The 144,179-nt window shown below is 39.7% G+C and overlaps 4 protein-coding genes and 1 non-coding gene across 5 annotated transcripts in view; 2 read left to right on the forward strand and 3 right to left on the reverse strand.

Moving 5' to 3' along the window:
• The window catches only part of grpr (gastrin-releasing peptide receptor), a 17,760-nt gene extending 12,242 nt beyond the window's left edge, over positions 1-5,518 (forward strand). The window contains exon 3 of the mRNA XM_062989310.1: positions 5,114-5,518. Coding sequence (XP_062845380.1) covers positions 5,114-5,518 — 405 coding nt within the window. The remainder of the gene's footprint in view (positions 1-5,113) is intronic.
• A 32,397-nt stretch (positions 5,519-37,915) lies between these two features.
• Positions 37,916-65,506, reverse strand: vegfd (vascular endothelial growth factor D). The gene is made up of 7 exons (XM_062989760.1): positions 64,912-65,506; positions 52,303-52,522; positions 50,061-50,251; positions 48,998-49,125; positions 44,579-44,685; positions 41,796-41,940; positions 37,916-38,912 (listed from the first exon to the last, which is right to left on the reverse strand). Exons 1-7 carry the CDS (start codon positions 65,002-65,004, stop codon positions 38,903-38,905), a joined length of 894 nt encoding a protein of 297 aa, XP_062845830.1. The 5' UTR covers positions 65,005-65,506; the 3' UTR covers positions 37,916-38,902.
• Positions 65,507-65,793: 287 nt separating this feature from the next.
• On the reverse strand, positions 65,794-92,973 carry pir (pirin). The gene is made up of 9 exons (XM_062989771.1): positions 92,729-92,973; positions 92,558-92,650; positions 87,643-87,723; positions 83,860-84,066; positions 79,862-79,946; positions 74,883-74,927; positions 71,576-71,658; positions 71,418-71,484; positions 65,794-66,196 (listed from the first exon to the last, which is right to left on the reverse strand). Exons 1-9 carry the CDS (start codon positions 92,822-92,824, stop codon positions 66,078-66,080), a joined length of 876 nt encoding a protein of 291 aa, XP_062845841.1. The 5' UTR covers positions 92,825-92,973; the 3' UTR covers positions 65,794-66,077.
• A 21,223-nt stretch (positions 92,974-114,196) lies between these two features.
• zgc:113276 (uncharacterized protein LOC553748 homolog) lies at positions 114,197-133,695 on the reverse strand. The gene is made up of 9 exons (XM_062989952.1): positions 133,524-133,695; positions 131,663-131,835; positions 130,774-130,989; positions 127,264-127,558; positions 119,574-119,707; positions 118,425-118,664; positions 117,196-117,357; positions 115,281-115,370; positions 114,197-114,433 (listed from the first exon to the last, which is right to left on the reverse strand). Exons 1-9 carry the CDS (start codon positions 133,693-133,695, stop codon positions 114,263-114,265), a joined length of 1,653 nt encoding a protein of 550 aa, XP_062846022.1. The 3' UTR covers positions 114,197-114,262.
• On the forward strand, positions 128,254-128,325 carry trnae-cuc (transfer RNA glutamic acid (anticodon CUC)). The gene has a single exon. It is a non-coding gene; the product is annotated as a tRNA-Glu (tRNA).
• Positions 133,696-144,179: the final 10,484 nt, after the last annotated feature.

Raw genomic sequence — 144,179 nt, forward strand, 5'->3', positions numbered from 1 at the left:
TCAGTTCAGGGTCCAGGATCTGGCGAGCCGGTACCCATGAACGTTCCTCAGGGCCGTAACCTTCCCAATCCACCAAGTATTGGGTGCTACCCTGAACCTTCCTGCTGTCAAGCAACCGGCGGACGGTGAAGGCAGGGGCACCCTGGATGATACGAGGGGCGGGAGGTTGGGGAGGGGGTAAAACTCCCCCGCACATAAATGGTCGGAGATGGGAGACATGAAAGGTTGGATGCACTTTCATACGGGGAGGAAGCTCCAACCTATACGTCACCGGATTAATCCGCTTTACCACCTTGAACGGACCAATGTACTTGGGTGCCAACTTATGTGGGGCACCTCGAACGGGGAGATCCCTCGTTGACACAAGTACTCGTTGGCCTGGCCGGAAGGTAAGAGCCGGCTGCCGCCTGCGGTCAGCTTTGCGCTTCACAGAGCGCTGGGTGGCCACAAGTGCCTGCCTAGCTTTGCGCCAGGCGGCGCGGCAGCGGCGGACATGAAGCTGTACAGACGGGACCGCTACCTGCTGCTCCTGCTCAGGAAAGAGCGGCGGAGGGTACCCGAACTGAGCCTCAAACGGTGACATTCCAATCGCCGAATGATGCAGGGTGTTGTGAGCAAACTCTGCCCATATCAACTTATCCGACCACGTGGTCGGATTCCCTGCCGTCAGGCACCTGAGCATCTTGCTCAGATCCTGGATCAGCCTCTCCGACTGCCCATTCGACTCCGGGTGGTAGCCGGAGGATAAGCTGGCCGTGGCGCCAAGAAGTTGGCAAAAGGCCCGCCAGCACTGGCTTACAAACTGTGGACCCCGATCAGACACAATGTCTGATGGGACCCCATGTGCTCTCACCACATGATTCAGGATGATTTGCGCAGTACCCATGGCGGATGGTAGCTTGGGCAGTGGGATAAAAAGGCAAGATTTGGTAAACCGGTCGACAATTACCAATACCGCCGTGAACCCTCTGGATTTTGGCAAGCCTGTCACAAAGTCCAGAGAAATGTGGGACCACGGTCTAGCAGGTATTGGCAACGGATGAAGGAGGCCCCGCGGGCGCTCTCTGGGTGTCTTGTTCAGAGCACACACAGAGCAAGCACGGACAAAGTCACGTACCTGGTTCTCCATCCCCGGCCACCAAAATCTTCGGCGCAGCAAGACCAGGGACTTAGTCACACCTGGGTGCGCCGAAAATGGGGAAGCATGGGCCCATTCAAAAACCTGACGCCGTACGGATGAAGGTACGTACAGTCTGTCAGGAGGTCCCCCACCGGGGTCGGGTTCAGCCCGGTGGGCATCCCGAATGACCTTCGATATGCCCCATGTGACTGGGGCCGCTATCAGGGTCGAGGGGATCACGGGATCAGGTCCGGTCTCCGGCCTGGTCGGTTCCCACTGTCTAGACAGAGCGTCCGGTTTGACGTTTCTGGACCCCGGTCTATAAGACAGTGTAAAATTGAACCTTCCAAAAAATAAGGACCACCGGGCCTGACGGGAGTTCATCCTCTTGACTTGCTGGATGAATGACAGATTTTTGTGATCCGTCCAGACAAGAAAAGGATGATTGGCCCCCTCGAGCCAGTGTCGCCACTCCTCTAACGCCAACTTAATGGCCAAGAGTTCCCTGTCTCCAACCGGGTAGTTCCGCTCGGCTGGAGTCAGGCGGTGCGAGAAGAAGGCACATGGATGCAGCTTCTTCTCTGGCCCCACTCTTTGGGACAAAACTGCCCCAGCTCCGACCTCGGAGGCATCCACTTCGACAACGAAGGGTTCCTCTGGGTCGGGCAACTGTAAAACGGGAGCAGTTGTCAAGAGTGTTTTTAGCTCGTCAAAAGCTTGTTGGGCCTGCACCGTCCATCGGAACGGACCTTTTCCTGTAAGGTCCGTTAACGGAGAGGCGACTGAGCTAAAGTTCTTAATGAAACGCCGAAAAAAGTTTGCAAAGCCCAAAAACCTTTGCAGTTGGCGTAAAGAACTTGGAGTTGGCCACTTCTCCACAGCTGATACCTTAGCCGAGTCCATGCGCAGGGTGCCCTCGGCCACTACAAACCCCAGGAACGAAACCGTGGGGGAGTGAAAGACTGACTTCTCCAGTTTGACAAACAAATGGTTGTCAAGCAAAAGCTGGAGAACTCGTCGGACATGCCCTATATGCTCGTCGATGGACCGACTAAAGATAAGAATATCGTCTAAGTAAACATAGACGAATTTACCAAGAGTCTCCCGCAAGACCTCATTGATAAATCTCTGGAAGACTGCGGGGGCATTCATTAACCCAAATGGCATCACCCGGTATTCATAGTGGCCAGTGGGCGTAATGAACGCAGTCTTCCACTCATCCCCCTGCCTGATCCGGATCAAATTGTACGCGCTGCGAAGATCGAGCTTGGAAAAAACAGAAGCTCGCTGAAGGGCTTCGAAAGCCGTGGCCATCAGCGGCAGCGGGTACCGATCCTTGATCGTAACGGCGTTCAGACCGCGATAATCGATACAGGGGCGCAGGGTGCCGTCCTTTTTGTTCACAAAAAAGAACCCTGCCCCAGCTGGGGGGGGGCAAGTCCTGCGCCCGGGACTTGCTAAAAACTTCCCGTAAGTCATGGTACACAGGGGGAACAGCTGCCAAATCCGGCACCTCCATCTTCGGTTCCGTCGGAGCAGAACCCGTGCCACCTTGCAGCAAACACGAGTCGCGACACCGCGTTCCCCAGATGAAGATTGATCCGGTGGCCCAGTCGATCTGAGGGTTGTGTCTTTGCAGCCACGAATACCCCAAAACCACCTGGAGGTGAGGAACGTGAGTTACAAGAAAGGTAATCCGTTCCTCGTGGTTTTGCAGACGCAACGTGAGAGGTCTTGTCCGTTGGGTTATCGGGCTGCCCGCTACAGGTCGGCCATCCACCGCATGGACCGACACTGGTGATGCTAGCGGTTGGACCTCAATCCCCAGCCTGTGTACCAGATCGCTGTCAATGAAATTCTCCACCGCACCTGAATCGACACAAACCTGAAGGTTTGTGTTCCCGAGGCCCCAGGACAACCGGGCCTGCAAAAGCAGACCTTGGGCAGGGATGGTAGGTCGGCTCACTCCCGAGTCCCTGACTCGAGAGCGGCCTAGATGTTTTCCGGCCGCCGAGGTCGGGAGAACGAACCCGATGCCGAACGGGCATTGGCACGGGCTGAGCCCAACTGCATGGGTTCGGGATCCAGGGCCGGTGGAGGAGACTTAGGGGGCGCCAGCAAGCGGGTAAACGGGGGGCAGGTACCCCGCTCCCGGTTTCGCTGGCGAAGACGGGTATCGATGGCTGTGGCCAGCGTATAGGAGGCCTTAAGGGTCGTTGGACAGTCCCTGGTGGCCAGCTCATCCTTTATCTTCTCCGATAAGCCACGATGAAAGATGGCGGTGAGAGAGCCCTCATCCCACCCACACTCCGCCGCTAGTGTCCTAAATTCGATTACGTAATCTACGACTGGCCGATTACCTTGGGTTAGCTCAAGTAAGCGTGGGCCTGCCTCACGACCCCCCGAGGGGTGGAAGAAGGTCTCCTTTAAGGCCTCCTTAAAGGCGCTTTCGGATGAGCATTCCGGAGCGTTCTGCTCCCAGAGGGCGGTAGCCCATTCCAAGGCTCGGCCAGTCAATAGAGAAACGATATAGGCAACCCTCGACCGCTCTGTGGGGTAGCGGGAGGGCTGCAACTCGAAGGCTAGCGCGCACTGGAGGAGGAAGCCACGGCACCTCTTGGCCTCTCCCGAATATCTTTCAGGAGGAGGAATGGGGGTGTCGCGGCTTCCACATCCTCCCGAATGGGGTGGGGGGTGTGGGCCGGCTCCTAAAGCTGGAGACTGCTGGCTAAGCGCAGCTACCTGCTGCGCCAATTGGCTAATGGCCACCTCGTGCCTGCCTAACGCCACACCCTGGTGGCGTAATACGTCGATAGGGGGTGGCGTTTCTGCTGCGTCCATGGTTGGTCGCACCTTTCTGTCACGTGGGAAGAAAGGACGCAAATGCAGAAGTAAATAAAAATAATAATATTTTATTTAATTATAAGGACAACAGAAAGATAAACAGCAAACGAAAAACAGAACACAAAAAACCCGATCGGAAACTCCGACGGAGCTGCTGGCGCAACTAAATGAAAAAATAAACAAAGTGAAACCAAAACAGAAGGAAGCGGGACGCGAACCCCGGTCAGCCGCGTGGCAGCCGGGAGCGTTACCACCGCACTGTAGTGGTGCTGGAAAACGGGAGCGCGAGAACCTCTAATACGCTTAGGAGCGAAGGGAGAGGAGGGGAACTCCGAGGAGCGCTAGACCCAACACCGCGACTAACAATCGCAGTGACCGGTCGGCGCGCCCTGGATCGCAGAGCTGACACACCAATCTGAAACCAGAAAGAAACAAATAAACAAAGTTAGGCAGTTCTAGACTGCAGATTCGAACCGGGGTCTTTAGCACGGCAACCGCTTGCTCAGCGGAGTCGCCACCCAGCGGTTGGAGAATCCAATGTTCAGAATAACTGAAGGCACTGATGCCAGAATACTTTCAGCGCTTTAACACAGCGCTGAGTGAAACCGCTAACGCTAACTGCTAGCGCAAAATGAACTGCAGTTCGAGGACTGCACCGCGTCGCACCACACTATATCTACGAGACCAACAGAACATACCAGTTACCTCAAACCTTGCGGTTTTACTTACCCGAATGGCATACGCCACCAGGGCTACCAGCTAAGGCTACGAACGTGTGGACGACTGCCACCACGGACCGGAAAACAAACAAAGGTGCGACACCCGCTGCTGTGTGGAGCTGGCTTAAGTAGTCAGCCCCACGGCTGCGGGTGATCAGCACTAATTAGGAGGCCTGGTATAAGAGGCCTTTGTTCTCTGAGCTCTGTAATGTCTGCTTCGCTGGGAACCCGGGGCACGTTCACCAGCTACCACAGACCTCGTTATAACCACCTGTTAAGTGTGACTGAAACACTTAAACTCAATACCTATTAGAAGTGTCTAAATACTTTTGTTTATTAAGTGCCATAACATGATGTACTGTAGATGCATGTGAAGAAGTTTATTATGGAATTTTTAACTGTCATGTCCACTTTTGTCCAATCACCTTAGATGGAGTCAAGGAAACGACTGGCCAAGACAGTTTTGGTGTTTGTGGGCCTATTTGCTGTCTGCTGGCTTCCCAGCCATATCATCTACCTGTACCGTTCCTACCATTACTCCGAAGTGGACACTTCCATGATGCACTTTGTCGCCAGTGTGGCTGCACGCATCCTGGCATTCACCAACTCATGTGTCAACCCATTTGCCCTCTACTTGATGAGCAAGAGCTTTCAGAAGCAGTTCAACCAAAAACTTTGCTGCTGCTCTCCTTTACTTCTCCACAAGCAAAGTACAGGACACACCAACACATGCATGAGCTCTCTGAAAAGTATGCAGAATCAAACCATAGCCAGCTTTAGCCTCATCAACAGTAACCACAGGTGCCAGGAGGTATGCACCACAAGTGGTGTTTGAAAGAGCTTTTTTGTGTCTGGTTTTGTTCCTTTGTTACTGCTGTGCTTGCTTGAGAAATGCATAATAGGTTTGAATAGGTGCATTGCTTTATGCTTTTAATTGTGTGTTCGTGGTGAATGTATACTAGGGTCATCATCAAATCGTATATACTTGCCCCCCACTATGGGGACTATTGATCCCATTAAGGACTATTGTCCTTGTTTGCCATGGTGACTCATGGTGCTTTTAATTGTCTGGTGAAGGTTTTAGCACCAGCCGCAGAGGAGTCCAAAGGGCATATTTTTCATATGTATTAGGGCTGTAAAAAGACACTAGACATGTGCATGTGGAGGCCTGAGCTAGTGGCCAGAAAGGTGTTGTGAAACTTAAAGGGATTGCCAAAGTGCATATGGCCATCAAGGTCTTTTCAAATGAATATATTAAAATATGTAAACAAATAAATTTACTACACCATGTGGTCCCAGTTTTGGAATAATTTACAACACGTTTAAATATTGTATAGATCATTTTTATTTGCAACATTCAAGAAATGTGTTGTGAATATATAACATAAGTTAATTTATGTTACAACAGTCCATAATTCCTTCAGAATTATTTGGGGTTCTGCATTAATTCCTTTAAAAACATTTGAAGATATAATATATGACTAAAAGTATGTAGACATCTAACTATGAGCTTGTTGGAGATCCCATTCAAAAACGATGGTTAATAATATGGAGTTGGACCCCCTCATAACTGCCTGTCCTGCCTTATAATGTATGTATTTATATGTATTTAAATAGGGTTAAGGATTCTCTAAATAATTATTTTTTCACCTGTTAGCAACATATCTAGCCTAAACATGTTAACTTAATAATTAGGAGTGCTGTCAACATTAAAGTGTATGTGCGCATATTTTTATAGGCTAGCTCTACTCCCTTCCTAAAAACAACACCTCCAATCTCTTCTTATTCTTTTGGAATGCCTGGCATTGTTTAAAATACTTCAGTGTTTAAATGTACAGTGTTTATAAGATAAAAAATACAGTTGTTTTATTACAGTTGTTTGGAAAGGTGAGAAGTGTGTTTGTTCATCATTATGACTTTTATAAAGATTAGACCACATTTTATGAATGATGCAAATCTGATCTTTTTTTGTAAATGTATTTCAGTTTTCCATGTTGTCCACATAACCACATAAAGAATGTTGTATATTACATTACAGGACAAGATTGTATGTACAATTTATTATTCAAAGGTGTTTTGATTTGTATAGATTAAATACAATGTAATCAGTGCTTTAGAGCATAATTGGATCAATGCTACCCTTTAAGATTGACTTTATCTAATCAGAACTACGGGTACAGAATGAGCTATTTTGCTTATTTAGCTGCAGTAAGGTCACACTGTGACAGACTAAAAACTATTTCACCTAGCCAGGTAAAGTAATGTGGTTTAAACCTTTTCTGTAATTTTTGTGTGGTTGTTTTTTGTGGCACTGTGGTCTTGCATCAGAGTAAATATTGTTCCTTGGAAATGTGAATAAAATGTCTTACAGGTAAATAAAATATGTAATTATTAATGGATGTACAGTGTATCACAAAAGTGAGTACACCCCTCACATTTCTGCAGATATTTAAGTATATCTTTTCATGGGACAACACTGACAAAATGACACTTTGACACAATGAAAAGTAGTCTGTGTGCAGCTTATATAACAGTGTAGATTTATTCTTCCCTCAAAATAACTCAATATACAGCCATTAATGTCTAAACCACCGGCAACAAAAGTGAGTACACCACTTAGTGAAAGTTCCTGAAGTGTCAATATTTTGTGTGGCCACCATTATTTTCCAGAACTGCCTTAATTCTCCTGGGCATGGAGTTTACCAGAGCTTCACAGGTTGCCACTGGAATGCTTTTCCACTCCTCCATGACGACATCACGGAGCTGGCGGATATTCGAGACTTTGCGCTCCTCCACCTTCCGCTTGAGGATGCCCCAAAGATGTTCTATTGGGTTTAGGTCTGGAGACATGCTTGGCCAGTCCATCACCTTTACCCTCAGCCTCTTCAATAAAGCAGTGGTCGTCTTAGAGGTGTGTTTGGGGTCATTATCATGCTGGAACACTGCCCTGCGACCCAGTTTCCGGAGGGAGGGGATCCTGCTCTGCTTCAGTATTTCACAGTACATATTGGAGTTCATGTGTCCCTCAATGAAATGTAACTCCCCAACACCTGCTGCACTCATGCAGCCCCAGACAATGGCATTCCCACCACCATGCTTGACTGTAGGCATGACACACTTATCTTTGTACTCCTCACCTGATTGCCGCCACACATGCTTGAGACCATCTGAACCAAACAAATTAATCTTGGTCTCATCAGACCATAGGACATGGTTCCAGTAATCCATTTCCTTTGTTAACATGTCTTCAGCAAACTGTTTGCGGGCTTTCTTGTGTAGAGACTTCAGAAGAGGCTTCCTTCTGGGGTGACAGCCATGCAGACCAATTTGATGTAGTGTGCGGCGTATGGTCTGAGCACTGACAGGCTGACCCCCCACCTTTTCAATCTCTGCAGCAATGCTGACAGCACTCCTGCGCCTATCTTTCAAAGACAGCAGTTGGATGTGACGCTGAGCACGTGCACTCAGCTTCTTTGGACGACCAATGCGAGGTCTGTTCTGAGTGGACCCTGCTCTTTTAAAACGCTGGATGATCTTGGCCACTGTGCTGCAGCTCAGTTTCAGGGTGTTGGCAATCTTCTTGTAGCCTTGGCCATCTTCATGTAGCGCAACAATTCGTCTTTTAAGATCCTCAGAGAGTTCTTTGCCATGAGGTGCCATGTTGGAACTTTCAGTGACCAGTATGAGAGAGTGTGAGAGCTGTACTACTAAATTGAACACACCTGCTCCCTATGCACACCTGAGACCTAGTAACACTAACAAATCACATGACATTTTGGAGGGAAAATGACAAGCAGTGCTCAATTTGGACATTTAGGGGTGTAGTCTCTTAGGGGTGTACTCACTTTTGTTGCCGGTGGTTTAGACATTAATGGCTGTATATTGAGTTATTTTGAGGGAAGAATACATTTACACTGTTATATAAGCTGCACACAGACTACTTTTCATTGTGTCAAAGTGTCATTTTGTCAGTGTTGTCCCATGAAAAGATATACTTAAATATCTGCAGAAATGTGAGGGGTGTACTCACTTTTGTGATACACTGTATGTGTGTGTGGGTTGTTCTGGGACTACATCACTGATGCAAATGTTTGCGTGAATGTCCATGCAATATGAGGTAATATGGTGGTTTAAGGGCCATTCAGTGTGAGCTGCTCAGAGCCCTGATTGCCTGGGGATAGAAACTTTTCCGTAATCTGGTGGTCCTTGATTTCACATCAACCGTCCGCCAGATGGGAAATGTGTGAACAGGTTATGTTGAGGATTGGCTTGGTGCTTGACAATCTTACAAGCCCTCCTGAAGTGTGGTACATATCCTCTAGTGATAAGAGGCCTGTTCCTGAGATTGGGTTGTCCTGTTGTACTGTTTTTAGACCATTTTTTAGATCAACATTTGTGGTGTGGGTCACTAGTTTGTTGCATTCAGCTTATGCTTCACACTCACTTTTTTGTTAAAATTTCTTAATACATGTCTGAATTTATTGTTCCCTGAAATCTGTCCAGGCCTGAGGCAGCATAGCACTCCCAAATCATGATGGTCACTCCACTATGCTTTACAGATCAATTAAAGAAAAAATGTATTCATATAGTGCTTTAAACAACGAGCAATGTCTCAAAGCAACTTTACAGAATACAGGTAAAAACTAATAAGTAAGCCTATGGCAACAATGGCATGAGAAAACCACTTAATTTTATAAGCAAGGAACCCATCCTCATTGGGGGGCTAGATGATGGTTGTATTAATTACATTAGAAATGGGCAAACAGATACTAAATAGCTTTAAAAAAAAAAGTGAATTAATTAAAATAAAATGATAGCACATACGCAAGTGTGTACAGTAACTAGAGTTCATTATTCTTCAGTTCAGTCTGTAGTAGAATAAAGTCTAATGGTTTTATTCGACATTTTGAGTGTAAAGCACTGGAGAGTCCCATCAGCAGTTTATCAGGACCACAAGATTAAATGAGTGAGAAGTTACACATTAGAACCACTTTAGGGGATAAAAATATTAACATAAAAATTTTTTTAATTATAAGTGCATAAATATTAGGGAGAACCAGAAGGAAATAGAGTAGAAACTACAGTCATCACCGCCAACCCCAATTACTTGAGCAGGTGCGCACCAGAGTTCAAATGAAAGCATTCACACATACTGTAACAAACCGCTCAAACCCAGAACAAACACACCAGGGTTTGTTTTAATTTAACCAATGCTGACAAGTATATACACACCATCAAATAGGCATCATTGATCAGCCAGCAGAGTTTGTAATTACAGCAGTTATGAAGAATCCCCTCTAGCAAATCCCAACAAATAAGTCAATCAATGCCCATATAGGCACCCAGCCTGCCATTAGCAGAGCTGAGATTCGAACTTGCAAGTTCGAGATGTCAACTTCGGTGTGCTGGCATGTTGGAGACAAAGTTAGAGGAATATAATAATATAATGGAGGAATATACACTGATCAGCAATAACATTAAAACCACCTCTTTGTTTCTACACTCAATGTCCATTTTATCAGCTCCACTTACCATATAGAAGCATTTTGTAGTTCTACAATTACTGACTGTAGTCCATCTATTTCTCTACATATCTTTTAAGCCTGCTTTCACCCTGTTCTTCAATGGTCAGGACCCCCACAGGACCACCACAGAGCAGGTATTATTTAGGTGGTGGATCATTCTCAGCACTGCAGTGACACTGACATGGTGGTGGTGTGTTAGTGTGTGTGTTGTGCTGGTATGATTGGATCAGGCACAGCATCACTGCTGGAGTTTTTAAATACTGTGTCCACTCACTGTCCACTCTATTAGACACTCCTACCTAGTTGGTCCACCTTGTAGATGTAAAGTCAGAGTCGATTGCTCATCTATTGCTGCTGTTTGAGTTGGTCATCTTCTAGACCTTCATCAGTGGTCACAGGACGCTGCCCACAGGGCACCGTTGGCTGGATATATTTTTTGGTTGGTGGACTATTCTCAGTCCAGCAGTGACAGTGAGACGTTAAAAACTTCATCAGCATTTCTGTGTCTTATCCACTCATACCAGCACAACACACACTAACACACGCTAACAAAGCATGCAGAGAAACAGATGGACTACAGTCAGTAATTGCAGAACTACAAAGTGCTTCTATATGGTAAGTGAAGCCAATAAACTGGACAGTGGGTGCAGAAACAAGGAGGTGGTTGTAATGTTATGGCTGATCAGTGTAAGTATATAATTATCTTCATATAGTTGCCATCAATAAATGTGACTTAAATTCATTTACCATATAATTGTAATTCTGATGGCAAATTCTATGTTGTCACATTGGATCAAACCATTGCATGTGTGTGGAGCTAGGCCCTGCTCAAACACTTGAACCAAAAATCAAACACTTTTAAAATGGTTTTACTGTCAGTTGGTTTACCAGGGTTTTCACCAGAATTCACTGATTGTGCCTGCCACCAACTGCCTTAACCACAGAATGTTAAAGTGAGATGACTCAAATTCCATTTCAGTCAAGTTTCCTATGTGTTCCCAATTCTCAGAGCACACCAGAGTCATCAGTACCCATCATCTTCAACTGCACATCACCTTGACAACCGGGCGGCACGGTGGCTAAGTGGGTACCACTGTCGCCTCAGAGCAAGAAGGTACTGGGTTCAATCCCCAGGTGGGGTGGTCCGGGTCCTTTCTGTGTGGAGTTTGCATGTTCTCCCTGTGTCTGCGTGGGTTTTCTTCCTGGTGCTCCGGTTTCCTCCCACAGTCCAAAAACATGCAAGTGAGGTGAATTGGAGATACAAAATTGTCCAAGACTGTGTTTGATATAACCTTGTGAACTGATGAACCTTGTGTGTTGAGTGACTACCGTTCCTGTCATGAATGTAACCAAAAGTGTAAAACATGACGTTAAAACCCTAATAAACAAACAAACCTTGACAACCTACCTGTTTGACTTTAATGTTCTGTGACAAGCTGCACTTGCTTTTCATTATGTTAAAGTGTGCTTGTGCCTTACTGCAAGTAACTGCCCAATTTACCCTATTTCATTAAAGGGGGTTTTGGTCTGTTGGTCCTGGGTTCTGTAAAGTTGCTTTGAGACAAGTTCTATTGTAAAAAGCGCTATACACATACATTTTACAAAAAAAATACTTAAAAGTGTAGTAGAGTAATGAAAACAAAACAAACCCAACAATTAGGACATGCATACCGCTCATTCTGAGTAATCAAAGCATCGATTGAAAGGGGCTTGTTCAAAATAATAGCAGTGAGGAGTTCAATTGGTGAAGTCATTCATTCTGCAGAAGAATGGGTGTCAATTTTGGCCCTTATTTAAGGTAGGAGGGTGGCAAATGTTGCACAGGTTGGTCATAGCACATTTCCTTCTGAAATACTGGGTTAAATGGGTTGTTCCAGACATTGTTCTGATGAACAGCGTACTTTGATTAAAAAGTTGATTGTAGAGGGAAAAACATACAGAGAAGTGCAGCAAATTATAGGCTGCTCAGCTAAAATGATCTCAAATGCCTTGAAGTGAAAACCAAAACCTGAAAGACGCAAAAGGAAGCGTGGAACTACTGTTTGACTGCATCAAAGAATAGCCAAAATGGCAAAGGCTCAGCCAATGATCACCTCCAGAAAGATCAAGGAACATCTGAAGTTACCAGTGAGTACAGAAGATGATTAAGTGAAGCCAATTTACCAGCAAGAACTCCTTGCAGAGTCCCGTTGTTAAGAAAAAGACGTGTCCTGAGTGGGTTCAAATTTCCCAAAGAACACATTGACTGGTCCAAAGAGAAATGGCTCAACATTTTGTGGACTGATGAAAGCAAAATTGTTCTTTTTTGGTATAGTGGTCGTAGACAGTATGTCAGACGACCGCCGAGCACTGAATTCAAGCCAGAGTACACTGTGAAGACAGTAAAGCATGGCGGTACAAAATGATGATATGGGGATGTTTTTCATACCATGGTGTTACGCCTATTTATCGCATACGAGGGATCATGGATCAGTGTAAATATATCTATATTAAGTATATAAGTAAGAATACTTGAGGAGATCATGTTGCCCTATGTCGAAGAAGAAATGTCCTTAAAATGGGTGTTTCAACATGACAATGACCTTGGTTACAGACAAACAAGATTGAAGTAATAGAGTGGCCAGCCCAGTCCCCTGACTTCAATCCCAGAGAGAACTTGTGGGCTGATATCTAAAGTGCGTTTTTTTTAGGCAAAACCCAAAAATGCAGAAGAACTGTGGAATGTAGTGTAATCATCCTGGACTGGAATACCTGTTCAGAGGTGCCAGAAGTTGGTCGACTCCATGCAACACAGATCTCGGAAACAATTGTTATGCCACTAAATATTAGTTCAGTAATTTAAAGTGAAGTGAAACCTTACAATTTTCAGTTTATAGATAGATTTGTTGAGTTTTTAAAGAAAAATGCTGGCACTGCTATTTTTTTGAACAGCCTAATATTAATTTTTCTTAACTTTCTGTAAAGGATTAACACAAACTGGCAAAATTTTGTTAATGTTTTGATTTAGAATTGAAAGTGTAGTATTTTCAGTGCATTTGCATTTATGGAAATAAAAGCTATTATAATGATTTTGAGCTTTATTCACTTTTTTAAAATCACTGCTATTTTTTTGAACACCACTGTACATCAATGAAAGGGGATTCCAATAGGACACCCGCTGAACAGATAGTATATTTTGTCCTCCTTTTTGTCTGTACTGTTTATATGGTGTTGTTTGCACTTGTGGCCTGAGTTGCTCATTGTTTTATTTCAATATATACTTGTATATAGCTAATAAGACCATAAAACCTCTTGAACTTTAGTTGTGCATCATTATTAACAGGACCGTAACATGGCACTGTGTATCATCATTTATTCAAATACTGTTTACTCTAACTGCTTTTTAATAAGGCACAGTTATACACAATTGTAAGTGTACAACAAGATACTAGAGCAATTTTCATGCTTAGTGTGTGTTAGACTATTTTATCTGTGAACCACATCTAATGACCCGGTCTGTTGGCTTAATGTTTGGTTGGAGCTCTATTCCAGCCCTAGCATTAAGATAAGAGTGATGATAAATCTTAAAACCAACAAAACACAACACACACACAAGTCACACAACATCCCTTTTAAACATCGTAAAGCACTACATAGCATATACAGGGTGCTTAACAACTAGATTGTTAAAAATAGATGGACACCCCTTAATTTTAAAGTATTTGACTATTTCCTGGCACACTAGCAGTAAAAGTCACAGGGTTGTCAATCAAACCTCTTTACCTGTTTTGTTCAACTGTAAATAAAAAGACTATTATTTTGCAACAGCTCAGCCACAAGGTGATAAGTCACAAGCTTTCATAATAAGGCATCTGTTTTGACATAAAAAGTGGAAACCACCTTCGCAGCAGTTTCCACAGTTTCAGTAATTGTATGTCCACATACTTTTGGCTCTGTAGCAAAGAATCACATTTCTGATTATTTTATATGACCAAGTAACAATCACCATATATATATTGTGGTAATAGTTATTCAGTTATATATTCAGTTAGAATTCCAATTTGTTATGCTTCCTGGCTGATGAAAACATCTTGGTATTTAATTAGAATGAAGACAAGCTTGTTTGAAGAGCTGTTTTCTGCTGATTCAAGTGCAGCAGGCTGGTGCGTAATTTACCACATTTATTATTTGCAAACCTCAATTCCAGAAAAACTGGAACCGTATGCAAAAAAGAGCAGTGACATGTATTTTAAAGAAAGGTGTAAAGAAAAGATTTTTTAATTGCACTTATGCGCAAGTATGAAAAGCAGAAGCAGGCGGAAAAAATATATAATCCTTTATAAGTAATAATAAGTTAAGGCTGGCCTTTTATGTTATTTATAATTATAATGAATGTTACACTGATCAGCCATAACATTAAAACCACCTCCTCGTTTCAACTCCACTTACCATATAGGAGCACTTTGTAGTTCTACAATTACTGACTGTAGTCCATCAATTTCTCTACACACCTTTTTTAGCCTGCTTTCACCCTGTTCTTCAATGGTCAGGACCACCACAGATCAGGTATTATTTAGGTGGTGGATCATTCTCAGCACTGTAGTGACAATGGCATGGTGGTGGTGTGTTAGTGTGTGTTGTGCTGGTATGAGTAGATCAGACACAGCAGCACTGCTGGAGTTTTTAAATACATTGTCCAATTACTGTCCACTCTATTAGACACTCATAGCTAGTTGGTCCACCTTGTAGATGTAAAGTCAGAGATGATTACCCATCAGTTGCTGCCGTTTGAGTTGGTCATCTTTTACACTTTCATCAGTGGTCACAGGACGCTGCCCACAGGGTGCTGTTGGCTGGATATTTTTGATTTGTGGACTATTCTCAGTCCAGCAGTGATATTGAGCTGTTTAAAAACTCCATCAGCACTGTTGTGTCTTATCCACTCATACTAGCACAACACATACTAACACACCACCACCATGTCAGTGTCACTGCAGTGCTGAGAATTATCCACCACCCAAATAATGCCTGCTCTGTAGTGGTCCTGGGAGAGTCCTGACCATTGAAGAACAGCATTAAAAGAGGATAACAAAACATGCAGTGAAACAGATGGACTGTAAGTAAGTAATTGTAGAACTACAAAGTGCTTCTATATGGTAAGTGGATCTGATAAAATGGACAGTGAGTGTAGAAACAAGGAAGTGGTTTCAATGTTATGGCTGATGTTTTCCAGATTGTTACCAGTGTAAATTTTGAAATTCAGGGGACATCATCTAAAAGAGACATCATTCCATTATTTACCCTAATCTGAAAACTGTACATAAACATATGTCATGTTTATTATTAAATTCATGCCAATTTTATGCTGACTCCACAGTAGCACATGCTGACATATACAGTGTTATGCCATAACACACACACACACTCACACACACAGACACACACACACACACACACACACACACACACACACACACACACACACACACACCAATACCAGCATATGAAAATGTGAACCATATATATACAGTACCATATATAAGATGTAAACTAAAACTTTTGAGCCAGACCTTTTGGAAACCAAACATGAGCCACTTGCATCCTAAGGCTGACCTCTGGAACATTTATTCATTTAACATACATCAGCATTGACAGCTTGTTCTTCATAATGCTATTGTTCAGTTTAACAGCCTTTGATGTGCTAGTCTGAAGGGCATGGGATTCAGCTTGCAGAAACATAATGCTGTTACCTTGTCTGTGTTCCATCTCTTTGGCATTGCTGAAAGTAAAGCAAAAATATGTTAGAGTGCAACCAGGCAGTAGCAGAAATATATGTGCTTGTGCAAACAGTTGATTTAGTTATCTTTCTCTTTTTGTTATCTTAAAGGTGCTACAGTATAAAATGATACATGCATGGCATTCTCACTATTAGGGCTCCTGCTCAAAACCTCTTCTTCCTCCACCTTTTCACTACTGGATCATATTTTTGAAATTAAACACATTATTAATATTATCTCACCTTTTTAAAGATTTGCTTATAAATACTTTAAGTACGCTGAAGTGTTCCTTCTTTTTAAAATGTTTTCTCAGGCTTGTGGTTGAAATGGTACCAGGAAACTTGACCAGGCACCAGACTCAGGTGAATATTTATGAATGGCATCTCTCCTTCTTACAGCAGACAACGCCCCTGGATGAGCAACGAAAAATCCTTGTCCTTTATTGCCCTTAATTTCAAAATGTGTGAAGTGATGGTAAGCGAAGGTATAGGTTTTGTTTTGTTTTTATGCACAAACAGCTTTTACAGCTGATATGACATGTGGGAAGTTGGCAAGGACAACAAGGTCTTTCTTCCAATTTAGTGGAGCTCTCTTTTTTGCTTCTTGAAAAAGTGTGTCCTAAACTAGGACACAGTCATCTGATCTGATCCCATTTGCCTAAATAATTGTTCCCCCAGTTGCAAAATGCATCTTTTTTTATAGTAAGTAAGACTTCATCACAGAACATGCAAAGAAAGGTGTTCTTTAAGCACTTACTCAAGTCATGGCCTTCTGGTGTTGAAAAAGTAGAAGGGGATCAAACCTGACTTCTACCCGCTCCAGGACATTGATCATCAGTCGGCTTCACTGGGCACTTCTTCACATGTTCCCTTAAATATTTATTTGCAGGTAGGCCTTGGCAATAAATACAATGTATGAACTGTTTTGTTTTCTTTGTTTGGCCGATAAAAAGCAACCATCTTCCCAGATCCTTCTCGGACTACCTCTGTATTGTGTTAAAATTTTTGGAGTAGATTTAACTGCAACCAGCATTCTTTGGAATTTCTGGAGTGGATGCTTGCCTTTGCTACTGCCACATCATGCTGAATCGGAGTGGTTTACATTGGCATCAATCGTGGACAAAGAAGACTATCTAAAAAAAACAACTTTTTTTTTCTTTTGAGTCATTCTTAGGTGGACTTGCTTGTGTGCTTTGAATCATTGTCTTGCTGCATAACTAACATTTCTCTGAACATTCTTCTTTATGGTTTTTTGACAGCCAAATTTGTGGTTCCATCAATCAAGACACATTGTCCAGGTCTTATACCTCATGATACGCCATCTTGCCTAATGATTTAGGCAGTATGGCAGTGTGTGTACATCGTGAGCATCAGCATCTCACCAGTTTTAGCAATTTAGTGTTTACCTTCCCATTTTCTGTGTTTTAGTTTGAAAAATTTAACACATGCGAACTACACATATGACAGAAAGACACTGTTGGTCATTAATTTCTACTGCTCAAACATTGTTTTGGATCATTCCTTCAACTTTGACCAGCTTCCTATGAAGTCCAAGTGAGTTGTTCATCCCAACCCCAAGAGCTCGGCACAGACATCCAGACCATAAAGAAAGGGTAAGCTCTGAGTTTTTTTGCTAAGCTAAGGCTAAATTCACACTGGCAAGCACTACCTAGCATCTTCCTTGCTAATGTGCGGTCCCTGGCGAACAAGATAGATAAACTAAAAATGTGGACCCTCACACAGAACAGGCTTATGGACTGCACTGTCATGATTTTTTGGAAACAATGATGTTTCAAACAGTGTGGTGGAACTGGAGGGACACACTATCTTCAGAGCTGAAAAAGCAGCCACAGCTTCGGGTAAGAGCTGCGGTGGTGGTGTTTGTATTTATGTAAACAAAGCATGGTGCCTGGACTCTGTCAACACCTACTGCTCTGCTGATTTGAAATATTTAATTATAAAGAGCTCTTCTATCTCCCACATGAGTTTTTCTGCATTGTTGCTGCTGCAGTTTATATTCCTTTAGTTGGTAATGCTAACATAGCTATGAAAGACCTTTGTGTTGTGTTAAGTAAACTTCAAACTATGCACCCAGATAGATACCTTTATATTGCCAGGGACTTTAATAACTGCAATTTGAGATCTGGACTCCCAAAGTTTTATCAGAATGTCTTCTGTACCACAAGGGGACAAAAAAATCATCATCATTTGGATCAAGTTTACACAAATGTAGCTGATGCCTACAAAGCTACACCCCTCCCCCACATGGGTCAGTCTGACCATCGGTTAGTTAAAATCTGGATGAAAGGTGCAGATTCATCTCTTCAGTACTAATTTCAGCACACAGACTGGAGCTGGTTTGCTCTCCAAGCCACCAAAGATCACACTATCTGCATTGACTCCTATACCAACCATGTCCTGGAGCATATCAACAACTGTGTGGACAGTGTAACAACACAAAAAAATATTTTCAAATCATAAGCCCTGAATAAACGGTGAGGTTCACCTTCTGCTCAGGGTAATTAATACTACCTTCAGATCTGGAGACCAACCAGCCTACAGCGCAGCCAGAGCCAACTTGAAGAAAGGTATTTCCAGGGCTAAACACAGTTATAAACAACAGATTGAGGATCACTTCAATTCCTCCAATCCTCTGCGTATGTGGCAAGGCATACAATCACTGACTTCAAACCACTCAATAATTTTACCCCAAACCCCAACGAGCTCAATAATTTTACGCTTGCTTTGATCAGGGTAATAACATAGTTGCCTTCATTGTCTTCCTCCAGATGTGCAGCCAATCACATTTTTCACCTTGGATGTCTTACACACGCTGAGCAAGGTAAATGCTTGGAAGGTAGCTGGACTTAATAAAGTACCTTGACGAGCTAAGCAGCTTGTTGTGGTCTTCACAGACATTTTTAATCTGTCTCTGGCCCAGCCTGTGATTCCAATAAGCTTCAAGATGGCCACCATTGTGCCAGTGCCAAAGCATTCAATTGCTTCAGAACTAAAAGATTTCTGACCTTTTGCACTCACCTTCATCATCTTCAAGTGCTTTTAACGATTAGTTTTTTCTTACTTGAAATCCTGTCCACCTGCTACATTAGACCAGCACCAATTTGCACATCGTCCCAACAGGTCAATAGAGGATACTGTTTCCACTACGCTCCACACAGCACTGACCCATTTGGACTGGCACAAATCCTATGTTAGATTTCAGTTCAGCATTTAACACATTTAACAGTTCAGCATTTAACAGCCAGCTTGATATCAACACATCACTCTATAATTGGATTCTAGAATTTCTAGAAGTTAGGCAACCTCTACTCTCTATTACTCTGAACACAAGGCTGCAAGGCTGTGTGCTGAGTCCCCTCTTATAATCTCTTTTCACCTATGACTGTGTTCCTGTTAATGGTTCCAACTCCATAATCAATAATAATAATCACTGATGACACCACATTGATAGGTCTAATCAGAGACAATGACGAAACGGCATACAGGGTATAGGTTCAGCATCTGGCTTCATGGTGTGAGGACAAAAACCTGGAGCTGAATACAGTGAAAACAAAGGAGATTTTAGAAGAACAGGAAGTCAGGCGCACATCCCTATCTACAGTACGTCAGTGGAGCTGTAGTAGAGTGGGTGCCTAGCTTCTTATTCCTTGGTGTCCACATCTCTGACAATCTCTCTTGGTTCCTCAACACATCAATCCTGGTCAGAAAGGTACAACAGTGCCTATACTTCCTATGGAGCACCTTGTTTGACTGTTGGGATGTCCTTATGCCAGATATAATAGGACCCATGTCTTTCAAAAGTTCCACCTTTGATCAGTCCACAAATTAGCCCAAAAGTCCTGAGGGTCATTTAGATGTTTTGGGAAATGCAAGTTAAGTGTTTGTGTTTTTGGTCAGCAGTGGTCTACGCTGCAACTCTCTCATCACTACAATTTTTGCCCATTGTTTTTCTTATTGTAGAATCCTGTACATTGACCTTAACTGAGGCCTGTAGTTCTTTAGGTGTTTGTCTGGTTCTTCAGTAACTCTTTGGATGAGTTGTCGATGCATTGTTGGTGAAATTTTGGTAGGCCAACCACACCTGTAAAGGTTCACCACTGTTCCAAGTTTTCTCCATTTGTGGATAATGGCTTTCACCATGGTAGATTTTAATGACCTGCTTCACATTGCCAGATAGGTTTTATTTAAGTGATGTTTTAAGGATGTGTGTGTGTGTGTGTGGGAGGGTGGCCATCAATTCAGACTCATTGACTTATTAATCAGACTGATTGCAGCTGTGCAATTAGACTCCAATGTAAACAATAATGGATTGAGCACACAGCTCTCAGGGGTTTCAGTGCTCAATGTGGTGGTGCTAAAGGTGTTATTACCAATTCTAATGGACTGAGGTCTTCCCATTAGGGAGTCCAGGATCCAGTTGCAGAAAGAGGTGTTCAAACCCAGCAAGCTCAGCTTCCCAGTCAGGTGCTGAGGAATGATGGTGTGGAATGCTGAGGTCCATAAACTACATTACTTTATATGTGTCCTTCTTTTACACTTGGTTAAGTGCCTGATAAAGTGTGGTGGCTACGGCATCATCTGTGGAGCAGTTGGGATGATACACAAATTACAGTAGGTCCATTGAGGGGGACAGCAGGTCTTTATGAATATGAATATCAATGAATATGAGTGTAATGCGATGGTAGTCATTGAGGCAGGACACTGGTGACATCACTGGCAAAGGCATGATAGTGGTGTCTTTGAAGCACGTTGAAATGAAAGTGCTGGTCAGAGAGATGTTGAAGATGTGGAGCAGAAAAGAGCGCAGAGTAGGGAAATGGTTACCGTGGAAGGACTTTTGTTAGTCGCTCTTGATAAGAGCATCTGCTATATGCTGAAAATGTAAATGTAAGATGTCTGTGAGGACATCTGCCAGCTGGTCAGCACATCCTTTGAGCACTCTGGCAGAAACGTTGTCTGGTCCGGCAGTTTTCGGCAGGTTGGCTCTGTGCAGTATCAGCTGTGGTAAGACGAAGCACCAGGTCATTGGGAGGAGGTATTGTCTTTCTCGCCACCATGTTGTTCTGTGTCTCAAACCAACCATAGAAGTTGTTTAGAACAGCTGAAAGGCAGCAATTACCGTCACAGGCAGGTGGTATAGTCCTGTAATTGGTGATGGCTGGATGCTCTGCCATATGTGCCGTGTGTCACCGCTGTTCTGGAAGTGGCTGTAAATGCTATGGTTGTGCGTGCTTTGCTTTTTTTTTTTTATCACATGGTACAGTTTGGCCCTTGCTGTTCGAAGGGCTGTTTTGTCACCTGCTTTACAGATTGTGCCCATTTGACGTCTTATTTCTGGCGTAATTGCATTTATGCGCTTGGTAGGAGATTTGACGTTATGAAACTTTATTCCTGAATGATCTAATCTGCTGCTATTCAGTGTTTGGAGCACATTTCTTTTGACTCTTCATCTTTTTGTCCTCTTATCTGTATCAAAGATAACCAATCTTCTCAAATTCCTGTCAGCAACAGATTTGAAAACCCTGATCTGGATCACTGGGCAAAATAAGAATCAGATTATTAGTCTAGAAACAATGACACAGACCCAGCACTAATGCTTACTGTAATGGAAATGACCCACAGGTTACCACGGTATTAAAAAAAAAAAAAAAATACTTGGCACCCGAACATGAGATAAGACACCATAGCATGGGTAACTTGCACATCCATAAACACTAACAGAAATATTCAAGACATCTTTTTCTGAAATGACTATGCTTATTATGAAATGACAATGCCCAGCATGCTTAAAAGCATGGCTATACACTAATCAGGAATAACATTACGACCACCTTCCTAATATAGTGTTGGCCCCGCTTTTGCTGCCGAAACAGCCCTGACCCATTGAGGCATGGACTTCACTAGACCCCTGAAGGTGTGCTGTGGTATCTGGCACCAAGATGTTAGCAGCAGATCCATTAACTTCTTTGGGTTCCGAGGTGGGGCCTCCATGGATCAGAATTGTTTGTCCAGCACATCCCACAGATGCTCGATTGGATTGAGATCTGGCGAATTTGAAGGCCAAGTCAACACCTCAAACTCGTTGTTGTGCTCCTTAAACCATTCCTGAACCATTTTTGCTTTGTGGCAGGGTGCATTATCCTGCTGAAAGAGGCCATCAGCCATCAGGCAATACTGTTTCCATAAAAGGGTGTACATGGTCTGCAACAATGCTTAGGTAGGTGGTACATGTCAAAGTAACATTCACATGGATGGCAGGACCCAAGGTTTCCCAGCAGAACATTGCCCAAAGCATCACACTGCCTTCTTCCTTTAGTGCATCCTGGTGCCATGTGTTCCCCAGGTAAGCGATGCACACGCACCCGGCCATCCACGTGATGTAAAAGAAAACGTGATTCATCAGACCAGGCCACCTTCTTCCATTGCTCCGTGGTCAATGCTTATGTGCCCATTGTTGGCGCTTTTGGTGGTGGACAGGGGTCAGCATGGGCACCCTGACTGGTCTGCGGCTTTGCAGCCCCATACGCAACAAACTGTGATGCACTGTGTATTCTGACACCTTTCTATCAGAACCAGCATTAACTTCTTCAGCAATCTGAGCTACAGTAGCTCATCTGTTGGATCTGTCGGACCGCTCATCTGTTGGGTCTGTCGGACCGCACAGGCCAGCCTTTACTCCCCATGTGCATCAATAAGCCTTGGCCGCCCATGACCCACTGTTCCTTACGTGGACCACTTTTGAAAGATACTGACCACTGCAGACTGGGAACACCCCACAAGAGCTGCAGTTTTGGAGATGCTCTAGCCATCACAATTTGGCCCTTGTCAAACTCGCTCAAATCCTTATGCTTTCCCATTTTTCCTGCTTCTAACACATCAACTTAGAGGATAAAATGTTCACTTGCTGCCTGATATATCCCACCCACTAACAGGTGCCGTGATGAAGAGATAATCAGTTTTATTCACTTCACCTGTCAGTGGTCATAATGTTATGCCTCATCGGTGTATATTCAGTAAGTGCAGATGCAAAATTGGCCTGCCTACATACCATACGTTATCTGGTCATTAAAAAGTTCATATTGTAGCAATAAAGGTGCTGTATAGTAGCACAGCTGTAAACTTTAATAAAGGAAGCATAGCAAAACAATTTTTAATCTGTAATCATTCAGATCTCTAACCCCTAAATGGAGTTTTGTTAAATGTAAGGTTGATGCAACATGTTAAACATGCTCTTGGCTCAATTTTTTTAAATGTGATGCAATTCAAAGCTTTGAATTTATGCATTTTTAACCTAAAATATATTGTTTTGTGTTATTTTGTGTAAATTAAATCCAAATCAAAGAGAATTTACAAAATCACTACTTACTGATTTGACATTTAACAAACTGTTAACTTTTTCTAAACCAAGGTTTTAAATACACTGAACAAGCTCAATGTGAATACAGTGTATGGCCAAAAGTAAACCATGACTAATTATGTAGTTGCATCCACCCCCACCCACTTCCAGGAGGCAATAACAGTCTCAACAAGATCTTACATCTTATCCAGAGCGACTTATGCCTAGTTCACACTACACGATTTTTGCCCTGATTTTCGCTTGCCGACTGATTTACCGGCTCGGGAGCAACTCAGCGTTCGCTCGGTGATCAAAACTCAGCTCTCAATTGTTATGTGTGAACTACTCAACAACTTGATCCGAGCGGCTCGACGAGCACTCGTCGAGCACTTGGAGACCGGAGAAATATATTTAACTTGTCAGATATCTGGATCTGAGTTGCCCGACTGGCAATAAGTGCTATGTCGAACAGCCAATGAGAATGCAAGATACGGTGTGAGGGGAAATGTCCCACCTTTTACGTTGTTAAAGGTGGGACATGGGCATAATATAGTTTATATCAGAATACATCGGCATACTCACAAGTTTTATACAGTATTTCTGACCTTATTGTTCTCTACAAAACATAACACCAACGTTGCATTGCAAAAAATATTTGTTAACCTCTGACTCACTATAGAACAATCCATGCTGATCAGTCATGTAGTGTGAAAGCCACACCGACTTAAAAGACTCCCGATTACAAGAGATCCAGTTGTGTAGTGTGAACTGTACAGCGACCTGACAACTTGGAAAGTCGTGTAGTGTGAACTACAGAATTATAGAACCCACATCAGAAGACACATCTTGGTGTGTCTTTGGGAATTTGTGCCCATTTCAGTAAAAGAGCCCTGGCTTGCAACTAATCCTCCAATTTATCCCAAAGGTGTTCACTGGGATTGAGCTTAAGGTTCTGCACAGGCCACTGAAGTTCTTTCATAACAAACTATGTTTTTATGACCTTGTGTAACGACGGAGATGAGGGCAGATGACTGGAGATGAGGGCAGACACACACAGAGATATTACATAAAGTTAACTCATGATTACAATAGATAAGACAGGCTTACACAAGGCAAGACACAATACAAACACATGAACTATGCTAACCGCTATGCTAATTGCTAATGCTAACCTAAACACACATGAAACACGACTCTACACTATCCTAAACCCTAAGCTAAGCTAAATCCTGCAATCTAACACAAATGCTAACACAAAAGATGAACTAGATGCTAAGGCTTAAAATGAACTAGACTCTAATACAGTCTAGACATAGAAAGACACGATTCTCTAAACAAGATTTCTAAGCATGATACATAAACTAGAATACAAAACCAGATTTATTAACCAAGATTTCTAAACAATATACATGCACAATAATATGTAATTGTCAGAGCAAGATTTCAAACAATGACCAAACATCATAACCAACTCATCAACAGAGTACCCTCAAAATAGCCTCCACTGAATGATCCACAGCACAGTCCTTAAATGTCGTAAGCATTCATCTTGCAATGAGGTTCAGCTGTGGATCAGTAGCTATTGTCCAGTTATAACAAGGGACTATAAACAAAAACACCCCAACCATGTGCTTCTGGAGACAGGGGCGTGGCACATACACATGAGACATGGGGTTTCCCTCATAGGCATATAGTATACTCTACACTGATCAGCCATAACATAAAAACCACTTCCTTGTTTCTACACTCACTGTTCATTTGATCAGCTCCACTTATCATATAAAAGCACTTTGTAGTTCTACAATTACTGACTGTAGTCCATCTGTTTCTCTACATACTTTTTTAGCCTGCTTTCACCCTGTTCTTCAATGGTCAGGACCCCCACAGGGCCACCTCAGAGCAGGTATTTTCAGCACTGCAGTGACTATGACATGGTGGTGTGTTAGTGTGTGTTGTTTTTGGTATAAGTGGATCAGACGCAGCAGCGCTGCTGGAGTTTTTAAATGCCGTGTCCACTCACTGTCCACTCTATTAGACACTCCTACCTAGTTGGTCCACCTTGTAGATGTAAAGTCAGAGACAATTGCTCATCTAATGCTGCTGTTTAAGTTGCTCTCTTCTAGACCTTCATCAGTGGACACAGGACACTGCCCACGGGGCACTGTTGGCTGGATATATTTTTGGTTGGTGGACTATTCTCAGTCCAGCAGTGACAGTGATGTGTTTAAAAACTCCATCAGCATTGCTGTGTCTTATCCACTCATACCAGCACAACACACACTAACACACCACCACCATATCAGTGTCATTGCAGTGCTGAGAATGACCCACCACCCAAATAATACCTACTCTGTAGTGGTCCTTGGAGAGTCCTGACCATTGAAGAGCAGAATGAAAGGGGGTTAACAAAGCATGCAGAGAAACAGGTGGACTACAGTAGGTAATTGTAGAACTACAAAGTGCTTCTATATGGTAAGTAGAGCTGATAAAATGGACAGTGTGTGTAGAATCCAGGAGGTGGTTTTAATGTTATGGTATATCTAGTACTTATATAGGAAAATATTTTTGTGACAATAAAATAGGCAGCATACCGAGTCTACATTTAAATTCCACATAACATTTGATTTTAAGATCTCTTTGTACCCTTACAAATGTGAAGTCTGTGTCTCATGAATGGACTGCCTCTACCCACAGTTCATCTTTGTAGGTGTGAAGCTTCATCACTAAAATTAAAGTTTATCACAGTGTGAGTCTTTTACCCTGCTTTACCTTCACGTGTCACTTCTCCATCCATCAGGAAAATAGCTGTCCTGTGGGTCTCAAAAGCTCTGAGCAGAGTTGTTGTTACTCTTGTCCTTTAGTCTGACAGTCTTTCAGAAGTGAATGTGACATGAGACATGCCTTTTGAACTTAAAGTGGGCATTTATCTTTTTAAAAATGTAATATACTACATGGGAAAACTTTTGTGAACACATACAATAACACGATACGACTGAAAGTATGTGAAAACCTCCCCTTTTAATTAAGTATATACAAACCTCACTTCCAGAGAAGCTGACATATTTTGTAAAATGCAATAAAAGAAAAATTTTAAATCTCTTATTTTTAACTGATAAAAAATATAAAATAAATATTTCCAGTGTTTTCACTGATCAACCTCATGATGTATTCTGTAAATACCTGTGACATACTCAAAACCAAGTTGGAACAGAGGCACTGTGTTCCAGAATAGATTAACTGCATAGAATTGATATTGATTCAGCTTTCTCTTTTTAATTTTTTTTGTGTCTTTGCATTTAAGTTACAAATTGCATTTCACACTTCCAAGTGGCTAAATTTATTGGACTCACATGTTTTTTTATTCAGTGCTGTTTTAAAGGCTCGAAGGTCACACCCAGGGGTCTATGGCCTTACCCTATACGAACTGAGATTTCTTCAGATTCCTTGAATCTTTTTATTATATTACATACAGTACATGGTGAAAGACCTAAATCTGATGTTGGTTGGTAAGTTTCTGAAGTTGGTTGAGCCATAACCTGTCTGTACAAACTAAGCCATAGGTGGATCCTCATTTCATATTCACTCATGATTCCCTCACCTCTAACCAATTCACCTGCTGGTGAATGTGGAATGTTTCAAAAGTCTGTAACCTAAATATTCTATAAATATTTTACTCTTTATTTGCATCTGCACCAACTTTTTGTGTGTTGCAGGCATCAAATTGTAGTTGTGTTTCTATTTACAAAATACAATGAAGGCAATCAGTAAAAAAAAATTGAAAATCTTTTCAGTCTACTTTTGTCAATTAAATATTAATTCAAGAGAACTTTACTCTATGTCCCATTTTTTAAGATAGGGTTTGTAAAATCAACTGCTAAAAATAAATGATGTTTTTAACCTTATGGGCACAGTATGGCAAGAGCTGTTTTCTCCAGTTCCAGCATGTGTGGAGGAACTTCATCATTGACCTCAACCCACTGGTGTGATTTCAAACTGGAAACAGGTGATGCCAACAGGTAATTGCAATGATTGTAATGATTTAATACAAAAGCTGTGTTCTCTTCTTTAAGGAGCAGAACATGGCCATGGTCAAAGTCCACAAGAACTAATATATTATAATTTTTTTTTAGGATTTATCAATCTGCCAGCAAGTCTGTTTATAGCGGATTTTAAAACAGCATACGGTGACAGCTATTACATATAAAAACTTCATATAAATACTCTGCTTTTTATTTTGTTAACTCGTTTTAACTGTCATTTGGTTTACATTACAAATGTTTTAGTTTTAAAATAGAATGGCAGGAAAAAAACTTAAATAACTTAAATTAAATAAAGGTATCTAGTAAACATATACTGCATACCACAGTTTGTTTTAATCGAAGTAAATCTATTTGTAAATTTGTTTTGGATAACACAAAATGTCAAACAACTTGCTTATTTGATTAATAAAAGGTTTAATATACTGTACTTCTATACAATGAAACACTTGCAATATTGATTAAATAAATAGCATAACGTAAGCCCTAGCTAACTTTAGTGTAAGTTTTCACAATGATCATAATATATGAAATTAATTATCTCCAACGAGTTGCTGGGCATACTCTCTGTGATCGGGTAAGGAGCTTAGAGATTCGGGTGGAGCTCGGAGTAGAACCGCTGCATGTTAAACAGCAAAAGGGCAAACTGGATGCCATGGTCAAAGTCCACAAGAACTATTATATTATTCTTTTAGGATCTTTTGGGATTTATCAATATACTTTTAATATACTTTTATACAATGAAACAACTGAAATATTAATTAAGTAAATAGCATGTCCTTGGCCTTAGCTAACTTTATCGTAATTATTACCACAATATATTACCACAATTATCAGAATATTATCAGAAAAAGTTGGGACGGTATGGAAAATGCAAGTAAAAACAGTATTGTTTCTTATATTTACTTTGATTTTTATTTAATTGCAGACAGTATAAACTCAAGATATTTCATGTTTTCTCTGGTAAACTTCATTGCTAATATACAAATCATCCATTCCTGCTTTTCAGGCCTGCAACACCTTCAGGTCTTCAAAAGTTGCGACGACCTAGTAATGTTGCAATTCCTTCTTACAACACTTAAAAGATAGGGATACCAAACAATGAAGTGTTTCAGATGTTTTTTTTGCCCAGTTACTTACAAACATGTCATAAGGTGTGCAACCATATGGAGTTGTGTTTGTCACATTTTTTGTTTCAAATCTTTCCTTATATTGTCATATTGCCTTATATTTCCTTATATTGAGAACAGGTCAGGACTGCAGGCAGGCCACTCCAGTATCTGTACCCTCTTCTTTCACAACCATGCCTTTGTAATGTGGGCAGCATGTGTTTAAATGCAACATATGTTGCTCTAAAATCTCAATGTACTTTTTTGAATTAATGTGTAAATTACCTTTGCCAAGGGTATTGACACAACCCCATACCATGACAGAGTACAGTAAAGGTAAAGAACATTGCAGTTTTTTTACTTTCCATTTGGTGTTGTAAATCTGACAAGGCAGAAGTTAGATTTATGAAAGAAGAACAGGAGAAAAGGTTTTGTCCATGATCTGTAGCTAAAGTTAGCATTTACTGCTCAAGGTAAGCAGTGTGTCTAAAAAAAAAAACACATTATAAAGAATTCTTTACAGCGTAAAGTGTAAAACACAATGTTGGATATTTAAAAACTTAATTTTGAACAAATCAAGTTGTGTTTTAAACAAGTTTATATCCGGTTATTTTTACTAGAAGCCTAATGTGGGTCTGGGGCAGCCTGAAAACACTAGGCAAGTACAGAACCCAAATAATAAATAAATTTGACTTGACTTGACAAACACTAAATCAGAAAGCTAATAAAAATGCAGATTTGTTTGCTCAACTTCCTTTTTACAATGCTTAAAATACATTTTGTCACCAAGGATACCAAGCAATGAAGTGTTATAGGTGTTTTCCAAAAAATACTTCACATCATTATGACTAACAATAGAGATTAACAGGTGAAAATGGCAAATATATCTACAACCCCAAATCAGAAAAAGTTGGGACAGCATGGAAAATGTAATTAATAAGAAAAAAACAGAGTTTCTTACATTTACTTTGATTTTTATTTGATTGCAGACAGTATGACCCTAAAAGATTGTCTGGTCACCTTCATTTCATTTCATCTCATTTATTAATAGACATCCATTCCTGCATTTCAGACCTGCAACACATTCCAAAAAAAGTTGGTACAGTAAAGCATTTACCACTTTGTAATGTTGCTATTCCTTTTTACCACACTTATAAGACGTTTTGTTACCGAGGATACGAAGCGATTTAGTGTTTCAGGTTTTATTTCATTTCAAAATTCTCCACACATTTTTTGGGGACAGGTCAGGACTGCAGCCAGGCCAGTCCAGTACCCGTACCCTCTTCCTCCGCAGTTATGCCTTTGTAATGTGTGCAGCTTGTGGTTTTGCACTGTCTTGTTGAAAAATGCATGGACGCCCCTGAAAAAGATCTAAAGATCTCAATGTACTTTTCTGCATTAATGCTGCCATCACAGAAGTGTAAATTACCTTTGCCAAGGGCACTGACACGTCTTTGGTCCAGAGCACACGGCGTCTATTTTTTTCCAAAAAAGACCTGGAATGCTGATTGATCTGACCACAATACACATTTCCACTGATGGTCCATCCTAGATGCCTCCAAGCCCAAAGAAGTTGATGCCGCTTCTGGACATGGTTAACATAAGGCTTCTTTTTTGCACACTTAAGTTTTAAGTGGCATGTAAGTTGTGCATGTAATGCCATATTGTAGTACTTGACAAAGGTTTGCCAAAGTAATCCCTTGCCCATGTGGTTATATCAGCTATTGTTGAGTGGCGGTTCTCGATGCAGTGATGTCTGAGGGATCGAAGATCACAGGCGTTCAGCTTAAGCTTGCACCCTTGGCTTTTTGCACTGAAATTCCTCCTGATTCCTTGAATCGTGCACATCCCTTCAAATCTTTCTTTGAAGTACATTGTTTTTAAACATTTTAATAATTTTTCTCACACATTTGTTCACAAACTGGAGATCCTCTGGCCATCTTTGCTCATCAAAGACTCTTTTGTACCAAACCATAATCACAATCACCTGTTGACATCACCTGTTTGACATCACTGTTGCAGGCCTGAAATGCAGGAATGGAGGTATTTTAACAAATGAAATGAAGTTGAGCAGACAAAACATCAAATATCTTGGGTTTAAACTGTCTGCAATCAAATAAAATTCGAAGTAAGTGTAAGGAACACTGGATTTCTATTTTATTTGTATTTTCCATACTGTCCCAACTTTTTTCTGATTTGGGGTTGTATTTAAAATCCACAAAAAACTTTAAGGGGTTTGAACAGTTACTGAACCCACTGTATGTGCCAAGGATTACAGTTTAACTGTGTGCCTTTCATCTTCATGCTAATAGATGACTCATAATAAAAGCTGGTGAAGTGTGTCAATCGTAAATTACCCATAAAATTAAAGTCATTTAAATGTATTTCTGGTCTGTTCTAAAGAGTTATAAAGATAATAATAAGGCCTCTCGCTGCACAATACATTTGTATAATGTATTCTGGATTTAACTATGGCATCGATTTTCTTTTTTAAACACCCCTGCATTTAAAATCACCAATTATATGCTTTTATCTCATCTTACATTAAATAGATGCAGACACACTTATTTTATTTGTCATTTCAGTAAAATGGGTGAGTCAGATTTGATTCTTCATCTGTCCCAATTTAAATAAATTGCACTCTGTTTTTATTAATTCATTTTAAGTTTTAACACCGCTTTATTCTATTTAGGGTCGTGTTGGGTCATATTCACTAGATGAAAGGCAGGAAAGACAGTTTTTTTTTTTTTACTGAGTGGCACACCCTTTGGGGGTTGGGTGGTGGTGGTGAACAGTCAAGATAGGCAGTCAGCATGACACAGAGGGTCTGACCTTTTCTCTTCTGATTTAACAATTCAAGCTGAAGAGTGGTGACAAAAGATCAGCAAATGCTGCAGAGACCGAGACACAAACACACACACAGTGGCAAGAGTATGTCTGTTTTATTCTTACCTCCAGATAAGTCAGTAGAAAAAAAAACACAAAACAGGAAAAAATAAAACAATATTTAGCAGGAGACTCATTCAGCAAAACATAATCTTAAAGGAAAGGCTGTTCTTTTAACACCAGTAAGAACTGTAAAATGCCACTACTTTGAAAAAAATGAATTAACAATGACAAGATGAAACATTTTTGCGACAAGTATATTTACCAAGGTCCCCTCAATCAAAACACTATATTCCTAAAACAGCTGTATTTAAGGACATGTTTTAGTAGATTCATATATTTCATTTTATTGAAATCCCTGGCAAATTCAATAGACTGCCATGCCCACCCACAGTTATGAGTCTGAGAACAATATGTCTTTTCAAAGATAAAAAAAAAAATCTTTACAGCTTTAAAATTATACACCTACATAGATCCCTAGAACATTTAGGGTTTTTTCATGCGACAGCCACTCCAAACTTACAAAGCTGATACTGTTGCCCTATGCAAAGTCATTACTCGTTACAACAAGATAAAACGGCAAGATTTTGATAGCTAAATGATGTAAGATGTGTGACTGCAAGCAAGAGTTGTGGCAAATTTGTGATCAGGTCTGCAAATAAGATCAGTGGTTAGGCATATCAATGTGCAAGTGCAAACAAATTCTCTAAAAGCGGTGGATACATTTTGATTTCAACCCAACTCCAGGCATGTCAGATGCTAGCAGCAACATGGTAGTGACAGACAAGAACACCCGTGGCCATATTTACAAGAGCTGTTTTTATATGTCGGAGTGAAAGTTTCTTCGTATGTTTACCTAGAGATATGGATGAGATAAGATTCAAGTCTGACCACAGATTCTCAATTGGATTGAGGTCTGGGCTTAGACTAGGCCATTCCAACACATTTAAATGTTTCCCCTTAAACCACTCAAGTGTTGCTTTAGCAGTATGCTTAGGGTCATTGTCCTGCTGGAAGGTGAACCTCCGTCTAAGTCTCAAATCACTGGCAGACTGAAACAGGTTTTGCTCAAGAATATCCCTGTATTCAGCACCATCCATCTTTCCCTTGATTCAGACCAGTTTCCCAGTCCCCAGCATGATGCTGCCACCACCATGTTTCACTGTGGGGATGGTGTTCTTGGGGTGATAAGATGTGTTGGGTTTGCGCCAGACATAGCGTTTTCCTTGGTGGCCGAAAAGTTCAATTTTAATCTCATCTGACCAGATCATCTTCCTCCATACATTTGGGGAGTCCCCCACATGCCTTTTGGCAAACTCAAAACATTCTTTTCTATTTTTATCTTTAAGTAATATAAAAAAGTAATCTTTAAATATCTTTCTGTCCACTCTTCCATAAAGCCTAGCTCTGTAGAGTGTATGGCTTATTGTGGTCCTATGGACAGATACTCCAGTCACTGCTGTGAAACTCTGCAGCATCTTCAGGATTTTCTTTGGTCTCTGTGCTGCCTCTATGATTAATGCCCTTCTTGCCCGGTCCGTGAGTTGTGGTGGGCGGCCCCCTCTTGGCAGGTTTGTTGCGGTACCATGTTCTATCCATGTCATGATGATGGATTTGATGGTGCCCTGGGGGATCATCAAAGATTTGGATATTTTTTTATAACCCAACCCTGACCTGTACTTCTCAACAACTTCGTCCCTGACTTGTTTGGCCATATTTACAAGAACTGTTTTCATATGTCGGAGTGAAAGTTTCTTCGTATATTTACCCAGAGATATGGTAATACCGCATTTCAGAACAGGCTTAAAAAAACAATCTTTATATTTTTTTAAAAATTCTGACCGCTTGCGTTTTTATTAACAGCATTTATTTGTAATTCTACTTTCAATACTTAATTAAGTTCAATTAAAATCAGAAAATTACTTTTGATACTTACGTATATTAAACATCAGATACTTTAAGACTTTTACTTAAGGTTACTTTAACTTCTATCAAAGTAAAGTTCTGGTAGGGTTTTACTTTTATTCAGATATGGCTTTTAGGTATTTTATTCACTACTGTTTGTACCTTTGATATGTGTACTTACACAAAAAATATGTAACATTCTTTAAATTTTATGAGTTCAACAAACATTTGTCAAATAATCCACCATTCGCAATTACAGCTCTGCAGAACTTTGGCATTCTAGCAGTCAACATGTGAAACTATTTAATGGGGCTTTCAATCCACGCCTTCTTTGTCTCTTTTCAAAGATGCAGCTCTTCCCACGAAAGCTCAAAAAGGTTTAAATCTGGAGATTGTGTAGGTCAGTCCATTGAAGTGCTTTTGTTTCTATACCACATAGGTTTTTCATAGCTTAGAAGTATATGCATAACGGCATTTGCAGCAATCAAGAGCTGCTTTCTTGGAATGACAAAATATTCTAAAAGAGGGGTAACAGTCCAGGTCCAGTACTGCTTGCTCTACCAACTCAACATCTACCAACTTACCAGCATTAAACAAGTCTTATATTATTAGATTTCCTTTGCCATAATTAACGCTGAGCATCAAGCTGCTTCAGCATCTATACACCAATCAGCCATAACATTAAAACCACCTTCTCGTTTCTACACTTACTGTCCATGTTATCAGCTCCACTGACCATATAGAAGCACTTTGTAGTTCTACAATTACTGACTGTAGTCCATTTGTTTTTCTGCATGCTTTGTTAGCCCCCTTTCATGCTGTTCTTTAATGGCCAGGACCACCACAAAGTAGGTATTACTTGGGTGGTGGATCATTCTCAGGACTGCAGTGACACTGACATGGTGGTGGTGTGTTAGTGTGTGTTGTGTTGGTATGAGTGGATAAGACACAGCAATGCTGATGGAGTTTTTAAACACCTCATTGTCACTGCTGGACTGAGAATAGTCCACCAAGCAAAAATAGATGCAGAGAAAAGCGCCCTGTGGGCAGTGTCCTGTGACCACTGATGAAGGTCTCGAAGATGACCAACTCAAACAGCAGCAATAGATAAGCGATCGTCTCTGACTTTACATCTACAAGGTGGATCAACAGATAGGAGTGTCTAATAGAGTGGACAGTGAATGGACACAGTATTTAAAATCTCCAGCAGCGCTGCTGTGTCTGATCCACTCATACCAGCACAACACACACTAACACACCACGACCATGTCAGTTTCACTGCAGTGCTGAGAATCATCCACCACCTAAATAATACCTGCTCTGTGGTGGTCCTGTGGGGGTCCTGACCATTGAAGAACAAGGTAAAAGCAGGTTAAAAGTATGTAGAGAAATAGGTGGACTACAGTCAGTAATTGTAGAACTACAAAGTGCTTCTATATGGTAAGTGAAGCTGATAAACTGGACAGTGAGTGTAGAAACAAGGAGGTGGTTTTAATGTTATGGCTAATCAGTGTATATAATGCCTTCTAAGCAATGCCTTATTTAGGGACATTTAATCTTATTTCGACATGACAGCACCAAGTTGAATGTGTTACAACCACAATGATGCTCAGAAGTGTACATATTATACTGGCCTGCCTGTAGTCCCGACTTCTCTTGTATTGACACCTCAACTTTTCATATATTTACAAAAATAAATAAATATTACAGTATTATATATTTTTAAGAAATTAGGTTTAGAATTAAACCCACTATTGGCCATGTATTTCTCTATTACTTTGATTAAAGTATTAATCATGATTGCTGACACCCTATGACAATGATAATCTCATCAGAAAAAGGTCAGCTTCTTGATTGACAACCAACTGATTGATTGTCTTTCATCAGAGTATATTTGCATAGTGCTCAATTGTGCATGATTCATAACCATCATATTCAATTCAGGAACAGGAAGAGAGACAAATGAAGCTGATCGACTTAAGTGAATAGATAATGATGGTGGGAATGCATATTGTTTAATTAAAACACAATTGTTGCATGGCATTTCTAGTATGATAAAAGTTTACCTGCTTGTTTTGGAATGTTTTAAAACAGTCTAATGTGAATATTCTTATTCTATTTTTTTACTTTAATTTTGCCTCCATCCCAACTTTTCAGTGTTGCAGGCATCAAATTCAAAATTTGTTCATATTTTTAAAAAATACAATCAAGTTGGTCAGCCAAAACGCTTTTGTCAGTTAATTAAGGGTAATCAGTTAATCTGAGAATTTGCAAATCACAAAATGTTGTTTTTATTGCATTTTATTTACAAAATGTTCCAGATGTAGGGTTTATATTTTCCTGTTCTTAGAATACAATAAATCAAGTTGTAGCAGGTGCAAGCTTCAGTTGTACCATGAGTCTTGATCCAATATGTGAAGTGTTAACCTGTATCTAAACTGAAATTGTTACTTTCCAAGAAAAACCCTTTCTCATTTCCTGATTTTTCTTCATAGTGGTCAAAGCCACTTTAGTACACATTGCATCACAGCTCCTTAAAATAGGGGCCATGAGCCATTCATGATCTTAAATGTGTTGGTGTGATTTATTTCTATACAAAGGCCTTCTCTTTTGCTCTACTTTTATATGTTTCAATTTGTTTACAGAAGTACTTATGTTATCTACAGATCAAAGCTGTATAGTATAATATATCCTGGGGTAATATATTCTATATTATCTATCATTTTATATTAAAAGGCTCTAGAAATATAAAAGCAACATTTTAAAGATACAATACACTGTTACACATTTATTATTATTATTATTAGTAGTAGTAGTAGTAGTAGTAGTAGTAATTATCATTGTTTAGTTTATCTTTTAGTTTACCTGGCTTATGTAAGTTTGTTAAATATCCCATTCTAAACCATTGGCATTTATATGGATATCTGCCTCAACCACTGGCAAGGTTTTGAAGTGGATCCATAACATTTTGTGACCATTCTTTTAAAAGAGCAAATGAGACGTCAGGCACTGATGTTGGATTAAGTCTGATTCGCAATAAAATTTCCAATAGATCCCAAATAGGCTTTCATGTGCACCCACTATACCCGCTATGCCACCTAGCTGCAGTATGGAAAATGCAAATAAAATTAAAATGCAGTGTTCCTTACATTTACTTTGACTTTTATTTGATTGCAGACAGTTTGAACCCGAGATATTGCATGTTTTATCTGCTCAACTTTATTTCATTTGTTAATAAACATCCATTCCTGCATTTCAGGCCTGCAAAACATTCCAAAAAAAAGTTGGGACGGGGGCAATTTAGGTCTAATAATGAGGTGAAAAAACTAAGTAATGATGTGATTCCAAACAGGTGATGTCAACAGGTGATTGTTATCATGGTTTGGTACAAAAGCAGCATCCAGGAAAGGCTGAGTCTTTGATAAGCAAAGATGATCAGAGGATCTCCAGTTTGTCAACAAATGCATGAGAAAATTATTGAAATGTTTAAAAACAGTGTACCTCAAAGAAAGACTGGATGGGATTTGCATATTTCTCCCTCTACAGTGCATAATATCATTTAACGATTCGAGGAATCGGGAGGAATTTTAGTGCGTAAAGGCCAAGGGTGCAAGCTTAAGCTGAACTCCCATGATCTTTGATTCCTCAGACGGCACTGCATCAAGAACCACCACTCAACAATAGCTGATATAACCACATGGGTGAGGGATTACTTTGGCAAACCTTTGTCAAGCACTGCAATACGGAGTTACATGCATAAATGCCACTTAAAACTTTACTGTGCAAAAAAGAAGCCTTATGTTAACCATGTCCAGAAGCGGCGTCAGAGGCGTTTAGGATGGACCATCACACAGTGGAAATATGTATGAATTAGCATTCCAGGTCTTTTTTGGAAAAAAAAATGGATTCCATGTGCTCCGGACCAAAGACAAAAAGGATCATCCAGACTGTTATCAGCAACAAGTCCAAAAGCCAGGGTCTATCATGGTATGGGGCTGTTTTAGTGCCCTTGGCAAAGGTAATTTAGAAATGCAGAAAAGTACATTGAAATCTTAGAGCAACATATGCTGCCTTTAAGATGTCATCTATTCCAGGGACGTCCATTTTTCAACAACACAATGCAAAACCACATGCTGCACACATTACAAAGGCATGGCTGTGGAAGAAGAGGGCACAGGTACTGGACTGGCCTGTCTATAGTCCTGACCTGTCCCTAATAGAGAATGTGTAGAGAATTTTGAAACAAAAAATGTGACAATGACGACCCTGTACTGTTGCACATCTTAAGATGTGTTTGCAGGAAGAATAGGACGAAACAAAAGCTGAAACACTAAATCACTTAGTATCTTCGGTGCCAAAACGTCTTTTAAGTGTGGTGAAAAGAAATGACAACATTACAAAGTGGTAAATGCTTTACTGTCCCAACTTGTTTTGGAATGTGTTGCAGGCCTGAAATGCCGGAATGGATGTTTATTAATAAATAAAATGAAGTTGAGCAGATAAAACATGAAATACCTCAGGTTCATCCTGTCTGCAATCAGATAAAAGTCAAAAACTCTGTGTTTTTTTTTTTTTATTAATTGCATTTTCCATGCTGTCCCAATTTTTTTCTGATCTGAGGTGTTAAAATCAATCACTTCTACAACAGTTTTGGGTATGGACATATTACATTTTATTTTCAGTGCACAGAAACTGGTATGTTTACATACAAAAAATAAAATTTTAAATGATTGAACACATTTTGCATATAAAAGGTGCATTTGGTTGTATTTAATAATTACAAAAAACTTGAAACATTTGGCCTACTTTCTGCCATCAGTGCTGGATATTTAGCATAGAAGTCTGCCATGTTAGCAACTGAGGAATGCAGGGCCCTTTGGAAGCATGTTAAAAATGTGACTGCCTGGAAAAATGTAAACAGAACAAAATGCCAACCCGGACCAGCACAGTCTGCTTTGGTTTATTTGTTTCTGAAGTTTTGATGTCCTATCTACACTATTATTTGTCATAGTAAAAACAAATGTTGTATGCTTTGTGGAGCATAACCTTGTAGTGGTAAAGAAGCTGCTGTACCTCAGGGCTTGTAAAGTCCTGCAGCTAAGAAGCTCTGGGGGGAGAAGTCAGACAAAAAGCAAACCTATAGACACTTAGATTTGTGTAACTGGGACTAGCTTCTAGAAATTAGGTGTTAGTATCATTATTCATTTTGTCACACATCTCCTGCATTGTAAAAGGTTGAATTCAGAAACTTAGCATGTTGGAAATTTAATGTGGCAGCGGAAGGTGTCTTCAAAGTATGGAAAGTGATCTTTCTAGCTGGGAAATAGAGCCATGCAGTTGCAGTGGTTTGGACATCTCAGGAATCACCCCCTTCTCCATGTTCAGCGGTTTCAGGCATGTCCAACTGGACAGAGACCACATGTCAAATCCAGGACCCATTGAAGAGCTTAAAATGTATCTTAGCTAATTTGGGAGCTTTGAATAGATGGCAGTAAAAGTTTGACCAATGCACCTTTAAATGTTACATCACTGTGTACATAAGGTAATGTCATAAATAGGAATGTAAATAAATTAGAATGTATCTTGATCCCTGCTAGTCAGAAACAAGTCATCAGGGGTTTCATGCTTGCCATATGCACTTGCTCTCATTTGCAGCTGTAAAGAAAGCATAGAGAAAAATATTATAGCATGGAAAATGCAAATAATAAAAAAAAGTTTTTCTTACATTTACTTTGACTTTTATTTGATTGCATTCAGTTTGAACCCGAGATATTTTATGTTTTGTCTGCTCAACTTTATTTTATTTATTAATAAATCTTCATTCCTGTATTTCAGGCCTGCAACACATTCCAAAAAAAGTTGGGACGAGGGCAATTTAGGGCTAGTAATGAGATGAAAAAACTAAATAATGATGTGATTCCAAACATGTGATGTCAACAGATGATTGTACTCATGGTTTGGTACAAAAGCAGCATCCAGGAAAGGCTGAGTCTTTGTTGACAAACTGGTGATCCTTTGGCCATCTTTGCTTATCAAATGCATGAGAAAATGATTAAAATGTTTAAAAACAAGGGATATTGCATATTTCTCCATCTACAGTGCATAATATAATTAAACGATTCAAGGAATCAGGAGAAATTTAAGTGCGTAAAGGCCAAGGGTGCAAACTTAAGCTGAACTCCCATGATCTTCAATCTCTTAGATGGCACTGCATCAAGAACCACCACTCAACAATAGCTGATATAACCACATGGGTGAGGGATTACTTTGGCAAACCTTTGTTAAGCACTACAATACAGAGTTACATGCACAAATGCCACTTAAAACTTTACTGTGCAAAAAGAAGCCTTATGTTAACCATATCCAGAAGCGGCATCAACTTCTCTGGGCTCGGAGACATCTAGGATGGACCATCACACAGTGGAAACTTGTACTGTGGTCAGATGAATCAGCATTCCAGGTCTTTTTTTGGAAAAAAAAATGGACGCCGTGTGCTCCAGACCAAAGACAGAAAAGATCATCCAGACTGTTATCAGCAAAAAGTCCAAAAGCCAGGGTCTGTCATGCTATGGGGCTGTGCCAGTACCCTTGGCAAAGGTCATTTACACTTCTGTGATGGCAGCGTTAATGCAGAAAAGTACATTGACATCTTAGAGCAACATATGCTGCCCTCAAGACGTCATCTTTTCCAGGAACGTCCATGTATTTTTCAACAAGACAATGCAAAATCACATGCTGCACACAAAGGCATGGCTGTGAAAGAAGAGGGTACTGACCTGCCCTGTCCCCAATAGAGAATGTGTGGAGAATTTTGAAACAAAAAATGCTACAGCGACGATCCCATACTGTTGCACATCTTAAGACGTGTTTGCAGGAAAAATGGGACAAAATAAAAGCTGAAACACTAAATCACTTGGTATTCTTGGTGCCAAAACATCTTTTAAAGTGTGGTGAAAAGGAATGGCAACATTACAAAGAGGTAAATGCTTTACTGTCCCAACTTTTTTTGGAATGTGTTGCAGGCCTGAAATGCAGGAATGGGTGTTTTTTTAATAAATGAAATAAAGTTGAGCAGACAAAAAATGAAATATCTCAGGTTTATTCTGTCTAAAATGAAATAAAAGTCAAAGAAAATGTAAGAAACTGTATTTTTTTTTGTTATTTGCATTTCCCATACTGTCCCAACTTTTTCTGATCTGGGGTTGTAAATGTGATATCATTCTTTTACAACCGCACCTACTATACAGATGAGGGGGTATGCAAATACTGACTGTAAGAGTATATTTATTAGTAGAAAAAAAAAAAACCTATAGATCTACAGTATATGAGTAAAAATACTATCCCCAAGGACAAGCATGCAGGTGGGTTAGTGATGATGGGGGATGTTTTTTTGCTGCAGGAACTAGCAGATTAAACCATCTAACTGCCATCATGTATTCATAGAAATAACACTGCATTTAGATAAGAAATTTCATGCCTTTTGTGGTAAAGTGTGAAAGTGAACCTTGGTGATAATTGGACTTTCCAGCAAGACATTGATCTCAAGCACACTTCCTAGTCAACTAAAGTCTAATTAAGGAATCAGTCCTTAAATAACCAAGAACCTCTAAATTAAAATCTGATGAAAAGTCTTCGGTGAGATTTAAACAAAGCAGTTGCAGAATGAAAGCTGAACGCATGTAAATAGAAAAAATTTAATTTTGTAATAAAAGCTTGTTTGTACTTGTATGTTCAAAATGGCTTGTATGTATCAATAAATATTATTTTTCTATTTACTGAGACTCATTGATAAATGTTTTCCTTAAATTTTATACACATAACCATAACATGAGGGTTGCAATTGAACATACATTGATCAGCCATAATATTAAAACCACCTCCTTGTTTCTACACTCACTGTCCATTTTATCAGCTCCACTTACCATATAGGAGCACTTTGTAGTTCTACAATTACTGACTGTAGTCCATCTGTTTCTATGCATACTTTTAGTCTGCTTTCACCCTGTTCTTCAATAGTCAGGACCCCCACAGGAACACCACAGAGTAGGTATTATTTAGGTGGTGGATAATTCTCAGCACTGCAGTGACACTGACATGGTGGTGGTGTGTTAGTGTGTGTTGTTTTTGGTATGAGTGGATCAGACACAGCAGCGCTGCTGGAGTTTTTACAGGGCACTGCCCACGGGGTGTTTAAAAACTCCATCAGCACTGCTGTGTCTTATCCACTCATACCAGCACAACACACACTAACACACCACCACCATGTCAGTGTCACTGCAGTGATGAGAATGATCCACCACCCAATAATACCTACTCTGTAGTGGTCCTAGGAGAGTCCTGACCATTGAAGAGCAGAATGAAAGGGGGCTAAAAAAGCATGCAGAGAAACAGACGGACTACAGTCAGTAATTGTAGAACTACAAAGTGCTCCTATAGGGTAAGTGGAGCTGATAAAATGGACAATGAGTGTAGAAACAAGGAGGTGGTTTTAATGTTATGGCTGATCAGTGTGTATTCACATATTTAACTTAGTCTTACCTGCATGATGTCTGGTTGAGCTGCCTCCTTCTTCCTGCACACGGACACAGAGGATATCTTTGGCCTGATGTTTTTTCTTTTGGAAGACATTCACATTTTTCTATGTCAATTTCGCAGTCCTCAGCTTTTGTGATGGGGTAAAATTCTGTCCAAACGAGTAATTTATTAGTCAATTATAGTTATAAAAAAACTAACTAAATTAATTAATTAATAAAAAACAAAATAAATTCTGTAGAAACAAAATGTATTTACTGTACAAACTTATCAAACACCCATAACCCGTGTGACAGGTTATTGCAGCAATAACTAATACAGTATAAGCCTTTTACACATTTTATCACATCAGATGAATATAACCCCCACTTTTTTACTAGAACTGTTTTTTGGGTAAATGTCAAGATGATGACTACAACACTACATACTTTTAATTTAGCTTCTTTTCAACCATTTAGATTTGGATCTTCATTTTGCTAAATTCTAATTAAGCCTCAGTTCCAGGTCACAGACACATGTATTCTCCTGAAGTGGGGTTGTTGTCTTCTCATTGTTCTAACAATAATGGCAGGTCTTAATACCTAATGTTTTACCCCTTTATTTCCCAATCTATCCATTTACAATTCTTAATTTTGAATTCACTGCCACTAGCACAACCCCCAATATGATCAAGAAAAGACAGATCACCAAACGCACCCTTCAACAGATGTCCGGTCTGCAGCCACTTCTTATCACACATAGCCACATTGTGTACAAAGAGCCACACTAGGCTTCATGATGTGACTGCCCAGGCTAGTTCGACCCTCTCTCACTCAAATACAGCCAGGTGGCTCTGTTGAGATTTGAACTTGAGAGTTTGTATACTCTGCAGTGGTGTGCTAGCTTATTAGACCGCTGTGACACCTGAGCACCAATATCTAATAATTTAACAACCAGTGGTGATTAGTTAGTTATGATTTATATCAGTGCTTTTATTTTTCTTTCAGTGGTGTTACTACAAAAGGTCCATACACTATTTTGCAGTAATGAGAATTGGCATGTGTTTATGTGTAAAATTGCAATTTATGCTGGGACATACAGTATATAAAACTAACCTGAAAACAACATTTTATGAATGAAATCGCCATTATCAGAGCTGGCACTGACCAATGTGGTGCCATAGACAAAATTTTGTCTGGTGCCCCTTGCATTAATCATGCACCAATCATTACGTTTATACACTCACACAGACACTGCATAGCCTCATGTTTCTGAGATTTAGAATATAGACCCAGTATAAATATCATATAAATATAACGTATTACATAAAATACTATATACTACTATTTCTTTACATTTACGGCATTTAGCAGACGCCTTTATCCAAAGCGACTTACATTATAGTATACAATCTGAGCAACTGAGGGTTAAGGGCCTTGCTCAAGGGCTCAACAGCAGCATCCTAGCAGTGGTGGGGCTTGAACCAGCAACCTTTGGATTACTAGTCCTGTGCCTTAACCACTAGGCTACGGCTTGCTTTAATCTGCCCTTGTTGTTTTTGTGTCAAATTCAAAATAGGCACTTAAATATAAATTTTGCATCTTGATTTTTTTGCAGACTTGCTCTCACTCAGAAAAATAACATGGAGTAGAATTAATTTTGGAAGCCAATTGATTCTAGTCTTGATTCTGAAGGGTGTCGGACGAGTAAATGGCAGACACAAGCCACAGTAGACTAGAACCGTGAATTATTGTTTATACTTATACTGTATAGACATTAATGTCAATATAATATGAGGATGTTACTTTGATTTTAACTTGTGTACCACAGACTAATGTGCATCTGATGTTAAATAAAATATTTGACGCCAATCTTTGTTTTTTACCAACCATTGTCCAATGCTCTAAAAGTGCAGCCAAACACAAACCAATGTTATTCTGACAGTGAAATAAAATGTGTAACAGAGAGGATGTTCACCATTTTTGGGTCAATGTTCTGTTGCTACCTGATTAGATATTTATTAAATTAGTAATATTATTTACTTTACATTACATTATTTCTGTCTTTTACTGTCCTCTTTTCTCTCACCTGGGCACCAGTTGGCTTCAGCCTTTTTTGACATATTGGCTGGCAGCTGCTATGTTAGCTAATAACTGCATTTATTGTTAAATACATACTTTCACTCACTCACTGTTGGCGCCCCTTCTCCACCTGCCGGTAAGTATAACTAGAGCTTGAGAAGGGGGGAGGTTGGTGTGCCAGGGAAATGTTGTATGGGTGGTGCACACATGATGGAAAATTTTAGGGCTAGTAAAAATAGTGAAACTTAGCATAAAAATATTTTTCCCTTAATGGAGTTACCTGTTGTGCTTTTGCCTAAGGTGATGCCCAGGTTCTCATAATATGAGCTCCTCATTATTGTAGGACCTACACTTGCCTTTATTTTTAACAAATTTTGTTTAAATAGAGAAGAGCTTTGTTTAGATGTAGTGACTGATGAATGGTCATGTGAACTTCAGCCAGTGTTGCTGTGTGGTGTTGTAACTGTGTTATGGTGTGGGATGTAGATTTGGGGCATTCACTCTACAGCACATGCTTTTATGAGGCTATTCATTTTAAGCTTATGGTCAGGTGTCCAAATACATTTGCCATATGGTATTTATTGAAGCCTGCATATTTGGTATTTAGCCCTAAATGCTTCTTCAAAATATTTTACCCAATGCTACCCAAGTCTGCATCTAGAAGTTTACTGCATGGCTAAATGGACTGACCAGAAATCCAAATTCAAGTGAGCTAGATGTTTTTCTGACCTTGTTTGCTGGGGACATAAGGCACACATCGCTCCTCCATACAGTCCCATATGAGCCCTCGATCACAGAGGTGTCTGGAGTCCTCTGACTGGCGAATTGGAAAACACCTGAAATTCACACATAATTACACACATAAAGGTCCAGTGATAAGTCTCTCAATACCACAGATTTGATGTCCCGGTAAATTTATGGGGCCGGGTTGTGGATGTTCACGGCCTTAATCAGTCTAGGAGACGCTGAAATGATTTCTTCCAGAAACAGCCTGTCTTTATCAGATTACCTCATCCATTTACCATTGATCCAACATCTTTACTGAATAAGGAAAGGTAGCTAATGTGAGTCTTTGGCCAGTTATTACATTATGAAATATGTACATGGTATTCAGAGTGAAATTGTACATTCTGACTGGGAATTAAATTCCTGAAATGTATACAGCATTCAACATGCATGCATAATAAACATAAAAAATCATGGCCTCAGTTTCAATAAAAAAATTTTTGGAGTGCAAATACTTTTGGTATTTCTTGATCTAAAATTAAATCCAACTGTGCCAAATCAACACAGATCATGGCCATGGTTAACAACGTCCGCCTACAGTATTGATGGTCAGCAGGGTGCTGATGAAAACTATGCTACTGTTGGGCCAAAGAGAAAGAGGGCAAAGAATGTTCTATGCTACTGTTGGGCCAGAAAATAGTGAGCCATGGAGTGCCTCAAATTAGCAAGGAGGAGATGAGGGCAGCTATAAAGCGAATAATAATTAGAAAGGCAGTTGGTCTGGATGATATACCAGTAGAAAGATGGCAGTGGAGTTTTCAACTAGATTATTTAACAAAACCTTGAAATGTAAAAGGATGCCTAAGGAGTGAAGAAGAGGGGTAATGGTTCCAATTTTTAAGAATAAGTGTGATGTACAGAGCTGCGGCAGTTACAGATGCATAATTTTGATCAGCCACAGCATGAGTAGTGGAAGCTAGGTTGAAAAAAGAGGTGAGGATTTGTGAACAGTTTGCTTTAAGAATGTATAGGGAAGGGCAGAAAGAGTTGCATTGTGTTTTTGCAGATCTAGAGAAAGCTTATGATTGGGTGCCTAGCATGGGCGGTTCCTTAGGGCGATCGGGCGACGCAGCACCAAAGGGTGAAAGGGAAGAAAATTTTCTACCACAATCAACCAGTGTTAAACTAGCTGTGACTGTTCTGGACAGTCTGTCTTGCCTCTGAATATCATAGTCCAATCAGCGTCTAGTTGTGTTCCGTACAGTACCGCCCCTTTTGGGCGATTTCAGCCTGATTGAAAATCGCCCCGGATTGCTCTCATAGACTCTCATGTTAAGGCACTTTTTTTTAAACTGTAGGCATTGCAATACAATCTGAATGGGTTCTGGGAGGGCTCGCACTTACGTGCTTGCGTCACATGTAACCTGGTGTAGCGATCTCGTCACCATGACTACCATTACCTCAGTTCGGAGCAATTCCATCATGTCATTAAGGGAAATGCCATTCAGTCATCGTAGTAATCAGGATAAATTAGCAACTAAAGAATTAGGGCCACCCAGACCAAATTTAAACATCAAGCAAGTACCTACAAAGGGGGGAAATCATATAAGTTACAAGTAAATTACAAGTAAGTAATGTAATTTTTAAATTGTGATTGCACTTATTGTATCTCCCCAATTGTTTAATTGTACAGTACTTCTTTATTCATTGCACATCAGCCCCGATGCCAATCTTTATTCTGGAACTGCTGCACCTAAAATAAAATGCTATCTGATGAAGACTGAATTAAATTGTTAGTGTGAAGGCTTTACTTAATTTTATCATTAATGGTAAAGCTGGTATCTCTATACATGTTCAAAGTTATTTGTGAGGGCAAACTGACAGATGACTTAAGATGTTAATTATTTAAGCTTTAATTTACCCATTGAACAGGTCACCTTGGCCATCATCGCAACAATTGCCCACCTGAGAGATTTGGCAGGAGCCGCCACTGGTGCCTAGATATGTACTGTGACAGAGTTAATAAAAGCAGTAGGAATGCCTGATTGTATAAAAGTTGAAGTAGGACTGCATCTAGGGTCGGAGTTCATTCTTATTTGCAGTGGTCATGGACAGGCTGACGGACGAGTGGGCAGGAGTCTCCATGGAATATTATGTTCTCCAAATGACATTGAGATTTGTAGCAAATTAAGGAGCAGGTTATTAAGAGCCTCAACAGATTGAGGTATGCATGGGAGAGGAGGGGGATGAAAGTTAGCAGGAGTAAAACAAAGTACATGAAAGAAAAGTATGTTTAGGACAGGGCAAGATGTAGTTGAATGCTATGGCGACCCCTAATGGGAACAGCCAGAATAAGAAGATTTATACATTATATTGTAAGATATAGGGAAATTTCAGTCTGTATAGAGATGGCATTGTATGAAGAACTGCCATGCTACTGTAATAGATAAACCATGGGCTTGATACTACTTTGGAAAGTTGTCACTTACTGCATCAAGAAGTTCAGCCTAAAATTTTATTACACAAAAAAAACCATACATCAATTTTATGTAAAAATGCTGCTGAGTTCTTTTGGTCTAAGCTTATCTCAGATGGACAGCATGACAGTGCTGTAAAACATGCTGTGGTCAAATGAGTTTTTAAGCTAGCTTTCTGGAAAATCTCACATTAAGCTGTCCATGCCACAAACAAAAAGGAATAGGGATGTAATGATGCACCACAAGACAGTTAAAAATCGGTGCACGTGCCACGAATCGAATCGGTTATTCATTTAAGATGAATCGATATTCACTTTAAACAGAGGGCACTGGCACTATTCACCTCGCCTGGTTGACGGCACTTCACAAAGTTGCCAGGTAGGGGATTTTCCAGCCAAATGTATTTATGTGAGGATACTTTATTTATTTGTATTATTCATTTTTTTTTTTTTATTCCAGTTTTTTACACAATAAGCATTATTTGGCATAGTTTGTACCTACCTCAGAAATAAAAAGGGCATTCATTATTTAGATAATTTATAATAATAATTATTATTATTATAATTATAATTTAAAGTATTTTATTAAATTTTTTTTAAGAGAAATAATTAAAGGAAACTTTGTCATAATTTGTCTTCAATTTCATTTTGTTAAAAAAAAAAAAAAGGGGTACAAATCGTATGATGAACCCAGTATCGTGAATCGTATCACATCGTGGGTAGAGTGTATCGTTACATCCCTAAAAAGGACCATACAAACTGTTCAGAAAAATCTAAAATGTAGCATAGTATTGAGGTGTATCACTGCCCACGGCAATTCTTTATGCACTACAACAGTGTGACCTCACAGACAGGTGTGTGTTTTTAACTGGCCTTCCTGCAGTCCAGATCTGTCTGCTATTAAAAATGCATAGCACATCATGAAAAGGAGAATCAAACAAAGCGAACACAGACTGTTAAGCAGCTGAAATCCATCAAGAATGGGCAGAAATTACACTTGCAAGACTACAGCAATTATCTTTGGTTTCCAAACAATAAAAATGTCATCAATAAGAAAGGCGATGTAACATGGTGGTAAACGTTATAACTTTTTTGAGTGTACTGCAGACATCAAATTCAAAATTTGTTTATATTTATTAAATGGTCATGGACAGTTGTTTTTTATTTTGTTTAATAATTAATTATTCAAGATTCAAGATTATTAGCAAATAGGGTCTGTCCAATTTAGCCATTTATTTTTTTAAATATTATTTACTTGATGTAATGCAGTATTTAGTCTAACACTGTAGTCTGATATCCACACATATGCATAGTGAAGCTGTGGGTACAAAACACCTGTCTATTTGACCCATGTTCATATACAACGATGAGGCATAACATTATGACCATCTTCCTAATATTGTGTTGGTCCCCCTTTTGCTGTCCCATACGCAACAAACTGTGATGCACTGTGTATTCTGACACCTTTCTATCAGAACCAGCATTAACTTCTTCAGCAATTTGAGCTACAGTAGCTTGTCTGTTGGATCGGACCACACAGGCCAGCCTTTGCTCCCCATGTGCATCACTGAGCCTTGGCTGCCCATGACCCTGTTGCTGGTTTACCACTGTTCCTTCCTTGGACCACTTTTGATAGAAACTGACCACTGCAGACTGGGAACACCCCACAAGAGCTGCAGTTTTGGAGATGCTCTGACCCAGTCGTCTAGCCATCACAATTTGGCCCTTGTCAAACTCGCTTAAATCCTTGCGCTTGCCCATTTTTCCTGCTTCTAACACATCAACTTTGAGAATAAAATTTTCACTTGCTGCCTAATATATCTCACCCACTAACAGGTGCCATGATGAAGAGATAATCGGTGTTATTCACTTCACCTGTCAGTGATCATAATGTTTTGTCTGGTCGGTGTACATGTATTGCTCTTTAAGATAAAGCTGGTACTAACCCATTCTTCCTGTGGTGCTGAACATGTCTGCGAATCATCTGTGGTTCCTGACATTTACATTCTGTGTGGTTGGCTACTGAGATCAGCATCGGTTCCGGACCATACTTAAATGGGACCACGCTCAGGAGCTGAAAAGAAGATAAAAAGCTGAAAACCAAGACTGAGCTCTTTAAAAAAAAAAAAAGCATTTGTAAGATTTCTAGGCAGCATAAGTGTATTAATTAGGGATGTAACGATGCACCACAAGACAGGTAAAAATCGGTGCACGTGTGCCATGATCCGAATCAGTTATTCATTTAAGATTAATTGAAATTCACTTTAAACAGCAGAGGGCACTGCCGCTATTCACCTCACCTGGTTGACAGCACTTCACAAAGTTGCCAGGTAGGGGGATTTTCCAGCCAAATTTATTTATGTGAGGATACACATTATTTATTTGTATTATTCATTTATTTATATAATGTTGGATTTGTTTTAAAATTTCATTTCAGTAAGCATTATTTGGCATAGCATTATTTGGCATACCTACCTCAGAAATAAAAGGTCATTCATTATTTAGATTAATAAAAGATAAGCACAAATACAGTATTTTATTTTATTTTTTTTAAAAGAAATAAAAGGAAACTTTGTCATAATTTGTCTTCAATTTCATTTTGTTTAAAAAAATCTGAAAAAAATCGTATCGTGAACCCAGTATCGTGAATCGTATCGCATCATGGGTAGAGTGTACCGTTACATCCCTAGTATTGATTATATAGTTTTAACCTATTCAATGAAACTTCTAAGGTTAACAGATCATGACAGTGTGTATGAAGCTTTTATGTTCTGACTGTAGCCTATCTGTTGCTCTGTACAATCTGCCCCTCCCCAGTAACCTCTCTATTATTCATCAGAGACCCAGTACAGTATGTCATTATGTACCCACAACCACCCATAATTTACATCAGCAGAAGAAAATCCAAAACATTGACTTTTGGGCCCTTCCACATTCAGAAGCCAGTAGCAGCATTGTTGACAGAGTATGGTATTACTAAGTATTAAAAATTTAAACAAAAAACATTACTATTTTATTAACGTAGGTAGTGCTGGTGTTGCGGCATGTGACTCCCTCTTTGTTGCAGCAGCCGTTACACCTGAACACCGAGACACAGGGTGGCTTGAAGAACATGTCATTGGCAATGCCCAGCTCCTGTGCCACATCCACACACGTCTCACGGGGCATGCACTGCGTTTTCTGCCACTCTTCGTCAATGGCTGGAGAAAAACAGATCACTGAATTTAAAAAAATAAATGTTTTATTATTTACATCAGTTAGGTGTCAACATAAAGGGAACATACTGACCTTTGGACTGATCTAATTATGCTATACAAAAGTATGTGGATGCCTGAGCTTGTTTGACGTCCCATTCTACAACCTTGGGCATTAATATGGAGTTTAGTTCTCTTTGCTACAACAGAAAAAACCTTATGACAACTTATAGCCTTGAGAGTTACATCTGGTGTCACGAAAGCCATTTTTATGAATGCTGTTTTAGTATTGGTTCTATTTTATTGAAATGTCTTGGTCTAAGCAGATTTATATTTCTGTACTTCATAGTAAAACAGCTAAGTTAAGCTGTAAGGCAGGTTTAGTGTCTTTAACATGCTTTTGTATCCTTTGTTAGATTTGTGCTTCTCTATGATTAAATCCCTAACCTATTTTAAATATTACTTTAACTTTTCTTTCCTGTGATAAGTTTGTATTATACTGTAGTAATACACCATACACAGAGATTTACATGACATTTTTTTCCTCTCTTTTTCTCAGATTTTCCCCCCAAATTTTCTCCCCTAATCTAGTCATATCCAAATACCCTGTTGCGTTATGCTTCACCTCTACTGATACATTCCTCCACTGCTGACTGAGGCACTTCGCAACTGACACATGCCCCCTCTGACACGTGTGCTGTACCGACTGCAGCCAGCAGAGGTTGTAATTGCACCACTTATGAGGAATCCTGGTCTGGCTTGTCCCACCCTATGAACAACAGCCAATGGTGTTCATGTAGCCGGCCTGCCCAGCCGGATGGCAGAGCTGAGATCCGATACAATGTATTTGAAATCCCAGCTCTGGTGTGTTAGCATGTTTTACCGCTGCGCCACCTGAGCAGCTTTAAATTACATTTTTAGCATTTAGCAGACGCTTTCATAAGTAATAAAAACAGCTGTTTTTACCCAGGTGGTGTCTAACAATTTAACCTGGTTATGTGACCAAAGCTAGCACTACTATTACAAAAAGTGTGAAAACCTTTCAGTTTCAATATTTTCGGTTATTGTATTTCTAATAAAGTGTTAAAAGTATTTTGTATTTATTTAATGTAATGCAAAATGTATCATATAATTACATTTAAAAAGGTGCAGTTTATTTTATTGAAAATTGTTGGCTGATGTATGTTTTCTCCAGTGTGGTGGCAATGCCATATGTAATTTCTGGCACTTTTACATTTGCTGTTATTGTTGTTGTTCTTACAGTGGCATTTGATTAGTTTTTTTTTTTTTGGCAGCTCAGTTTGTATAGATGGCTTTATCTAGGTATTGTTTGTATTGCATGATGCTTTATCTATTTCTTGACGTTAGAATACACAGTGTAGAGTACATGCACTATATGACCAAAAATATGTGGACCTTAAGCTTCTTTGACATTGCATTATAAACATTGCAAATGTAATATGGAGCCCCAAGGCATCCATAACACCCTCCAGTCACCTTCAAATTGTAGCTACAAATTTTGGTCCATGTCTGTAGGAATGTGAGTCAATTTAATAAGAAGAGCATTTGTGAGGTCAGAACTGATGTTGAATAAGAAGGCCTGGCATGCAATTCTTGTTTCAATTGACTCAAAGGTGTTAAAGATCAGTGCAGGCCACTGTAGTTTCATCAAGCCAAAGAAGGTTTTACTGGACCCTTCCCAAATTGTTGCCACAAAGTTGGTTGCATATAATTTGTTTAGTAAAACAACATTATGAAATACTGGTGCCTTAAAAAACTGGAACTGAATAAAGTGGTGCCCATGTCCATTTGTCTCGATAAAAATTTGTCAGATGTAATTCAAGAAGCACTAAATGGCTGGTTTGCCATAAATTACAAGCTGTTGTAATGCTGATGATGCTGTCCATGGTCAAGCAAGTTTTACATTGCCACACAAAGATGTTTGTTATAGTGCAGGGGCTTTTTTCTGGCAGCCTTCAAACCCATGGAGACATAAAGCTTGCTTGACTTTGTCACAAGTAAAGTGTTACTAGGCATGTGTCTTAGCTATCTGCTACCTTTGAGTACCTCCAGGCTGTAGGAGTTCGAAGCAAAACGTGTAGATCTGTGTGATCCCACAGAACCTGAACGTAGTTCTGGGAAGGAAGAATAGTCAAAATGCTTCAGCTTCAGACGACAACTCCAGAGCTTCCAGTCAGGAAAGTCTGTCAGCATAAGCAGCTCGTCCAGACTAGCAGCTGACCTAATGTCTTTTTCCCACTTTTCCTGGTTTATGTCCTGTAAAGAAGAACCATAATGATGACTAAACAAACAGTGAATTTAGAAATTATTTAGACTTTTTGCTCACATTTTATATTGTGGGTTTGATTTTGAATGGCAGTTTCACCTATCAATCTACACTCAGTCACCCATAATTACAATTTAATTCAAGCATAACTGAGTTCAATACTTTGTAGAAGCCCATTTACAGAAATTACATTGGTAAGTCTTTATTATGTCTCTAAGACTTGTGAACAACTGGTTTTGGGTATTTTATCCAATTCTTTATTGCAGATTCTCTCAAGCTTACTCATCTTGGATGCAAAAGCGTTTCTGAACCGCCTGGTTTTGCCACAGGCTTTGATGCAATTCTGGGCTTTGGCTGGGCTATTTACTCTTGTTGTTTTGGCTGTATGACCTTAATAAATTGTCATGTTGAAAGGTGAACTGTCGCCCCAGTCTGAGTTTGAATGGACTTTGAAGAAAAATTGTACTGTAATTTGCTGGGTTTTTTTCATTTCTTACTTTTTTTGTACCAGTCACCCATTCCTGCTGCTGAAAAGCACCCCAGAGGATGATGTTGACAACATCGTTTCAGCATAATGATTGTATTAGTGTTTTTAGCCAGACTTAACTATTGCTTGTATGCCTTAAGAGTTTAATGTTTGTGTCAATAGAACCAGAATCGTTTAGCAAATTATAAGCCGTTTAAACCATGTGCCCTTTACTCAACAGTTGCTTTTGTCCTGCCACTTTGTCTGTCTAACCTGGATGCCCTAAACTGAATGCCAGGTTTTACTGGTTGGCAAAGTTTTTGATGGTTCAATGTTGTGTCAAGGTTCTTTTATTTTAAAATGAATTAAGAGTCTGTATTATAGCTGTATACAAGTACATATGAAATGAAACAACAGTCGTCCAGGACCAGGGTGCAACACATAACACAAGCGACCACTTTTTGTGTAGCAGCAAAGGGGATGAATATATATGCGAGATTTGTTTTTGATTGTTAAATAATTTTAGAAAAACACATATGGAAAATTGTACTTCTGTCACTTTTTACCAAAAGGTGGCAGCAAAAGCTTATACAGTCTTGTGCAAACCTTAAAGTAAAAATGAGTTAACACATTCTTTACTGGGCAAAAACATCTACATATTTTATGCACAAATACTGTTTTCATGAAATTTAAAATAGGAATGCTATATTGCAAAATGTCAAACACAGCAAATAAGCAACAAATGTGCACTAAAATATACAGAACCTTGTTTGTTAGATGGTAATTATAATCAAAAACATGTCATGTTGCCAGAGGTGTCCAACTCTGGCACCTGTCTGTGTGGGGTTGATTTTCTTATACCAGAATAGCTTTTGTTTACTTTCCTTAATCCTTCTAAAAGATAAGAGTTGGTGTATTTGCTACTTTTAATTGCTCTCATGTGAGTGTGAATGTAAATCAACGATATTTTGTTACAGAAAGCTATACTTTCGCATCCTGCCATTCAAAATCACTGCTGTCAGTACACCAGCAGTGATTTTGAATGGCAAGATGCGAAGTATAATAAATTTTAAGACAATAAAGACATTTGAAGTAAAATAAAATTAAAAATGAATGTGAATGTATGTGAACACCTGACTGAAGTTTTAAAGTATGATTTATATTCCAAAAACATATAAGATGTTATAGAAGAAGGGCAGTTTTATTAGCAAAGTGAGGTTGTACAGCATTGAATGCAGGGGTGCTATCAATTATGGCACATGTGGTGTTGTTGAAATAATAATTATTTTTTGTTTCTTTTTCTCTTTGTCTCTAAGTTAGACACAGTTGGTCTCATCTTTGAAACAGTGATGAGAAGAAACACCATATGACCTCCCCTCCCTTAATCTCGGCAAATTGTGTCTGTTTGATGCCCAGCCAGACTGGTAGCAGTGCTGAGATTCACACTCAAGATTTTGAGCCCCCCGTGGTGATGAGCTAGCATATTACACAGTTGCATAGTATTTGACTGCTGCATTTACGTAACATGGTAAGTATTTTACAATGATGTTAACTGGCTGACGTGCCTTTATATATTTACATAATGAATATTGCTACACATTATTCAGTTTCATTTAAAAAGTTTTATTGTTGGTGCAGCTCTTTTATATATATACATAAAAAGACAGTTTGAACCGACGATATTTATGTTTTGTCTGCTTAACTTAATTTTATTTTTTAATATACCTCCATTCCTGCATTTCAGGCCTGCAACACATTGCAAAAAAGTTTGGACAGGGAAAATTTAGGGCTTGTAATGAGGTGAAAAAAACTAAATAATGATGTGATTCCAAACAGGTGATGTCAACAGGTGATTTTAATCATGGTTTGGTACAAAAGCAGCATCCAGGAAAGGCTGTGTCTTTAATGAGCAAAGTTGGCCAGAGGATCTACAGTTTGTCAACAGATGTGTGAGAAAATTATTGAAATGTTTAAAAACAATGTACCTCAAAGTAAGATGGGAAGGGATTTGCATATTTTTCCCTCTACGGTGCATAATATCATTAAATGATTCAAGGATTCTGGAGGAATATTAGTGCGTAAAGGCCAAGGGAGCAAGAGTAAGCTGAATGCCCGTGATCTTCGATCCCTCAGACGGCACTGCATCAAGAACTGCCACTCAACAATAGCTGCGGCATGGTGGCTAAGTGGGTAGCACTGTCGCCTCACAGCAAGAAGGTCCTAAGTCTGATCCCCAGGTGGGGCGGTCCGGGTCCTTTCTGTGTGGAGTTTGCATTTTCTCCCCGTGTCTGTGTGGGTTTTCTCCGGGTGCTCAGGTTTCCTCCCACAGTCCAAAGACATGCAAATGAGGTGAATTGTAGGTTCTAAATTGTCCATGACTGTGTTCGATATAACCTTGAGAACTAATGTTAATGTGTAATGAGTAACTACCGTTTCCTGTCATGAATGTAACCAAAGTGTAAAACATGACGTTAAAATCCTAATAAACAAACAAACAAACAACAATAGCTGATATAACCACATGGGCAAGGGATTACTTTGGCAAACTTTTGTCAAGCACTACAATACACGCACAAATGGCATTTAAAACCTTACTGTGCAAAAATGAAGCCTTATGTTAACCATGTCCAGAAAAGGTGTCGACTTCTCTGGGCTTGGAGGCATCTAGGATGGACCATCACACAATGAAAACGTGTATTGTGGTCAGATGAATCAGCACTCCAGGCCTTTTTTGGAAAAAAAATGTTATCAGCATCAAGTACAAAAGCCAGGGTCTGTCATGGTATGGGGCTGTGTCAGAGCCCTTGGCAAAGGTCATTTACACTTCTGTGATGGCAGCATTAATGCAGAAAAGTACATTGAAATCTTAGAGCAACATATGCTGCCTTCAAGACGTCATCTTTTCAGGGACGTCCATGCATTTTTCAACAAGACAATGCAAGACCACATGCTGCAGACATTACAAAGGCATGGCTGTGGAAGAAGAAGGTATGGGTACTGGACTGGCCTGCCTGCAGTCCTGACCTGTTCCCAATAGAATGTGTGGAGAACGAAAAATGCGAGAATGAAAAATTTGACGACGACCCTGTACTGTTGCACATCTTAGGATGTGTTTGCAGGAAGAATGGGACAAAATAAAACCTGAATCTGGAAACATTACAAAGTGGTAAATGCTTTACTGTCCCAACTTTTGGAATGTGTCGCAGGCCTGAAATGCAGGAATGGATGTTTATTTATAAATGAAATGAAGTTGTCCAGACAAAACATAAAATATCCCAGGTTCATCCTGCAATCAAATAAAAGTAAATGTAAGAAACTCTGTGTTTTTTTATTATTTGCATTTTCCATGCTGTCCCAACTTTTTCTAATTTGGGGTTGTATATAAACTTTACTATTTACTTTATATATAAGTATAACTTACTATTAAAAACTATTACAAAGCCTTAGCTATTGAAATCCCTGTCAGGCTGGGACTTAGTGTAGATTGTACTACATTGTTAGTGTCATTCACTGCTGCAAATAGTTAGAAAGTAAATCTGTAACACACCATAAACAAGTTGCAGATGTTTTTGTGTTTCCATTGTCATTAGTTAAGAGTAAGATTTGCCTAGAACTGTTGTTTCCTTTTTTCCTCAATGTAAACAAACATCTGAAGCAGGATACACACACACAAACACACACGCACGCACGCACGCACACACACACACACACACACACACACACAAATCATCCTCTGGGAGGAGCCCACCCTAAACAGCTGGGACACGTAATCCATGATGGAACTTTAATATGTTAGTTCAGTGCGTGGAATACATTTCTACTTCATCACTCCCAGTTCTGGAGGGCTGCATTATGACATAAATACTTTTTTGTTTTAAATCAAAGCTTTTAAATAATGTATCATGCATGAACAAAGGTTTGTGAACATTTTTAATGAGTTTAGCTTTGATTACAGGTAACTGAAGCCTGAATACATCCATCCCACTATCTTTGACAATCATTGTCAGTAAAATTGGCCTTCTGCCAACCCCATTTCCAGTAAGGTTGGGACATTTTTAAACTGAGGATACTAACTGTTGCGGTTTTGCAATTAGACTCTTTGCCTATTCTTGATTGATAGAAGGCTTTAACTGCTTAACAGTCTGTGGTCACCATTGTCTAATTTTCCTTTCTATGATAAGCCATACATTTTAAATAGGAGACAGATGTAGACTGCAGGCAGGGCAGTCAAGCACAGGCACTCTGTCTACAAAGCCACACTATTATAGTGAGTGCAGAATGTGGACTTCTGCTCTGCTTTAATGGTACAACATCATCTCGGGGTTTGAAGGTTACACACATTCAGTGTTTTCAGCCTTACCCTACACTGACTTGGATTTTATGGATGTTATGTATGGTAGATGATGAAAGACCCACATTACTTACAACCCCAAATCAGAAAAAGTTGGGACAGCGTGTAAAATGCAAATAATAAAAAAAAAAACAGTTTCAGAGTTTCTTACATTTACGTTGACTTTTGGGGCGGCACGGTGGCTAGATGGGTAGCACTGTCGCCTCACAGCAAGAAGGTCCTGGGTTCGATCCCTAGGTGGGGCGGTCCAGGTCCTTTCTGTGTGGAGTTTGCATGTTCTCCCCGTGCCTGTGTGGGTTTACTCCGGGTGCTCCGGTTTCCTCCCACAATCCAAAGACATGCAAGTGAGGTGAATTGGAGATACTAAATTGTCCATTACTGTGTTCGATATAACCTTGTGTGAACTGATTAATCTTGTGTAATGAGTGGCTACCGTTCCTGTCATGAATGTAATCAAAAGTGTAAAACATGACATTAAAATCCTAATAAACAAACAAAACTTTGACTTTTATTTTATTGCAGACAAAATTTACCTGAGATATTTCATGTTTTGTCTGGTCAACTTCATTTCATTTATTAAAAAATATCCATTCTTGCATTTCAGGCCTGCAACACATTCCAAAAAAAGTTGGGACAATAACTACCACACTTAAAAAATGTTTTGGCACAGAGGATGCCAAACAATTTAGTGTTTCAGGTTTTATTTTGTCCCATTCTTCCTGCAAACACATCTTAAGATGTGCAACAGTACGGTGTCGTCGTTGTCGCATTTTCCATTTCAAAATTCTCCACACATTCTATATAGGAGACAGGTCAGGACTGCAGGCAGGCCAGTCCAGTACCCGTACCCTCTTCTTCCGCAGCTATGCCTTTGTAATGTGTGCAGCATGTGGTTTTGCATTGTCTTGTTCAAAAATGCATGGACGTCCCTGGAAAAGATGACATCTTGAAGGCAGCATATGTTGCTCTATGATCTCAATGTACTTTTCTGCATTAATGCTGCCATCACAGAAGTGTAAACTACCTTTTGCCAGGGGCACTGACACAGCCCCATACCATGACAGACCCTGGCTTTTGGACTTGTTGCTGATAATAGTCTGGATGGTCCTTTTCATCTTTGGTCCGGAGCACACGGCATCCATTTTTTCCAAAAAAAGTCCTGGAATGCTGATTCATCTTACCACAATACACATTTCCATTATGTGATTGTCCATCCTAGATGCCTCTGAGCCCAGAGAAATTGATGCCCTTTCTGGACATGGTTAACATAAGGCTTCTTTTTTGCACAGTAAAGTTTTAAGTGGCATTTGTGCATGTAACTCTGTATTGTAGTGCTTGACAAAGGTTTGCCAAAGTAATCCCTCACCCATGTGGTTATATCAGCTATTGTTGAGTGGCGGTTCTTGATGCAGTGCCGTCTGAGGGATCGAAGATCACGGGTGTTCTGCTTAAGCTTGCGCCGTTGGCCTGTATTTCTCCCAATTCCTTAAACTGTTTAATGATATTATGCACTTGTAGAGGGAGAAATATGCATATCCAATCCAATACCTTCCAATCTTTCTTTGAGGTACATTGTTTTTAAACATTTCAATAATTTTCTCACACATTTGTTGACAAACTCGAGATCCCCTATCCATATTTGCTCATTAAAGACTCAGCCTTTCCTGGATGCTGCTTTTGTACCAAACCATGATTACAATCACCTGTTGACATTACCTGTTTGGAATCACATCATTATTTAGTTTTTTCAGGTCATTACTAGCCCTAAATTACACCAGTCCCAACTTTTTTTGGAATGTGTTGCAGGCCTGAAATGCAGGAATGGAGGTAATTAACAAATGAAATGAAATAAAGTTGAGCAGACAAAACTTGAAATATCTTGGGTTCAAACTATCTGCAATCAAATAAAAGTCAAAGTAAATGTAGGAACACTGCCTTTTTATTTTATTTGCATTTTTCCATACTGTCCCAAATTTTTCTGATTTGGGGTTGTACAATCTTGCATTGAGAAACATTGTTTTTGAACTGATTGACAATTCTTTAACAACATTTTGGCACTATCTTTGCTTGCAAGGACTGAGCATTGATGATTACTTACAGTGTATCACAAAAGTGAGTACACCCGTCACATTTCTGCAAATATTTCATTATATCTTTTCATGGGACAACACTATAGACATGAAACTTGGATATAACTTAGAGTAGTCAGTGTACAGCTTGTATAGCAGTGTAGATTTACTGTCTTCTGAAAATAACTCAACACACAGCCATTAATGTCTAAATAGCTGGCAACATAAGTGAGTACACCCCACAGTGAACATGTCCAAATTGTGCCCAAATGTGTCGTTGTCCCTCCCTGGTGTCATGTGTCAAGGTCCCAGGTGTAAATGGGGAGCAGGGCTGTTAAATTTGGTGTTTTGGGTACAATTCTCTCATACTGGCCACTGGATATTCAACATGGCACCTCATGGCAAAGAACTCTCTGAGGATGTGAGAAATAGAATTGTTGCTCTCCACAAAGATGGCCTGGGCTATAAGAAGATTGCTAACACCCTGAAACTGAGCTACAGCATGGTGGCCAAGGTCATACAGCGGTTTTCCAGGACAGGTTCCACTCGGAACAGGCTTCGCCAGGGTCGACCAAAGAAGTTGAGTCCACGTGTTCGGCGTCATATCCAGAGGTTGGCTTTAAAAAATAGACACATGAGTGCTGCCAGCATTGCTGCAGAGGTTGAAGACGTGGGAGGTCAGTGCTCAGACCATACGCCGCACACTGCATCAACTCGGTCTGCATGGTCGTCATCCCAGAAGGAAGCTGACGCACAAGAAAGCCCGCAAACAGTTTGCTGAAGACAAGCAGTCCAAGAACATGGATTACTGGAATGCCCTGTGGTCTGACGAGACCAAGATAAACTTGTTTGGCTCAGATGGTGTCCAGCATGTGTGGCGGCGCCCTGGTGAGAAGTACCAAGACAACTGTATCTTGCCTACAGTCAAGCATGGTGGTGGTAGCATCATGGTCTTGGGCTGCATGAGTGTTGCCGGCACTGGGGGGCTGCAGTTCATTGAGGGAAACATGAATTCCAACATGTACTGTGACATTCTGAAACAGAGCATGATCCCCTCCCTTCGAAAATTGGGCCTCATGGCAGTTTTCCAACAGGATAACGACCCCAAACACAACCTCCAAGATGACAACTGCCTTGCTGAGGAAGCTGAAGGTAAAGGTGATGGACTAAACCCAATTGAGCACCTGTGGCGCATCCTCAAGTGGAAGGTGGAGGAGTTCAAGGTGTCTAACATCCACCAGCTCCGTGATGTCATCATGGAGGAGTGGAAGAGGATTCCAGTAGCAACCTGTGCAGCTCTGGTGAATTCCATGCCCAGGAGGGTTAAGGCAGTGCTGGATAATAATGGTGGTCACACAAAATATTGACACTTTGGGCACAATTTGGACATGTTCACTGTGGGGTGTACTCACTTATGTTGCCAGATATTTAGACATTAATGGCTGTGTGTTGAGTTATTTTCAGAAGACAGTAAATCTACACTGCTATACAAGTTGTACACTGACTACTCTAAGTTATATCCAAGTTTTATTTCTATAGTGTTGTCCCATGAAAAGATATAATAAAATATTTGCAGAAATGTGAGGGGTGTACTCACTTTTGTGATACACTGTATATATCAAATCCTAATACCCTGACCTGTTACCAATTTATCTATTTATTGTGGGATGGAATATTGTGGAAATGTTTACAAAATACTATTAAGTTGGTAAGGGAAATAGGGAAATGGGGTTTGTAGGAGCACAACAGCATGGCCATACAGGCTTACAGAAACATGACCATCAAGTGCTGAGACATTTAACATTATGTACGATTATTTGTATGTACTTGCAATTTTCCATGAATTGGTTTTACGCTGCATAGCTAAACACACTCCTAAAATAGTTATGTGCGCTCAACACTGTCTAACACTATTATTTAAATATGGACACTGAGAAGGCCTCTCAGGGACAATCCGGGAGCAATTCCTTAGCCAAGCTTTGGTTAAGCTTTGGTCTTTATTGTCTTATCGGAAAGTCCAACAATCAACAAGATTTAGTTTCAACACAGAAGGAATAACATTCCTTCGGAAAATGCCTTGGCACCTCTGTGAATCCACAATGCCAGTTACACGGTCAAGACTGCCAGTTCCTTCAGAAGAAAAACATCCCTGACCCATGTACATGCTTAACAGTGAGGATAGTATTCTTCTGGCAATAAGCCTTATCTTTTCTTGGGCCAGACAAACCACAGATCCATATCTTCAAACAGTTCCAGTTTTGATCCAAAGAACAGTGTTCTAAAATCAGGTCATCCTGTAAGTCATTTGCAGTAACTCAAGAGTCCATTCATTCATATGCACAAACAATATTGTGGAACATTTACTGGTAGATTTAATGTTTAATGTTTTGTGTATAGTTTAGTTTGTTTTGCCTATTTGTCATAATTTGTCTTAATATTGTCTTAATATTTGTTTTGAAGTATAAACTGATTTTACTGCACCCAATGTCGTAATTAACAAGAATGATAATAATGAATAGTTTCATGATTGTACAACTCCAAATCAAGAACCATTGGGACAGCATGGAAAATGCAAATAATAAAAAAAAGTTTCTTACATTTACTTTGACTTTTATTTCATTGCAGACAGTATGAACCTAGGATATTTCATGTCTTGTCTGGTCAACTTCCAGACCAGAAAAAGTTGGAACATAAAGCAAGGAACATGTACCTCTCTCTTTGTAATGTTGCCATTCTTTTTCACCACACTTAAAAGACGTTTTGGCACCAAGGATACCAAGCGATTCAGTGTTTCAGCTTTTATTTTGTCTCATTCTTCCTGCAAACATGTCTTAAGATGTGCAACAGTATCATCATTGTCGCATTTTTTGTTTCAAATTTCTCCACACATTCTCTACTGGGGACAGGTCAGGACTGCAGGCAGGCCATTCCAGTACCCATACCCTCTTCTTAAACAGCCATACCTTTGTAATGTGTGCAGCATGTGGTTTTGCATTGTCTTGTTGAAAAATGCATGGACGTCCCTGGAAAAGATGACGTCTTGAAGGCAGCATGTTGCTCTATGATCTCAATGTACTTTTCTGCATTAATGCTGCCATCACAGAAGTGTAAATGACCTTTGCCAAGGGCACTGACACAGCCCCATACCAAGACAAACCCTGGCTTTTGGACTTGTTGCTAATAACGGTCTGGATGGTCCTTTTCGTCTTTGGTCCAAAGCACACGGCGTCCATAAAAATAAAAAAAAGACCTGGAATGCTGATTCTTTTGACCACAATACACTTTTCCACTGTGTGATGGTCCATCCTAGATGCTTCCGAGCCCATAGAAGTCGACACCGCTTCTGGATGGTTAACATAAGGCTTCTTTTTTGCACAGTAAAGTTTTAAGTGGCATTCGTGCATGTAACTCTGTATTGTAGTGCTTGACAAAGGTTTGCCAAAGTAATCCCTCACCCATGTGGTTATATCAGCTATTGTTGAGTGGCGGTTCTTGATGCAGTGCCGTCTGAGGGATCGAAGATCACAGACGTTCAGCTTAAGCTTGCGCCCTTGGCCTTTACGCACTGAAATTCCTCCCGATTCCTTGAATTGTTTCATGATAGAGGGAGAAATATGCAAATCCCTTTGAATCTTTCTTTGAGGTACATTTTTTTCAAACATTTCAATAATTTTCTCACACATTTGTTGACAAACTCGAGACCCCCTTTTCATCTTTGCTCATCAACAACTCAGCCTTTCCTGGAGGCTGCTTTTGTAGCAAACCATGATTACAATCATCACCTGTTGACATCACCTGTTTGGAATTACATCATTATTTAGTTTTTTTCACCTAAATCATTATTTAGTTTTTTTCACCTAAATAGCCCCGTCCCAACCCTTTTTGGAATGTGTTGCAGGCCTGAAATTCAGGAATGGAGGTATGTTAATAAATGAAAGTAGAGCAGACAAAACATACAGAAAAAACATGCAATATCTTGGGTTCAAATGGTCTGCAATCACATAAAACTCTAAGTAAATGTTAGGAACACTGCATTTTTATTTTATTTGCATTTTTTATACTGTCCCAACTTTTTCTGATTTGGCGTGGCACATGTTTTATACTTCTCAATGTCAGTGAAAGCATGTTTATAGCTATTGCTCATAGTGGGATGCCCGGACTACGTGGGTGGGGTCTTCCAACGGTGTGTAGGGACCCTGATTGGCAGATAGAGAGGCGCCTGTGCAGAATGCATGGGTGAAAAAGGGTTCCGCTAAAGGGTCTGAGGAGGCGTGAGTAGCACTATACCCACCTCGACTGTAATCAGGGACCCCCAGCAGTGAAAGACAAATTAACTACGCTATATTGGGAGAAAATGCATTTAAAAAATCCTTATGGCATGTGTCCCTTGCACATTTATGACAACAAGGTTTATACACACTATTATATGTGGACACCTGTTGAAATTTAACAAAAATATGGAGTTGCTTCCATAACATTTACGGCATTTAGCGACACTTTTATCCAAAGTGACTTACAGTACTGTGACAGAATATTGTCTAAGCAATTGAGGGTTAACTGCCTTGCTCAAGGGCCCAACAGTGGCAACCTGGCAGTGGTGGGGCTTGAACCAGCGACCTTTGTATTACTAGTCCAGTACCTTAACCACTAGGCTACAACTTTGCAGCTATAGCAGTCTCTAAAAACTCTTCCCTTAATCGTGGAGTATGTTTTTGTAAATATCTGACATTCATTCATGTTTGTTTAACAATGACAAAGGGCAAGCCCACTTTCAGAGAGTGCAGGTACTAGACTGGCCTGCCTGCAGTCCAGACCCTTTTATTTGTCAAAAAAGTATCATAGTATTAATAATCACATTCATTAAACCATTATTACTTAAAACATGTTGCTGACCTAATTTTACTGAAACATGTTGCAGGTACAAAATTTTTATTTTGAATTCAGTACAGGTCCAAAAAGTCAAGATGCATTGAAAACAAATAAGGTATCTAATCATAAAGTCAAAACAATCTGAAAAAGCATACGAAACCAACTTTAAAGTCACTTAACATACATTGGGGCTCAGTGCAGTTTATTACTACCATGAAGGCAGTAGCATTATATTATTGGTATGCTTTGAATAGTACACAGTATCAATACAACAATAGTGTCCTGATCTTAACCCTACAAAACATCTGTGGTGAGACCTCAAACTAGCTTTGTGTCATTGCTTTTAAACTAACCTAGCAAATCTTGAGAACTTTCGTAAAATAGCGTGGGCTAATATTGACATAATACAAAATAAACTAAGACTACTGTCAGATGTGGCTCAATCAAGAATTAAAGCAGGGTGGAAAAGTTTATATAAAATGATATGTGAGACAATGTATACTATCAGCCAGGTTTATAGCATGCAGGGCTAACAAGTGGGCAGTGAAATTACTGTCCATTTGCCAAAAGCTGCTGCTTGCTTTAAAATGCTAGAAGAAAGAAAAAAAAACAAGAATTACTCACTCTGATTGCGTATGTCAGACTACTCTTGCTGGCGACAAATGCTCTGGCCGTGATCAGCAGCATGTGAAGCCCAAAGAAAAGCAAAGTCCTCATGCTGTACAGGAGTCCCCAGGGTCCACTCTACAGATTACTTAGAAGTGCGCGTCTTACAAGTCTTACATGTGAAAGACCATGCAGAAATGTTCCTTAAGAAGTTTTCCAGGACCACACACACTCAAGGTCAGTCTAACTACGTCAGATGGTTTAAATGCTCAGGAAAGAAAAGGAAGAGAGTAGTTATAGAAAGGCAGACACTTTAGGAGCCAAATGGAGTCCCATCTCTTAAAAAAAAAAAAAAAATCTGCCAGTATTTTAACCTGCCTGTCTTTCAGTTCAATGTTTCAGAAGGATAGTACTTTAGATCTGGCATTGGTAGACATGGCAACCTTGGCCTTCTCTCAAGTAATAAAACTTTAGCCTGTACATGTAAGTGTGAGGCAGAAACAGCTAGAATGGAACTCAGATCCTCCAGTCCTCAAGCACGAGCATGTTGGTGGCAGACAGGCTGCCCAGCATGTCCGTCCTGGCCAGCTGCTGGTGCGCTCATCTCCTAGCAAGCTCCTAATGCACAATCAAACAGCAACATGTGGTTTTATATGCGATCCAGACGACCATGCAGGGTGAGAGGAGAAAGGAAGGGGATGGGGTGAAGGGGTGGAAGTGAGGAGAGCACATTCTCGCTTTCCCACCCTAAAACAGTACTGCTGTGCAATAGAAAGGAGGGGTGAACCAAGCATGGCTGCCTTACTTTTTTTTTTAAGTAGGCGTATGAGTATGTGTGCAAGTGTTTGTTACGTCATTCCAAGGCAGCCCTGAGAATAAGTTTGAAACATGAGACAAGAATTAGAGGTGGTTTCGGTGGTCTTTAATGGCTTGTAATTAGAGCTACTTGCTCCCACGCTGCTCAGAATCTTCAAAACACTTCAACAGAAGCTATGACAATGGTTATTACATGTAATATAATGACATTTAGAGATTTCTAACAAAGTTTTGCTTGATAGTGATGGCCTTCATGTCAACAACAAAAAGAATGAATCATAGAAGTAAAAAATACAGCTTATAATTAAAAACATTTAATACGTGTAACAACTAGCTTTTACAAATGTATAATAAGGCACACAAGATACTTATAGTTGATCACGAATTTTTGATCTCCAGTTTTTTGCTCTTTCAAAGCCGTTAGTACATGTTTTGAAGTCTTTAATGGTCTGCTCAATTTCCTCCCCTGAGGTCATTACAAAAGGGCCTGAAATACAAAAAGACAGATCTGGGTTAAAATGCAATTAAAGTAACTAAATACGGATGACAAGTCTTTGCTGTTTTGCAGTGAACTTTAGCATTTATAATTTAAAATACAACCATAACTAAAGCACACTGTATTTATTTTCTTTCATTTGCTGAACCAAATAAAAACTAAAACTTTTTGTACATACAGAGAATATAAAAGGCTACAGACTCCTACAATGATAGGTTGTAGTGATGTAAAAAATTAGACCAAATTAATAATTTCAGAACTTTTTCCATTATTAATGTGACCTACATCTGTAAAATTTGTGATCTGTACAATTCAATTGAAAAATAAACAGCAATATTTTTAATTAAAAAAAAAAACAAGTTGAAAGGCCGCTCAGGTGGCGCAGCAGTAAAAACACACGCTAGGCTGGGCTGAGCGGCCACATGAACAACAATTGGCCTGTTGTTCATATACAGGGGTTGGACAAAATAACTGAAACACCTGGTTTTAGACCACAATAATTTATTAGTATGGTGTAGGGCCTCCTTTTGCGGCCAATACAGTGTCAATTAGTCTTGGAAATGACATATACAAGTCCTGCACAGTGGTCAGAGGGATTTTAAGCCATTCTTCTTGCAGGATAGTGGCCAGGTCACTACGTGATGCTGGTGGAGGAAAACGTTTCCTGACTCGCTTCTCCAAAACACCCCAAAGTGGCTCAATAATATTTAGATCTGGTGACAATGCAGGCCATGGGAGATGTTCAACTTCACTTTCATGTTCATCAAACCAATCTTTCACCAGTTTTGCTGTGTGTATTGGTGCATTGTCATCCTGATACACGGCACCGCCATTGGATGCACATGGTCCTCCAGAATGGTTTGGTAGTCCTTGGCAGTGACGCGCCCATCTAGCACAAGTATTGGGCCAAGGGAATGCCATGATATGGCAGCCCAAACCATCACTGATCCACCCCCATGCTTCACTCTGGGCATGCAACAGTCTGGGTGGTACGCTTCTTTGGGGCTTCTCCACACCGTAACTCTCCCGGATGTGGGGAAAACAGTAAAGGTGGACTCATCAGAGAACAATACATGTTTCACATTGTCCACAGCCCAAGATTTGCGCTCCTTGCACCATTGAAACCGACGTTTGGCATTGGCACGAGTGACCAAAGGTTTTGCTATAGCAGCCCGGCCGTGTATATTGACCCTGTGGAGCTCCCGACGGACAGTTCTGGTGGAAACAGTAGAGTTGAGGTGCACATTTAATTCTGCCGTGATTTGGGCAGCCGTGGTTTTATTTTTTTTGGATACAATCCGGGTTAGCACCCGAACATCCCTTTCAGACAGCTTCCTCTTGCATCCACAGTTAATCCTGTTGGATGTGGTTTGTCCTTCTTGGTGGTATGCTGACATTACCCTGGATACCGTGGCTCTTGATACATCACAAAGACTTGCTGTCTTGGTCACAGATGCGCTAGCAAGACGTGCACCAACAATTTGTCCTCTTTTGAACTCTGGTATGTCACCCATAATGTTGTGTGCATTGCAATATTTTGAGCAAAACTGTGCTCTTACCCTGCTAATTGAACCTTCACTCTCTGCTCTTACTGGTGCAATGTGCAATTAATGAAGATTGGCCACCAGACTGGTCCAATTTAGCCATGAAACCTCCCACACTAAAATGACAGGTGTTTCAGTTATTTTGTCCAACCCCTGTAGGTAGTAGTAAGTCGGATAGGGTCTCCTCGTAACTGATGCAACTACGACCTCTGCTGGCTGATTGATGGTGCCTGCACGGAGCAGCATGGAGTGCATTGATCAAGGTGTGTCTCTCCATACACAGGGCTGATCATTAGCACTTGCCTAGTGCAAGTGAAAAAATGCATACGGCTGCTGCCCATGTGTCAGAGGGGGCGTGGGTTAGCTTCATTCTCCTCAATCATAGCAAGGATCGGCATTAGTGGAGCGGAAGTGTGATGCAATCAGGCAATTGGACACGCTAAAAAGTCGGGAGAAAAAGGGGAGAAAATGCATGAAACTACATACAAAATTTTTTTTTTTTATAATGTGGTTGCATAAATATGCACACCCTTAAACTAATACTTTGTTGAAGCACCCATTTGATTTGATGACAGCATTCAGCATTCTTTTAAGTAGGCATGCCACATCAGATTGTGAGGGCATCTCTTGTACCCAGCTTTCTTCAGATCACCTATTATTTTTTCAGTTGGATTTAGGTCTGGGCCCCGGCTTCTAGTAAAGCCAGCTTTTGTTCTGATCTTTTAGTGAAGCCATTCCTTTGAGATGTGCTTTGGGTCAGTGTCATGCTGAAAAGGTTTATCTTCAGCTTTAAGTAGAGGCCTAAAGGTTTTGTGCCAAAACTGACTCATGATTGGAACTGGTCCGCCTTGACTAAAGCCCCTGTTCCAGCAGAAGAAAAACAGCCCCAAAGCATAAAGCATGGAATTATGGCCAAAAAGTTCAACCTTGGTCTTATCAGACCATAACACATTTTCCCACATGCTTTTTGGTTGATATAGCCAAGTTAAATGATACCCTTCAATAATGCTTTTTGCGAACCATGGCTTTTCTGAAAGATACAATTAAGTAAATATCAAGAAAATCCTGCTAGAACAGCTAAACGTACAGTCATGTGAAAAAGTTAGGACACTCCATGAAAACCTTTGTCTTTTTGAACATATTTAAACATATGAACATGTGAGCTTTATCTGAACAGTACTGAGAGATTGCGCTTATATAACTAAACAAATAAAATGTTAAAAATTACTTGTAAACACAAGTTGTAAAATGTAATGAACAAAAACGAAAATGTATTGTAAGGAAAAATGTTAGGACACCCCCATATTTATTACTACTTAAAATGTTTAAAATCAGAATCCGGTGCTCCACATCAGCTGCAATGATTAGACCATCGTTAGAGGACATTGGAGTTTTATTTAAACCTCATTAGACGTTAGTTTGGTTTGCTCTTGATAGTTGGAGTAAGTGTTATACCATGGTGAGATCTAAAGAGCTCTCTGAGGCCTTCAGAAAGAAAGTTGTAGATGCATATGAGTCTGGAAAGGGATTTAAAAAGATCTCAAAACAATTAGAAATCAGCCATTCCACTGTCCAGAAAATAATTTACAAGTGGGGAACATTTAAAACAACTGCCAGCATGGCCAGGTCAGGCCATCCTAGCAAGTTCAGCCCAAGAGCAGACCACAAGATGCATAAAGAATTCTCCAATAATCCCACAATGTCATCACAGGACCTACAGGTCGCTCTTGCCACAGTTGATAGCAAGTTACATGCATCTACCATCAGAAAGGCTAGTCATAGCCTAGTGGTTAAGGTACTGGATTAGTAACCAGAAGGTCACTGGTTCAAGCCCCACCACTGCCAGGTTGCTGCTGTTGGGCCCTTGAGCAAGACCCTTAACCCTTAATTGCTCAGATTGTATACTGTAACTGTAATGTAAGTCCATTTGGATAAAGGCGTCTGCTAAATGCCAAAAATGTAATGTAAATGTAAGAAAGAGACTGCACAAGTTTGATTTTCATGGGAGGTGTGCAAGAAGGAAACCGCTGCTGTCAAAAAAAGAAAAACATCAAGGCAAGACTAAAGTTTACCAGAGAACCCCCAAGCCCCCAAAATTCACTACAATTAATTACAGTCCTCTTTACAGTCCTTTCTTCACTTGTGTTAAATAGTGTCCTGATGTAGTATGTAGCTGGCTTGACATTAAAAAGATCAGTGACCAAAACCTAGGACAGTGTGGTATAGGAGTACAAACTTAGAAGAGTTTGGGCTGTGGCAATTCAGAAGAGCAAAAAGAACCTGCTGCAGATGGTTGTGAAACCAGTGATGTAAAACAACTTGGACAGTGTAGAAAACAATGTGCGTCAAATAGTAGTGCCTTAAACATAGATGATTATTCAGAACAAGTCTGGAAATGCACTTGTGCAACTGCAAATGTTTCCAGTAAATGGAGAGTCTGTAATTCATTAATGTGTCTTGAGCTTGTTCAGAATCAGTCATAAATATTTGAGACTGTACTTGTACTGTTTACTAGTTTAGAAAGTATGGCCTAGATGTAGCCTATTTCCCAAAAGGGATATAGTAAGATACTGCAGTTACAGGATGTGATAAGGGAGGGTATTGAGATGTCCTGTTATTTCCATGATTTTGGATTAAGATGCTCCTGGTTAGGTGGCCGCATACTTTTAACCATGTAGTGTATTAATTAATAAATGATAAAATTAGGATAAATGATAAATCAAAGAAAAAAGATTATGGAAATTGATTTAGATAACAAAGGACTTGCTTGAGTAACAGCCAAGACACTACAGACCTGATCCAGGAGGTTGTGGATGTAAATCAGCAGATGGAGAATGCTGCTTTTTGAGACAGTGCTCAATGCCTAATGCTTTTGGATCTTTTTCAGTATCAGGTCACAAAGATCTTGCAAGCAGGTGTTGTGACCTTCTAACATGGCATGATAGGTGCAAATAGTTGTGAATGAAACTTCATAAAGTGTTTAATTTTTAAATGGGCCACTTTAAACTTAAACAATACATACAATCATGGCATGTAATGCTCTGCCAGACCTGTAATGCAGTCATATACCGTTCTTGTTTAATTAAGTTCATATTTCTAACCATACTTAATGCAATTCATACAGTATCATTACTGTTTTTAGGAGCTGAAAATCCACATAGCGGTTTTAGTGCCATATTTTAAATCACTTTACTGCTGCAAGAGAAATAGACTGTCTGCTGAGACTTGAGGCATTTGCTTGGATCTAAGCCTTCAGGATTTTAGGCCAAGAAATCATTTGGGAAGATGGACAATCGTCCAAAATATTGAGTTTAGGTGTTTCAGTCACACCTATTGCTAACTGGTGACTGGTGGCAACAATTTGGTTAAGATCCTTTTAAATTCCAGCCCATGTGCACAAATCCAGGTCCATAAATACATAGTTTAATGGTTTGGTGTGAAGAAACTCCAGTGGCTTGGATAAATCCGTGACCCCAACCACATTAAACACCTTTGGGATGAATTTTAATTGGAACGATTGTTCTCATTCAACTTCCAATTTTTTTTGACTAAATAGGCACCAATTACCTCAATTCCAGAATAGTGGGATAGTTGGGCATACTTAATATTAATGCACATGTTTAGGTGTCCACATAATTTTGTATGTGTATTTTGTTTTTAGATTTTACCATGCTGGACCACTGGTTCCTTAATAGGTTCTCCCGCAATCAGGACAAAGTGAGACTCCTCCTCTTCCTGGGAACAAAAGAGACCAGGTTCGTTTTATTCTAGCAAACAGTGTAAACTACAACTCTACTTAAATGTAAGAAAATATGTATTGCATCACCTTGTTTTCCACTTTTATACATTCACCATCGCCAAAAACCACAGTGTGGTGGGGCTCGACTTTCTTCTGATCTTCATCTGGCCCTAATAAATAGAAGCGTAACATTAATATTACATTTCAACAAATGATTTTGTAATAACATATTTCCCTTTAAACAGATCATTTACAACTGACGCAGATGCTCAACATATTCCTTGGAAACAAGCTCATCTGTGAACTGCAATGTGTTAAGAATGTCTGGGCAAGAAGAACTAGTCTGTTGGCAGCTCATTGATTTATGTCTTTTCTCATTTTATGATGCTGAACTACCACACTGGATGCCTTTATCCTGTTTGCGCTAAATGCTAATGTAGTGGTTTCTTAAAACAATACAACTCTATTATCGTAGCAGCTCTTGTTTTTTTATGTCTAAAGTCATCTGCTAGCAATTATGGTAATTCCACAGTAAACAGTGAACACAAGAGCGACCACATGTGCAAGCTTTTAGTGTCATTTGAAAATAACCTAGGAGATCTCCCATGTTTGAAAACAGTCAAAACATTTGATATTGAGAGCACTTGGTATGAATTTCATATCAGATACTGAATTGAAAGACCATTGTTTGTCAGTGGCCTGAGCAGACCTCTTCTTAAGCACTGCCAAAATTTGTACATGAAGTAGCCCAGTTACCAGAAAGAGCTAAGCCTTTAAGTGCTGCGTTGATTTTTTATTTCTCCTTTCCTGCTTGCATTTTCGTCATTTAGTAAAAACAGTGCACATACACTGATGAGTCATAACATTTAAACCACCTCCTTGTTTCTACACTCACTATCCATTTTATTAGCTCCACTTACCATATAGAAGCACTTTGTAGTTCTACAATTACTGACTGTAGTCCATCTATTTCTCTACATACCTTTTTAGCCTGCTTCCACCCTGTTCTTCAATGGTCAGCACCCCAACAGGACCACCACAGAGCAGGTATTATTTAGGTGGTGGATCATTCTCAGCACTGCAGTGACAATGACATGGTGGTGGTGTGTTAGTGTGTGTTGTGCTGGTATGAATGAATCAGACAGAGCAGCGCTGCTGGAGTTCTTTTTAATACCGTGTCCGCTCACTGTCCACTCTAATAGACACTCCTACCTAGTTGGTCCACCTTGTAGATGTCATCTGTTGCTGCTGTTTGAGTTGGTCATCTTCTAGACCTTCATCAGCGGTCACAAGACGCTGCCCATGGGGCGCTGTTGGCTGGATATTTTTAGGTTGGTGGACCACTCAGTCCAGCAGTGACAGTGAGGTGTTCAAAAACTCCATCAGCATTGCTGTGTCTTATCCACTCATAATGGTCCTGACCATTAAAGAACAGGGCGAAGGCAGGCTAAAAAAAGTATGTAGAGACACAGATGGACTACAGTCAGTAATTGTAGAACTACAAAGTGCTTCTATATGGTAAGTGGAGCTGATAAAATAGACAGTGAGTGTAGAAACAAGGAGGTGGTCATAATGTTATGCCTAATCGGTGTATGTTAACATGTAAATTCAGATTTTCAGATCTATTGCTGGAACTGATCCATGTTTATTGTGGAATCAAGCCCTAGAAAAGTGTTCCCCTTGAGTGGAGTTCTTCATTAATTAAACATAAATGGGGTCTGATCATCAGATAGATAAATAAGGAAACTAAAAGTACAATCCAAATTAAAAAAGATATGCAAACCTCTGGGTTATTTAAGTTGTCGGGTCTTTTAATTCATTGGACAACACTATTTGCCCAAAATAGGTTGTAGCTATGCCAAAAACAACTGTATATACACTGCTCCCTTTCTGTAAATCTGGCTAGCCAAGGCAGATATGTAATCTCTGATAGGTGCAACATAGTCATTAACACTTCAAATGTAGAGAAGGAGTAACCAATTTCACTTATGCCCATCACTAGCGCTTATATTTTATGAAAACATGTTACAGGCCAGCAGCAGTCCATTTCTTAACAGCATTACTGCATACAGGCCTTATATAGCATTGCTATATATGCTTACTTTAGACTTCCCAGCTGGTCAAGATCAGTTTTTTCCACAATATTGCATATAACCCAGGGGTATCAAACTTATTTTCACCGAGGGCCACATCTGATTGTAACGTATCCTGCTGTGATTGCAGTCTGCCTTTTAAGTCTTGGACAATTTGTTGTTTTTCTTGGAGGCTAAATTCTGTGTTTGGTGTCAAAATGCCAAATTTATACTTCTTGAAGCACAAACTTGTATTCACTTTCCCATCTTTCATTAAATTATCTTCCTTCTGCTTCAGTTTTCTCTTCTTGTACTTTTTGGGATTATTTGTAAATATTTCTCAACATCATCTAGTGGCAGGATGCATTCACTTTGCAGATCACAAAATCGGCATGCATTGTGAGAGATGCGGTTAATGTACGATAAAATACAGTGTATTTTAAGACAATTGTTTTGCCCTCGCTAAGACTTTTCCCCCTTTCTCAGCTAGACAGACAGACGGCTCCCTCCAAAATACAGTTACGTTGGTTTTATTTGCTTCCCAACTGTGTGATACATTGTGTGCATCAGAATGGAGTAAAACTACAAAATACAAACAATAAAAAAAACATATACAGTACTTGCACATAGCTGTAGTTAAGTGTTACATCTGGTACAATATGAAATTTAACCAAACGTAAAATAGCGCTTACGTCTTTTAAGCTCTTAAAAGTTTGACACCCCTGATCTAACCAAACCCATACTAAGGCAAAATATTTCCTCACTTTTTCTTTTGTGACTTAATCAAATCCAACTAATAAAAATAATAATAAATTAAGTCACTTCCTAAAAGTTTACCAAGGGTATCTCTGTCCCCTTTTGTCGGGCTTGTATTCAAATGATAGGAAACATTTAATAGAAACGTATTGCTAAATAATTAATTATGCAATCACTAGATGGGATACATGGAAAGCTGAATGCAGTTCAGTAGAAACTTTACTGAAAAAAAAAAACTTTGCTGCTTTGTCAGGTTCAGAAAATCAACAGCTAATGACTGCCGAAAATCCACCTGCAACCTGGAAATAATCAAAACCAAGTCAATAAATCAGCACTTCAAACAGTGCTATAGCAATGCCGCTCCTCAAGCAAGGGAGTACTGTTGCCGTTGGAACGAGATCACAGAGGAGCCCTGATGGGTCTGTGGCAAGTCTGAGACCGAGAGGAACAGAAAATCAAGACTATGATACCAGAATTTCAGAGGAAAAAAAGAACAGAAGGGGTTTAGTCTGGAACAAAAGCGTCCTTGTATGTGAGGACACAAAAGTGAAAGAAGTTGTGCTCACCAGTATGCACAGATCCTGAGAGGGTGTAGATAAAAGCGGTCCAACCTGAAAAAAACATAGTAAAAAGTTCTAAATATATCTTTAAATACATCCACAAGCATGCATTTTAAAAAGACATAAAAGACACTATGTGAGGTTGGCAGTCTTTAATACATTAACATTGGCAAACTGGGATCAAATAAAGAGCTTAAACTTGGTTGAGGCTTATACACTTGAGGTGTCTGCTAACCCATGATGCCTCTGTCTAGGGCTGTCGCGCTAACCGCAATTCTGAAATATCGCGGTATAGACCAGCCAATCGCAGGGCATGCCAAGCAACCGCATCACCGCGATATTCACGTTTTTTCTTACTTTCTTCTCTTTTTTTTTTTTTTTTTGCAGGGTCCATCTTGTTTTATACGCTTAAAATCGGGCGTAATAAATGTTAAATAAATTCATAATGAAAATGAGCTAGGAGTGACATTTTCCCGCAACCTGTTCTCATGCGTTGCTGCTGAGTGTCAGGCTTTGTGTTTTAAAATGTAAACAATCGCAACAGGAATTATAGGCAAGTTTATTAATGATCAAATTGAGTTCACACTCAATAAATACTTGTTATTTAGACTATATTCAAACAGCCTCGGCGTACTAAAACACTTAATGACGGTTAATATGGCATTGCAGCCTGCAAATATTCTCTTGCTGACTTGCTGGAATGATTTAAATGTATTTTTTCGTTGAATAAAAATTTATTGAAACGAATAATAACTTAAAATGTAGTATATATTGTTATGTTAATTATATCTACTAAATAGATAGTTAATAGTGGCGCGATAACCAGGCTAGATTTGCTTTGATCTGTAAAGTCGCATGCAGGATCAGTACACGTGTGTATTAGTGCAACATCGGTAACGTCGGGAACATCACTACCCCACTCAGATCCTCTCTAAACCACAGCAGATGAACGTGTTGGTTCTTCTAGCGCGCATGATAACGCAGGTTTAAACTCTTACAGACTTTATTCTTTATTCTATTTTTTTTTTACCATATTTTGATTAGATGTGCGTTTAAAATATTTAGCCTAAACTCTTTTTTTGTTTTTGTTTCACAGTGTATATCTAGCCTAGGCTAGAAGCTAAATTTAAACCTTTTTTAATAGAGAAAAGACACACATCCCTGCTCTGTTCTGTATTTAACATTAAACACGCATTTCATTGGTCTTAAAGCTGTCTCATCTTTGTCATTATAAAGCAATAATATATCGAATCATAGCCTAACAATACAGCTTGTTTATATAGCTCTAAAATCCAGATTAATTAAGTAATTTTCTAAAACAAAAAAAACAAACAAAAAAATGGAGATATCACTGCATACCGCGATATTGAGACAGGTTGAATATCGCAAGGGGAAATTCTTTCACCGTGACAGCCCTACCTCTGTCCATAAAAATATTTGCAACCCTCATAGCTATAAATATAGCTCCTAAAGCCTAAAGCACACAGTACTGAGTAAAAGTACACAATATGACAAAAAGTATGTGAACAGGTTAAAATGCAAAACAATGTGATATACACTGGAAATTAAATTGACTAGACTGTAATAAAAAAAAACAACCAACTTCAGCTGTAGCTCCTGCCACACTAACAACAACAGCATCAGCTACGTTAAATGCACACAATCAGCAGTTATTTGTGTTTATACTATTTTCTTATATATGTATATACAGTGTATCACAAAAGTGAGTACACCCCTCACATTTCTGCAGATATTTAAGTATATCTTTTCATGGGACAACACTGACAAAATGACACTTTGACACAATGAAAAGTAGTCTGTGTGCAGCTTATATAACAGTGTAAATTTATTCTTCCCTCAAAATAACTCAATATACAGCCATTAATGTCTAAACCACCGGCAACAAAAGTGAGTACACCCCTAAGAGATTACACCCCTAAATGTCCAAATTGAGCACTGCTTGTCATTTTCCCTCCAAAATGTCATGTGATTTGTTAGTGTTACTAGGTCTCAGGTGTGCATAGGGAGCAGGTGTGTTCAATTTAGTAGTACAGCTCTCACACTCTCTCATACTGGTCACTGAAAGTTCCAACATGGCACCTCATTGCAAATAACTCTCTGAGGATCTTAAAAGACGAATTGTTGCGCTACATGAAGATGGCCAAGACTACAAGAAGATTGCCAACACCCTGAAACTGAGCTGCAGCACAGTGGCCAAGATCATCCAGCGTTTTAAAAGAGCAGGATCCACTCAGAACAGACCTCGCGTTGGTTGTCCAAAGAAGCTGAGTGCACATGCTCAGCGTCACATCCAACTGCTGTCTTTGAAAGATAGGCGCAGGAGTGCTGTCAGCATTGCTGCAGAGATTGAAAAGGTGGGGGGTCAGCCTGTCAGTGCTCAGACCATACGCCGCACACTACATCAAATTGGTCTGCATGGCTGTCACCCCAGAAGGAAGCCTTTTCTGAAGTCTCTACACAAGAAAGCCCGCAAACAGTTTGCTGAAGACATGTCAACAAAGGACATGGATTACTGGAACCATGTCCTATGGTCTGATGAGACCAAGATTAATTTGTTTGGTTCAGATGGTCTCAAGCATGTGTGGCGGCAATCAGGTGAGGAGTACAAAGATAAGTGTGTCATGCCTACAGTCAAGCATGGTGGTGGGAATGCCATGGTCTGGGGCTGCATGAGTGCAGCAGGTGTTGGGGAGTTACATTTCATTGAGGGACACATGAACTCCAATATGTACTGTGAAATACTGAAGCAGAGCATGATCCCCTCCCTCCGGAAACTGGGTCGCAGGGCAGTGTTCCAGCATGATAATGACCCCAAACACACCTCTAAGACGACCACTGCTTTATTGAAGAGGCTGAGGGTAAAGGTGATGGACTGGCCAAGCATGTCTCCAGACCTAAACCCAATAGAACATCTTTGGGGCATCCTCAAGCGGAAGGTGGAGGAGCGCAAAGTCTCGAATATCCGCCAGCTCCGTGATGTCGTCATGGAGGAGTGGAAAAGCATTCCAGTGGCAACCTGTGAAGCTCTGGTAAACTCCATGCCCAGGAGAGTTAAGGCAGTTCTGGGAAATAATGGTGGCCACACAAAATATTGACACTTCAGGAACTTTCAATAAGGGGTGTACTCACTTTTGTTACCAGTGGTTTAGACATTAATGGCTGTATATTGAGTTATTTTGAGGGAAGAATAAATTTACACTGTTATATAAGCTGCACACAGACTACTTTTCATTGTGTCAAAGTGTCATTTTGTCAGTGTTGTCCCATGAAAAGATATACTTAAATATCTGCAGAAATGTGAGGGGTGTACTCACTTCTGTGATACACTGTATATATATATCCTCTCCACCAAAGCTGATCCCCGCTCTGATTGAGGAGAACAAAGCTAACCCACACCCCCCTCCGACAAGTGGGCAGCAGCCGTATGCATCTTGTCACCTACACTTTGACCAGTGCAATGCGGATCAGCACTGTGTACGGAGAGACACACCCTGACAGCACTCTTTTCCCATCTCTGTGCCATCAATCAGCCAGCAGAGGTCGTAATTGCATTAGTTATGAGAGAGACCCTATCCGGCTTTTTAATATTCCACCCCTATCTGAACAACAGGCCAATCGTTGTTCATGTGGCCACTCAGCCCAGCCGGCAGGCAGAGCTGAGACTCGATACGATGTATTCGAGATCCCAACTCTGGTTCCAGTGTGTGTTTTTACCGCTGCGCCACCTGAGCGGCCTATTTTCTTTTTTTAATTTTATAAACCTCTGGTAAAAGAAAAAAAACACCCTACTAAAGATATATTTTTATTTTCTGTATATTATTTTTTATTCCAACAATTGATCAATAATATTTTCAAAAAGAGGTCTTTTTGTTTACTGGAAGTCATATAGCACAATTTTGAATCATTGTGATGATAAATCTCACAGTCTTATGCTGTGAGCACAATGGAAATTCTGGGGAAAAACAAAACCACAACATAAGAAAGCTAGCTGCTTCTTTACAGATGTTGTTAACTATGTTGATGTGAAGAGTGGTGGATTTGATTAGACAATTCAACCAGTGTTTCGAAAAAAAATAGGCATGCTACTAACCAAAATGGGGTACGTTTTCACAGCACAGTGATACACTATATGGTCAAAAGTATGTGGACACTTGACCATGAGTCTGGAATCCAGTTCCAAAACCATGCACATTCATATAGTCAGCCTTCATGCTCCTGGTACTGCTTTTTACAAGATTTTTGTGACTTTTTCTCCACTTCAAACTCATCAAACAATGTTTTTATGGACCTGTCTGAATGGTCATGATTAAAGAGAAAAAATAGCATAAAATTAATTTCATGTGTGACGACTTTTAAGAATTACAGAGGATATATTGGTCTAATGTGCTAGCTCACCACTGCTGAGATCTCAACCCATCATGGTCAGCTTTGCTAGCTTTTTGGCCTGGTGTCCAACAGGCACAGCTGGGGAATGCTAATTGCTGATGCAAATGCTCTCTGTGAGCTATATATGCTTGCAGCAAAAGAGATACAATCAGAGATCTAGAAACAACTAGATTGGGGAGGGGGGGTGCTCAGGTTGAGTTTGAATCTCAGCTCTACTACCAGCCGATCGGAAGCCTACATGCATACATGATTAGCTAATGTCTTCCGCAGACATGATTGGCTAATGTCTGCTGGGTAATAGGGCCGAAGGGATTATGGCCTCTGCTGGCTGGCCAATGCTGCCTGCACAGCAACGAGTGACTCTCCATACGCAATACTGATCCCTGTCTCGTGCATGTGAAAGGAAGAGGATGACAACTGCACACAATTCGGAGGGGGTGTTTGTTAGGGTTGGCCCTTGACCAGGGTAGGGGTCTGCAGCAGTAGAGGAGAGATACATAATAAAAATAATAATAATAATAATAATAGACACAACTATATTTAAAGAAAAAAAAATTACACAAGGCAGTGATTCTTACCTAAAGGTATTGGCTGCATATGTTTGGCACCACTGTTGAGCCTGAAGTCCAGATAAATTGTTGGCGTTCTGGTATAGATTTTTGACTGAAAAAAATAAAAAATAAAAAATAAATAAATATATACAGGGGTTGGACAAAATAACTGAAACACCTGTCATTTTAGTGTGGGAGGTTTCATGGCTAAATTGGACCAGTCTGGTGGCCAATCTTCATTAATTGCACATTGCACCAGTAAGAGCAGAGTGTGAAGGTTCAATTAGCAGGGTAAGAGCACAGTTTTGCTCAAAATATTGCAATGCACACAACATTATGGGTGACATACCAGAGTTCAAAAGAGGACAAATTGTTGGTGCACGTCTTGCTGGCGCATCTGTGACCAAGACAGCAAGTCTTTGTGATGTATCAAGAGCCACGGTATCCAGGGTCATGTCAGCATACCACCAAGAAGGACAAACCACATCCAACAGGATTAACTGTGGACGCAAGAGGAAGCTGTCTGAAAGGGATGTTCGGGTGCTAACCCGGATTGTATCCAAAAAACATAAAACCACGGCTGCCCAAATCACGGCAGAATTAAATGTGCACCTCAACTCTCCTGTTTCCACCAGAACTGTCCGTCGGGAGCTCCACAGGGTCAATATACACGGCCGGGCCAAACCTTTGGTCACTCGTGCCAATGCCAAAAGTCGGTTTCAATGGTGCAAGGAGCGCAAATCTTGGGCTGTGGACAATGTGAAACATGTATTGTTCTCTGATGAGTCCACCTTTACTGTTTTCCCCACATCCGGGAGAGTTACGGTGTGGAGAAGCCCCAAAGAAGCGTACCACCCAGACTGTTGCATGCCCAGAGTGAAGCATGGGGGTGGATCAGTGATGGTTTGGGCTGCCATATCATGGCATTCCCTTGGCCCAATACTTGTGCTAGATGGGCGCGTCACTACCAAGGACTACCGAACCATTCTGGAGGACCATGTGCATCCAATGGCGGTGCCGTGTATCAGGATGACAATGCACCAATACACACAGCAAGACTGGTGAAAGATTGGTTTGATGAACATGAAAGTGAAGTTGAACATCTCCCATGGCCTGCACAGTCACCAGATCTAAATATTATTGAGCCACTTTGGGGTATTTTGGAGAAGCGAGTCAGGAAACGTTTTCCTCCACCAGCATCACGTAGTGACCTGGCCACTATCCTGCAAGAAGAATGGCTTAAAATCCCTCTGACCACTGTGCAGGACTTGTATATGTCATTTCCAAGACGAATTGACGCTGTATTGGCCGCAAAAGGAGGCCCTACACCATACTAATAAATTATTGTGGTCTAAAACCAGGTGTTTCAGTTATTTTGTCCAACCCCTATATATACAGTATATACTGTATATGTTAGGGCTGTTGAAGTTAACGCGATAATAACGCATTAACGCCATCTCAATTTAACGCGATTAAAAAAAATTGTGCCGTTAACGCAAATTCTATACAGGAAAAATTTACCTATACAGGTAGTGAGTGCCATGTAGAATTACATCCCGAAGACCCGCATTGTTATGTTTTGTACTTAACCACGAAATACAAATGACACTAGTTATGTGGAGAACGTGTTGTCTTTATTGCTTAATCCACAACTTGGAGCATCACACTTAAACATAACATGTTACCCGCTGGTCACCTGATACACATATCAGCTCAGTGACGTACAACACACAGTGGTAAAGTGATACGCAGATCACGTAAATTATATATATCACACGCATGATAATAATAAGCTTTTTTCTCTCTTAATTTTCCCTGACAAGTGAAAAACCAAAATATAGCAACCTTAACATTATGAGGAAGAATTTTAAAGATATTCCTTTGCAATACTTTATCATTTCAAGAATATGATACAGACTGACCAACACTATTAAGCCAAATCAGCATTGAAAATTGACTTTACTTTTAATAGCCTTCTACAATGCTGGTGCTTATTAAAACTGAATATTTTCTTTTAAACAGAAGTGTTATTTAAATGCTATTAAATTGTTTTCCAACAAAATCCGCCCAATTTGGCGGATAACCGCCCAATCTGGCAACACTGGAACGTGTTATTATTATCGCGTTAACTTTGACAGCCTAATAAAAACTTATTCTGATATCCAGTTAGCAGCGTAGGGTTTATATAGCAGCAGGTAGAATAAGGTGAGAATAAGGTGCAAAAACTATGCAATATTGTGCAAAGATGCAAGTAATATAGTCACTAGTATGAGTTGTCAGAACCCAGGGAACAAGACTGTGTTGATTGTGAATGAGTTTTTGTGTATGTTAGTGTATGTACACCGATCAGCCATAACACTTAAACCACCTCCTTTAAAAAAAAAAAAATGCGATTAATCGCGATTAACTATATGAAATTCTGAGATTAATCGCGAATAAAATTTTTTATTGTTTGACAGCCCTAATATATATATAATATACTGTATATATACTATGAGATCTTAATAGAATGGTCACAGGGTAAGTGTGAAAGTGTAGATTTTAAGCCTTACAGCAAGGGAAAGGAGGTATTATTTCAATGCTGACATGTAATGCCCTTGTAATTTTTGTAAAGAAACAAACCCATATTTTTATTCTTACAACTCTATACTTTATTGTGCATGTTCCTATGTATGTGCAACTGCATCAGTCCTAACATTTAGCTGGTTTTAAACAGACATTGGAATTTTGACAACTGTTTTGCTATATATGTAATTTTAAACATTTGGTCATCAGGCCAACACAAAGATGTTCTGATTTCCAGGTGCCAAGTACAAATTAGCCAAATCTGGCCCAACACACAAAGGATGCAGAGGCACTATGCCAAAGTTCATATCAATTAAACAATCTTTGTTTGTGTAATATTCTCTTGCAGTTATACCTAGCTTTGCAATAACACCATATTTTTTGCCATAGCCCATGAACCTCCTCTGTGTATGTCTCTGTAGTATGGGGACAACTAATGCATTGCTTTCTAAGTTAGGGCTGTATATGTGTGCTTTACGCTTGGCATGCGGCACCCATGTTTTTGATGGTCATCTGGCAGTGAAATTTGTTTTTAATAACTATTAAAGTTCAAGTTCTCAGGGTTCCTTTGATAAAATGCTTGTGTATGTGGGGTGACTATTTCATGCTCAAAAACTGCAAATTAGCTCAAAATCTAGAATTTCGAAGCTTAAAGCTTTTTGTGGGGCATGAGGCAAGAAATCAGGAGAAAAAATAATTTCATATCTAATAGATATGGAACTCGAAATTTGACACTACGTTATAGTGCTTAGCCTGTTGACCTGTCAACCATATCTTGTGTCCGTCCAACTTATGGTTTGGTCACTACATTTCGTTTTATTGGAGAAAAAGAATAATAATAAGACAAAAATCCTAACAAAGCAATAGGGTTGCAGCACCTTTGGTGCTTGGACCCCTAATAATTACATTACAGTGCAACAATGTCAGTATTCTGGGTGCAATGCTGACAGAAATCTGGCAACCACTGGGTTATTTTAGGCACATATTGTCAATAGAGATAATATATGGCAGAACTCTTAAATCTGTGCCTAGTTACAAAGCAATGCTTGGACCCCAGTGACTGGCACTTGAAGCTTAAAAGTAAACCTAACTACTGTGTTTACTGTGTAGCAGTAAGTGCCTGGCTTCAGGCAACCCATAACTGAACTACATTCAGCTTCACAACATTGTGCCATTTCCACTTATTACTGCCCTGTAGGACCCCAGCTCAGGCACAGTTCACATTAACAACATTAAATTTATGCTTCCCCCAAAGTCTGTTCCTAATTTCCTGCTTTAGTCCAATTATTTGGGGGCTAAGGATGTCCTCCTGACTGTGATTTCTTTAAATCTACTGAAAGATCAGAGTCTAAATGAGACTGGGCTTCCGGCATGGTTTATATTCAGTTCTGGGCTAAATGACATTGTAAATGTTAATTGTCTACACGAATAAAGGGCCACCTTGGTTGCTCCAGCCTTACCTTCACCCCGAGGGCTTCTCCTGATATGACAGCCACTGTCACGCCATCTTTGCTGGGCTTGGGAATCTGCTGGTTTTTCAGTTCTTGATACTGAGGTTCCACCATTTTATCTGCTTTTTTCAGGTTCACCCAAAGCTGAAGACCACGCATGGGCTCTTCTGACAAAGGCATTTCCGCATGAACCACCCCTCTTCCTGCGGTCATCCACTGCCAATACAGAGAAACACACAAAAACACTTTTTTTTACCATCTGGTAAAATATACACTTGGTGTGTCTGGACCACTATTAAGTTGGTTTGATATGCTTAACTTGACACAATAGTTTGTTAAAGACATGCCATTTGAAATGGGTGTTTTTTTGTATCGTTTTTAAGCTAGACATACATAATAGAGTGGCCACAATCCAATATTTTGGTAGTCAGAACTAACAGTAAATAAATTTTAGTTACTCTCACAACTGTTGGGTCGCTGAGTGAAAAACTGTTGATCATGTTTTGAGCTGTGGTAACTCAGCAGTCAAGGTAGTAGATTAGCAATCAGAAGGTTATACACCAATCAGGCATAACATTATGACCACCTCCTTGTTTCTACACTCACTGTCCATTTTATCAGCTCCACTTACAATATAGAAGCACTTTGTAGTTTTACAATTACTGACTGTAGTCCATCTGTTTCTCTACATACTTTTTTAGCCCCCTTTCATGCTATTCTTCAATGGTCAGGACTCTCCCAGGACCACTACAGAGTAGGTATTATTTAGGTGGTGGATCATTCTCAGCACTGCAGTGACACTGACATGGTGGTGGTGTGTTAGTGTGTGTTGTACTGGTATGAGTGGCTAAGAGACAGCAATGCTGATGGAGTTTTTAAACATCTCATTGTCACTGAAGGACTGAGAATAGTCCACCAACCAAAAATATCCAGCCAACAGCGTCCCGTGGACAGCGTCCTGTGACCGCTGATGAAGGTCTAGAAGATTATCAACTCAAACAGCAGTAACAGATGAGCGATCGTCTCTGGCTTTACATCTACAAGGTGGACCAACTAGGTAGGAGTGTCTAATAGAGTGGACAGTGAGTGGACACGTTATTTAAAAATGTCATTAAAAATGACCATGTCATTGTCACTGCAGTGCTGAGAATGATCCACCACCTAAATAATACCTGCTCTGTAGTCCTGACCATTGAAGAACAGGGTGAAAGCAGGCTAAAAAGGCATGTAGAAAAATAAATGGAGTCAGTAACTGTAGAACTACAAAGTGCTTCTATATGGTAAGTGGAGCTGATAAAATGGACAGTGAGTGTAGAAACAAGGAGGTGGTTTAAATGTTATGGCTGATCAGTGTATAGTGTACTTCTGGCCATCTGGTGTACCACTGATTATTAGGATGATAAAGTTTGTAGATTCAAGATTCAAGAGTTTTATTGTCATGTGCACAGAAGAACCAGCAGTTACAGTGTACAATGAAATTCTTACTTTGTTCGTCCTCCAAACGTCAATATAAGTATTATACATAAAAAGAAAAATTAAACTAACAGAATAAAAACTTAGTATAAAAACTTTTTTTAAATATAAACTTAAACTATAAAAACTTTTATATACAATGAGTAAAAATAGAAATAAAAGTAAACTAAGGTAGTAAAAAAAAGGCACATTGCAGCAGTCGTTTAAGGTGCAGAAAAATTTTGCAGTGTTTAAAAATATATATTAGTTTCCTTCTCAAAGTCACTTCCTAATACATTCCAAAAAAGTGTCTAGTTGAGTTAATTCAGTGGCCCATTATATGCCTATAAGTTAAAAAAGACTCAGCCCATATAATGCAACAATGTGCTAATGCTCCTAAAGTAATCCCCAATAAAAAGAACTGCCTGCTCGAAGCTTTTTTACAAAGTAGCAAATGATGGCACACGCAATATTTATGTCTAACAAAGAGCAGGTCTTTAGGGGGTTGACTTACTTTGTTGTAAAATGAACCTCAGCAGTTTTACAACCACAGCTTAGTATGCCTCTTGGAGTCTCCCACGTTTAGTCTCTTTTAAATGGAAATTTCCTTCCATGCTCCTAGACCTAAAGCATTACTTGTTGATTTAGGTTACAGACAGATTCTGTCAGCAACTTTCGAAAACTGCTGCTTGTGCCATAAAGTGCCTAGGTGAATTCAATAGAAAAATGGGGGCAAACTTAAAAACAGCTCTACAGTCATGGTAAAGGTCGATTTCCTCATTAACCCCTAAAATGGGAGAGCTTTACAACACCAGAAACACAGAAGATGCCCTATAGGTCTGATCTTATATTAGTTTTATTAGTAAAAAGCCTAATTAAATTCAACTTCACATGGTAACTGTTTAGAATGCTATAGAGTTTTGCATTTTGGGGCATTTTAACACTTGTAAAGTTCAGTACATTTGAGGGTGTGCAAAATCAGTGTTTGAATGCAGGTACCAATTTCAACTGAGTGATGTGATCAATGTGTCAAATAATTTCTATTTCAGGTTTTATACCGGCTGGGGAAGAGGATGCTGTGATCAGCGAATAAGTCGAAGTATGTGGACGGCTGACTATGAGATGTCAATGCCATCTTATCCCAAATGTTAAAAGGGTCTGCACTTCACTTTATGGGCATTTGTGTCCAATTAGTCACATGATCTTTTGTAAGGTCAGGCACAGGTGTTGGACATGAAGATCCAGCTTGCTATATTATCATTAACTTTAAATTTTTTTTAACTAGGGGGGCACTCATGTGGCGCAGTGGTCTATTGCGCTAACCCACCATCGCTGAGATCTCGAGCTTAAATCTTGACTGGCTGTAATATTGACCAGCCAGGTAATGGTGGTGGTGCATGGTAGTCAGTGACTCTGCTTACACAGGGAGAGGGCCTGCAGCGGCTACAAGTGGGTAATTGGATATGACCATATTAGGAAGAAAATGCTCAATTAGGGGTAAACTGCTAACTATGCTGCTTTGAGTTTTATGCTGTTACTGCTGGTACTTTTTTCCTCCAAGAACATTTTCCTAGCTTGACCATTTTACAGGCTGATGTGAACCACTGATGTGACCAAGGCCAACTGCTACTAAATGCCTCATGGATTAATAAAGTCATGTCTGTGAGAGAACTGTATTTATACAGTACTTCGTGTCTAGCCAACATAGGATATGCAAAATAGTCAACCCCTTATATTTCTAGTTGTCTTACTTAACAAGAAGAATAGACATCGCAATGAAGTGCCAGCTGACCAAATCTTTTAAAGTGGGTTTCACGCTGTCCAGAAAGAGCAGCTACACCAATGGTGTCCATATACTGTTGGCCTTATAGTGTCTTTAGATGGTAAAGAATATTTAAAGTATAGCCCTTAACCCATTATTGGTAAAAATAAGCTGTATTTAAATAATCTTGTTTGGGTCGTATCTACTCCTTGGTTGACATTAAACTCAAAAATATTGGTAGGTGGTTTTAAGAAAACAGCCTTTCTAACCTATATGTCTACTTAAAGCTAGCAGCTGAAAAATCATCCAAAGTTGCATCATTTTTGTGATAATCTCAACTGTTTGATAGAGGCTTGTTAAAAAAAATACTAATATTAGTTGTTTGTTGTTGGTATAGTCCCAAGATAGTAAGAAATGCAAAGAGATATTTTTAAACATTATTTTCTTGGTAAGAACATTAAAGGGTTAAGTTAAATGACCATTTTACATTATGTCCTTTAAGACAACAACAGCAAGAAATCCATTTGAGATTGTTTAAGTTTAGGCAGGCCACAGTTGGGCACTAAGGTGCAGTCTACCTGCAAATCTCCAGCCTCCAGTTTTCCATAATGTCCACAGAAATCCTCGTGAGCTGAAGCACCGCTTAGGAGGTATGTTACCTGTAGAATGGAGAAAAACAATATTTATAATGACGAAGTTACAAAAATGATCCAATGGTCCCTGTACCAAAATGTACACTGATCAGCCATAACATTAAAACCACCTCCTAAATTCTACACTTACTGTCCTTTTTATCAGCTCCACTTACCATATAGAAGCACTTTGTAGTTCTACAGTTACTGACTGTAGTCCATCTGTTTCTCTGCATGCTTTGTTAGTCCCCTTTCATGCTATTCTTCAATGGTCAGGACCCCCACTGGACCACCACAGAGCAGGTATTATTTGGGTGGTGGATCATTCTCAGCACTGCAGTGACACTGACAAGGTGGTGGTGTGTTAGTTTGTTGTGCTGGTATGAGTGGATAAGAGTTTTTAAACACCTCACTGTCACTGCTGGACTAAGAATAGTCCATCAACCAAAAACATCCAGCCAACAGTGCCCTGTTGGCAGCGTCCTGTGACACACTAAAACACACCACCACCATGTCAGTGTCAGTGCAGTGCTGAGAATGATCCACCACCTAAATAATACCTGCTCTGTGGTGGTCCTGTGGGGGTCCTGAGCATTGAAGAACAGCATGAAAGGGGGCTATCAAAGCATGTAGAGAAACAGATGGGACTGTTACAGTCAGTAATTGTAGAACTACAAAGTGCTTTTATATGTGATGTGGAGCTGATAAAATGGACAGTGAATGTAGAAACAAGGAGGTGGTTTTAATGTTATGGCTGATCGATGTACAGTACAGTGTATCACAAAAGTGAGTACACCCCTCACATTTCTGCAAATATTTTATTATATTTTTTCATGGGACAACACTATAGAAATAAAACTTGGATATAACTTAGAGTAGTCAGTGTACAACTTGTATAGCAGTGTAGATTTACTGTCTTCTGAAAATAACTCAACACACAGCCATTAATGTCTAAATGGCTGGCAACATAAGTGAGTACACCCCACAGTGAACATGTCCAAATTGTGCCCAAAGTGTCAATATTTTGTGTGACCACCATTATTATCCAGCACTGCCTTAACCCTCCTAGGCATGGAATTCACCAGAGCTGCACAGGTTGCTACTGGAATCCTCTTCCACTCCTCCATGATGACATCACGGAGCTGGTGGATGTTAGACACCTTGAACTCCTCCACCTTCCACTTGAGGATGCGCCACAGGTGCTCAATTGGGTTTAGTCCATCACCTTTACCTTCAGCTTCCTCAGCAAGGCAGTTGTCATCTTGGAGGTTGTGTTTGGGGTCGTTATCCTGTTGGAAAACTGCCATGAGGCCCAGTTTTCGAAGGGAGGGGATCATGCTCTGTTTCAGAATGTCACAGTACATGTTGGAATTCATGTTTCCCTCAATGAACTGCAGCTCCCCAGTGCCAGCAACACTCATGCAGCCCAAGACCATGATGCTACCACCACCATGCTTGACTGTAGGCAAGATACAGTTGTCTTGGTACTTCTCACCAGGGCGCCGCCACACATGCTGGACACCATCTGAGCCAAACAAGTTTATCTTGGTCTCGTCAGACCACAGGGCGTTCCAGTAATCCATGTTCTTGGACTGCTTGTCTTCAGCAAACTGTTTGCGGGCTTTCTTGTGTGTCAGCTTCCTTCTGGGATGACGACCATGCAGACCGAGTTGATGCAGTGTGCGGTGTATGGTCTGAGCACTGACAGGCTGACCTCCCACGTCTTCAACCTCTGCAGCAATGCTGGCAGCACTCATGTGTCTATTTTTTAAAGCCAACCTCTGGATATGACGCCGAACACGTGGACTCAACTTCTTTGGTCGACCCTGGCGAAGCCTGTTCCGAGTGGAACCTGTCCTGGAAAACCGCTGTATGACCTTGGCCACCATGCTGTAGCTCAGTTTCAGGGTTTTAGCAATCCTCTTATAGCCCAGGCCATCTTTGTGGAGAGCAACAATTCTATTTCTCACATCCTCAGAGAGTTCTTTGCCATGAGGTGCCATGTTGAATATCCAGTGGCCAGTATGAGAGAATTGTACCCAAAACACCAAATTTAACAGCCCTGCTCCCCATTTACACCTGGGACCTTGACACATGACACCAGGGAGGGACAACGACACATTTGGGCACAATTTGGACATGTTCACTGTGGGGTGTACTCACTTATGTTGCCAGCTATTTAGACATTAATGGCTGTGTGTTGAGTTATTTTCAGAAGACAGTAAATCTACACTGCTATACAAACTGTACACTGACTACTCTAAGTTATATCCAAGTTTCATGTCTATAGTGTTGTCCCATTAAAAGATATAATGAAATATTTGCAGAAATGTGAGGGGTGTACTCACTTTTGTGATACACTGTATATCAGAAGACACTTTAATGACTGTTTAGATTTACTAACAGCATGCTGGAACAGTTTGTAAACAAAACGATGACAATACAGTAAATTCTGGGGCACGGAAAAATCTGTCACTTTTTTTCCAGACCTGGGACAGTGTAAACAGGATGAGTCATTTTGTTTTAGGAGAAATGCTAAAACTTAAGAGAAAAAACATTTGTAAAATTCATGTTGTTTTAATGTTTTAGCTTTAATGTTTAACTTCTATTGACTTGCACATAAAAACTTTCAAAAACTATCCAAGAAACTTGTAGATCGAAAGGTCAACATCTGTCCCTCATGTCTGCTGCCCTCCAGCAGGGAGCAGCCTGTGATCTCTGTACACAGCTGCAGAGCGGTAGAGAGAACAGAGTGGCGACACTCCCATAGGGAACCGTTGGAAAGGGGGCGGGACATTTTTTCTGCCCAGCTTCCGGGTTGTGGAGCTCTGTATAGTTCCAAACAACCCATAGAGCCCCATTCATTTCCACTACTTATCAAACATTTTTAGCTGTATGTTGCTTTGTTTTAAAAAAATTATGAATTTAATGTCATTAATATACTTAATACTGTTATTGTTTAGCATTTGCTCAGCACTAAATGTTACATGTTTATCTTAATTAATAGGTATAACCCAATTTAGCTTAGTCAGTTAAGCTTAATTAATGACACACGAGTCTTTTCACCTAAAATGAGTTGATTAATCAAGAGTCTTGTTACAGAAATGATCATAAAACATTAGAACCACAATAAATCATTATACTTTTACTTTCATACTTAAGTACATTTGAAGGTAAATTTAGTTTAGTACTTTAGTGGAGGTAAAGAGTATTTTTACTTTTACTACTACTTTTACTGGAGTAATATGTTACCTTGGATATCTCTACTTTAACTCAACTACATGGTTTGTCTACCTTGTCCACCACTTACATTAGACAAAATGAACTAGTGCACATTCATAATGAATTCATTAATGTATTACATGTAGGAATCAATTATTAATCACTCATGAAATAAGAGATGAATGAATGCTTTTTCATGTACCTGCACTATAATGTTTTTGGTACGGTAATGTGTTTATCAATCTGTTCATTCAGTGCAGGTAAACCTTATGAATCCAGCACATGACTTAGTGTTTAGCAAAAATGATTATTATTATGAATCCTCAGGAAAGTGAAGGGAGATTAGTTTATGCAAAAAACAAAACATAAAAAACTTTAATGTCTATACTGTATATTGTCTCTACTACTTAAGGATATCGCATTATGTAATGTATGCTAATATAATGTACTGTGTGTTAACAAGAACGACCTATTAACAAGTCATTATAAACATCAATCTTCCACTTTATATACCAAATTGACATTAAAGCAGATGCAGTAAATGTAAACGCAGTTGAAAATACCCAGAAATTGTACAAATGTTTATTATTTGCCGTTTAATATTTCATTTACTGCTGCCTGTCCCATTTGAGAACATGACAGCGCCGGGTTTGTTTGGAACTATTGAGGGTTACATGAACCACGTGACCGCGTAGCGGCGAGATCAAGGAGTGTCGCAACTCTCTCTATCTACGGCTCTGCACAGCTGGGAGTTGGTTGTCATGTGACTGAACATGAAAAAACACACCTGTACCATGAAAGCATCAGGGGAATGTAACTGAGTCTACTGGTTAATCTACAAATACCATATATGGCATAAGTATGTGGACAAACCCTGTATTTATTGAGTTCACGTATGTCAGCCACTGCTATTGCTAACTGTAAAATATTGTAAATGTTAATTAAATAAATAATACGCTTCCAACTCGGATAAAACAGTTTGGAGAGGGCCTCTGTGCACAAAGCGGGCACCTTAAGGACATGGTTTGATGAGGTTAGTATAGAGGAACTTCAGTGACCTGCACTGAGCCCAGATGTAAACACAGTGAAAACGTCCATGCAAGCCAGATTTTCTTATCCAACATCAGTGTCTAAACTCACAAATGCTCCTTAGACTGAATTGGCACAGTGTAACATTTTCCAGCATTTCACAGCAAATCAAGCAGCACCAGCTCTATTATACAATTTGGTAAGAATGTGACTTAGTATTTTAACAAGTGCACCTTTAGGTTACACAGACGCCACCTGGTGGAAGGTAAAAAAAAACATGCACCATAGAGTCACTGCTGAGTCATGGTGAGTAAGCGGGATAAAAGGTTCTTTATATGGGACAACAAATTAAGAACATAATTCAAATGTTTTATAAAAGACTTTTATGATGTAACCTATATACCTGATCAGCTGAGGGTTGGAACTATCCAGCTAAGTGTAACCATGATACACCAATAAGATGTTAAGACATTCCCGGACTGTAAACAACGAAGCCATGTCTTTATTGACCTCACTTTGTGTACTGAGACATAATTACGCACCCACCACTGACAACAGTTGGGAAAAAGCGCTTTTATGTTTCAGTAGTATAATAAATCGAATCTGTTACCGTTTCAAATCCGCGGTGAGGATGATCAGGAAAACCGGCAGGTTTCTTCACACAGAATTCATCCAGCATCAAAAACGGGTCCAAATTCTTCAACTTAAAACACAAATCGGTTCAGTCGTACAAAATAAATATAAGAACATTAATGGCAATATAAAGTCCATTAGAACCTACTTCTTTTCTGCCGATGCTCCTACGCACCCTGGCTCCAACTCCTTCTGACTGTTCAACGCTCAACACCATTTTAATCACACTTCTTACCTTCATCATGCTCGCTTTACTGTAGTATAACAAGTGACAAAGTGTTTTTATTTTTATCTTGTACAGAAATGATGGAACGCGAAACTGCAACCTTTTAGAAATGTTCGGTGACAGCGGCGTTGATATTGTTCAACCGGTGTGTTTACTTCCAGTATCAGTAGCTGTCATGCATGAAAAACTGGGACTGCAACAAACCCGATTTTTTTAAAGTGACAGTACAACGTTTTGATAGGGTCCGTGATTTTGTAGTATTTTAAAACTGGTTAGATTGTCTATTGTCTAGAAAGGCAACCAACGCTAATGCAACAACGAAGTCTCAAAACCAAACCAGAATTACCTACAATTTTCACCTTATTCTTCCACCTATTCTGTTTGCTTCTATGGTTTCACTGCTAGCGGATAGGGGTGGGCGGATCGATCAAAATATCGATAGTATCGATACCAGCATTGGTATTGGAATCGGATAGATACTTTGGGTTCAGTTTTTCTCCGCTACATTCAGTACGTTCCTCCTGTTTCATCAGAAAGTAGAAACCATGTCTCTGAACAACAGACTCAGCTCCTCTCACATCTTACTACATGCCCACCTTGTCGTGCCGTCACGTGACTCAGCGAAAATACATGTACAGAAGTTTTGTTTTGTGATTATATTATTGTTTTTGAACAAAAACCTCTAACTAAAAAAATAAGTTCTTTAATAATTTTGTTTACTTTGTTTGTTTTACAAAAAGCCAGAAAAGTGCAATAAAATGAAGACATTATGTTTTGTTATTATATAATTGTTTCTGAACAGAAACAAGACTTACTTCATTAAAGTGCTTTTTATTTGCCTAAAAACTTTGCTGTTTTTGTCCTGGGTTTTAAAATGCACACGATTAACATGCTAGTGGTTATAGCATACTGATGATGCAGTCAATTCATTAACCATAAGACACTACTCTCCCTGTCCGTGTACATTTGGTCATTCGTTTTTCACTTCAAATCCCAAAACTGAAAAAAGTTTCAGTTTTCAGTTTCTTTTTAAATAACAGACAAACAGAAATTGAAAAACGGCTCGTGTTTTAATTTTCTGAAATCAACATTTTCTATCAGTTCAACCGGAAATAAACGTGCAAGCACGTGCTTCATATTTGCTTCATATATCAATATACACTGCCGCTACCGTTACCGTATTTTACCGTATTTTACCGTATTTTATTGTATTTTTATCGTTTTTCGTTTTCATCTTTTTACACACCTTGTGGATCTATTTCTTTTATGTTACTTTTGATACTTTTATTTGTGCTTTTGATACTTTTTGTTCTTTCTACTGTACATCGCGTCTGCGGCCGGTGGTGAACGGTGGATGAGTTTTCCTGGGATCGGCACGATGTTGAACTATTCCGTTGACCAGCTGAGGAAGTTCAACAACTGCACTACCCCATCGTGTATTTCAGTCATCAAACAGCTTGGACTCCTTCGCCGGCCTCGTTATATTCACAGGGGCTCCCGGAGAAAGCTTGTTTATCTTCGAAACGGTAACGCTATTCCATCCTTCTGGTCAGCCGTGCGCACTGTCGCTCCGCAAACACGTCATCAGAGCGCTGCTGCCTTGCACACCAGTAGCGGTGTAGTCTCCATGACAACGCTGTCCACGGAGTGGGATGGGAAACGCGGAGTGGACTTAGCAAATCTCCGTTCTCTTCCTCGTTCCTCACAGCCAACTACACAACAATACCACTTGAAAATGGCATTGCTTAATGTTCGTTCACTCAACACAAAAAGTACTGTACTCAGTGAATTTATATCTGACAGTGAACTAGACTTTTTCTGTCTCACTGAAACTTGGCATAAACCCTTGGATTATTTTATGTTAAATCAGACCACGCCAATGGGATACTCGTATATTGATGAACCTCGTATGGAAGGGCGAGGTGGTGGTGTTGCTGCAGTCTATAGGGATGATATTAAAATAACCACTTTGTCTTTTCCTGCTGCTCTTTCTTTTGAACACCTGGCTTTCAAGTTGTCAGGGCCTACTCCTCTGGTCACTGCTGTAGTTTATCGTCCGCCAAAGCCAAACGCTTCCTTTCTCTCTGATTTTTCAGATTTTTTAACCCAGCTTAGTGCCCTCTCATCCTCTGTACTGCTTATGGGTGATTTTAACATCCATATTGATGACAACAACTGTAAATTTGCCAGGGAATTTTTGGAATTGTTACAGTGTTTTAATTTCACACAACATATACATTTTCCAACTCATAAAAAAGGTCATACTCTTGACCTTGTCTGCTCTACTGGTGTCCTAGTTCATCAGCCGTCCAGCCATGACCTTACTGTCTCTGATCATTTGACAATCATCATGGACATTGAGGTCACTAGGCCCATCACTAGAGCTAAACGTAAAATATCCTTCAGGAATCTTCAATATATCTCTCCCTCTGCTTTCTCAGATTCTCTTGTTAAAAAGATGTCTGTCTGTCCTGTACTGTCTAGTAATTCATCTGACCTTGTCGATTACTATAATGACATACTCGCCTCATGTCTTGATGAGCTGGCTCCTTTGAGAACCAAATTTGTTTCATTTAGTCATTCCGCACCATGGTACACAATTGAGCTTCACCAAATGAAATCCCGTAAACGCCAGCTTGAAAGACTTTATAAGAAAACCGGTCTAACAGTACATTATCAGATTTATTCTGATTATCTTCAACATTACAAAGACGCTCTTACGGCAGCCCGATCCACTTACTATTCCGAACTCATACATGCTGGATCAACAAATCCTAAGACTCTCTTTTCCACAATAAATAAACTTCTCAAACCAGTTGACAATACTACCAATTCCTTTACAGTTGACAAGTGTAACTCTTACCTCTCATTTTTTCAAACAAAAGTTGAGAATATCCACAATTTTCTGACAGTTTCCCCTGTCATCTCTGTTTCTCCGCCTATCTCATCTCAATTTATTACCCAGCCTCTGTCTCAGTTCTCACCTGTGTCTCTTTTGGACCTATCTGAGATCTTAACAGGGATGCGAAGCTCCACTTGTGTTTTGGATCCTGCTCCATCAAAACTTGTTAAGGGTTGTTTTCCAGTTATCTCATCACTTATCACAGAGATAATCAATTCCTCTCTTAGTTCTGGCTCAGTCCCTCAATCACTCAAATTGGCTGCTGTTACTCCCATACTTAAAAAACCTGGACTTGACTCTAACATTATGAGTAACTTTCGGCCCATTTCCAATCTTCCATTTCTGTCGAAAATACTGGAACGTGTTGTTGCCTCACAGCTCAAAGATCACCTAAATTCCAATAATCTATTTGAATCATTTCAGTCTGGTTTCCGCCCCCAGCACAGCACTGAGTCAGCCCTCCTCAAAGTCACAAATGACCTTCTTCTTTCCTCAGACTCTGGACAAATTAATATTCTCGTCCTCCTTGATCTTACTGCAGCTTTTGACACCATTAATCACTCCATTCTTCTGTCCCGCCTTGAATCCTCTGTCAACATCACTGGTACTGCCCTTTTGTGGTTAAGGTCATATCTCATAAACAGACAACAGTTTGTTAATATCAACAATTGTAGTTCTGCCATTGCTCCACTGTCCCAAGGCGTTCCCCAAGGCTCAGTGTTAGGTCCCCTTTTGTTTATTCTTTATATGCTCCCCCTTGGTGACATCATACGTTGGCATGGTTTACATTTCCACTGCTATGCTGATGATATTCAGCTTTACATCTCCTCCAAATCCATTAATACTGAACTTCACTCCACTCTGACAAATTGCATCACTGAAATGAAATTGTGGATGAAAGCTAATTTCCTCAAATTAAACTGTGAAAAATCAGATATGATCATCGTAGGTCCTACAACCCTGGCAAAAACCACAAAAAATTTTCAAATTACCATTGATAATGACACTTTGTCTCCGTCTTCTAACATCCGAAATCTTGGTGTAATTTTTGATAGCAACCTCTCTTTTGACCGCCATGTAAATCACATCACCAAAACTGCTTTCTTTCATCTAAAAAACATAGCACGTCTACGTCCATCACTCTCCTTTTCTGCCGCCGAAACCTTGATTCATGCTTTTATTACATCCAGAATTGATTATTGCAATAGCATCCTTTATGGTACATCTAACAAAATCCTAAAAAACTTCAGTATATCCAGAATTCAGCTGCTCGCCTCCTTACTCATACTCGCTCCCGTGATCATATTACACCTGTTCTACAAAAACTTCATTGGCTTCCCGTTGCTCAACGCATTCAATTCAAAATTCTTCTATTCACTCACAAAGCTCTCCATAATCAGGCCCCATCCTACCTCACCGACCTGCTCCATCAGCACATTCCCTCCCGTAGCCTTCGCTCTTCTGAGGCTAACCTACTGTCCATACCCTCTAGGACCAAGCACCGGACCTGGGGTGACAGGGCCTTTTCCATAGCTGCTCCATCTTTATGGAATGCTCTCCCCAAACACCTACGAGATTGTCCTGACCTGTCCAAATTCAAGTCACTTCTCAAAACTCATCTATTCAGAGTGGCATTTAACTTGTAACAACACAAAATAAATGCTTTTATTTTTGCTATTCTTTTTAATAGTTTTTATACTTAGATCACGACAGAAATGTGAAGTCCTAGATCCTAAAACTTGTAAAGTTTTCAGTTTCCTGATTGCATGTAAATCTGTCCTGTTTCTGTCTAATTTTAAGAAATTGTTCTATATTTGTTGTTCTCTCTCATAATTTAGCTAATTTTTAATGAACTGTCTTATGCTGCTCTCTTTGTTTTTATCTTAATTATTCTTGATGTTGATGTACTATTTTGATTTTGTACTATGATTTGTATGGTGTATGTACGTATTTGTTTTGATTATTTGTCTTATGTAAAGCGTCTTTGAGTATCTTGAAAAGCGCTATATAAATAAAATGTATTATATATAGACAGTGTAAATAAAGCACAAGTGTTGAAAAAGTAATAATAACATAACGACGCGTCCCCTGTTGTTCTGACTTTTGTGTTTGTATATTTGACGCACATACTGTATATTTGCTCTAGCTGCAAAAAATTAAACAATATGGAGAAGCAATTTCCATACTGGACGTTGTACACCACCGTGGTCATGTTAGTTTTATACTGAATGATCGCCTGATGTCTAAGATGTCATTTATTTATTTTTCTTGTATTATAGTATTTCTTTGTTCTCGGCCAATAAACATCCAATAATGAATAAAATTGCACAAACTAACTAACAGTAAACAAGGAGCAAACAACAATCAAATATATTTAAAAAAGAGCCCTGTATTTACTTGGTATCAAATTGATACCAAATTTTGCGGTATTGCTCACCACATACAAACACTAAATTAGCTGGCAAAGCTAGTTTTCCCCGAGGTTTTGCTGACATTTGACTGAAACGGTTAGGTGTTTCTTTACCAAATTTTTGTTATGTTTTCCGTTAGCATTTTTTAGTGATCTTACTTGGTAAGCTATTGTTTTTTTTTTTCAAATATGAACCTTATTTAACATTAGCCAAAGTTATTGAGCTAGCTAGCCATTTTTTTATTTTTGTTTTTATTTAAAAAGCTAATTAGCTAATGAATTCCTTATTTCAGTTTATGAGAAAGCATGTTGTGGAAGTGTAAATACTGTTCATTCAATACTGAAAAAAGAGCACGTCTACTAAAACATTATCGTTTAAAACATGGGTGATACACGAGAACTGTCTGCTTTCCATTCCTTCATCATATTTGTATGTGCACATTTAAATCCTTGAATGGACCACTCCATATCTACTCAAAAATCCATGATGGACAAACTGAAAGTGCTTAGCTAAGTTAACATTCAGTTATCAGCTATGTGAATTTGCTGAACCTAGTACTATGGCAGTTTTCTTTTCTTTTTAAGCCAACTAATGAAACAATGGCCTGCTATTTTCCTCGAGAATCAAGTCTGTTTTGGTGACTCAGTGTTAACTCTATAATCATATATTCAGGATGTAAATTTTTTAACACATTCTTTTTTGGGGCTGGGTTGTATTGGGTTTACTTGGAATTTCTAGAATTCTTGGGAATAATTTAAAGCAGGACTTTTACGAAGGCCTTGATCAGCACACCTCTCAACTCACTGAAGTTTTCAGAACCAAAAGGGGACTCACCGGACAGATCTGTCAACGTTTTTACAGCAAGCCAAAATTTGTGTATATATTATGCTCACTGTCTTAGATTATCTTTCCTATTTTATAGGTATACATCGGTCAGTCATTTTATTAAAACCCACTCTTTGTATTATCCATTATCAGCTCTGTTGACCACATAGGTGTACTTTGTAGTTTTATAGTTACAGGCTGTTTGCTCAGCATACTTTGTTAGCTCCTTTTTACCCAGTTCACAGAACCAGCAAAGAGCACTTTGTTTTGAGGGTGTGAATCAGTTTCAGCACCACAGTGACTCTGATGGGATGATGGCTTGTTAGTGTGTTGCAGTATTATAAATGGAACAGACACAGCTTCAAAACACTGGACTGATAATAGTCCACAAACCTAAAATATCCAGCCAACAACATCTTTTGGGTAGCTTTTTGTGACCACTTATGATGACCAACGCAAATTGTACAGTCTCTGACTTTTTATTTACAAGGTTGACCAATAAGGTAGCTTTGTCCAATAGTGTGGACAGTGAGTGGACACAAAATTTAAAAACTCCAGCAGCACTGCTGTGTCTGATTCACTTATACCAGTTCACCACACATTAACATGCATCAGTGTCTCTGTAGTGCTGAGAATGATGCACCACCCAAATAATTTCTGATCTGTGGGGGTCTTGACCATAGAAAAAGTGCTAACAACAGCTGAACTACATTCTGTAACTGTAATCTACAGATTACTTTCTATGTGTAAGTGGACATGGTAAAGTGTAAAGACAAGGAGAAGGTTTTAAAAGATGGCTGGTTGTTGTACATTTACCTGCCCCTCCATAGCTTACAGTTTTTGTCTGCTTCACTAGGTACCTTTAAGAAGTACCATCTAAGAGATGCATTTTGTAAGTGTAGATTCTCAGACTGATCAATCAACTACCATGCACTGTGCAGTCAACCACCAATGCCAATGCACCATTCAAAAAACAGCAAATCAACAGTGTTTCTGCACTCAGAAACTGACCACTGATGAGCTACAGAATGTTTTCATTTGTCCTCAAGACCTCAGAGCCAACCGTTCTATGGACCCTTGCATTGAGAAGACTCCCTGTCATCCATGAAGATAATCCAGAAGATTTCTTGTTGAGTAAATATTAAATTTTGTACCATAATTACCAGCATTGTTTGTAATTATTTAATGCTTTGTGTTTGAATGACTGAACGTGATGAAGGATTGCGCCATCTCAACTCCCTATGTTTGAATCCATTGTCTGTGGGAATCATTCTTAAGGGTAATGGTGTAATGGACAATCTTCACGACCTCCCACAGGCTATGTGCCTATTGTTTGGGCTGACTTATGCATTACACCTTAACTACCCAAAGTGTATGAGCTACACATTTGAATTCATTCAGCGGGTAATACAAAATTTAGGCCAGAATAAACTAAAACCACAATTACAGTCTCTGTTGAACCAGCTTATTCTCTAAAACTAGTTTTTGGGTCATCAAACTGATTATCTCTGTTAAACCAGTTTGTGAGTTGTCATGTTTTTTTACTGGCCTTTGATGATTGATCTATGGAAATTTTCGAAATTTAGTTTACTCAGTTCATGTTTAGGACTACCTTTTACTTTAGGACCATGTTTAACACATTAAAGAAGGGAGTAATTCCAAGCACGGTAGCTCTGGTTTCCTCCCACAGTCCAAAGACTTACAAGTGAGGTGAATTGGAGATACAAAATTGTCCATGACTGTGTTTGACATTGAACTTGAACTGATGAATTTTGTGTAACCAGTAATTACCTGTCCTGTCATAAATGTAACCAAAGTGTGTAAAACATGACGTTTTTGTTGCAAACACTTTCTCACTCACTTACTTTCTTAACTTGAATAAACGTGGTTGTAGATCAACACTGTGTCAACAAGATTGTATGCATGACTGCTGGAATGTGCAAAGTCATGCTGTGATGAATGCTACTTTCTTAATAAAATTGATTAGAATTTTTTAATCAACAAAGTGCCTTCAAGGTGTACATTAACATGGCTTTGTGAAGTGCTGTTGAAGGTTTTGTCACTTTAGTTGCAGTACTGGTAAAAGTTTTGTCATAACAGAAATTGCTTCTCTTACTATAAATAAAGTTTTAATACCATTAATTTGATATCATTGTGCTTATTTTGATTATTTGCAGTTGTAATATTAGTACCACCTACTATTGAATATTTAAAAAGTAAATTGAAAACATTGGGTATAAAATCATTACAGAGTGTGTAAGTTTGAATGAAAACAACATTATATAATTATTGCAATAAACTTAAACAAGCAAATTAGTTCAGTTGTGCAACTGTCACTTTAACGTAAAAACTTAAGTTACAGGTACACAATATTTTGAGTGCTAAGTACTTCTGGTTTGTTGGTTAAACTTGAACTCTTGAGTTTGTTCAACTAAATACAGCATTACAAAATAATGAATACCTCAAATCATTTGAGTAGACTTACCTTTTTTGTTTTTAGTGGTTTTTAGTGTGTAAAAGCTGTTTGTGCAGTTAATAAACAGAAAAACTCATATCATGTTTCATTACTGGCACTTAAACTGGCTAATTTACTTTAAAAAAACTTCAGTATTGTAGAATCAAATACCAGAACTGGTGGAAAACCTGACCTAGCAATGTCTGTAAAAAGATTCATGCAGGTGCATCAGGCTAGATGGAATGAATGCAAATATGCAGGAGCTATAATCACCTTAAAAGAATCAACATTTGATGCACCACAACTACTGCACTTCACCCAGGATGTCAAGCAGCTTTACCTATACTTGGAAAAAACTACTAATGAAAACAAAAAGAGTGCTCAAGATTAGCCCTGCTAGAGATGCTTACTCCAACCTAGCACCAGGAACACTCATCCAAGTTCTCCTCTTCAACAGGCGGAGAGAGGGAAAGGTGTCCTGTATGCCCACAACTATATTTGCACAAAGAGACAAGACACCTAAGGAATTCTAAAAGATGGAAAAAAAATGGAATGAAATCACAACTAGCACAGAAGTTAAAAGTTGTAATAATCAAATCTATAATCAAATCTATGAAAAGGCGGGATGTTATTAATGCTGTGTTTAAAATAACAAGACATGTAGGAAGAAGAGGTGGTTTGGGGCAGAAACCCTGATACTGACAATGCCATGCCGGTATCATCTTATACTGAAACACCTTTAAGACAACAGAGAAAAAAAGGTAACCAAATACTACTGTTTGTACAATCACACTTGTTTCTGCTACTGCCTGGTTGTCCTGTAACATCTTTTGCTTTACTGCCAAATGCCAAAGAGATGGGACACAGACAAGATGAAAGCAGTCAAGAAACATCTTATGAAATATATCAGCATTTGCAACATGTCTTATGTGTCGACAAGCTGAACCCCATGCCCTTCGGAACAGGACATGGAAGGCTGTTAATTCTTTGTGAAGAATCGAATAACAGCATTAAAAAGAACAAACTGTCAGTGCTGATGTATGTTACGTGACAGTAATATACACTTCTGTGTTGGAGGCATTAATGCAGAAAAATATGTTGAGATTCTAGAGCAACAAATGCTGCCTTTAAGACATGTTTTTTTCCAGAGAAGTCAACAAGACACTGAAAAACCAAATGCAACACACATTACAAAGGCATGGCTGTAGAGGAAGGGGGTATGGGTACTGGACTGGCCTGCCTGCAGTTCTGACCAGTACCCAATAGAGAATGCGTAGAGACTTTTGAAATTATAAAAGAACACCAACAACCCCATACTGTTGTACATCTTAAAACATGTTTATTGAAAGAATGGGACAAAATAATAGCTGAAACATTTCATCACTTGGTACAGTGGGGCCAAAAAGTGTTTAGTCAGCCACTGATTGTGCAAGTTCTCCTACTTAGAAAGATGAGAGAGGTCTGTAATTTTCATCATAGGTACACTTCAACTATGAGAGACAAAATGAGAAAAAAAAATCCAGGAAATCACATTGTAGGATTTTTAAAGAATTTATTTGTAAATTATGGTGGAAAATAAGTATTTGGTCAATAACAAAAGTTCAACTCAATACTTTGTAACATAACCTTTGTTGGCAATGACAGAGGTCAAATGTTTCCTGTAAGTCTTCACCAGGTTTGCACACACTGTAGCTGGTATTTTGGCCCATTCCTCCATGCAGATCTCCTCTAGAGCAGTGATGTTTTGGGGCTGTCGCTGGGCAACACGGACTTTCAACTCCCTCCACAAATTTTCTATGGGGTTGAGGTCTGGAGACTGGCTAGGCCACTCCAGGACCTTGAAATGCTTTTTACGGAGCCAGTCCTTCGTTGCCCGAGCGGTGTGTTTGGGATCATTGTCATGCTGGAAGACCCAGCCACGTTCCATCTTCAATGCTCTCACTGATGGAAGGAGGTTTTGGCTTAAAATCTCACGATACATGGCCCCGTTCATTCTTCGCTTAACACGGATCAGTCGTCCTGTCCCCTTTGCAGAAAAACAGCCCCAAAGCATGATGTTTCCACCCCCATGCTTCACAGTAGGTATGGTGTTCTTGGGATGCAACTCAGCATTCTTCTTCCTCCAAACACGACGAGTTGAGTTTTTACATTTTGGTTTCATCTGACCACATGATATTCTCCCAATCCTCTTCTGGATCATCCATATGCTCTCTGGCAAACTTCAGACGGGGCTGGACATGTACTGGCTTAAGCAGGGGGACACGCCTGGCACTGCAGGATTTGAGTCCCTCTCGGCGTAGTGTGTTACTGATGGTAGCCTTTGTTAATTTGCTCCCAGCTCTCTGCAGGTCATTCATCAGGTCCCTCCGTGTAGTTCTGGGATTTTTGCTCACCGTTCTCATGATCATTTTGACCCCACAGGATGAGATCTTGCGTGGGGCCCCAGATCGAGGGAGATTATCAATGGTCTTGTATGTCTTCCATTTTCTTACAATTGCTCCCACAGTTGATTTATTCACACTAACCTGCTTGCCTATTGTAGATTTACTCTTCCCAGCCTGGTGCAGGTCTACAATTTTCTTCCTGGTGTCCTTCGACAGCTCTTTGGTCTTGGCCATGGTTGAGTTTGGAGTCTGACTGTTTGAGGCTGTGGACAGGTGTCTTTTATACAGATAACGAGGTCAAACAGGTGTTATTAATACAGGTAACGAGTGGAGGACAGAAGAGCTTCTTAAAGAAGAAGTTACAGGTCTGTGAGAGCCAGAAATCTTGCTTGTTTGTGGGTGACCAAATACTTATTTTCCACCATAATTTACAAATAAATTCTTTAAAAATCCTACAATGTGATTTCCTGGATTTTTTTTTCTCATTTTGTCTCTCATAGTTGAAGTGTACCTATGATAAAAATTACAGACCTCTCTCATCTTTCTAAGTAGGAGAACTTGCACAATCAGTGGCTGACTAAATACGTTTTGGCCCCACTGTATCTTTGGTGCCAAAACGCCTTTTAAGTGTTGTGAGAAGGAGTGGCAACATTACAAAGTAGTAAATGCTTTATCGTCACAACTTTATTTGGAATGTGATGCAGGCCTGAAATGCAGAAATCAATATGTATTAACAAATAAATGTAATTTGACCAGACAAATCATGAAATATCTCAGGTTCATACTGTCTGCAATGATATAAACAGGCACGTGCACAGACATTTTTGGGAGCAGTTGCTCAAGCCAAAAAAAGGGCACCCATCGCCAAAATTATTAATAAAATTGAAAAAAAAAAAAAGCTTCAGTAGGATATTTAAGTTATATATTTATTTTTGTTAACACAATCAATACACATCTAATCAAATAACTCAAATTATCAAATTGCATAAATAAATGAAAAACAGGCAAAAACAAGGCCATATTGTGCACGCTTTTTAATAACCAAACAACTGATACTGATACATCTCCCTCATTTGCTTTACTGGTAGATGGCCTAATCCAGGATAAAAGTGTTGAAGTATAAATGCTTGCATGAAAATAACTCCTTGACTAAAGGTGACTTTTCCTACACAGCGTTTTGGCCAGGATGCTGTAATTATAAAATATTGTATGTTTGTATCTATTTTCAACACTTTACTGTGAGAGCTATTTGACATTCTCCTGCAAAATGTTTGTGTTCGTGCTTTTTTTTTTTCTTCAGGCTTTCACATCAAAATAAGTAAGATTTTAAATGAAACAAAACTAGTGAACTTGTCTAATTTGTAAAACAGTAAAACTGTCTTTAAATTCTCTGTCTGTCTGTCTGCTGCAGTTTGTCCCCCTCCCCCTTCATTAAACATGACAAACATCAGTAAACAGCTGGACAAGACTTTGAAATCACGTATTTCATGACTCGTGAGTACAAAACGTGTAGGCTATGCGTTATGCATGGATGCTCTTTGTATGAAACACTGTCGTTACCTGTGTGTCTGATGCTGCGAGTCAGAGGAGAAGTGTGTAGCAGCGATTTGGCCTGGCGCTCAGCACTGCATGAGTGCTAACCGGAGGAGGAGGAGGGAGGGGCAAGGCGGGAGCTTGTGCGCACCGCGAATCAGATCTGGGCAGAATTCTCACAAGAACTCAAATAAATGCCCGTCAGATATCAAAACACTTTTGGGGGGAATTGATGACAGAGAGGGTAATTTTTATTTTGAAATATTGATGAATGTAGAAAAAAATTGGGCTCCAGCAGAAAGGGCACTTTTCTCATCAAGGGCAAAAGGGCGGGTGCTTGAGCACCACTAGGGGTCTATCTGTGCACGTGCCTGGATATAAAAGTCAAAATAAATGTAGGAAACAGCGTTTTGTTTCCATACTGTCCCGTCTTTTTTCTGATTTATGCTTGTATGTAATGAATTTTGATTGATTTAGCAATGGATGTGGGTGAAATACCTAAATTAAAAAAATTAGGAGGCGTGTCCACATACTTGGTGAGTTTATTACGTACCATGGTGAGTTTATTATTTATAACGTGATGTCTCCATCTACTGGTTATAACTTTAATATGTAACCTATATGAAGCGGGGAAACAATCTGGAGGAAACCCACTTGGGTAAGGTGAGGACCCGGCACCCACACCAGCAGTTGGTTACGCCGGGCACGCGCATCAGTTTACTGAACACGTGACTCGGGCTCATTATTGATGTGATGCAGTCGCACCTGTTTTGGAACTCTGATGACGTCACAGAAAGCGTAGCTGCATGACCTGAGCGCGAGTTAATCAGAGCTTCATTTCTTCTTACTGCGGAGTAACGCAAAGCAGAGAGATGTGAGTGCAACTCATGATTTATTTATTCATCTATTAACTTATCTATTAACAGTAATCATTAATTATATATATACCCACCCTTTAACCTGTAGTTACAGAAATAACCCTGGTGAGGTTGGTAGTGCCGTTAGGGGGACATGGCTTGTTCCATTATAAACACTGATTTAGACAGCACTACTGCACTGCACCTTTACAGCTAGATGGGTGTGGATACTTTTTAGGCTATTGAGGCTTTCTGAGACTTTGCCGCAATCTGGGTTTCTTTAAAAAAAAAGCTGTAATATGAAATTAAATATGTTTATGTTCTTAAATATGTTCTTTTGTACTTCCAGATGCCTCGAGTGAACAAAGTGGACGTTGTCCAGTCAAAGGTTCCTGATCTCCAGGAGCCTTCACTACAATACTTCAGGGGAAAAATTGGGAGAAAGCGTAAGTATCTAAACAAGTTTTACCCTTGACTCTAATCATGGCAGTAAATAGATTACACACTTTGGATTCCACTTTTAAATTTGAATTTCTTCCCATAGCTGTTTGTGGAATCGGCAGAATTCGACTCGTCAAACAAAGACACAGAAATAACATGTGGATCCTATAACAGCCTCCACGATCCACACTTTCTTTAACCAGCCACAAAGGAAAAAGCATCTGCTCAAACAGGGCCTAATCAATCAGGACGATCAGGTACACACATTAGGACAGAAAATAAACAAGAACTGAACATTTTACACCTTTAACATGTCAGAAGGTCTACTGGCACCTCTGAACTAGAGCTGTATTTCTTTTAGGTTCTGTGCTCGCTGAAAGATCTAATTCAGTACATGCGGTACATCAGAAGAGTTCTGCTGAGCTGGCAGAGACTTTACCAACAAGAACAGGTATTATAAATAGTATTTCCACCACCATCATCAAAACCCCTTTCAGCAACTGTCTGAGGAGAATTTAAACCCAGTCACAAGGATCTGCTCTGAATACTGACGTGTTCAGTTTCAGTATAAACTCCTCACTATGCTCATAAAACTAACATTTACATTTACATTTACATTTTCAGCATTTAGCAGACGCTTTTATCCAAAGCGACTTACACAATGAGCAATTGAGGGTTAAGGGCCTTGCTCAGGGACCCAACAGTGGCAACTTGGTGGTGGCGGGGCTTGAACCGGCAACCTTCTGTTTACTAGTCCAGTACCTTAACCACTGAGCTATCACTGACCCTGATAGCTCAGTGGTTAAGTGGTTAACATAAAATACATTAGTGTGGAAGTGTGTGTGGTGCCTACAGCGTTAACAAATGATCACTTCTGGTTGCAGAAGCAGCTACTGAAGAAATTCATGGTGCTGAAACTCAATGGTGGAGTTCCTGAGAATATCAGTGCTGCTCAAATGAAAGAGTGGCTCATCTACAGAGGCAGAAGCACCTTCAGGAACATGTGAGCCTTTATGGCTTCTCAGTTTCACGTCCATCATGTATTAATTTCTTCAGTAATTCATTCATTTTGACATTTTTCAATGATGTTTGTTTTTCTTTGTAAAGCTACAAGAAAAACATCAAACAAGTCAGCAATCCAAGCTATGCTGAAATGGTAAGAAAAAACATTTGCTAATGAGATTGGTGTTGGACAGGATTATTTCAATACAACCATTATTTTAATAAATGTGTTTAGGCTTGGGAGGTGAATCAAAGGATCCAGCTGGAGGAAATGGAGAAAGAAATTATCAGAGAGCTTTGTGTAAAACGTCAAATCCAACGGAGACCAGAGGACGTTCCTTCTAAACTGGAAAATTTAGGAAATTTTTTTTTACTGCCCTGTTCATCTGGCTCAACCTTATCAGCTGCTGATGGCCAGGCCGAGGGCACCTTGCTGGCTCGGGATTTGAGCTGTGGCTTGTTATTAGAGAATCTACCCACTGGGAACTCAATCCAGTAAGTTCTTTAAACAGTGAATAAAAGCTCTGATATTTTATGTGTTTGACTAAAACTTCATCGTTGGTTTTCATTGGACAGGAAAAATCAGGATGGAGCTGCTGCAAATATGCTGGTGAGTTTGTCTTCATTTTATTTAGATACATCTACAGTATCTTCAGGATTATAATTAGAACAGGTCCTGCTAGAAATCATATTATTACTCAGAACGATCTCTGGTCATTTTTTTTATTCCTTTTATATTTAATTTAAAATGTTCTTGCTTTTTCTGCACTTTAGATGAAGGTGGATGATCTGAAGCAGTTTGTTTGTGGAATCAAAACCACTACAGTGATGGAAGTCATGTTCTCACTATGGCGCCCAGAGAGGCAGCCACGGTGTTTTGGTGTCTCGTGTGTTTGTTTGTTTTACTTGTTAAACTCGATCCATCACAAACTACAAACCCAAACCATCAAACGCAACTGTGGACCCCCTGCTGCCAAACCAGCTCAATAACTTCTATTCGAGATTTGAAACACAAAGGACATCTCCCTCCTCCCCCCTGCCAAGCTTTAGTCTACTGCCTGTTCACACCTCACCCCCAACACCTGCAACCCCCACCCCACCTCCACCCATCACCTTCACTGAACAGCAGGTCGGCTGTGTTCTCAGGAAACAGAAGATCAGGAAAGCTGCTGGACCTGATGGCATCTCACCTGCTACACTCAGGCATTGTTCTGATCAACTATCTCCCATCCTCACTGATCTTTTCAATCAGTCCCTGAACATGTCTGCTGTTCCTGCATGCTTCAAAACCCCTGTCATCGTTCCAGTTCCAAAAAAGCAGAAGATTTCCTGCCTGAACGACTACAGACCAGTGGCCCTAACATCTGTGGTGATGAAGTGTTTTGAGAGACTGGTACTTCAACAACTTAAAGTTATGACTCATGACATTCAGGATCCTCTCCAGTTTGCATATAGAGCCAACAGGTCTGTAGATGATGCCATTAATTTGGCTCTCTCTTACATCCTGCAACACCTGGACACCCCTTCTACGTATGCTCGTGTGCTGTTTGTAGATTTTAGTTCTGCTTTTAACAATATCATTCCTGACCTTCTGCTTCAAAAACTGTGGCAGCTCAATGTACCCCCATCTATCTGCTACTGGATCCACAACTTCCTGTCTAACAGGAAACAGTATGTAAAGGTGGGTGACCACATTTCGAATCCTCTCTGCCTCAGCACTGGCGCTCCACAGGGATGTGTGCTCTCTCCTCTGCTCTACTCCCTGTACTCGAGTCCTGTAAATTCCTGGGCACGACCATCCAACAGGATCTTAAATGGGACAGGCATGGCACAGCAGTTATGAAGAAGGCCCAGCAGTGCTTGTACTTCCTGAGACAGCTTAAGAAACTTAGACTGCCCCAAGCTCTGCTGGTTCAATTCTACACTGCGATAATCGAGTCCGTCATCACAGCTTCTATCACCGTCTGGTTTGGCTCGGCGTCTCTGCACACCAAACGTAAGCTACAGCGTACAGTGAGATGTGCAGAGAAAATCATCGGCTGTCATCTTCCCACCCTAGAAGATCTACACTCCTCTAGGATGAAAAAGAGGGCAAGGAAGCTTATGGCAGACTCTTCTCACCCCGGTCACTCATTTTTTCAGAGGTTCTCATCTCAGCGGAGACAGAGAGTGAGAGCATTAAAGACTCGTACAAACCGCCACCTCCACAGCTTCTTTCCCCAGGCAATCAGCTTACTCAACAAGGACTACTCCCACATCCCTCCGTTTTAATAAATGCTCGTGGGTTTCACACAAGATTCCCGCATTTTAATAGTTAATGCACATATGCAATTTATGTGTAAATAATCTCTATTGCACAATTTTTTATCACTACTATATTGTTTATTTTATTCTATGTATATATATACCATGTTTATTGTTTATTATACGTTTAGATATAGTGTACCTTTTACTATTTAACTTGTATGTATGTTGACACCTGCACCTAAAGAAATTCCTTGTACATCTGCTACTTGGCGAATAAAAAAGATTCTGATTCTGAAGTACAAGAAAAACTTCCTGTTCATCCTACACAGTCACCCAGTGTGGATCTTCCAGACTTGGGCTTGAGTCAGAAACACACAAAATCACCAAGCTTAGGGATTAAATCAGACAATTCTGAGGTTTTTGAGAGCTCTGTAGTAATGAGCTCCTCTGATGACTCCTCTGAATACACCACCCTTGCTATCTACGGCTGAGAAGTTGGTGCTGGAGGTGTTGTACTGTTCTGCATCTCTGACAAAATGTCAGCAGGAAGAGAACAGTGACAAGGGTGATGATATTGAGAACCTGGACTTGGATGTAGAACTTTCAAGTTCGTCACTGTCTCATGTCCCCTCTCTTGAAGTTATCAGAGACAGAAATGTTATTATATCAGTTGAAGAAACAGGAACTAGCCTTCAGTTCTCCAGTTCAGAGGAACCCGAGGTCACCTCTCTGGGATTCAGACCTGATGGAACGTGCCAGTCTCGGACCAGCCCAGCTAGCCAACCAATGCAAATAGAAAACAGTGAAGATATTGTCAGACACACCTTAGACATGGTGATATCAGTTCTTGCAAGTGAAGGACTTTTGTCACTACAGAAAACATCAAATATGTCTGATGTATCTTTACCAGAGAATTCTATGGAATCAGACATGTTGGCAAGCCAGAGTCTGACCCAGTGCTCATGCTCAGATTCTGTTACCCAGCTGAGCTTACAATCAAAAAAGGTCATGAGTGAAACTCTGGTGGGAATCCAAAGAAAATTATCAGACCAGTCTTTGATTGAAATCATCTCACCAGATAACTCTGATGCCATCAATGACCTTATCAGTGGCATCCTAAGGCAGATCCAGGAATCACCCAGCTTGGATTTCAATCAGCTCATCTCATCCAGCTCCTCAGAAAGCAGCTTCATTTCAGTCTTAGATGATTGTAAAGCTCAGTCTGGTTCTGAGATCATGGGTGAAAAGTTAGTGATAAGGAACATCCAGCCAGACATTGGCACCATTAGCAAGCCTCAAAGGGAACTTTCAGATGTGAATGGAGATGTTATCAATTCTCTGGTTCTAGAGGTTTTGGGATCTGCTCTATTTGAAAAACCTTCAGAAAAAATGTCCCACCTTGATGCTCTGAATAAAGACGTAAAATCCTACGGTCAGTCCTGCCCATTTTTAAAGAAGGACAGTACTAGTAATGCTGTAGGGGCTTCTGCCAGCCAAACTCCTGAAACCCCAACTGGTGAGTAAAAGTTTGACATGAGGTTCTGTTTAAAATATATTGTCAAAGTTAATTTCAAACATTAATCCTTTGTTTCTTTGATTTAAAGGCAAAAAAACAAAGAAGAAGAAAACTGTTCGTTCTTTGTTCATGATGGCTTGGAAAGTGGTGAAACGGACCTTCACCAGAAGATCCAACAAGATATCTCCTAGCTGATCGTCCACCATTTATTTTACCACCAGCCAAAACTGAGCAAAATTATACACTCATTAGCTAGGTCATTATCAGGAACATTTCTTGGGTCCTCTCTTAGAGAGACCTGAAGAGCCACGTTCCACCATGAGGACTTAATTGTTGTTAGACTTTTGTCAGCAGGATGTCACCTTCCTTCGTTGCCAACCAACTTTTATCTGGCACTACTGTGATCTGTGCCATGTTGGTCACTTTTAGTTAATAAAAGTGGTCAGTGTTGTTCTTTTCTTCACTTTGGTTCTCAGTCGTGAGCTCCATTATCGAGAGCTCTGTTGTACCAAAGTTTCCTTTGGTAGCATTTGTTTAAGGGTACCTTACTTGGTACCATCTTGGCTTGACAGCATCTGTGGTTCCTGGTCTTTCTGAGTACTTTCAGTTGCTGAAAGTTTGTTTCCCTCAACAATTTATGTACCTATTCAGCATTGTTCACGTTCTCACCTGTGGAACTGTAGTTCCAATCCCTCAAACATCCCAGGATTGCAGGATTTCATGATTACTATTCCGGTGAAGATAGTTTCCTCTGAAGAACAGAAAGAAGACATCATATAGGCATTTCTGAAAAATCTCACCAAGTTATGTCCAGAGCCATGACCTAGCTAGTAGTGTTAATATGCTCATATCCACAAGCCACATGACCAAGCACACATCTGTTCCAGCTGTATTTCTTCTCCGATATATAAAAACAAGACTCGGAGTGCCATCTTTTCTGGCCATTTCCCGCTTCGTCTTCTCACTGGGGTTTTCAGGAACTAATCAGCATCTTCATTCTCTGTACATTTTATCAAATAAAATTTCAAGACTGATCTTTGGTGAAAAAATTGTGTTTTTTCGCATTTTTTTTTTATCAGAGCAAAATCACTTTGAAAATGAAATGTTTAATGTTTAAGCGGTAACACAGCAACACAGGAGGAACAGTCCAGCAGTGGATCAAAAAGCACTGTGTCCAAACTAGAACCAGTTAGGATCCTGGAAATCATTCATGTACAACAAAGAGTCTGTGTCTTCGAGTCTCTATAGCAATCAAGACCAGCAAGGAACTATACCTGATACAACTGATTTGGCATTTGAAGTCTAAAATCAGTAAGCATGTGTTTGCTTGGTGTGAAAACCTGCAGCCACCTGGATGGATGAAGTAGGCAAGACTAAAAAATTCTCAAGATTTTGATTATCAGTTCACATGAGATCACAGAGATCACATGTTTCTTTTAAGTTACCAACTCACTTGGTGGCCACTGGTTTAGTGATCAGCCAGCTGGCTAACCAGCTCCAGCCTAGCTAAAGCTGATTTGTTGTTAGTCAGTGGTTTTTGCTTGTTGAGAAGGTATGAAATGATTTTATATAAGTCTCACATTAGATTAGATTTATCCACGGTGAGGGTACCAAATTACATTTTCTTCAGTGGAGGGGAATCCATTATCCACTATCAAGTAGTGGTGGCAAATGGAGTAATGGGTAAATGGAGAAATGTCACTAAGTAGAAGAAAAAAAAACAAGCAGGAAGACACAAACAAAAAGAAGATGCCAATGTTTTTCAAATCCAGATTTCCAGGTCCTTTATCCTGGTCAGGTTCACAGCAGGTCCTGTTCAACTGAGAAGCATTGGGTTCAAGGCAGAAACAACCTGTACAGTTCGCCAATCCATCACAGATCCTCAGCTATCCCACCTCACACATAGAGCAATCATGTGTTGATGCCCAGCTGGCCAATACCATCACTGACCAACACAACCTAACATGCTGACAAAACAGCTCTGACATGCCAAACATGGAATCCACAAGGCAACTAAAGAAGTCTCATAGTATTTAGTACCAGGTTATTGCCAGCATTTGTAAGATGGATCATTCTACAGTGCATCTAATTTCAATGTCTTCCACAAGTAATCATTTAAATGATCTTGCGGAAAGCAGGATTTGTCTGACCAGTCGTCCTTCTATTTCTCCGACGTCCAGTTCTAATGCCTGTGTGCGCATTGTAGGCAGTAGACAGGAGTTAGCCCTTTAACAGGCCAGATAGTGACATTAAAAGAAAAAAATTAAAATATACAACAAGAAGTCTTAGTAAACAGAGAGAATATATATATTTTTTTTCATCCTTGCCTTGATAACCTCTAATAAGCAATTTGGTAAGTGTTAACATGCTGACATCTATCTTGTGGAATCTTCTTATGCATAAGCTTCCAGCTCATCATATGTTGTTATGCTGTAACTGCTTCCTTTAAATCCAATTACAGTATAGATTTTTTATGGGATTTAAATCTGGGGACTGAAAACGCCATTCCAGGATATTCCAGGACTGATTTTTTAACCAAGCTTCGGTTTACTTGGATGTGTGCTTAGGATCTTGCTTAGGATCTTGTCTTGCTGGAAAGTTCAGTGATTACCAAACCAGTTAGACTATATGGACGTGCCTTGTAGAGTCTGGCCATGATATCTTTGGTTGTTAAGTGATGATCGTATGGTTGCCACTGATACATTTGTCCCAGCCTTTATCCGTTCATTATGTAAGACTTTTGCACTGAAATCTGGGGTTTTCTGAATATATTTTCAATTGCAACTGTGTTTAGAATGATTTTACTGTTTTATTTCAGCAAGTTAAATGTCAAAAGTTGAAATGGTCACTAGTACAGAACAAAGAAAGAATGTTTCCTGGACATTATAACCACATAAGACCATGCATGTGTGAAATGTACTCCTCAGTCTGTGACTTTTCCACTTTGTTGGCTTCCATGTTTTGTTCTTCACTTCCGCGTTGACCCATAATGTCTTTTGCAATTCGTAAAGCTGCAGCCTGGCCCCCTGCAAGGTTCACAGCATGGGGACCAACCTGGTCATGGAACAAAAATAAATTTAAGTGGTTATCTTTGATTAAAACACACACAGTGCCACTAGACTGAATTAAATGGTGAAACGTGATTATATATAGTGTGTTTTGTGTAAAACTCAGCTGGGACTTACTAGGACTTACCTGATCTCAGTGACTTTGGCTATGGCATGCTCATTGGTGCCAAATATGCTGTTTTAAGTATGTGAATTATTGCTGATTGCTTAAATTGGTAATAGTCAGTAGTATTTAAAGTTTACACATTTTTAGAGGAGACTTACCCACACTGGTTTCAACTGACAGATAGGCTAGGGTAACTATATAGGGTAAATACAAGTTGGTATTCAAGTCTTCAATAGTCTCTAATAGCAGAAGACACAAACAGCATGTCTTGACAGACAGGAGTGAAACCAAATGAGGTCTTATGCTGTTTAAACCCATCTGCCTCAAGTTGGACATGTGCATTCTAATACGCCTGTCTGCTCACCGTGGTAGTCATTTAAGTTACTGTAGCATTTCCATCAGCTAAAACCAGTGGCCATTATCCTTGCAAAAACTGCCAAGGTTTTTTGCCAGTTACTGGATGTTTGCCCTATTTTGTTTAAACTCTAGAGACTAAACTGATCCATGGGATCAGTAGTTTCTGACACACAAACCAGCCCATCTGGTCACAATATCTTTGCCACAGTCAATCAATTCACAATTTCAACCAATTCTGATGTTTAATGTGAACTAACAATTAAACAATGTGTATTATTGCTGTTGCTGTCACATCAGTAGATGATTGGATAGTTACATAAATTAGCAGGGGTACAGGTAATACAAATGGCTAAATTGCTAAACACATTACCTGCAGTGCTGCATATTGTCCCATCAAGTAGAGGGGGCACCCAGCAGCCCATTGCAATGACTCTGACAGACATGGCCAGCCTTCAATCACCTGTAAGATGACAAGGTTATTTTCTTCAGTTAGCTTATGAATTGTACTCTTCTATTAGGAAGATTTAAGTGCTAGCCCTAAATTTCCCCCATCCCAACTTTTTTTGGAATGTGTTGCAGGCCTGAAATGCAGGAATGGAGGTATATTAACAAATGAAATGAAGTTGAGCAGACAAAACATGAAATATCTTGGGTTCAAACTGTCTGCAATCAAATAAAAGTCAAAGTAAACGTAAGGAACACTGTGTTATTATTTTATTTGCATTTCCATAATGTCCCAACTTTTTCTGATTTGAGGTTGTAGATATTAGCAAAGCCATGGGCATATTAAAAGCTAATAATAGATGCCAGGGTGGCATGCATGTAACAATTACTGTCTATTAGCAAAGTTATTGTCTGAGAACAACAGCTCAGACTTTTCAGGGTTGACAAGCTACTTTAAAAATGTGGTTAGGTAAGCTGAAAGTAACTTTCTCTCTAGACTCTTTCATATTGTGAGCAATTGTTTTAGCTGAGACTAAAAATGTCTCATTGTGTGACTTTCAGGATGTCTTCTTTGCTCGCTGTACATGAGTCTTTTAAGTCATTGTGGTTGTTACAGTACATGATGGATTGGCGATAGGGTGTCACACACTCTACGATTTATCACCAGGAGTAATTGCAGACGAATCAGTCTGGTTTCCCAAACTGTGTTTTGTCATGAAAATACACGCAAGAAGTCACAAGGGCTATAATGACACCATGTGTAAGACAGGGTTTTTCCTTTCAAAAATGGACGTCAGCAAGAAATGAGTGATTCAAGTTGTTTGTGCGCTGATATGAAGCAACAGGAATGGGCCTAACCTTAAAACATAAGTTGAAATATATACTGATCAGCCATAACATTAAAACCACCTCCTTGTTTCTACACTCACTGTCCATTTTATCAGCTCCACTTACCATATAGCAGCACTTTGTAGTTCTACAATTACTGACTGTAGTCCATCTGTTTCTCTACATGCTTTTTTGAGTCTGCTCTCACTTTATTCTTCAATGGTCAGGACCCCCACAGGACCACCACAGAGCAGGTATTATTTAGGTGGTGGATCATTGGTGTTGTGCTGGTATGAGTGGATCAGACACAGCAGCACTGCTGGAATTTTTAAATACCGTGTCCACTCACTGTCCACTCTATTAGACACTCCTACCTAGTTGGTCCACCTTGTAGATGTAAAGTCAGAGATGATTGCTCATCTATTGCTGCTGTTTGAATTGGTCATCTTCTAGACCTTCATCAGTGGTCACAGGACACTGCCCACGGAGTGCTGTTGGCTGGATATTTTTGGTTGGTGGACTATTCTCAGTCCAGCAGTGACAGTGAAGTGTTTAACTCCATCAGCATTGCTGTGTCTGATCCACTCATACGCCAACACACACGAACACACCACCACCATGTCAGTGTCACTGCAGTGCTGAGAATCATCCACCACCCAACTAATACCTACTCTGTGAGGGTCCTGACCTTTGAAGAACAGGGTGAAAGAAGGCTCAAAAAAGCATGCAGAGAAACAGATGAACTACAGTCAGTAATTGTAGAACTACAAAGTGCTTATATATGGTAAGTGGAGCTGATAAAATGGACAGTGAGTGTAGAAACAAGGAGGTGGTTTTAATGTTATGGCTGATCAGTGTAAATGTTTGTAATTTATTGGATATAGCAGTAAGCAACAGGTGTGCCAAGAACACCATAGCTCGAACACTGAGAGGCTATTTAGTGTGTTTCACAAATATATCTTAGGCTTTTGAAGTATTACTCTTTTTACAGGCAAAGCAAAGTTGCTGCTAACCTGAATAGGAAAGTCCTTTAAGACATCAGAGAGCAGGGGATCTTGTTTAACATCCAGCTTACAGCCTGTTGCCAGCCAGATCCTGTCACCAGTCCACTGGTCACCATCACATAGGGTGATCTTCCACCTCTGAGTCTCATAGCACCACACTGCCTCAGTAACCTGCAGTTAAACATAACAGACATTTAATAAAACCTAATGGTAATAATAATGATTTTTGCAATCAAAAACTGCAAATACATGGTCAAAAGTATGCAGACATTTAATAATGAGTTCGTTGGATATCACATATCAAACTGAGACTATAACAGCCAGAAGATTTTCCACAAAATTTTGAACTATTTTTCAGAATTTGTGCCCATTTTTGCAAATTAGCATTTGTGTTGTCACTGACATTTTACAACAAGGCCTGGCGCTAAGTCGATGTTCCAGTTTATCACAACAATGTTAAATTGGCTTAAGGTCAAGGCTCTGTGCAGGCCATTTGGTTCCTTTACATTAATTTTTTTAATATTTTTGCACTCAGGGTGCAAATAACATGCAACAAGAAATGGATCACAAATCAACTGATCAGAATAATTATTATTATTATTATTTTTTTTTTTTAAATAATTTAGCGCGTCCAATTTTCATCCCATCAGTCAATCTCTCATTATACCGGTCCCTGCTCCTGATTGGGGGCTGACGAGGCCGTTCCACGCCTCCTCCGATACGTGCACAGCCAATCGACCGTCTTATCACCCACACTTGACGAGTGGAGCGCGTCAGAGTACTGTGCACGGAGGATCACACACTCCGCCGCACCCCCTCCCGTCTCCATGCAGGCGCCCCCAACCAGCCAGCAGAGGGCGCCACCGCCCCATTCCTGAGAGAGTATCCCCTCCGGTCTAAAGTCCCGCCCCCCCACCTGAACAACAGGCCAATTTGTTGTTCATATAGCCGCTCAGCCTTTCGACCGGTGAAGGCAGAGCTGGATTCGAAACAACGCTCTTTCGACATCCAGCTCTGGTTAGAATATTTTTTTAAATTAATTTATTTTTGATCCAGTTGACCTTTGTGAGAGTGCACCTCCATATGACCAGGCTGTTTGGCAAACCCTCAACCAAAATAGCCAATCACGTCAGTCTAGACACCTGACCGACCGATAGCACAGCTGATATTCAAACCCCAGATGTCGGTGGAAATGGGCTAGCATATTTAAGACATAAATAACCAAAACATAAAGATACCTGGCAGTATGCCTTAACCAGCAGCTGTCCTGTCTGAATGAAAGGCTGAAGATTTGCGTACGCCTCCGGGGTCACCGCTCCTCCTTTTCTGGCCTGTTTGATCATTGCTAGCCTCCTGTGAAGGCTTCGCTCTCCGTAGAACTGCCGCAGGTATGCCAGGCCATCCAGCTTGATTCCATGCTCAACATGTGAGTAGCGCCCAATCAGACTCTCCACATCTCCAACATCAAACTGCTTCAGCTGCACAGAGAAACACCAGTGGGTCGGCAAGGCTGTGAAAAAGAAAGTGCTCCTTTTCTGATTGTCTCTTATTGCCAAGCCTGTAAATATGCCCTTCATAATATAATATAATATAATATAATATAATATATATATATATATATATATATATATATATATATATATATATATATATATATAATATATAATATAATATAATTAATATAATATAATATAATATAATATAATATAATATAATATAATATAATATAATATAATATAATATAATTAATATAATATAATATAATATAATAATATAATACAATATAATATAATATAATATGGCTAAGGCACTGTCGCCTCACCCAAGAAGGTCCTGGGTTCGATCCCTAGGTGGGGTGGTCCGGGTCCTTTCTGTGTGGAGTTTGAATGTTCTCCCTGTGTCTGTGTGGGTTTTCTCCGGGTGCTCCGGTTTCCTTCCACAGTCCAAAGACGTGCAAGTGAGGTGAATTGGAGATACTAAATTGTCCATGACTGTGTTCGATATAAACTTGTGAACTGATGAACCTTGAGTAATGAGTAACTACCGTTCCTGTCATGAATGTGATAGCTCAGTGGTTAAGGTACTGGACTAGCAATCAGAAGGTTGCCGGTTCAAGCCAAGTTGCCACTGTTGGGCCCCTGAGCAAGGCCCCTAACCCTCAATTGCTCAAAATCCTTTTAAGTCATAACTGTAAGTCGCTTTGGATAAAAGCGTCTGATAAATGCTGAAAATGTAAATAAATGTAACCAAAAGTGTAAAACATGACGATTAAATCCTAATAAATCCAAACTATTGAGACTGGGCCTGTGTGCTGACATGCAAGTCCAAGTGTGTACTGGATGTTACTGATACCTGATAGCAGCTTGTCCTTTCTTATTTTTGTATACCTGTAGGTGTTTGCGCAGGACCCAGGTCACATGACTGGCCCCTTGCTGCATAGCCATGGAAATGATGTGGGCGCTGGTCAGGCCTCCACCAATTACCATTACTCTCTGGTTTCTCTGGCACACAGGTGGAGGACCTGGAACAACACCATATTAAAACTACTGTTGTTTGCCAAGTAATGTACTGTGAACTAAATAGTGTAAATCTCTAGTGTAAAAAAGTTGGACAGTTGGGATATTTTTAGCATTTTTGTTTAACTTTTTTACTGTTTATAATGATGCTGAAAGTGCTACAGCATGTTCAGATAAATGCTAAATTAAGAGTTACCTTTTCAGATCCAAGCCCTCTGCCTTGTTCCTCCACAGCTAGCACTTACTAAAATTTACTAGTAAATGAGGCGTTAGTTCTTGACGCAATACAGAAATTTTCTACTAAAAATGTTCTACTAAAAATGTACATTAGTTTTAGGCCCGTATGTTACAATTAGCATTTTATTGCAAATCACAGTAATAATGATGAGCCTTATTTTAGGTATATACAGATTATAACACAGTGTGAATAGTTTAAATGAGTTTAAATGTCACATAAAGACAAATGATCATAAGCACTAAATTTGAAATTAAACTCACAAAATGTATTTAACAATACAGTGGTACCATGTAACTCAACGTCCCCTAAACTTAAAATCTTTTAAATAACGTATAGCTCACGTTAAGCTTTGTTCACTGCCACACTTCACAGGAAATAATGGCACAGCCAGTGCAAAAGCTGTTGTGCCGCTTCTCATGTGAATGTGCCCTTACTGAACAAAATACGTTATTCCAAGATCAAGCGTCTCCACAATTAGGAAGCATAAGGAAACAATAAAGAAGTAAAGGTAAACTGCTGCTTTTATTGTATTTAACTGTTATTTATTGTATTTCAGTGGTTTTTTTTATATGAAACTCAACACCTTTAAAACTCAACCCCAGTCCCAGAACCAATTGACCTTGAACTCAATGCCACTCAATGAGAAATTTGTACCCTTAAACTCAACGTTTACCTTAAACTCACCATGATCAGTGGATTTTTTTTTAATTATTTTATTTAATTTCAAATTAACAATGAACAGCCGCTTTGTTGAGCACTTGGCTTGAGCGGTGCAGTAAGAAGTCAAAGTGCACATATGAGACGAATCTGCATTTATGTGGAATAACTGTCAAATTCACTCTTAAACCTCCACATGTATTTTTCTTTATCTGGATTTTCCTCACTGTTTCACTTTTAAACTTGTTACAGCTCAAGGTCTTAGAAAATGTAAGAATCAGCTTTTCGAGAGAGTCTAAAACACTTTAAAAAAAAAGCTTTACGTGACCATGTACTAAAAGAGCAAGACAGAAACACTAAACTAATCTTAATTTGTACTGCTCATAAGTTCTCCCCACTAATGAAATTCCTCACTCGTTGTTTTAGTGCAGTAAGTCCCGTTAAGCTTTGTTCACTGCCACACTTCACAGGAAATAATGGCACAGCCAGTGCAAAAGCTGTTGTGCCGCTTCTCATGTGAATGTGCCCTTACTGAACAAAATACGTTATTCCAAGATCAAGCGTCTCCACAATTAGGAAGCATAAGGAAACAATAAAGAAGTAAAGGTAAACTGCTGCTTTTATTGTATTTAACTGTTATTTATTGTATTTCAGTGTTTTTTTTTATATGAAACTCAACACCTTTAAAACTCAACCCCAGTCCCAGAACCAATTGACCTTGAACTCAATGCCACTCAATGAGAAATTTGTACCCTTAAACTCAACGTTTACCTTAAACTCACCATGATCAGTGGATTTTTTTTTAATTATTTTATTTAATTTCAAATTAACAATGAACAGCCGCTTTGTTGAGCACTTGGCTTGAGCGGTGCAGTAAGAAGTCAAAGTGCACATATGAGACGAATCTGCATTTATGTGGAATAACTGTCAAATTCACTCTTAAACCTCCACATGTATTTTTCTTTATCTGGATTTTCCTCACTGTTTCACTTTTAAACTTGTTACAGCTCAAGGTCTTAGAAAATGTAAGAATCAGCTTTTCGAGAGAGTCTAAAACACTTTAAAAAAAAAGCTTTACGTGACCATGTACTAAAAGAGCAAGACAGAAACACTAAACTAATCTTAATTTGTACTGCTCATAAGTTCTCCCCACTAATGAAATTCCTCACTCGTTGTTTTAGTGCAGTAAGTCCCGTTAAGCTTTGTTCACTGCCACACTTCACAGGAAATAATGGCACAGCCAGTGCAAAAGCTGTTGTGCCGCTTCTCATGTGAATGTGCCCTTACTGAACAAAATACGTTATTCCAAGATCAAGCGTCTCCACAATTAGGAAGCATAAGCAAACAATAAAGAAGTAAAGGTAAACTGCTGCTTTTATTGTATTTAACTGTTATTTATTGTATTTCAGTGTTTTTTTTTACATGAAACTCAACACCTTTAAAACTCAACCCCAGTCCCAGAACCAATTGACCTTGAGTTTCAAGGTACCACTATATATACAAGATAGATGGCAGCAAAAGCCTGTTACATTGTGATAGTTATATAGGCAGCTCATTAGGACTACACTACATGTAAAAAGTTATACTATTTAAAACAGTATCACTACTCCTTTTTAAAATGTAAAACATCATTTAAAATTGTGGATTTTGGGCTGTTAAAATATATATTTAAATATATATATATACAGAGTGTATCACAAAAGTGAGTACACCCCTCACATTTCTGCAAATATTTTATTATATCTTTTCATGGGACAACACTATAGACATGAAACTTGGATATAACTTAGAGTAGTCAGTGTACAACTTGTATAGCAGTGTAGATTTACTGTCTTCTGAAAATAACTCAACACACAGCCATTAATGTCTAAATGGCTGGCAACATAAGTGAGTACACCCCACAGTGAACATGTCCAAATTGTGCCCAAAGTGTCAATATTTTGTGTGACCACCATTATTATCCAGCACTGCCTTAACCCTCCTGGGCATGGAATTCACCAGAGCTGCACAGGTTGCTACTGGAATCCTCTTACACTCCTCCATGATGACATCACGGAGCTGGTGGATGTTAGACACCTTGAACTCCTCCACCTTCCACTTGAGGATGCACCACAGGTGCTCAATTGGGTTTAGTCCATCACCTTTACCTTCAGCTTCCTCAGCAAGGCAGTTGTCATCTTGGAGGTTGTGTTTGGGGTCGTTATCCTGTTTGAAAACTGCCATGAGGCCCAGTTTTCGAAGGGAGGGGATCATGCTCTGTTTCAGAATGTCACAGTACATGTTGGAATTCATGTTTCCCTCAATGAACTGCAGCTCCCCAGTGCCAGCAACACTCATGCAGCCCAAGACCATGATGCTACCACCACCATGCTTGACTGTAGGCAAGATACAGTTGTCTTGGTACTTCTCACCAGGGCACCGCCACACATGCTGGACACCATCTGAGCCAAACAAGTTTATCTTGGTCTCGTCAGACCACAGGGCATTCCAGTAATCCATGTTCTTGGACTGCTTGTCTTCAGCAAACTGTTTGCGGGCTTTCTTGTGCGTCAGCTTCCTTCTGGGATGACGACCATGCAGACCGAGTTGATGCAGTGTGCGGCGTATGGTCTGAGCACTGACACGCTGACCTCCCACGTCTTCAACCTCTGCAGCAATGCTGGCAGCACTCGTGTCTATTTTTTAAAGCCAACCTCTGGATATGATGCCGAACACGTGGACTCAACTTCTTTGGTCGACCCTGGCGAAGCCTGTTCCGAGTGGAACCTGTCCTGGAAAACCGCTGTATGACCTTGGCCACCATGCTGTAGCTCAGTTTCAGGGTGTTAGCAATCTTCTTATAGCCCAGGCCATCTTTGTGGAGAGCAACAATTCTATTTCTCACATCCTCAGAGAGTTCTTTGCCATGAGGTGCCATGTTGAATATCCAGTGGCCAGTATGAGAGAATTGTACCCAAAACTTTTAACAGCCCTGCTCCATTTACACCTGGGACCTTGACACATGACACCAGGGAGAGACAACGACACATTTGGGCACAATTTGGACATATTCACTGTGGGGTGTACTCACTTATGTTGCCAGCTATTTAGACATTAATGGCTGTGTGTTGAGTTATTTTCAGAAGACAGTAAATCTACACTGCTTTACAAGTTGTACACTGACTACTCTAAGTTATATCCAAGTTTCATGTCTATAGTGTTGTCCCATGAAAAGATATAATGAAATATTTGCAGAAATGTGAGGGGTGTACTCACTTTTGTGATACACTGTATATATATATATATATGTGTGTGTGTGTGTGTGTGTGTGTGTGTGTGCGTGTGTGTGTGTGTGTGTATTTATGTATTTAGGGGTTGCAACAGGGAATTCTTTCTGACACAACCGTCCTATTTTTATCTGAGCACATAACTGGATGGCTAGGTAGTTTCCCAACCCCCAGACATTAGCCAGTCATCTCTGTGTTGTCTCAAACAGTTCTTCCAAATTCCAAAAAAAATCTATTATTTGCAGAAAACGACAAATGTCAAAATAACAAAAAGAAGCTGTGTTTTCAGACCTTGAAGAATTCAATGAAATCAAGTTCATATGCATGAAAAACACTTAACTAAGAAAGAGTTATCAGTCACCAATATCACCATGGACAATCAATCCCTGGATCTCAGCAGCAGTGGGCTAGCACACTTCATTGCTGCACCCACCTATGAATTACTGACTACTGAATTACAACCCTGAATCAGAAAGTTGGGACAGCATGGAAAATAATAAAAAACATAGTTCCTTACATTTACTTTGACTTTTATTTCATTATGCCCATTATGCCTTTGTAATGTGTGCAGCATGTGGTTTTGCATTGTCTTCTTGAAAAAAGCTTGGGCGTCCCTGGAAAAGATGAAGGCAGCATATGTTGCTCTAAGATCCCAATGTACTTTTCTGCATTAATGCTGCCATCACAGAAGTGTAAATTGTTTTCCAAAAAAAGACCTGGAATGCTGATTCATCCGACCACAATACACATTTCCACTGTGTGATGGTCCATCCTAGACGCCTCTGAGCCCAGAGAAGTCGACGCCGCTTCTGGACATGGTTAACATAAAAAAGGCTTCTTTTTTGCACAGTAAAGTTTTAAGTGGCATTTGTGCATGTAACGTGTAAAGGTTTGCCAAAGTAATCCCTTGCCCATGTGGTTATATCAGCTATTGTTGAGTGGCGGTTCTTGATGCAGTGCCGTCTGAGAGATCGAAGATCACGTGTGTTCAGATTAAGCTTGTGCCCTTGGCCTGTACGCACTGAAATTCCTCCCGATTCCTTGAATTGTTTAGTGATATTATGCACTGTAGAGGGTTAAATATGTAAATCCCTTCCCAAATCCCATCTTTCTTTGAGATACATTGTTTTTAAACATTTCAATAATTTTCTCACACATTTGTTGACAAACTGGAGATCCTCTGATCATATTTGCTCCTCAAAGACTTTTGTACCAAACCATGATTACAATCACCTGTTGACATCACCTGTTTGGAATCACATCATTATTTAGTTTTTTTTACCTCACTACTAGCCCTAAATTGCCCCTGTCCCTACTTTTTGTTGGAATGTGTTGCAGGCCTGAAATGCAGGAATGGAGGTATATTGACAAATGAAATGAAGTTGAGCAGACAAAACATGAAATATCTTGGGGTTAAAGTGTCTGCAATCAAATAAAAGTCAAAGTAAATGTAAGGAACACTGCATTTTTATTTTACTGTATTTGCATTTTCCATACTGTCCCAGGTTTTTCTAATTTGGGGTTGTACTTTTATGTGCAGAAAATAACAAACTGTCAAAATAAGAAAAGATGCAGTGTTTTCAGACCTTGAAAAATGCAAAGAAATCAAGTTCATATTCATTAAAAACACAATAAAAATGGTTTAACTAAGAAAGAGTCATCAGTCACAGTTTTCATGCATCTTGGCGTACTCTCCACTATTCTTTCATGCAACTAATGGAGAAAAACGTTCAAGCATCTCAGCTATGTTTGATTGCTTGTGACCATCCATATTCCTCTTAATCACATTTTATATGGTTTCAACAAGTTTCAGGGCTGGAGATTGGGCTGGGCGTCTTCCATCCACACCTTGCTTGATTTGGCTGTGTGGCCTGGAGTATTGCCCTGCTACTCTAGTGTTCCTAAAGTCTGCTGCTTGATCTTGTTCTTATTAACTTTCATCTTTGAATTTTCAAGGATGAGAGCAACCGAGTCTTACTGAATTCCCTTGCCAGTAAAGCCAGAATTAAACCCTTGTTTTCCTCAATCAAATCTATTTTTTCCACTTTTGGTGTGTTCAGTAGTTGTTTTTGATTACATTTACTTTAAACAACATTTTATTTAACTCATTCATTTCCATGTATTCCAGCTCGTATAGAAGCTGGGGTGAAAGTGCAGGGTCAGCCGTTGTACAGTGCCCCTGGAGGGTAAAGGCCCTTGTTTAAGGACCCAACAGTGGCTGCATGGCAGAGCCGGGGTTCAGACCCACAATCTTTTAATTGAATGTCCAATGCTCTACCCACTAGGCCACCACTTTCCTTGTGTTGTAATTTGACATATACTACACTTGCACACTTGTTTAAAGGTACATTAAATGGCCAAAAGTATGTGGACAACCTCACGACTTCTTTTCACAAAGACACTCCAAATGTTTGTTGATGTTGATGACCTAGTCATCTCTCTTTATGACTCCCAAATCAGACCATCTGATAATGTAAGGAGTCTTGGTGTTGTCCTAGATAACCAGCTGACCTTCTCTTCTCATGTAGCCAACATGAAGATTCGGCCATTTCTCTCCATGAAAGCCACTCAGATTCTTGTCCAGTCACTTGTAATCTCACGGCTGGACTACTGCAACTCCCTCCTGGCAGGTGCTCCTATGTCCACTATTAAACCCTTGCAATTCATTCAAAATGCAGCTCCTCACCTGGTTTTTAACCAACCTAAACACTAAACACCCCACTGCTGCGTTCTCAGCTTCCTGTAGCTGCCCGCATTTAGTTTAAAACACTGATGCTCGCCTACAAAGCCAAAAACGGACCAGTCCCAAGCTACCTTCAAGGTCTAATCAAACCCCGATCTGTACCACACAACCTCCGAGTCACTAGTCTCGCTTGACTTGATCCTCCACCCAGGACTCGAGGAAGACAAGCATCAAGGCTCTTCTCTGTACTGGCACCCAAGTGGTGGAACAAACTTCCTCTGTCTGTCCGAACATCTGCATCTCTTGCTGTCTTCAAAAGACGTTGAAAAACCCACATCTTTACTACTAAACAGTTTAGCTGACATGTACTTACTTACTAATGCTCTTATTAAAAAACAAAAACAAAACAACACTGGTTCTAACAGGATTTTAACAAATATGTACTTAAACTACTTAATCTACTTAAACTAGATTAAGGCAATGTTTAATATGGAAGCACTTCAGTAAGTTGCTCTGGATAAGAGCGTCTGCTAAATGCCGGAAATGAAATGAAAATGTAAGAGCTGCAAAAGGGGGACCAACTTCATGTCTACGGTCTTAAAATGGGAAGCTTAACAAGCTAATGGTCAGATGTACTAACAAGCTAAGGTTAGCAGCTGAAACATCCTTACAAATGATTTACCTAGGTGTAGTATTAGAACACAAGCATAGACTCACCTGTAAAGTTAGAGCTATTAGCTTTGTGTCGAGAGAAGAGGTGCATCAACTCCACCGTGTGCTGCAGCGCCTCTTCAGGGTAGCTCTCAGCAATGCTCGATACCCATGAAGGGATATTCGCCATCTGTGCCCGAGTGGGTCCTGTGGCCATGACAATACTTTTGGCCTCGAGGGTTTCACCAGTGTCTAGTGATACTCTGAAGAACTTCACTTTCTTTTGTTTCTCACAGAGAAACGGAACAATTCTGTCCACTGTGCCCTGGATGAGAACACCTTCCAGATTGTACCTATGCACCTGTTGAAGGCAGTGGGTCATTCAGCCATTAGGGGTTGTTAGCTTTATTTGGCTCGTTCTTATATTAAGATTACAGTTTTAGTGTGATGGGCTGGAATTTAATATGTCTCAAAAACATACAACTTCATGTCTGGATTTAGATGGTGTTTGATAAGAAGTTTGTCACATATTTGCTGTAAAATAGGCTGTTCCACAGCAAAATAAAAAAAAATTAAAATCAGCATAATTTTGTATCAGTAACAAACATTACAAACATTTTGTCCCAATCATTTTGGACATGGTATTAGTTAAACACTACACTCTTACATTTTTACTTTTAAATTGTTATTTGATACATAATTTACTTTTTAAATACAGTCAAGTTGGAAAGTCTGCACACCCCTTTCACCTTCTCACGTTTTATTACATTACAGACTTACTCTGTAATAGATTGAGTTCATTTTTGTCACATAATTTTACATAAAATAGCCCACAATGACAAAGTGAGCAGATTTTTAGACTAATTTATTACAAATCAAAATGTAAAATATCATATGTACACAAGTGTGCACACCCTTTGATATGACACCCAAAAGTTAGCTAAGGTGCATTTTGTTTTCACTGATACTGCTTGAGGTGCTTCTACAATTTAATTGGAGTCGACCTGTGGTAAATTCAATTGACTGGACATGATGTGGGATTGCCCACACCTGCCTTCCCTGGTGGTCTAGTGGCTAGGATTCGGCGCTCTCACCGCTGCGGCCCGGGTTCGATTCCCGGTCAGGGAACTTCAGCTATGGGACAGTGGTAGCCTAGTGGGAAGAGCTTTGGGCTCTCAACCGGAGGATTGGCGGTTCAAATCCAGGCTCTGCTAAGCATCCACTGTTGGGTCCTTGAGTCCCTGTCTGCTCCAGGGGTGCCGTAAAGTGGCTGACCCTGCGCTCTGACCCCAGCTTGTTTGGAAGCTATATGCGAAGAAAGAATTTCATTGTACTGTACACCTGTATATGTATATGACAAATATAGTATCTTCATCTTCTTCTACAAGGTCCCACAGTTGACAGTGCATATCAGAGCAAACTCCAAGCCATGGCGTCAAAGGAATTATCTGCAGACCTCAGAAACAGGATTGTGTCAAGGCATAGATCTGGAGAAGGATACAGAAAAATTACTGCAGCTTTACAGGTCCCAAAGAGCACAGTGGCCACCATCATTCGTAAATGGAAGAAGTTTGGAACCACCAAACTGAGCAATCAGGGAAGATGGGCCTTGGCCAGGGAGGTGAGCAGGAACCTGAGGGTCACTCTGACAGAGCTCCAGTGTATTCTTGTGGAGATGGGAGAACCAAAAGATCAACCATCCATCCAGGCAGCACTCCAAAAATCACACCTTTATGGTAGAGTGGCCAGACTTAAGCCACTCCTTAGTAAAAGGCACATGACAGCTTGCTTGGAGTTTGCCAAAAGGCACCTAGAGGACTCTCAAACCATGAGAAACAAGATTCTCTGGTCTGATGTAACCAAAACTTTTTGGCCTGAATACCAAGTGTCACATCTGGAGGAAACCAGGCACAGCTCATCACCTGGCTAATGCCATCCCTACATTGAAGCACGGCGGTGGCAGCATCATGATGTGAAGAGGCTTTTCAGCAGTGGGACCAGAGCGACTAGTCCTAATAGAGGGAAAGATGAATGCAGCTAAATACTCCGAGATCCTTGAAGAAAACCTGCTCCAGAGCACTCTGGACCTTAGACTGGGGTGAAGGTTTACCTTCCAACATGACAACGACCCAAACCACACAGCCAAGATGACAAAGAAGTGGCTTCGGAGAAAGTCTTTGAATGTTCTTGAGTGGCCCAGCCAGAGCCCAGACCTGAATCCAATCGAACATCTGTGGAAGGAGTTGAAAATGGCAGTGATAGCTCAGTGGTTAAGGTACTGGACTAGTAAACAGTAGGTTGCCGGTTCAAGCCCCGCCACCACCAAGTTGCCACTGTTGGGTCCCTGAGCAAGGCCCTTAACCCTCAGTTGCTCATTGTGTAAGTCGCTTTGGATAAAAGCGTCTGCTAAATGCTGAAAATGTAAATGTAAATGTAAAATGGCTGTGTACCAACGCTCCCCATCCAACCTGACGGAGCTTGCAAGGATATGCCAAGAGGAATGGGCAGAAATGTCCAGAAACAAGTGTGCCAAGCTCGTAGTTTCTTTCCCAAGATGCCTTGAAGCTGTATTTGCTGCTAAAGATGCATCAACTAAGTATTAGGCTAAGGGTGTGTACAGATACGTAACCCCTAAAATAAAATTGCATATTTTCTAAACCTTGTTTTCATTTTGTAATTATTGGTGATTATGTGTAGATGTTTGAGAAAAAAAACTAAATTTATTATAGAATAAGTCTGTAACATAATAAAATGTGGAGAAGATGAAAGGGGTGTGCAGACTTTCCGGCTTGACTGTAAATGTACAATACTGTAAATGTACAATACGTGAAAGTATGTGGACAACAAACCGTTGGACAATTCCAAAATCATGGGGTTAAGGTCAGACCTCATCTTTATGGACTTCTAGTTGTGCACAAGGACAAATGTCCCTGCCTAAACTGCTGTTAAAAAGTTGGATGTACATGAATAATTTTATTTCACTGATTTTATAAACAATTAAAAATAAAGCAGAGAGTTGAGTGTGTTACAGTCAGTGTTATAAGAGTGCAGAAAGTACTCCAAACTTTAGATGACAAATGCTATCATGCAGAATCCTGAGAAACACTGCAGAACATTTATAAAATTAAAAAGTAATTAAGAGTGACACGGTGGCTCAGTGGGTAGCACTGTTGCCTCACAGCAAGAAAGTCCTTGGTTTGATCCCCAGCTTGAGCGATCTGTGTCCTTTCAGTGTGCATGTTCTCCGCATGTCTGTGTGGGTTTCTTCCTGGTGCTCTGGTTTTCTCCCACAGTCCAAAGACATGCATTAAGGCTAATTGGAGATAATAGGTAAGTCCCCCCCAAATAAGTGTGTGCGTGTTTGCCCTGTGATGGATTGCCAACCTATCCAGTGTTTTCTGCCTTTTGCCTAGTGAATCGAACTCACTGTGACCATGATGGTCGGATAAAGCAGTGGTAAAACAAACACAGATCTGTTAGTCATTTAGTAAGATGGTACCACATCATGCCACCCCCATCTGATCAGTATTTATTAGTACATCCATGTTTTTGCTTCATGCCACACTGATTCCAAACCTGCTCCTTGAAGAAATCCACACTGAGCTGAGTACCCGGCAGACTAAAATAAAGGTTTTTCTTTAGGCCTTGTGCAGCACTTAGACGCTTCCTGTCCTTCTTGCTCAGACGGCCATCATTAAAAAAAGCATTTTTATCTTGAATGTAGACTGTCTCAGGGAGACAATGAAGCTCCACCAGACGGTTTTCTACCAGCGCAAACTCTTGCAGGGCTTTCTAGAATGACAAAAGGGAAACACAGTTAAAGAGTTTTGTTCAAGAAACAGTAATCAATGGTTCATGTCTGCAGCTACTGTTAAACAGACAGGAAGAAATGATGTAAGGTAAATACAGGATATACGGATGAGACTGAATGGTGACCCACTCTTTCTGAGAGACAGTAATTCTGACGAAGCATTAAACAATGAGCTTTCTTTCCCTGTGTGTAGTCGTAAGACTTTGTCAACCTTTTAATGTGTTTAAAAGACTGTGATTTAGGATCCCTGATCAACCACACTGCAAAAAGAATCATGCCAGTAAGTCACAGTGGTTCTGTAGCTTGCGTTCAATGTACTCTTTATCATTTTCCCATAAAGGATTAGCAGTAAGTGATCGGCAGTGGTGAGTCTACAACTAAGGTTAAAAAGACTAGAAGAAGTTTTAGGTAAGACTAAGTTTAACATGCCTGGAACCAAACGGCATGCTGGGTCTGGAGACATGTGAGTCTGGAGAGTGGTTCACTTTCTGTTGTCTATTTTGAGTTACAGTGTCCTGTTTGCAAGAGTCTGTAATGTAGTATTTCTTAATAAACCCAAAATAGGTTTTCATTGAGAGATGATTGAACAGTCATGAATGCCTAGGAACAACCACACAATACTGAAAATCAATTAATTATTAAGTTTAATAGTACCTTGTTGAGAGGGTCAGTGTGCACCAGCATGTGTGAGCGAAGGTGATGAATATTGAGAGCTGTGAACTGACTCTCCCATAGGGAAGCCCATTCTCCATAAGAGTCCACCACCTTAAAATTTAAAGGAGAACAGGGTGGATCGTTTAGGTCCTTGTGCCTCTCTGACACTGCTCCTGTGGACACGGAAGTAATACCAGATAAAAAGGGAAATACTAGTAGAGTATTATTCTAAAGACACATGGCCAAAAATCTGAGGATATCCACTTTATTTAGCTCATTTGTTTCAGCCAAACCCACTGCTAACAGGTGTATCAAATCCCTTACATACAGGCTTCAGTCTAACCATGCTATCATGCATATACAGTATACACCGATCAGCCATAACATTAAAACCACCTCCTTGTTTCTACACTCACTGTTTCTCTGAATGCTTTGTTGACCCCCTTTCATGCTGTTCTTCAATGGTCAGGACTCTCCCAGGACCAATACAGAGTAGGTATTATTTAGGTGGTGGATCATTCTCAGCACTGCAGTGACACTGACAGGGTGGTGGTGTGTTAGTGTGTGTTGATGGATTTTTTAAACACCGCACTGTCACTGCTGGACTGACAATAGTCCACCAACCAAAAATATTCAGCCAACAGCGCCCCGTGGGCAGCGTCCTGTGACGACTGATGAAGGTCTAGAAAATGACCAACTCAAACATTCACAAGCTCTAATCTCAACCCCACTGAACACCTCTGGGATAGTTGGAAATTGTTATTATGGCCCCTTTTAGCCAACATCAAAGCATGACCTCACAAATTATCTTTTGAGAATGGGCACAAATTTTCATAGACACACACCCAAACGTCTTGTGGAAAATCTTCCCAGGAGTGTGGAGGCTATTAAATATGGTCTTGCCACCATATAACTGTGATAAATATAGCCAAACAAGTTTTGGAGTTCTTCAGAAAAATTCAGAAATGCAACCTGAAACTATTACGCAAAAAGAAAGCCACACATCAAATTTTATCAGAAGTGCCACAGTGTTTGCTAGGCCCAAAAGACAGTGGAAACAACTTCTGTGGTCAGATGATAACATGTTAGTTTCAGTTAGTTTCGGGAAAAAACGTTTTCTGTGCAAGAGACAAAAAGGACCATGAAGACTACAACATGTCCCAACTTTTCTGGAAATGGGGTTTGTAGTATATTGTAAAGTGAGAATGTTAAGCAGCAACACCAGGTCAACTTGCGGCTGCCAAACTGAATAATGGTCCTGGATGCTGTAAAGTCACTTTGAGACAATGTCTGTTGTAAAAAGCACTATACAAAGGGTAATTGGAGGGTAATGCTACATAACTGTTACTTTCTAAAAATTTGTATACTTATAAGATGTTGGCAATAGTGTTGAAAATAATGTTAAATGTTTGGCATAGTACTGCCTCTACGGACAAAGCGATGGCCTTTACATGACCAATGGGCATTCACATAGAGTTACCCCATCTTCTTTGTATTCATACACCTCTGTAAAAGCTTTGCTAGAGTTGAAGTGTATAGTCCTCTTGGAATTTCTTCTTATTCAGTCAAAGGAGAAATTTGTGAGGTCAGACACTGATAGTGAAAATCATTCCACGGGTGTTGTACGGGGCTGAGGTCAGGACTCTTAGTCCAATGGTGCTCCTTTACAAAGAGGTCATCAATCTATGCCTTTAAGATGAAAGGCAATAACTTATTTTATATCATTTATTTTATATTGTTGTGAGCAATGAGTTTGCCTGAAACCCCTAAACACCTGAATAAAAGGTCTGGGAAAATCAACATTTGTAAAATCAGTGTGTTGAGAATTAAGGGTTAAGGCTTGTCTAGTAAAATTACACACCATTGGGGTGTCCCTTGCTTTTAGGACGTCCACTTTTAAATCTAGCTTTGCTGAGCTGAACACCTTGGAGAATTTCAGAATTGGATGAGTTCACATGCTGCTCAGGGTTCGACAGCAGGGTAGCCAGAGTCAGAGCATGAGGACCTCCTCCCACTATCAACACATCCAACATCTAAGAGAGAAATATACACAAATTATAGTGACTGGACTTCAGTTCTTCAAATACAACCCCAAATAGAAAAAACAGTATAGAGCAGTATGGAAAATGCAAATAAAAAAAAAACACAGTGTTCCTTACATTTACTTTGACTTTGATTTGATTGCAGACAGGATGAACCTGAGATATTTAATGTTTTATCTGCTCAACTTCATTTCATTTGTTAACAAACATCCATTCCTGCATTTTAGGCCTGCAACACATTCCAAAAAAAGTTGGGACAGGGTAAATTAGGGCTAGTAATAAGGTGAAAAAGCTAAGTAATGATGTGATTCCAAACAGGTGATGTCAACAGGTTTGGTACAAAAGCAGCATCTAGGAAAGTCTGAGTCTTTGATGAGCAAACATGGCCAGATGATCTCCAGTTTGTCAACAAATACATGAGAAAATGATCTAAATGTTTAAAAACAATGTACCTCAAAGAAAAATTGGAAGATATTTGCATATTACTTCCTCTACAATGCATAATATCATTAAATGATTCAAGGAATCGAGAGGAATTTAAGGCCAAGGGTGCAAGCTTAAGCTGAACACCCGTGATCTTTGATCCCTCAGACGGCACTGCATCAAGAACCATCACTCAACAATAGCTGATATAACCACATGGACAAGCAATTACTTCAGCAAACCTTTTTCAAGCACTACAATATGGAGTTACATGCACAAATGCCACTTAAAACTTTACTGTGCAAAAAAGAAGCCTCATGATAACCGTGTCCAGAAGACCATCACACAGTGGAAACATGGATTGTGGTCAGATGAATTAACATTCCAGGTCTTTTTTGGGAAAAATGGATGCCGTGTGCTCCGGACCAAAGACGAAAAGGACCATCCAGACTGTTATCAGCAACAAGTCCAAAAGCCAGGGTCTGTCATGGTATGGGGCTGTGTCAGTGCCCTTGGCAAAGGTCATTAACACCTCTGTGATGGCATAATTAATGCAGAAAAGTACATTGAGATCTTAGAGCAACATATGCTGCCTTTAAGACGCCATCTTTTCCAGGAACGTCCATGCATTTTTCAACAAGACAATGCAAAACCACATGCTGCACACATTACAAAGGCATAGCTGCGGAAGAAGAGGGTACGGGTACTGGACTGGCCTGCCTGCATTCCTGACCTGTCCCCAATAGAGAATTTTGAAACGAAGAATGCGACAACGACCCAGTACTGTTGCACATCTTAAGACGTGTTTGCAGAAAGAATGGGACAAAATTAAACCTGAAACACTAAATCACTTGGTAGCTTCGGTGCCAAAACGTCTTTTAAGTGTGGTGAAAATGAATGGCAACATTATAAAGTGGTACATGCTTTACTGTCCCAACTTTTTTTTTGGAATGTGTTGCAGGCCTGAAATGCAGGAATGGATGTTTATTAATAAATGAAATTAAATTGAGCAGATAAAACATGAAATATCTCAGGTTCATCCTGTCTGCAATCAAATAAAAGTCAAAGTAAGTGTAAGAAACTCTGCATTTTTACTTTATTAGCATTTTACATACTGTCTCAACTTTTTCTGATTTGGGGTTGCAGTAATAATATTAATAGGCAAATTTAGAAAGTGCAGTAATAAAAACAACACATTAATTTGCAATGTTTTTTACATTTGCTCTGTACATTACTAACCACTTACTTTTCATATAGCGTGTAGCATTACACAGGGTGGTGTGATTAAGAAAAAAAACAGCTTTGTTTCCTGATGTTTCCTTATTTAAATGCAACAAAAATACACCATGCATGTTGGCATTTGCTCTACCTGGTAAAATGTTTCCATGGCAAAAGAAGAAAACAAATGAAAAGAGACCTGGTACACAAACTGAAGTTTCAAGCCAGTCTAAGAGTCATGTAACTCTAACCAGTGTTCCCTTTAGAGACACTGGACTTAGATTGGCTCAGAGAACTGAATGCCAGTAGTAAAAATAACTGGCATGCAGCACACACACACACACACACTGCTCATAACAATTTAACACCCCCAGATGGACTTAGACACTATATGGTCTAAAGTGTGTTGACACCCCTTCTAAATGTTGTTGTTTTAGCCACACACATTGACTTCTTACCTCAACTCCATTGAAAACGTCTGGGATAAATTGAAATGTCTTTGGTAAGCCTAGTCTAATATCAGTGCCTGACCTCAAAATGCTTTAATGAATGAATGGACACACAGTTCTGTGCAAAAGTGTTAGGTCACAACTAGCTTTGTTGTTTCAGTTAAGTTTTAATGATCATTTTTAGGATCCTGCTATTGCTCAAGTGTAAGGGGGTCCCACTAAATACTTGCCACTTTAAAACATGTAACAAAACACTTTATAAGACACAGACACACAAACACACACACACACAAACGTGTTAGGGTACTTGTTTTATTGTGTCCATGTTATATACACTGATCAGCTATAACATTAAAACCACCTCCTGGTTTCTACACTCACTGTCCATTTCATCAGCTCCACTTACCATATAGAAGCACTTTGTAGTTCTACAATTACTGACTGTAGTCCATCTATTTCTCTACATGCCTTTTTAGCCTGCTTTCACCCTGTTCTTCAATGGTCAGGACCCCCACAGAGCAGGTATTATTTAGGTGGTGGATCATTCTCAGCACTGCAGTGACACTGACATGGTGGTGGTGTGTTAGTGTGTGTTGTGCTGGTATGAGTGGATCAGACACAGCAGTGCTGCTGGAGTTTTTAAATATCGTGTCCACTCACTGTCCACTCTATTACACACTCCTACCTAGTTGGTCCACCTTGTAGATGTAGAGTCAATCGCTCATCTATTACTGCTGTTTAAATCTTCTAAACCTTCATCAGTGGTCACAGGACGCTGCCCATGGGGCGCTGTTAGCTGAATATTTTTGGTTGGTGGACTATTTTGTCCAGCAGTGACAGTGAAGTGTTTAAAAACTCAAGCAGCATTGCTGTGTCTTATCCACTCATACCAGCAAAACACACACTAACACACCACCACTATGTCAGTGTTACTGCAATGCTGAGAATGATTTACCACCCAAATAATACCTACTCTGTAGTGGTCCTGTGGGGGTCCTGACCATTGAAGAACAGCATGAAAGGGGGCTAACAAATTATGCAGAGAAACAGATGGACTACAGTCAGTAATTGTAGAACAACAATGTGCTCCTATATGGTAAGTGGAGATGATAGGTGGAGGTGGTTTTAATGTTATGGTTGATCGGTGTATATACAATAATAGTTTAATAATTGTTTGTTTAACTCTAGGCCATTCAAGGATGTTCTTGTTGAGTTTGGTTGCTCTCAAGATTTCTTTCTTGTTTTTTGTTTCTTGATTTTATAAAGTTGCTTTGAGACAATGTCTGTTATAAACCCCATCTTGACCCCAGGCAACCCCATGTTGGGTCCCGATCCCAAGATTGGAAACCTTTAGAATAAGCATTTATAAGGTATATAGAAAAACAAACATGGGTTAAAAAAAAAAGACTGATTACAGAAAAGAATAACATTGGTTCATTGTTGTAAATAATTAACTTTTGCAGAATATTTTTCCAGCTCCAACTATCCATTCAGTTTTTTAACCGATGAGATTAGTTACTCTTCCAAAAGATCCTGGTACAGCACTCATGTCTCATTCACATTTTTATTGACTGCAATGCTCTCTATATTACAGTATATACAGAAAAGAAAACATTCACCAGTATTCTTTCATCCTCATACCATTGTTCTAATGTGTCTAAATTCTTGCTTTGGCTCCTTTTCAGAAAATTGCATACAGTGTAATTGCCATACAAGCACACTGTAAAAAAGGACTGAATGCGGAAAAGGAATGTGGGGATGATTGTGCTCTTGTTGTATGAGTGTTTATCTGGATGGAAGTGCTTTTGTTTGGATGCATTATTTGCTAAAAATGCATTGACGTCAATATTTTAAGTTGATGCATTGTAAATGATCCTTTTTCATTTCTACAATGTTTCATTCATATAACCGTTCATATGATTCCCTCAGCACTTCTTGACCTAAGTCGTATTTGGTCCAGTCACTGGTTGGCGGCATTAAACGCAGTCTTAAAAAATGCCGTCTGCAGTAGAGTCAGAGGCCGATTGTAGAGAGCTTTCAAAGAAAAGCTAAAAGTTTTCCAAGACCCAAATCATCAAAAGTTTGGGAATACTTAAAACTGGCACAAAACAAAAAGGTGGTTTGTACACTGTGCAAAGCTTTGATGATACCACAGCAGCACTAGTGCAATGTTGCACGTCTATATTGTTTCATTAAGTTTCTTAATCGTGGAGATCTTGGAATACTGTATTTCTTAGCGAGTTCAGTTAGGGAGCATTTTCACTTCTACATTGTTTCATTAAGCTTCTTAATCGCATTCACACACCCCGCGCACTTTTTTCATTGGGCTCGTGATTTTTGCGGATGTTGCGTGCAAAAAGCTTCTCATATGAATGCGCCCTAACACTTACCACTTTGTTTACATTGCTTAAAATTTGATGTAAGTTTTGAGTGAATGTGTAGGTTAGAATCAGAGCTCATTCTGTCTTTACTGTACGTTGGACTTAATGAGACGCGCCCACCTCTAACTATTTCATTTCTGCAAAGCACATGTTTAATCTGTTTAATATGGAGCACTTGAGAATTTGATAATATGGACATAAACCCTGTTTACATTTAGTTTTGTGCCATATTATTACGCCATACAGTTTGTTGTTAAAATAAAAGAAGCATAAATGAAATTCTGAATTACATTTTTAAAGGAAAATTAATTGTTATAATAATCAATAAAATAGTCTATAGATTAATCGATAGAAAAATAGTCGTTATTAGCAGCCCTAAATGCATTATTCACTTAAAAGAGCATCCTTTCCTCCCAGTGTGACCACCTTCTTGCTCAACAAAAGCCTTCTAGTATGAATCCAGACCTTGCAACATCACTGTTTCAGTGTGTAACTGTTGCTCCTGCTGCTAGCAGGCCAACTTGCACTTTTTTTTTGTAATGACTCTTGTGTTTTGTTGTGTCTTTTTTTATTATAAGTCTGAGAGCGTGTTGTGCAATTTTGTGTGGTGCACCAGTTCAGGGAATACTGTTTATTTAAACTTTACACTTTGATGTTCAAGGTGTTTTTTTTTGTTTTTTTTTTTACTTTTTTTTTTATTCGCAGTATTAATATGTAGAACTCATAATTTAGCCTTACATAAACTGCTCAAAAAATTAAAGGAACACTTAAATCACACATTAGATCTCAATGAATGAAAGATTCATGTTATACATTTTTAGTGTATAAATTGTGTCATTAGTTGAGAACAAAACAACGTAACTACGGTCAATGGAAACCAAAAATCATCAACCCATTGAGGCCTTGAATCAAAATCACATTGAAAATCAGAGTAAATTTTATCACTGCAACTCATAATGCGACTCAGTAGTTGTGTATGCCCCCATGCGCCTGTATGCACTCCCGAAAATGTCTAAACATGCTCCTTAAAAGATGGCAGACCTGGATCAGGGCAACAGAAAGCTCCTGGACAGTACTTGGCAGCTCCAGATGCACTGATACACAGTGTCCCAGAGGTTCTCAATTGGATTCAAGTCTTGTTTGGTCAGAAACATGCACACAAGCGATGTGACTGTCCCACTTATTTTATAGTCGTCCCTGGTTCACTGTGAGTTTTCTCTTATTTGTCAACAAGTTGGTTGTCTCAGGCTTGGAATTGTTCAGCTAGGCTTATTGTGACAGCCAGTTTTCATTGTTACTCTATCCCTTATTTCTCCATAATCTCCATTGTAGGCTGTAAATGCTTTGTTTTTCTTCAGAGTCATTTTCTGTTATTTTGTCTACCTTTCTTGCTCTTAAAAAGCCATTTTGTTTGTAAGTTTTAAAAAATTGTATTCATGCATTTTTTACATTTTCTTCTGAGCTATTCAGATCCAATTACCCAGTTGTATCTCTCCTCTACTGCTACGGACCATACCCTACAGCTTCTTCCGACATGTGTGAAGTAGCCAACTTTTTCTTTTTACCTGCATGAGGCAGGTTCACATGGGGATCAGTATCACATACAAAGAGTCACAGACTAATCTCCATCGACCAGCCAGCAGAAGCTGTAATTACAGCAACAATAAAAAATCCCCTCAGCCCACCCTCCCTCAGACATAGCCATATGGAGGTGCCGGGCTGAGATTCAAATTCGAGAATTTGAGATGTCAGCAGTAGTGGGCTAGTATGTTTTACCGCTGTGCCACGCTGTGCTTTTTGGTCATAGTATTGTTCAACCTTGGTTAAGCATTCTGTAAATTGAGTTTATTTTTAAATCTTGCAAGTATGGGGCTAAACCTGGTGCCTCATTGACACCCTTGAATACTTGTAAGGTGAGGCAGTGATAATGGACAAGTAAGCTAAGCTCACAGTTAATATTCAATTTCATCCCATTGGTGTTCAGCAGAGGTCAATAGAGGTCAAGACTTTGTTCCTGGAGTTGCTGGAGACTTTCACACCAAACCTGTCTGACCATATGTTTATAGACACTGCTTTGTGCACAGGGGCACAGCCATGCAGGAACTCAATATTTAACAACACCTGAAGTTAACAATTACAAGGGTTGTTCTTACACTTTTGGCCATGTAGTGTATGCATTACAGTAAATATGTCTTTGTCTCTTTATAGGGAAAAGAAGTCTCATTTGTAGTCAGAGTTTCCAGTCAAAAAAAACCTACACAGTGTCACTTTTAAGTAACGCATTAAAGTGAGTACAGAAATTGTTGCTTCCTTTGATCTGAATCCTCTGTGTAAAACGCAAAAAGCTGTGTTGTGAACAGACCACATCCTTTTCACTTTCATTTAAGCGTATCTGCAGTGTGTGATCTTGTGGTATATTTGTTTGCAGTGAGGTAAATGGTGCTGTGAGGCATTATCTTATCAACGTGTGTGTGGATGGGAGGTTTTACCTAGCAGAAAACCACTTGTTTGACACTATTCCCCTAATAATAGAGTACCACCAACACAACAGTGCAGGTATGGGGCTTTCCAGAATGTTTTCTTAAATTACTTAGAAATACACACATGAATACAAAGAAAAGGAGTTCATGATGATATGACATTTGAGCTTTTATTTGAATGTGGTGGATCTATAACTTTTTGACTCAAATGGTAACAGAAAACTGCATCTGTTTATCCAATCTCAGTGGTTAAATATGAATGTGTATGAGTAACAAGTGGAAATGGGAATTTGTGTATTAAGTGACTGAGTGAATGTGTAAATGTGGATGAATGCATGTAGACATAGTGTACAGGTGTGACTGTTTTAAATATTTTTTAGGTCTTTTGACTAGACTGTGGCATCCTGCAACAGAAACAGACATCACAGCTTCTCCAACACAAAGTGGGTAAAACACATGACATCAAGCCAACTTAACAATGGTGTAGGATTGTACAAAAATACCTTGTCTGATTATACACAACAATATATTTTGAAATTAAGTTGCTATTTTAAATGATTGCTTGGTAAATCACTTATTTAAACAGCTTAGCGTTCCATACATTTGCTTTATTCTCTGCTCTCTTCCTGTTAGATGAGCCTACTTGTTCAAAATTTCAAAAACTTACAGACTTAAAGCCAAATGGAAGTCAGGCCTTTTTGGTTGTTAAATCGAGTCGGCTAGTAAATAAATACAACCCTAAATCAGAAAAAGTTGGGACAGTATGGAAAATGAAAGTAAAATAAAAATGCAGTGTTCCTTACATTTACTTTGACTTTCATTTGATTGCAGACAGTTTAAACCCAAGATATTTTATATTTGTCTACTCAACTTTGTTTCATTTGGTAATATATCTCCAGTGCATAATTACGATTTAAGAAATTGGGAGAATTTCAGTGCGTCAAGGCCAAGTTTAAGCTGAACGTCCATGACCTTTGATCCCTCAGATGACACTGCATCAAAAACCGCCACTCAACAATAGCTGATATAACCACATGGGCAAGAGATTCCTTTGGCAAACACTTGCCAAGCACTACAATACTGAGTTACAAATGCCACTTAAAACTTTACTGTGCAAAAAAGAAGCCTTAAGTTAACGACTTCTCTGGGCTCAGAGGCATCTAGGATGGACCATCAGACAGTGGAAATGTGTATTGAGGTCAGATGAATCAGCATTCCAGGTCTTTTTTTAAAAAAATGGACATTGTGTGCTCTAGACCAAAGATGAAAAGGACCATCCAGACTGTTATCAGTCCAAAACTGGAGAACTCCAGACACAAGCTGAGAGGAAACCCGGGGGCAGAGTGTAAAAACATGGGACAGGGACATAATATAGTTATAATATACAGTATTTGTGATCTTATCATCCATGCCAAAACATAATACCCATGCTGCAATGCAAAAAATATTTATTAACCTCCAACTTACTACAGAACAGACGATCCCTGCTGGTCGTGTAGCCTAATCCACTCCGATCAATTTATTTTTCCTACTTGCTTTTACGCTGCACATTAGTGCACAAATGATTTTGATCTTTTGCTTATTGTTGACGTGCATTTGTGGACGTGGTATCATTAAACCCCTCATCACTTCTTGCGTGTGTTTTTGTGACAATATGCCTGCGATTCCTCCCGATCAGTTGTGTAGTGTGAAATACACAACGACTTAAAAGACTCCCGATTGCAAGATATCCAGTCGTGTAGTGTGAACTGTACAGCGATCTCACGACTTGGAAAGTCGTGTAGTGTGAACTTGGCCTAGGTGTTGTCCACATATTTATAGTTTTAAGCATAACGTTTGTCCCATACAAATGTGTGTTCAACGTTTGACTTCAGCTGGAGCAAACCCTCTAAAGTGGCAAATTCAAAGTTTTCACAAACATGCTAAGTGGATTATAATTTATTTTTTTCACTGAAATTTTGCGATTCTGTGGCTGTGTACAGGTGAGTGGGAGCTGTGCTGCAAAAATATTCACCTTTTAAAAGTGCTTGGCAGCAGCCAGTTCAACTAGGCATGTGGAAGGGCCAAAAGGTGGCTATTAAAATGGTAAAAGAGTGCTGCATGATATCCGATGACTTCATTAGAGGAAGCCCAGATTATGATGTGAGTGTCTTTCTGTTACACAAAGCTACTTCCTCTTTTTCCTTCTCCTTTTCTTTTGACCTGAGATTGTAATATTATAATTAATTGAATTTTGGTATTTGAGTACTACAGTGCATTTACTCCAAAATAATTGTTACATATAAGTGACGCATAAATAGATAGGACTTTATTGTCATTGTAGTTATACCACAAAACTTTGTTTAGTAGCTCTTGGTGATAATGCTTGATTGTTGAAATGGGCACCAAATATGTTAACAAGTGTTTTATACAGGTTTTTTTTCTATTTTATTAGTCAATTTGTCTTCCGCTGCTGGGGGATCCCCTGATTGCAGTCGAGGTGGGTATTTTGCTGCTCACACCTCCTCCGACCCGTGTGCAGCCCTTAGCGGAACCCTTTTTCACCCATGCACACTGCACAGGCGCCTCTCTATGTTCTAATCAGGGTCCTTACACAGCGTTTGAAGACCCCACCCACATAGTCTGGTCATCCCGCCCCAGCAGAAACGTGTCTGCTGCAGGAACTGCCAATTATGCCCGCTAGATGGCGCCCAGCCGACCAGTAGCAACGCTGAGGAGTTCAGAATCTCGGCGCTGGTGTGCTTGCGGAATATCCCACTTCGCCACCTGGGCACCTTTATCACCATTGATGTTGGTTAATTGTCCCACCGCAAGTTTTTCTAGTTTTTCTACTAATGTTTATTTTTAAACAAAGTATTTTAGATTTTATTATTGCAGCACTTTCATAAAGGTCATTGCGCTGCACAAACACAACACAGTTGGAGCACTTCGGCTGTAGTTTTGTTTGAACTTGAGCTCTAAAGTACTTTCAGTTCACCTTTTTTTATTTATATACTGCAGCTTGTGCTGTAATTAGATCCCTGACTTGTTCTGAATGCTGCTTTGTCTTTTTCATTTGTTCTGTGGACCGTCTTTAACACACTGATCGACTTCACACAGAGATGAGCTAAACTTTATTAATTTGTGGAAATTTGTTTGTATGCGGGTCAAAGACTAGACGTAACTTTTTAGTGTCCCCACTTGATAAATAATATACAATTATATTAATATAAGTGGATATACCTTCAATCTACTCCATTTGTACATCTTTACTGAAACCTAAAGTAATTTTTACGGAAAATGTATGATTTTTGAAAAAATAACCCTTGAAACCCCCAAAATGTCATTCAGTGCAACGGTCCTCCTACCTCTTTAAGTAATAAAACATTAAGAAAAAACTAATTAATCTTAAGTAGAACTTAAAATTTAATGCTTTGGCATAATTGTACAAATGTCATGTGTGACATATTAAATAATATTCAATCAGATGTGTTTTTTAATATGAATAATATTCAGGATACTTTCAGTCCCCATTTTCCCAATCT

The sequence above is a fragment of the Trichomycterus rosablanca genome, chromosome 27 (genome assembly GCF_030014385.1).
Source record: "Trichomycterus rosablanca isolate fTriRos1 chromosome 27, fTriRos1.hap1, whole genome shotgun sequence".
Classification (NCBI taxonomy): domain Eukaryota; kingdom Metazoa; phylum Chordata; class Actinopteri; order Siluriformes; family Trichomycteridae; genus Trichomycterus; species Trichomycterus rosablanca.

Bases quoted from the DNA above. Each gene is read 5' to 3' on its own strand.
- pir (XM_062989771.1), bottom strand. From the start codon at position 92,824: ATGATGAAGGTAAGAAGTGTGATTAAAATGGTGTTGAGCGTTGAACAG. The intron at 71,659-74,882 runs GTGAGCACAACT...TCTATTTATTAG, and splicing joins CTCAGGATCTGTGCATACTG to GGCCAGATGAAGATCAGAAG. The intron at 66,197-71,417 runs GTAAAATCTAAA...TTTGTATTTCAG, and splicing joins GGAACCAGTGGTCCAGCATG to GCCCTTTTGTAATGACCTCA.
- zgc:113276 (XM_062989952.1), bottom strand. From the start codon at position 133,695: ATGTTGGATGTGTTGATAGTGGGAGGAGGTCCTCATGCTCTGACTCTG. The intron at 127,559-130,773 runs GTTTGGAATCAG...TGCCTTCAACAG, and splicing joins TGGATTTCTTCAAGGAGCAG to GTGCATAGGTACAATCTGGA. The intron at 117,358-118,424 runs GTATCTTTATGT...GTTTAACTGCAG, and splicing joins TGGTTAAGGCATACTGCCAG to GTTACTGAGGCAGTGTGGTG.
- vegfd (XM_062989760.1), bottom strand. From the start codon at position 65,004: ATGAGGACTTTGCTTTTCTTTGGGCTTCACATGCTGCTGATCACGGCC. The intron at 52,523-64,911 runs GTGAGTAATTCT...TCTTCTTTACAG, and splicing joins GTCTGACATACGCAATCAGA to GACATAAACCAGGAAAAGTG. The intron at 50,252-52,302 runs GTAGCAGATAGC...GTTTTTCTCCAG, and splicing joins CAGCCTGGAGGTACTCAAAG to CCATTGACGAAGAGTGGCAG.